General features: G+C 38.3%; 4 protein-coding genes across 4 annotated transcripts in view; 2 read left to right on the forward strand and 2 right to left on the reverse strand.

Moving 5' to 3' along the window:
- Positions 1-6,813: 6,813 nt before the first annotated feature.
- Positions 6,814-59,073, reverse strand: LOC139730442 (uncharacterized). Its single transcript, XM_071641285.1, has 9 exons — positions 58,679-59,073; positions 35,620-35,762; positions 25,752-25,864; positions 22,628-22,742; positions 18,031-18,184; positions 17,222-17,377; positions 11,558-11,751; positions 9,400-9,440; positions 6,814-8,035 (listed from the first exon to the last, which is right to left on the reverse strand). The coding sequence occupies exons 1-9, from the start codon at positions 58,713-58,715 to the stop codon at positions 7,849-7,851; spliced, it is 1,140 nt and encodes a 379-aa protein (XP_071497386.1). The 5' UTR covers positions 58,716-59,073; the 3' UTR covers positions 6,814-7,848.
- Positions 59,074-61,030: 1,957 nt separating this feature from the next.
- On the forward strand, positions 61,031-69,970 carry LOC139731068 (uncharacterized). The gene is made up of 3 exons (XM_071641951.1): positions 61,031-61,347; positions 67,326-67,434; positions 69,187-69,970. The coding sequence occupies exons 1-3, from the start codon at positions 61,068-61,070 to the stop codon at positions 69,968-69,970; spliced, it is 1,173 nt and encodes a 390-aa protein (XP_071498052.1). The 5' UTR covers positions 61,031-61,067.
- Positions 69,971-75,233: 5,263 nt separating this feature from the next.
- LOC139730450 (putative nuclease HARBI1) lies at positions 75,234-80,528 on the reverse strand. The gene is made up of 4 exons (XM_071641296.1): positions 79,783-80,528; positions 78,259-78,390; positions 77,295-77,387; positions 75,234-75,431 (listed from the first exon to the last, which is right to left on the reverse strand). The coding sequence occupies exons 1-4, from the start codon at positions 80,373-80,375 to the stop codon at positions 75,239-75,241; spliced, it is 1,011 nt and encodes a 336-aa protein (XP_071497397.1). The 5' UTR covers positions 80,376-80,528; the 3' UTR covers positions 75,234-75,238.
- A 15,923-nt stretch (positions 80,529-96,451) lies between these two features.
- LOC139731079 (probable ATP-dependent RNA helicase DDX10) overlaps positions 96,452-101,946 on the forward strand; it is an 18,996-nt gene continuing 13,501 nt past the window's right edge. The window contains exons 1-3 of the mRNA XM_071641963.1: positions 96,452-96,625; positions 99,951-100,142; positions 101,346-101,504. Of these exons, the coding sequence (XP_071498064.1) occupies positions 96,452-96,625; positions 99,951-100,142; positions 101,346-101,504 (525 nt within the window). The remainder of the gene's footprint in view (positions 96,626-99,950; positions 100,143-101,345; positions 101,505-101,946) is intronic.

The raw sequence follows: 101,946 nt of genomic DNA on the forward strand, positions 1-101,946 counted from the left end.
TTGTTTTTTGTCGAGCAGTTATGGAAGGGACGCTATAGTTTAAAGGACAAGTCCACCTTCATATACATGTGGATTGTGTGAATGCAATAATATTAGTACAACACATCAGTAAAAGTTTGGGGAAAATCGGATAATCCATTCAAAAGTTATGCATTGTTAAAGTATTTGCGCAGTCACTGCTGGATGAGAAGACTACTAAGGTGTATGATGTCGTATGCGTACAACGATATAAAGAAAATAAAAAGAGAATTTCACAAAATTTCACTTTTTGAATAAAGTGCACATTTCTTCGACTTGTTACTGACATAGGTAATATTATTCTCCCTGCCTTCTGAAAGAGAAAAGTCAAGTGTTCTTTTGTTACACGAGAAAAGTGAAAATAGTATGTTGAATTTTCTTTATTCTTTCTTTATATTGTTGTACACATCTGACATCACAGGCTAAAGTAGTCTTCTCATCCAGCCTCGGCTGAGCAGAAACTTCAAAAATTCATAACTTTTGAACAGATTGTCTGATTTTCCTCAAACTCTCACTGATGTGTTCTACTAATATTGCTGCATTCACTCAACCCACATGTCCATGAAGGTGAACTTGTCCTTTAACTTGGTTGAGATGGGGCTTCAGATTTTTATCATTATTATTTTTGTGTGTGTGTGAGATAATGAGAACCACTCATGGAAAAAAAAAACCCAACAACATATGATTCTAATAGATAGCAAAGAGCAAACAATTCTAATAAAGAGCGACTGAAAGTTTATTTGATGAAAAACGGTTCGGAAATGGCCGAGATATCCCAAAACAAAGTGGTCCTAATACTGTAAAAGTTGGGCCCAAACTTTTACCAGGTATTTGGATGTCAAAACCATTTCAAAACCGATTTTTATCAAGTGAACTTTGATTTCCTCTTAGAATTGTATGATCTTTCATACTTCATGAGTGGTTTCTCATTATCTCCTCAAAAGTTTAAAGTTTTAAAAATATTTGAAGCCCTGTCTCAACCAGCACTATCAATGCCATCATTGCAATTCATTAGAATTGCAAGCAATTCAGTGGTAAAGGCCTCAGATCAAAGAAAATGTGATGACAATCTGAGGTTTCTTACAGATTCATCTTCATGTAGGTTTTTGATGTGATATCATTAATACAATTTGTTTGTGTATCAGGTACATTGTTTTTCATGAGTATGTATAGCATATCAACAAAATGCCTGATGATGATGGGGGAAATTCTCACACAAAAAACAACAATCAAGATCATATTTACAACTGCATCTAACACACACATCTATCTATCTATCTATCTATCTATCTATCTATCTATCTATTCATAATATATGTATACATATCTTGTGTGTGTGTATGTGTATAAAGCATATATTTCTACAGTGTATTTCTATTTCTATAGAAAAGAGGTAGATAGATGCATAGAAATACTGTAAGTATTTTTAAAAATCTAACTTTGTCAGTGAAATCTTCTCTTCAATCTGCTGGCTGTGCTACACACAGTGTATATTGTTCACTCTCTCCCGCCCTCTCAGCTTTAGACTGTGCTGCTTGTGTTTACTATGTTTTATCTGTCTCCACCAACAACTGCAATGGAAATGGAGTCACAGATGAAACACATTCCAATAGACAACACGGGACACGGGCAGATTTTATCAAATAAAATATCAAATCTGTATTACTGAACATCACACCGTTGGTGATCACATCGTAATGACAGGGAATGCACACATAGAGAATTGATTTGTTTCAAATCAACCACAGCAGAAACAAAACAATCTGGTTCCCTTGCATCCAATTCTGAATTGAGTAAATATTTTTTTTTTCCCTGGCATGCATTAGGTATGCCCACATCACATAGCAGTTCATAATAAAGTGGGTAGAACAAGGTCGTAAGTCACAAATTGACCTCTTAAAGATGCTTCCCCATCTTGAACAACTATATACAATTACACTTTTTAATAACATAAACATACATTATGAGACTTTTCTTTGTCTACTGCATGCTGCTCAGCTCCGGCTAGGACAGAGGTAAAACAAACAAAAAATGCTTCAGAAATACTGTAAGTAACCACTAACATGATAAAGTGACAATACAGTGTATACATATATTTGTATAGCTCAAGACTGCAAAATACTAATACACCTGTAAAATACTAATACAGCTGTATTGTGCAATAGTATAATAGTGAGAAAAGAAGTCCTTTTCTAATCTATGTCATTAACAACAGGCAATTGCTTCAATGAGAAAAAAAAATATGATCAAGGACCTATCATTTTACCTACCAAAGACTTCCATGAAATACAGATGATGTCCCTAAAGAATCATTTTGAAGGGGCAGCACTACATTCGCATTCAAAGTCCAAAACAAAACTTCAAGTTTTATACATATACTGTATCTTAAATGCATCGTCCATTTGCAAACATGTTATAATTGGTAAAAATTTCATTACAGTGTTACTGGAGGGGCAATGGTCATCATCAGTGGTCAGTTTTCAAAACATGTTTAATAAAGAATTGACATTTCACCATTAAAAAAACAAAACAAAAACAGAATTACCAGGAAATTTTGTGGTGACAGCTGACACAACCGTTACAGTCAATGTCAATAAATCACACACTGTAAAAGTGGATATTTTCGCACGACTTATTTTTCGCGCTTGGCTGGGTAAGAAGAAATTCGCGTGTTTTTAATTCCGCGGAATAAAGACATCACGCACAGGTACATATAGCAGGCAAAAATATTCGCATGCTTTTATTTTCACGCTAGTATCTGGTTGCGCGAAATGCGCGAAAATCTCAACACTGCGAAAATTTCCACTTTTACAGAATTTGACAAACTAACAACCCAACTGGAAGCCTAGTACAGTGTACTCCTGAAGATTTTTGCCATGGACAAGCAGATAAACATAAAAAAGAATGCTTAATCACATCTACAGATCTTGCTCTCATGAACAGTTGGACCCCATTTTTAATTTCTTTCACAATCTCTCATTCTGGGACAGGAGTAAGTACATATTACATACAGATCAACCTTATTAAAAGACGGTGCTTGAAAACACCTACAATTTGCAAATAGAGTACATTTCTCATAACCAAAAAACAAAAACCCTCATGAAATACCAAAGCAGTAAATCTGAACTCCAATTGCTCATCAGTGACAACCAATTCACCTATAATAGTTATGATATTCTTCAAGCATAGACCAGCACTTAGTACTTACACACCTTCCAGAAATGTTTTCATTTCCCTCTTATCTAATAGTCTGTCTCTGTGACATATGGAGCCACATAGAAGCTGAATGACATTCATTGAAATATCTTTTCATTCCAAATGAGCCTCACGTTAAGTTAACGATTAATTTGAGCACAAATTAGCAAAAAAGATAATTCTTGGCCTTTGACCTTTTAGGAAAGACACCAAACACTTATAAACTTTGAAAGATACCTCTGGGATGTGTACAGAAATCCCTGCTCTTAACAAATTCATTCAAACAACCACTAAATAACCTTCACTTCTTTGAAATACATGATCCAATAAGATATAGGAATTCCATAAAACAAAACTACTAATGCAACTCTTCAACTGTATGTCTCTTGTCCACCTGTCGCAACCATCGATCACAAACAAAATCATGCCTATTTCATAATTCAACCATCTTGATTATCTATTTCTGCATTTAATCTCGAGCTGAAAGAATGCCCGAGGCAATTTTCACTTCAAACTGCTATGGCACTGACACAGTGCGATATAAAGATGGATCCAACAGTATTGAATGCACAGGGAAAAGGTCTCCCTAGCAACCTAACAATTAATAGCTGTGCAATTGATCCATTTTTGTTGTTGCTGCTGTTGTCAACAGAATTTGGATGTTTTCAAACAAGACAAAAAGTTACATATTTATGAATTATTGCACCTCAATTTTTTGCGATGTTTAGCCCAAGTTTCAGTAACATCTTGTAAGTGTCATGCAGGAAGGGGGACAATGTTTCACAAATTTGCATTAGAAAAATTGCTATTGCTTCTTGCTGTGCTTTGAATAATCAGGCCATGAATTCATAATTTGAATCTTAATATCAGAATTTTTCAGCTTCATTGTCAACTCGTGCAGTATCATGGTATAAGAATGCAGAAAATATCAATATTTCATTACTATGAATATTTCACCAATATGAATATTTCATTAATATGAATATTTCATCGAATTATATTTAGAATGCATTGAAGAGAAACAATGAACGCATACATTCAAAAGTTGACATTTGTCAATGCAAATGGGATGAATGTTCCATTTCAATATCAACCACAAAATACTTCATAATTTCAACATTGGTTCTTTGGGGTTAAATCTGATGGAAAGTTGCATCAGAAAAACACTAAAAGAGAGAAAAAATGGAAATGGATAGAAATAATAACCTGGAACTTCACTGGCAGCCAACCCACTCACACTTTCAAATAAATTTGAGTTTGATATTTCATTAGTGACTTTGTGTATCACTTTTGAGTGCTTCATTATAGATTACATATCAGTCAATGGCATTGTTACACCCTTGTGAATAAGCCAAAATGTCGTTGAGGTGGAGAGTTCCTAATAAAAAAAGTATTTTCAAACTATCAGTGAACTCAACAGTGAAACTCTATGAAAAATCCACACAAATAAGACATTAAAACACTAATAAATATCATCCAAGTCACACTTCACAGAAGTACATGCATGATTACAAACAGTATATTCATATACACACTGATTGGACATTTAATGTTCACTAGAGCTCATAAATGTCCTTTCGTCTGGTCACAGAACATAATTTCTAATGAACTTCTAACTGCCCTTCACAGAATGTCAGTTGTCTTTTAATCTATTCCTTTTTTCCATTCAGTTCATCTTGGATGTTCCTAAAACAGCAGTAAATGTTCCACACGGAAAGATCACAAGTGTACTCTCTAAACTTGAGCTCTTTTAGAAGTGGCCAAAGAAAATCACAAAACACAACAGCAACCTGAAATGGCAGTAAAGACGCAAAATCACGATCAAATCATGAAAATATGTTAATCTAGAAATTAATGATTCTGTCACTGGAAAAGAAGATCTTTGAAATAAAACTGATGAACAAATAAAATCAAAGATCCAAGATCTTGCAACAGTGACAATTTACTTCAAACAGTTATTAAAAAAAAAAAAAAAAAAGAGAGAGAGAGAGAAATGAACTTTGGTGAAAATTTGATTATTAATGAGAAAATCAAATTGCAGTGTTGGTGTTTTACAGCAACAATTAAAAGGGGGTGTGAAGAGGGTGGAGCTTGCAAATGGGGGGGGGGGGGGAACTTGTATGAGGACAGAAAGGCAGAGGTTACATGCGTTTTGGAAATACTATACAGCGTTCCATACACAATTCTTTTAAATCAACTTTGCCGTGACAGTGACAACAGACTGGATGAGGTATAGCTGCAATGAAGTCTCAGCTTTAGTGTGTTTGGAATCACAATTAAATTTAAATCTTCGCATATCATCATCTGGACAGAAGAAAAAAAAAAATAAGTGAGGGGCAAGGACTTGTGAATATGCACTGCACTAAACAAACACACTAGATAGGTATCACAAATTGAATACGAGACAACAAAGTCATGTTTAGGTCATGAAAATCAATGTGATGACTTAGCATCAGCAGTTTATTTTCATACACATTACTTGGGTTCTTCGATATCAAACTTGTTGATCATATCATATTGTAAGAATATTCCACTGTGTGTGTGTGTGTTGGGGGGGGGGGGTGAATAAGGGTCTAAACACAAAAGTTTGATGAAAGATGTTGAAATTTCTTTCCCACCCTTGTAAATTTTACACTCCAAAAACACACAAAGATATAAGGTGAAAAAACTGTCAGTCCGCTACAGCAATTAGACTTTTTCTGGGCAAAGTAATTTCAAAGCACAAAACCACACATAGGAAATGTGATGATGATTAATGATTTGGAAGAATACAAGCGTTAACATTAAGATCTTACATTGGGCAGGTTTGGTGGGCATGTGAGTTTTCTTGAATACACATATTTAACTCTCCCCTTTGCAGTTTGATGTTTGAAGTGACATTAAAACAGTACATCATATCAATGTGATCAAAAGTATGAATTCAAAATGAATGGCACCGCAAAGTAATATTGATGGAATCGGCGCATTCTCATTTCCCACTGCTTAACCCCCTCAAAACCAATATCCTTAAACTATCATTGACATTGTACATACACCAGATACCCAAGGTGACAAGTGGGTTTAATAATTATGAATGGTTTCCCAATAAAACAGATTACATAATTAAGTCAGGAAAACAGAAACAAATTTCTCTAGCCTTCCTGTGTGCCTACACATGCATCTTTTCTCCTTTTTAACTTACATTATCACGACGCAAGTCTTTCTGGAGATTCAAACATGTATCACATGGCGCACCTCAATAATGCCATATTCCTTTTTTGTGAAGACTGTCCCTACAAAAGTACATGTACTTCTTCTTCATAGAATGGCAGAGTTGAGTTCTCCGTCTTATCAACTATTATCATCTTAAATTGCAACCACAAATTTACTAATAAGTGCCACATGAACGCTCACATGTTTTAAGAGAACCAAACTTTATAACTAATTATATAGCATAATCACCACATATATATATATAAATTTTTCATATTCTGTATACTTTTTATCTATAAATGATAATCATACATTAAAATACATAAAAAGAAAAAATGGGACAGATGACGCGTCAATTACACAATTTCATGCAAGTATGTCATACTTTAAACAGAGAGGCAAGTCCCCATAAAATAAATACTGCAAATACAGAGAAACCCTGATATAACGAGGGCGCTGGGACCATTGCTAAATTCACCTCGTTACAAACGATACCTCATTGTAAGCGAACTCGTTATAACAGGTTTTCCCTGTACTGCTACACTACAGAGTTGGAATTTTTACTTCATCCAGAACAAGAAGGTAAACTATCTCGCACATCTCAAATCAAAAAAAAAGAAAAAAAAAGTAAAAGAATAAATACATAAGTAAAGACAATGGAGATGACATTTAATGCCATCCAACTTTACTACACATTTCCTTCTTTCCTCATGCTAATTTCAGTCACTTCTGCTCCTTTTTTTTTTCTTTTTTTTTGTTTGTTTCATAGCAGAGGTTTCTATTGACATTCTGTGGCATAAACAGAAGTCCACGCCAAGCCACCTTTCTTCTGGGCAACCTTCGTGCAGCAACTCATGGGTTGCGACGGCACAGTCTCTGGTATATGTCCAGAGGAGGAGTGGCCCTGGGTATAGAAACAGAGCGGCCACTACGTAGGGAATCCGGTGCAACAGAAAGCGACCAGCATACTACCACATCTACAGCTCGTAGTGGTGTCCCCTTTAAGTGACTGAACGATCACAACCACCATATAACTCAAGAGACGGCAGAATATCAATGCAAAGCAAAGATACAGTTTCACGAGCGTGGAAGTCCGATCCAGTATGGTACCAGCTCTCAAAAAGAGAGCGGCGGCTGGACATGCAAAAAAACTTGCAGGCACGACAATACTTACTGTCCCCAAACGGGGAGCACAAGTAATGCTTTGGATATCATGATCAAGTTATTAATGAAGAGCATCCTCTTTATGTTTACATAGTCATGGAAAAGGGAAAAAAATATTGCTTTTGCCTGAATTATTTCCAGACAATAACAGCTAACAACCAAAACGGGTTAGAGTCCATTATACAATTTAATCCACTTTTTTTCATTCTTCAGTGGCAACTTGCGGTTCATTCATTCTTAGCATATCATTTTCTTCTGCTGTCAACAGGAGGCTTGGGGTCAAAGTCCACCCATGATGATGTTGTCCTGCGACTCTCGTAAGAACAGGCTGTCCTTCGACTGCGACTCCAGCAGCACCTGGCGGTCCTTGTCCGTGCCCGAGAAGTGGACGATCACGTCGGCGTCAAACTGCGATCTCCTCACGTTGATGTCTAGGAGTCCCGGGTTGGACCGGCTCTCAGCCAATCTGTAAGAGGAGAGGACAGTAGAGAGAGTGCTGGTGTGAGTGATGAGGGTGGTCTTGCTTCAATCTTTTGCATGCTTTTGAGTGCCAATTGCAACAGAAAAACCCATAGCCCTATACACACTGTTCAAGATCTAGCCACAAAAAGGGTTAACAGTCAAGTGGCATCACTAACAATATTTCTCCTTCTTACCCAAGTTAAGTATGTCTTTAGGCAAGGGACCCTACATTTGCACCAGACGAGGGCCTTTTTAAACTTACTTGCCCAGCAAATGAGTTTTATTTGCCCTGGGCAAGCAGACAAGTAGATATACAGGGTGTATAGTCACTTGGTCTAGTACAAGTTGGTCTAATTCCCAGATCGTCTAACACCATTACAACTGAATGTGAACCCATTCATCTACACAGGATGAGAACATGTTGGACGAGACCAAACAGGCATTACATAAAGAGAGATTAGAACAAGCCAGTATTTCCTAGTTTGCAGTACCCCAAGTCTGATACTAGCTTTGCTGTGCCAAGTGAAATGACAACTGATTTTTGTCATTTATTTCGTTTTGTTTTTTGTTTTTTTGCTGTTATTCAGACGAGGAATTTAGTCAGTATCTCATGCACGGTTATTTCCTCCTATCATATGCAATACAAGATCAGCGTAACCCAAGGAATTAGGCTTATGTACATATTTGACACTAATAACGGTTTCAATCTTGCCTCGCTCTCTTTTGTTTCCATGTGGAATTCCCAAAAATTTTTGCACATCCCCACACATAAGATCTTTTAACATTTTTTTAATAAATATAATAAGTCAGACACTCGAATGTGTCTCTATTGCTTTTTGCTTTCTTGTTTGTTTGTTTGTTTGTTTGTTTTAGTCTTATGGCCATTTTTTTCAACGCTTTGCTGCTCAGCAGAGTCAGCTTTTTGTTTTTTACAAAGCCTCTGCACATGCAGCTGGAAGTAAAATGATAAAGTGAAGTGACATCGACCAGTAAGGATGAATATGTCAACATTCACCAAGTTGTTCATGACAATTAGTAGAGCACGCACAAGCTCTTGGTCTCTCCTCTACCATAAAGCAAGATTTCACGACATGAAATTTTCAGGGATTGGAGCAATGACCTTTTTCGACACATGAAATTTTTGCAAATCTTGGCTCTCGCGAAATTAAAATGCACGCAAACATTCCTTGTTTTACTTTAATTAGAGAAATGAAACACTTCTAACCTGAGGAATGTGGTAGTGTAACAAACAAATCTATCGTTCATGGCTCTGGCTCACTTGTATTGAAAGAATGTTATTTCTTCACAAAATTTTCCCTTTAAAAAACTATAAATGACAAAAAGAAATAATTTTAACTGTAAACTTACTTTGAAAAGCAGTCATCTAGGTCCACTTCTCCTCCAAGATTCTGAAATTAAATAAATAAGACAAAAATGGATGCAATACACAGATTATCTGATTCTGAATGATTCATGTAAATGTTTTCCACACAGAGTATACAGTAATTCAGTGCTTTCTTGTTTTGTTTTGTTTTATAGTTTAGGGTTGTTTGCTTGTCTTTAGTTTGTTTGTTTTTTCTGGCAAAACAGCAATCTAACTGCATAAATTCTAAACATAGATGTCCTTTTGGCCAGGTATTATTTTTCACATTTCTTATGAGACTAAATCTTGATTTGTCCCCTTCCCCCCCCCCCCCCCAATAAAAAAGAAATCATGAAAATCTTCCCTGCAGAAGATTTCATTTTCTGAACTTTGTTTAGTGTAACCACCATTGTGATAAGTAAAAATCACTGCAGTTTACTAGAGACACAATTAAAGGGATCGCATAGTTTTGGGTGATACCTAATTTCAGGTTTCTAACATTTTTTGGTGAGATAATGAGAAACCTCTTATGAAATATGAAAGAGCATACATAATTCTATGAGGAATTCAACGTTTATTTGATAAAAATTGGTTTTGAAATGGCTGAGATATCCAAAAAAGAGCGATTCTAATAAAGTGTGAGACCCACACTTTATTACGATCGCTTTGGTTTACTTTGTTTTTGGATGTTTCAGTCATTCCAAACCCGATTTTCATCAAATAAACTTTGGATTCCTCTTAAAATGGTATGCTCTGTACTATATCATAAGTGTTTTCTTGGTATCTCGCAAAAAGTTAAAAAGCCCAATTCTCATCTCTACCAATACTGTACCATCCCTTTAAACTACCAACAGTTGATAAGCTGTTGTCTGGCTGTCTCCAAAGTTGCTACAAGTATTGGAAGTTGCTTGCAACTGGTGCAAGTAGGTTTTTTTTTTATTTTTTTTTATTTTTTTGTCTTTGTTAGTTTGGTTTTTTTTTTCTTAATGGAAAAGGGATTCAATGCTTCTCCCGGCTTGCTTCTTGTAATATTACGTCTAGATTGAGACATGCAATAGATGACTTCTCCCCTGACCAAATCACCTGATTGATGCAAATCCAAAAAAAGTGGAAGTGCACGAACTAGACAGAACTCTGTGACTAAGATGATGAATTTGATGTTTTCTCTGATTCAGCTATTTCACTGCAGTTCCCAACTTTTAAAGATTAACTCTTTAAAAACAATTCTAGGAGTAATGAGAGGGTCGAACACATCTGAATGATTCTTTCCTTCAGCAAGTCCTCTTTACCATAAATGGAGATTACATCAACTTTGAGGGGAGATCCACTGAGAATGGGTCTCTCCAGAATTCATTAATTCATTTTCCCCCTCTTGGAACCCAACATGGCCAACGAGCGGAAGTATTTAGTTCCACATCCTGCGTCGACTCTATTGATTGCGTCAGACGCACACTCTCAAAACACACAGGCACCACTCGGCATTGGCTTGGCGCCAGTCGGCCTGCGCCGCCCCGACAATGAATCAATGAATCACCCGCCATCTTAATCCCCCTTCTTGAATGTGTGCCAACTCCAACCCCCTAACCCTAAGCTCCCCCTCCTCTCCCCCCCCTCCCCCCCCCTCCCCCACATACACACGTACTCTCAGAAGATGTCTACAATTCAAGGACCCTACATTTTTGGCAGACTTCTCTTGTGTTCTTCTTCGACATTCACAAATTCCCTGTCAACATCCTAATCAGTAAGGTGTTGGCACAAACCCTTACCTTAACATACCTTCCCCCCAAATCCCCCCCCCCCCATCTACCTTTAATTACACCATTCAAATCTTCAGTAATTCAGAGCACCATAGATAAAATAATGAGAAACTAATGACGAGAATATTTGTGCATGGATATTTTAAAAATTTTGCAGAAGTACCTCTGTCTACGACATCATGAACAAAGAAAGCATACCTGACACTGGCCCAGTGCAATACTTTAGTTTACAGGAAAGCATCCACATTTGCAACCTATTACCCATGGCAATAGGGGAACAAAATACTGGAAGTCAGATTTTAAATGTTAATCCTCAGTCCCAAGTGTGATAGAATGCAAGACTCCCACACATCGTAGTGTGTTCCTGCTTTACAGCTTTGTGATTCACTCTGGCCTGATTCCTTACCATTTCTGTCAGCGAGGTGGCAACCTGGTCTACTTGCTTGTTGCTGTCCACCGGATTGTGGTGGTGGTGGTGGTGGCCGTTGCCATTGAACACCAGCGGTGGGGGCCGATGCTTCTCTAGCCTGTGATTGGTCATCGTCGACGAGGGCGGGGCGGACGAGGATATCAGCGGTGTGTCGAATGAGACTGTTAATACTGACAGGGAAGAATCAGAAATGAAAATCAGCCTCGTATACGTTAAAGTGCATGTCGGTCTCATGTTGAAGCGATGCATAATAATGTATGATAAAACAAACAAAAAGCCAATCAAAATGTGCTTTATGTCCATGATACATATCGTAATTCTTCGTACAATAGCAAAACTAACCTTCCCCTGGTAAGAGCGCTACACAAGTAACTATGTGGTATCGTATCGTATTGTATCGTATCATATCGTATCGTATCGTACCGTACCATATTGTATTGTATTGTATTGTATCATATCTTATTGTATTGTTTTGTATTGTATTGTATTGTATCATATCTTATTGTATTGTTTTGTATTGTATTGTATTGTATTGTATTGTATTCCCCTCAAATCAATGATCGAGCTACTTTTCACTGGAACAGACTGACACACTGCCCATCATTGACGCAGATAAACACCAAATATTCAGTATTTCTTTGTCGTTTGTGTGCCCATGATTTTGATCATAGTACTGCTCAAAAACACTGAACAAATCATTATGGGTCAATCCACGTCAAATCAACCAATGCTGTTAACCCGACCCCCTTCAATTTTCTTTAAACTCTCACCAAATGTGCCCCCAAGTGTCTGACGGAAGATTCTGAAATATTTTGCCCCAAGGTCAAACGGTTGCTAAGATACAGCCTCCCTTAGCAACCAATGCGTGGCCGAATAACTGAGTTTAAATAAAATTTGCTATTTTTGATTGCCTGCTGCAGCCAGGTTAGATGAGATACATTGCTTATTTTCTGTAAATTGGAAGAACTTTATGACCTTAACATGCACAATATATTATGGCGTGGATCTGACAATCCGTTATTGCGCAAGAGGTCACCGAAAATGGTGTTAAGCTTCAAAGTTCTTGTTTTCAGGTGCATGTTTGGAAGCTGATAACTTCAAAATTCAATTAGCTGAGACCCCAATATTATGCGTACTTGGAGACTCTCACTTGCTCTACACACCTACCAAATATCGGCCAAAAAGTATGCGTCGTTTTCTTGAAGGGCGCCCTCAAAGTTGGATTTTTTCAAAAAGTCGCCAAGTTCAAGGTCACAAATCACCCCTCGTCCCATCAAGGAGTGACACCAATTTTTGTGTATTGATAGACATTTACCTATATTTTCATTGGTTACCAAAAAACTTTTGTAACCAGAATGTCTAATAGCTGGTTTACGCATTCGAAAATGGTCATAAACACCCCCAAAATCAACGTAAAATGACACCTGGGGTTTTCAGCACATTTCAAATTGTGATAAATCAGAGATGAAGTGCCAGGACACAATGGTATCTTCTGTGATGATAGTCTGTAACTAGTACCAAAAGGACATACATCACAAATTGTTTTGTCTTATTGGCAATGACCTTGAAAATGTAGCTGAAAACTGCAAAAAACAATAAATCGGTCAATTTTCCGTAGCCATAATGGTGTTAAAGCGTGTTTACACTGACTTTCAGTTGTGTGCCATTTCAGTACTCTCTGTGACTTTACGCTGAAAACTGCTAATCATGTTCCATTTTTATTCTATTTTAAGCTACAAATAATATTTCAGGTCATCTTTAGATCTTTTGACCTTGACATTGTTCTGAAAATAGCTGTAAATTCCTTAATATTAGCATATTCCCAACACACAAGATTTAACCATATTTCGAAATTAATATTTCTCTCAGACATAATGCCTGATCATATTTAAATTTACAGTACTTGTAGTCTGTAATGAGTATTTAGAGGATCTGGGATTAATTTATTTGTCTAATATGACAATGACCTTGAAAATACAGCTGAAAAACATAAAATCAATAATTGTTCAAATCTCCAATAATTATAGGGTGTTTGCACCGACTTTGAATAGTATGTCATTTTAATATTAACGATGAGTAACTGATAATTGCAAATCATGTTCCTTTTTTTTTCCATTTTGAGCTACAAATAGTATCAAAAGTCATATTCATATCATTTGACCTTGACAGAATTCTAAAAGTAGCCATAAATGCCTTGAAATGAGCATATTCACGACACTTGATCTTTACAGCACATTTCAAAATTGATTTTTTTTTTTTTTCACAGACAGAATGCTGAGTGTGTGAAATTCAGAACCAGAAAATCTATGTCAATGACATTCATAGGATGGAAGTACCCAATAGTCTTGAAATTTGTTTGTTTTGATCATTGTAGGTTTCTGGCTAAAATGTTAATGGAGATAATAATGTGCATGCATTATCTATAGGCCTACATCGGTTGTACAACCTGGATAAATTGGAAACTACTGCACGTGTGTGCATTGACCATTACAGAATCTGATCCTCAAAGTATCCATTACAGACTACCAATACTGCAAATATCAACAAGATCAGGCATTCTGTCTGTGAAAAAAATCAATATTGAAATTATGTGCTGTAATGCTCATGTGTGTTGTGAATATGCTCATTTTAAGGCATTATGGCTATTTTTAGAATAATGTCAAGGTCAAAAGATATGGATGTGACTTTTGATACGATTTGTAGCTCAAAATGGAAAAAAAAGGGAACATGATTTGTAATTATCAGCTATAATTCATCAGTAATGTTAAAATGACGTACAATTTATTCAAAGTCGGTGCAGACACCCTATAATAATAATTGGAAATTTGAACAATTATTGATTTTATGTTTTTCAGCTGTATTTTCAAGGTCACTGTCATATCATACAAATCAAATTAATCCCAGATCCTCTAAATACTCATTACAGACTACAAGTACTGTAAATTTAAATATGATCAGGCATTATGTCTGAGAGAAATATTAATTTCGAAATATGGTTAAATCTTGTGTGTTGGGAATATGCTAATATTAAGGAATTTACAGCTATTTTCAGAACAATGTCAAGGTCAAAAGATCTAAAGATGACCTGAAATATCATTTGTAGCTTAAAATAGAATAAAAATGGAACATGATTAGCAGTTTTCAGCGTAAAGTCACCAAGAGTACTGAAATGGCACACAACTGAAAGTCAGTGTAAACACGCTTTAACACCATTATGGCTACGGAAAATTGACCGATTTATTGTTTTTTGCAGTTTTCAGCTACGTTTTCAAGGTCATTGCCAATAAGACAAAACAATTTGTGATGTATGTCCTTTTGGTACTAATTACAGACTATCATCCCAGAAGATACCATTGTGTCTTGGCACTTCATCTCTGATTTATCACAATTTGAAATGTGCTGAAAACCCCAGGTGTCATTTTACGATGATTTTGGGGTGTTTGCGACCATTTTCGAATGTGTAAACCAGCTATTAAACATTCCGGTTACAAAAGTTTTTTGGTAACCAATGAAAATATAGGTAAATGTCTATCAATACACAAAAATTGGTGTCACTCCTCGATGGGACGAGCGGTGATTTGTGACCTTGAACTTGACGACTTTTTGAAAAAATCCAACTTTGAGGGCGCCCTTCAAGAAAACGACACATAACTTTTTGGCCGATTTTTAGTAGGTGTGTAGAACAAGTGAGAGTCTCCAAATATGCATAATATTGGGATCTCAGCTAATTGAATTTTGAAGTTATCAGCTTCCAAACATGCACCCGAAAACATTAACTTTGGCGCTTAACACCATTTTCGGTGACCTCTTGCGCAATAACGGATTGTCAGATCCGCGCCATAATATATTGTGCATGTTAAGGTCATAAAGTTCTTCCAATTTACAGAAAATAAGCAATGTATCTCATCTAACCTGGCTGCAGCAGGCAATCAAAAATAGCAAATTTTATTTAAACTCAGTTATTCGGCCACGCATTGGTTGCTAAGGGAGGCTGTATCTTAGCAACCGTTTGACCTTGGGGCAAAATATTTCAGAATCTTCCGTCAGACACTTGGGGGCACATTTGGTGCGAGTTTTAAAAAAATTGAAGGGGGTCGGGTTACAAATTGTCTGAAAATTGGTTGATTTGACGTGGATTGACCCTTATGTATTTGCAGCGATAAAGGGCAAATTATTAATCAGCTGCAATAACCATCACCTCTCTCACTCTTTAACCCTTCCTGTGTCAATGGGTCAAATGTGCAAAAATTTCACATACAGAACTATGGGTAAGAAATCAAGGTGGCACGTAGAGGGTTAATGAAAGAATGCATATGGTTTCTGCATACTTCTGATGCCGGAAGTGTCGGCAGAGCCACTTTAAGCAGAGGACACCATTCTGCTGGAGGACACTGCTAAGAATAGACTTCAGAAACAGGCCAGATAGGGGGCGGGGGGTTGGCGACCAAAAATACACGAAGGTCACTCTCGTCGCAGACGCCCCGTGGGGTTTTTGTTGACACGCGGGGGCACAGGAAGGGCATGGAGTCGTTCGCGTCATCGTCAATTTGATGAGTCAAGGCGGGGAGGCAGACACCAAGAGTCGGATCATTCATAATAATAACCCCCCTGTACCTCTTGCGGCGGAGGCACACAAAAGCAGATAAAGGAAAACAAATTACTGAGAATCTATCCCCCCCCTCTTTCTCCACGTCACATTTTTGTGCTGTCACTCAAAGATCTCCTTGTATGTGATGTAGTCAAGCTTCATGTTAGGTAGTGAGGCTTACTTGGAAGACTTTTCAAGAAAATATATCACTATCTTTCTAAGAATTTGACTGCTTCGTGATCCTACAAGGAAGTTAACCCAAGCAGCCACTTGTCGCAAGACCTTTGTATGGATTATGAGCATTCCGACTTTTGTAATAAGCACATAGGCCCAAATTCATGAAGGTGGTACAATCTTGTCCATGGTTTAAATTTTTGTCAATGAAATGATTACTTTTGTCAACGAAACGATTATTCTGTAATTAAATGACTGATTTCGTCACGAAATACTCCACGCAACACTTGGCACTCAATGGTCTTTGTCCATGGTTTAAACCATGGTCAAGATTGTACCACCTTTGTGAATTCGGGCCATAATGTCTTATCTGAACAAACTGATTAGTCCATTCCCGTGTTCCATTGTGTGATCTCCTTTTGGATAAAGAGATATAACTTTGTTCATTATAACGGGAGTGCGCTGTAAAACCACGACAAAACTGAACCATATCTGAATTGTTTTAGCCCATGATTTTATTCTTTCTACTAAAATCTTCACCAGGCATATGGGTATTGCCCTGTTTTCGTGGCAACCCGGCCATCTTATGTTGTCTTGTATTCACTGTCTGTGAAGGTCTGTGGTTACTGATTAATAAGACATTTAATCCAGTGAATCCATTGGTGCTGTAGCTGCATTTGTATGTGTATCGGTGCCTAAATATCCCCTTCCTGGCACTTCTTGAGGGAGCCTAAATGGACACCTAAGAAAACTGAGCACAAATCTGACATCACATGGTCAAAGGTTGGCAAGTCCCATCTACTGTGGTACCCAGTGCTTCTTGCTACAACACCACAGGGAATGCGCCCCAGAAGAAGATGGCGGGAGTAAGAACTCACCCTTTGTGGGTTTTGGAGGGGGCTGTAACGTGGGTGGCGTGAGTGGAGAAGCACCAGATGACCAGTAGCCCTGGCTGGAACCATTTAGTGACGAAGGGGTGGAATCTGGGGTGCATCCTGGAATGGCTTGAGGGGCTGATTTTCTGTGTGGTGATCCTGCAGCACAATATGAGGTATGGGGCAATAATGAAGTGAGTTTAATAGTGACAGTGCTTTTGAGAGGTGTAATAAAAGACGAGAATCAATACAACATGACAGAATTGCTAAATACTTTTCTCTGACACCGAGAGCTACAGTATCTCCATTGTGATCTCTTTGAATCAATACATCTGGGTTATGAAATAATTGATGATTGAGAGTTTTCTGGAGAATATCTGAGGCACTCAGAATTCACCAAGATAGCCTTGATACTTCCAGTCTGTATATGGATCATACAAATTTTGACAATATAATGGGTTGTGATACATGTCATATGCCAAGAGGTGTCCTTCATGTATACAGCCGACTCCCGTTTTAAAGAAGTCCTTGGGACCAGCAATTTTCTTTTGTTATGTCGAAATTTCGTTATATGCAAACAAATAAACAATAAAAATACATAGAGTGGATAATGTTGTGACCTGAACTTTTACTTTGTTGTAATCTGAATTTTGTTATAACTGCGTTCGTTAAAACGGGAGTGCACTGTAATGAACAAATGCTAAAATGCTCATGTTCATTGTAGAAAACATGTAAAACACAGGAAACATATAAACACAGTGATTCTTGAAACAGGCCGACCCCGCCCCCCCAAAAGCAATGGCGACACCCACCTGTCTCCGACAACGAAAATTCGCTCAAGTCATCCGACGTGCTGTCCTCTCTCTCCTCGTTCGAACCGGTGCTCGTCTTGTCCGTCCGGCACTTCTTCCAGTTGTCGTAGGCGATGTTGAAGGCCTGCGCTACTGTCAAGGTCAGTGCCTCCGCCTGTGGTACGGGAGAAAGTGAGAATAAGTGAGAGTTACTGAGTAAAAATGCTTCTAGAAGGGAAGGGGCGATCATAATGATACAAATCTGCTACATTTTGCAAGGACAAGAATACATCAATGAACAAAACTAGTGATAGTCTTTTATGGTAATGTCAAACCCTTTGTGTTTGACAACATTTTTGTCAAAGTATTTCATTCAACTTGAAATACATTTGAGGTTAATGAATGAATGAGGACTATGTAGATTCCCAAAGAGAGAAAAAAAAAGGTATGTATCGTGACGTGAGATCATGAGATCAAGAGAATTTTACTCATCTTGATGCTCATGATTTCAAAGTTATCATTTTTTTTTTTTTTCAACAGCAACACAGGGCCATTTTTGTGCATGTATGTGTACAGGTACAATCGTATGTGTATGAGTGCGCGTGTATTGCATAACCCCATCAAAGTGAGAAGCTTCCGATCCTTGTATTAAGATTGATAAGCATTTGCATTTGACTCAAGTCGGAAATAGTTTTACCACTTGTTTAATAGAGAGTGCATATTGTTTAAATGCAATCATGATAAACTAACCTTGTATCCCCACACCTTCCATAAACTTAATCATAATCAACACTATCTAAATTATTATCATCAAAGTATTGAACAGATAGTTTTAATTCAAGTGCGTTGAAGAGGATTGACTCTTTATCCATATGTTTGCTTTATGTGTTGTTGTGTTTTGTAAATGTACAAAGCAGCCAAAGCACTACACAAGTATCTTTGAAATCCAATACTGGGGCCATACCCTGTCACATATAAGAAAAGCAGTGATAAAGAGTACACAGGAATTTCCTGCCCTTTCTTTGAGATTTTAGAGCACCATACCTCGTCTCCTTCCCCTTGTACTTACTTACTTCATGCGAAATAGATTACTTCATTCTCTGCACACATGGAATATCTCATTACAAGACACCCAACAGGAAGTGGACAGCACAGTTAAAATCTTAATGAAAAGCTATCAATGCACACATAACTATTTATACACTTCTACTATGAGGAGGGAAGATCTGTGCGAAAGCCAAATTTGTTCCTGTGAGTACAACGATGCACCTGTTATCTTTGAGTTGTCTCTGAGTCACTTGAGGAGGGCCTGTCAAAGCGTTCAGTAGTGTCACATGTCGGCAAGCACACATTGCCTTTTCAATCTCCGATTCTGTCCTTTATCTGCTCTGTGAATGTCATTTAGAGAATAGCCTCAACCCCCCCCCCCCCACACACACACACACATTTATTTTACTACTTGGTCTTGCCCGCTGCGACTTGAATTACTCTTTCCTTTAAAAAAATACAAATTTCTTGTGCATTTATGAAACAGAGCAGAAACTTTTCTGTGTTTTCTGTGTGTAATTTCTTAATAATCCTGAACAAAAATCCCATCAGAAAACACAGACATGTTCCAGGAATGAGCGACTTGCTAACTTGTCACGGAATCAACCATTGAGCAGTCTAGTTGTGACAGGGTTAAAGTACTGTTGTAAATTTTGGAATGCGCATAAGTGCTTCAAGCCTTTTACAGTAACAGACACTGCGTGCACACGTACTGTATGTAAAGCCCTACTCAAAATGTGATTACCGGTAAAGTTCTTGTCTCTCAATTTGGTAAATTTCTTTAAAGTTTCTTTCTGAGTCAGTACAGATATTAATCATCTTTATGAAGCTTGTACAAATCTACTCCATGACACAAAGAACATAGCGAATATAAAGGAGAAAAGAGAACGCTGGAAGGACATCATCCATGGATATGGGGAATACTACCCAACCTACGAAGTGTATTCTAGTCAAGTAAAGTCGGTAAAAAACAATATTTCTCTAATGAAAGATATATGCAGCGAATTTCAGGTGCCAATTAAATGATAGAAAGATTATAAGTTCTGCAGTAAAATTCCCCCTTTTTTTTAAAACTCTTCATGTGCTACAGTGTAAACCCCCCATGTGCCACATTATTCTGAGACTGAACTGCAAGCACGCTTTTGGAAAACATTCTGCTTTTCAAATCCATGCAACTTTTAATCAATTTTGTCATGCTGGACATGCAATGAGCAAAAATGTAGAAAAAACTCCAAGCTTTGCTACGATATAAATCATCCAAAATATAATGACTATTATTTTACAAATAACCAGTAACTATTATTGTACAGGCATGAATTTTGCACACAAAACAACAAAAGAAACTGGGAATTTACACAAAAATTTAATAGGGAACACTGCTTGATATTCAATCACCACACAATGCAAGTTGTGAAAGGATCAGAATCGCGTGCAAAGCTTTCATTGTACTGTGGCATTTAGTGATTTACATCGGATCGGTTTGGGCGTGTTTGTGCGTTTGAGCAAACTATGCGAACTTGGCACGCCGTCGACTTGAGTCGAGCATGGGAATGTGGCATATAAAGAGTTAACGACTTGAAGGGTTGAAAGCAAAACCATCACACAGCAAAGATCAGCCATCGCATTAGCCACTACTAATGGCTTTCAAATTATGAGCAATCACACATAAAAACTTAACATTGCCATTTAAAGCTATATCACTAAAGACGCTACTGTCTGCATTCATATGGCTGCTATCAAGTTTACTACTTATAATGTTTCAAGAAGTACTGGTAAGCACATCAATTAATAGAGACTACATTAATGATGATTTTACTCTTTAGCTTTATTAACTGGTGTGACGTCGGCAACTGGTGTGACGTAGAACCCGAGAAGTAAAGCTCACCTTGAACTCTGTGGATGTTGATTCCACAGTGTGCACATGGATGTAAACAAGGGTAGCGATATGACCCTAGTAAATATTATGGTTTTTGTACCAGACGTTACCTTCTGTAGGGCATTAAACTGCAAGTGTATCGTCGCCGGGGCAATGATTGAGATAAGCAACATACGTGTACATAGCTTAGAAAGATAATGCACGGAAGGACCTTCTTAATGGAAGGAGGACATTTAAGGACATTCATTGATTTTTTTTTACCTTAGCGACCAACAAACTAAAACCCTGTTTCCTGACAAATTGCAGAACAAGTAATTTATCAGCAGACAAGGTTTTCTTCTGACTTTGAATTTTGTTACACGGTCGTCTTCTCGCCCAGACATGTTGTCTTTATTAGCAGGTCACATGAGTAATCCAAACAATCTGGTTTCGGATCACGTCTTTTAAACTTGTGTAGCCCACCAAATATACTGTTGCTGCACGTACATCCTTATACATTGTAAAGCAGGCAGGATGAATGATAGCTACGTTGTATTTTAAAGGAAGTGTCTTTGTTTTGGGGGTTTGCTTCTAGATGCATATAATATTAGGCTTGATTAGATTGGTCGGATTTGACTCCCAGACATCTTCAGCATTTTAGGAGAAAAAGACGATGTAAGTTAATTTAATGTAGTGCTTTGTCTTTAACTTCCCAAAGCTACCAACAAAGGGAGGTAGTGTAATGAAAATACGAAAAAAATATTTATACACACTATGCCAATCTTATACTAAAATATTGACTACCAAGAAAGTACAAAATGCCCCAAAAGTTATTGAGAGGCTAAGGGAAGAACTATCAAAATGTGTCACTGCTATGATTGAGGACTAAAATATTGGGTACATGATGACAGGCTACATTGCAACCCATTTTTGAAGCGTCATCAAAAGGTCATGAAATGCGAGCCGCAGACCCCGTCGTAGCCAATGATTACGAGCCAGACGGGATCCTTGCGAAACGCGTTCGTGTGATGGGTCGAGACGGCCAATGATTAAAGCTGCGCATGGCTGCGTCCTCGGAGATGACGCGAGCAATTTGGAAACGCATCTAATGTGTCGGTCTGCTCTTTCAATATCCATTACAATGATACTTGGACACACACACACACGGAAAAATGATCACTAAACGTGCATATTGCACTTATTCCATACTTCTGCTTGTCGGTCTGTTTGTCAGTCCATCTAGTAATCTATACCAGCCACTTTATCAATCATACAATGTTGTCAGCTTCCTACAATTGTACCTACTTAATATACCCAGTGCATTATCTCGCTATGTTTCTAACTTCCTATATTCTATCTATCTATCTATCTACATGTATCTATCTATCTATCTATCTATCTATCTATCTATCTATCTATCTATCTATCTATTGGATCTATCTATCTTTCTACCTATCTTCTGTCACATAATCTGTCAATCCATATATGCCCATCCACCTACGATTCTATCAATTTACCTTGTTTTCGGAATCTGTGTGCGCACTACAATACAATACAATACAATTTGGGTACTTACAATGAACATTGTGCTCTTGCAACAAGTGAACATGTATCACAGCGCTTCACAGATTTTAATGTGAAGCACTAAATGTGAAGAAATACTATGGAACTGTAAAAACATACAGAATGAAATTATACCGGATCGTGGCCGCTTACCACTTTTCGCTTGCCACAGAGATAGGCGTGGCACTCAAGGACTTCTGTTCTGAAATGACAGGAGATGAAGCCGAAGACCTTTTCGTTGTTTTTGTCCGCTGTACAGTACGATATTCTGCGGAAGAAAGGGTGAAGAGAAAATGTGCTATCATCCAACAATGCACCGCAAGAACACGATTCGCCAGATTTCCCAGATGTCAGATCAATTTAGAGGCATAATAAGATGAATAAAAACAGAGTTGACTCCAGAAAGAAAGTTTTCATCAGACAGGCAAACGAGTGGAACATGGATGCTTTTACAAGACTAGTCATTACCTACAAAAACATGGCATTAGTGAACCGTCCAATTATGATGTGCCAAGATCTAATGGTATAGACCAATGGCTGACTGTAAGCAAATTGCAGGAACATGCCAAAGTGCCTGCGCTCGTAAACATGAGCGTGCCACCCCATCCTGGTTTAGCAGCAATTTGCGATGCATTTTGTATAAACTTGGTACGCTAAATTCCATACATACATAGAGTTGCGATCATTTCGTTCACAGAACATGTCCATCAATTAAACTTTCTATTCGATCTTGAGAAGGGAAATTATTCCCCAACACTTAGGTTAATATATGTCATTATGATGGTGACAATCCCAGTACTGCTTCACTGCCTGTACAGAGCAGAAAATGTTAAACTGTGTCTGCTACCAAACCTAAATTTTACTGAGAAGGTTGCGTAGCTATGTTGACAAGGGCCTGAAGGGCACTGTATCATTGCAAACTTCATAAACATAACATTAACCAATCCATTAAGGGAATGTTTGTCCTCATCGAGTGGCACTTTCCCTGAAACAGCACTAAATTTAGGATTCTTGCAACGGCATAGCAAGGCGCGCCATGTCATGGGAAAATACGGAGAGATGGTCTCATGAATATTTTGCGATTAACTTATTACACAAGCTTGCGACAACTCAGTTAATATGAAATTCCAGAAATATAACCACAATTCCGAGAAAGAGGTCGCAACATCTGACAGGGCATGCAAAAACTCATTAATGTTTTATTGACAGATGTGATTGCATGGGTGTTCAAAACATTGCACTATTCTTTCATTTAGGAAAATTGTTTTTCACAAATAGATGGGGATGACTGTAAACTTTAATGTAGGACTACATAATCATGATTTGCACCTTTTTTCTTTTTTTTTTTACTTGACAAAGACACAAGGACATGTGGCAAGTACTGTACGAGCTGAAATTTTCGCGTACAGATATTTTCACGAATTGCTACTTGGAGAACATTTGCGCGTGTTGTTAATTTTGCGGTTGCGAAGGTCTAACTGAACGTAACTATTTGCGCGTTGTTATTTTCGCGGTTCAAAGGCGATTCGTGAAATTCGCGAAAATAAAACCACCGCGAAAATTTCAGCTCGTACAGTATTACATGTAACATTCAACCAAATGCTTTCCCCATGGGTTGTGATGCACCCTGACCCCAAGGGAGCAGTCTGTAAACAAGCTGTAGATCCCTCCCCAAACCCTGAAACTACCCAACCACCTGGAAAAACAACAAGAGACCCGTGGGTCTAGCGCTCACCTGAGTATCGCAAGTTCACCTTTCACGCAGTCACTAATCTAAATTATTCACAGCTCTACCAAAATTTGATGAGGCATTCTCAAGTGGAAGATGAAAATGTACAATAAGGGCCCAATTTTTTCAAGATTCCTTAATTTGGGGGAATTGGGGCCCCCTGGGGCCCTCTGGGTGGGGCATGGTGCCCAGTTTGATAAATTGAGATCCTGACCACCTAGGGATGCTACCTGCCAAGTTTGACAAAAATCCATCATGAGGTTTTCAGGAAGAAGATGAAAATGTACAATTCAGGCCCCCATTTGGACCCTTCCAACCACCCCCCCCCCCCTACCCCCAAGAGGGGCACCCCTGGATCTCCTATGAACAAACTTGAAACTACAGTCATTAATGTACTCACTCATACAGTAGTATTATCTCAGCTCTATAACTTCTGATTCTAGAGAAGATTTTTAAAGATTCCTTCATTTGGGGGGTTTGGGCCCCCTGGGGGCCCCCTGGGCGGGGCATGGTGCCCATTTTAACAAATTGAGATCCTAACCCCCTAGGGATGCTACCTGCCAAGTTTGGTGAAAATGGGTCATGGGGTTCTCAAGAAGAAGATAAAAATGTACAATTTAGGCCCCATTAGGACCCCTCCTCACCCCCCCCCCCCCCCCCCCCCCCCCGGGTCCCAAGGGGGCACCCCTGATTCTGCCATGAACAAACTTGAAACTACAGTCATCAATGTGCTAACTCATAGTATTAACCTAGCTCTATCACTTCTGGTTCTAGAGAAGAAGATTTTTGCGGATTCCTTAATTTTGGGGGGTTTGGGCCCCCTGGGGGCCCCCTGGGTGGGTCATGGTGCCCATTTTAACAAATGGAGTTCCTAACCCCCTAGGGATGCTACCTGCCAAGTTTGGTGAAAATGGGTCATGGAGTTCTCAAGAAGAAGATGAAAATGTACAATTTAGGCCCCATTAGAACCCTTCCCCACCCCCCTCCCCTGGGTCCCAAGGGGGGCACCCCTGATTCTGCCATGAACAAACTTGCAACTACAGTCATCAATGTACTAACTCATAGTATTAACTTAGCTCTATCACTTCTGGTTCTAGAGAAGAAGATTTTTACAGATTCCTTAATTTTGGGGGGTTTGGGCCCCCCTGGGGGCCCCCTGGGTGGGGCATGGTGCCCATTTTAACAAATTGAGTTCCTAACCCCCTAGGGATGCTACCTGCCAAGTTTGATGAAAATCGGTCATGGGGTTTTCAAGAAGAAGATGAAAATGTAAAGAGTTTACGCACGACGCACGACGGACGACGCACGACGGACGACGCACGACGCACGACGCACGACGCACGACGCACGACGGACGCCGGACGAAGGGCGATCGCAATAGCTCACTTGAGCCTTTGGCTCAGGTGAGCTAAAAAGGAGGGAAGAAAACATGAAAAGATTTGATCCTGAAAAAAAAAACATACAAAATACATACAAATTGTAACATGTGTCACACAGATGCCAGCGGCAGTCACACAGAACCCCAAGCCCTTGAGTCGAACTCCTCACCTGTGTATCGTGATCTCTTCCAGATCCTCGTTGGTCTCGAGGTCGAAGGGTTTCAGGGAGGTTGGTGTGACCGTCAGGGCAACCTTGCGGACCTTTCCCGATCCATACTTTGCCTGCAAAGACACACAAAGAATACCAACATCACTGGTTGCGCTGCAGGGGAGATGCCACTTGGAGCTACATGTATCACAAACTCCAAACATATGTTGAAAAAAAAGTATCACTTTCTTCCTTTCTTTTTTCTCCTCCCTACCACTCTCGAGAGAAGAAGAGACAGAGTGAGTATTTAAAGGACAAGTCCACCTTCATATACATAAGGATTGAGAGAATGCAGCAATATTAGTAGAACACATCACTGAAAGTTTGAGGAAAATTGGACAATGCGTTCAAAAGTTACGAATATTTCAAGTATCTGCGCAGTCACTGCTGGAAGAGAAGACTACTACAGTGTATGATGTCACATGCGTACAACTATATAAGGAAAATAAAAAGAGAATTTCACAGAACTTTACTTTTTGAATAAAGTGCACAGTTCTTTGACTTGCTACTGACGTATGTTAAGGGTAATATTATTCCCCCTGCCTTCTGAAAGAGAGAAGTTGAGTGTTCTCTTGTTATGGGAGAACAAGGAAAAGTAGAAATTACGCGGTGCGTAATATATGTCCCCGCCGGAAGTAGCATTTAGTAGCAAAATGTACAATATAGGTAAAAAGATGAAGGTCAAAGGTCAAAGAAGTCAAAGGTCAAAATTCTATGTAGAAGTTTTGAAGCCCTCACCTAGTGCCATCACATAAAGCAAACGGAATCGAAATCGGGTTAGAAATGGCGAAGGAGTAGCATTTTGTAGCCAATGTACAATATAGGTAAAAAAATCAAGGTCAAAGAAGTCAAAGGTCAAAATTCTAAGTTTTGAAGCCCTCACCTAGTGCCATCACTTAAAGCAAACAGAATTGAAATCGGGTTACAAATGGCAAAGGAGTAGCATTTTGTAGCAAAATGTACAATATAGGTCAAAAATCAAGGTCAAAGGTCAAAGAAGTCAAAGGTCAAAATTCTGTGTAGAAGTTTTGAAGCCCTCACCTAGTGCCATCACATAAAGCAAACGGAATCAAAATCAGGTTAGAAATTGCGAAGGAGTAGCATTTTGTAGGCAATGTACAATATAGGTCAAAAATCAAGGTCAAGGTCAAAGAAGTCAAAGGTCAAAATTCTGTGTACAAGTTTTGAAGCCCTCACCTAGTGCCATCACTTAAAGCAAACGGAATTGAAATCGGGTTACAAATGGCAAAGGAGTAGCATTTTGTAGCAAAATGTACAATATAGGTCAAAAATCAAGGTCAAAGGTCAAAGAAGTCAAAGGTCAAAATTCTGTGTAGAAGTTTTGAAGCCCTCACCTAGTGCCATCACTTAAAGCAAACGGAATTGAAATCGGGTTACAAATGGCGAAGGAGTAGCATTTTGTAGCAAAATGTACAATATAGGTCAAAAATCAAGGTCAAAGGTCAAAGAAGTCAAGGTTAAAATTCTGTGTAGAAGTTTTGAAGCCCTCACCTAGTGCCATCACTTAAAGCAAACGGAATTGAAATCGGGTTACAAATGGCGAAGGAGTAGCATTTTGTAGCAAAATGTACAATATAGGTCAAAAATCAAGGTCAAAGGTCAAAGAAGTCAAAGGTCAAAATTCTGTGTAGAAGTTTTGAAGCCCTCACCTAGTGCCATCATATAAAGCAAACGGAATCAAAATCGGGTTAGAAATGGCGAAGGAGTAGCATTTTGAAGCAAAATGTACAATATAGGTCAAAGGTCAAGGTCAAAGGTCACAATTGAAATTCTGTATAAAAGTTTCAAAGCTCCCATGTAGTGCTATCATATAAAGCAAACAGAATCAAAATCGGGTTAGAAATGGCGAAGGAGTAGCATTTTGAACATTTTGATCACACACGGACGCACACACGGACGGACACACGGACGCACGGACGCACGGACGCACGGACGCACGGACGGACACACACACGTACGGAGCCCGTTTCATAGTCCCCTGCTCGAACTCGTTCGGCGGGGACAAAAATGGAAATATGTTGAATTTTCTTTATTCTTTCTTTATATCATTGTACTCATGTAACATCACGAGCTACAGTGTATAGTAGTCTTTTCATCCAGCCGTGACTGAGCAGAAACTCCAAAAATTCATAACTTTTTAACTGATTGTCCGATTTTGCTCAAACTCTCACTGATGTGTTCTACTAATATTGCTGCATTCACTCAACCCACATGTCTATGAAGGTGAACTTGTCCTTTAAGACAGCGGGGAAAAAAGATTCAACCATTCTTTAGAAAGTAAACGTTTACATCTCCAGCCTATAGATCAACTGCACCAACTATTCAGTAAAAAGGCAAAGCTGTCACACAAAAATCATAAATCATTAGGTTATTGTTACAAGGTTTATGGATTTTCTTTTGATATGGATCCATTTTTAGGACAGAATGTGCTCTTCAATATTCTAAAGGAAATAAAAGTATCAATTTCACTATCTAAAGCGGCACAGCTATCTGTGACTCTTGCTGTAACATCTCAACACACTCGGTAATTTTTTTTTTCTTAATTTATAAATCGCTACCGGTACTCTGAATGAGTTTAAAATTCATATCTGTACTTTCAAGAGTAAGGCTAGGAGGGGTAAAAAAAAACAAAACCAAAAAACAGATCAAACAAATCATCCTACATTAGGTAATATACTATACGAGCTAAAATTTTCGCATACAGATATTTTCCTGAATCGCTACTTGGAGGACATTTTCGCGTGTTGTTAATTTCACGGTTGCGAGGGTCTATAACTGAACGTAGTTATTCACGCGTTGTTATTTTCGTGTGTTGTTATTTTCGCGGTTCAAAGGCGATTCGCGAATTAGAAAATGAAACCACTGCGAAATTCGCGAAAATGAAACCACTGCAAAAATTTCAGCTTGTACAGTAATGACAACAGTTGCAAAAATAGCCTCAGATAGAAAATGCACACGAGGCATTGTACATTGTGCATTTTTGAAATTCCAGTCAGTAAATATCATTGAAATAAAATTCCACTTTAAATATGCTGATTGCAGAATGCAGCACATTATAAACTATACACAGAGAAAATGTTATGAGCAACAAAGGAAAGCCTAAAGATAAACATGGATGAACACTGACTGGGCAATGGGTGGGGAATAACAAAATATATTTCCTGCGTGACTGTGTCAACTGTAAAGAAATTCTTTCCTCTGCTACCGATCACAATACATTGTCATACCATAGTGCATTATCTGCCACAAATAAGAAGAATTTACAGTGTCAGCCTTACAATACACGGACATCACTCTGCCTCAGGCATCACTTTAAAAGCTGAGCTCAACATCAAATACAAATATTCTATGTAAGCCACTATTCTGTTTGTCATGTCTCCCCCCCCCCCCCCCCAAAAAAAAAAAAAAAAAAAAAAAATCTTTAATTTCTTTTTTTTCCTGTTTTTACATTGCCAAGTACATTATTCTGTGCTTAACATGTTCCTCATTCTTTACCATACTGTACCTTAATTCCAGCACCACTCATATACATATGTACATTGTAAAAGGGAAAAGAATTCCCCGTGATGTACATTGGAAACCCATGCTACGATGTCATATGGCTCTAATCATCAACTTACAGTGACTAACTTCTGAGTGCATCTACACAGGAATAAACTTCAAACTATTAAGCATCGAAGATTGAAACTTCGCGCTAATATCTAAGTTTAGATATGAACATCATGTGTATTTATAGATGTAAACTACAGAAGAGACCACCTGAAGATCGAGATGTAAAATCAAAATGGAGAACCAGTACTACTACAACATGAAGAGTTGATATTACATGTATAAGAAGGCACCAGAGATTTATTACAGACAGCTTATCAGTTCTGACACATCATTAGCTCACAGTCTTTGTGCACAGTTGAGATGGCTCCTGCCCATTCTTTTCCTCGATCCCTCCCATCCCCTATTTAAAGTAAAGCACCACTACACCAGGTTGAGTCAGTCTGACCGACAGTAAGCTACTTAAAGGACAAGTTCACCTTCATAGACATGTGGGTTGAGTGAATGCAGCAATATTAGTAGAACACATCAGTGAGAGTTTGAGCAAAATCGGACAATCCATTAAAAAGTTATGAATTTTTGAAGTTTCTGCTCAGTCACGGCTGGATGAAAAGACTACTATAGCTTGTGATGTCACATGAGTACAACGATATAAAGAGAGAATGAAGAAAATTTAACATATTTCCATTTTTCTCGCATAACAAAAGAACACTCGACTTCTCTCTTTCAGAAGGCAGGGGGAATAACATTACCCTTAACATGTATACGTCAGTAGCAAGTCGAAGAAATGTGCACTTTATTCAAAAAGTAAAGTTTTGTGAAATTCTCTTTTTATTTTCCTTATATAGTTGTACGCATGTGACATCATACACTGTAGTAGTCTTCTCTTCCGGCAGTGACTGCGCAGATACTTGAAATATTCGTAACTTTTTAACGGATTGTCCAATTTTCCTCAAACTTTCACTGATGTGTTCTACTAATATTGCTGCATTCTCTCAATCCTTATGTATATGAAGGTGGACTTGTCCTTTAAGGGTGGCAAAGAAGCACCGCTGGCAGTTTCAGACTGGCAAATGAACCTGTTCAGTAAATCAGAAGTTTTGAAAATACATTTCTTGCTAGTCACGAACCACAAAGTCCGGAAGAAATTTGAATCAGCTTCCTCCGGAACAAATTTCTTCAACCATGTTTTATAATGTGACAGCCAACTAATATTCAGAACTGTTTTCTATTTAAGTTCAATTGAATCAGCAGTTGTATAAATTTGCAGTCTGAATGTATATGTTTGAGCATTTCAAAGACAAAATATTCCTTTAATGTGCATACAAATGTACAATGTAAAACATTTTCAATACATTAATACACTGTACATAGAATAGAAATGGCTGTGGCAATAGTTACATTCAGACGGTGATCCTGAACTTCAAGGATAAGCTCATAGGTACAAAATGTAAGTAAGGGGCACCAAGCGTCGCATGGTCTCTTTCGTCGTGAAAATGGCAATTTCGTCAACAAAACGATAATTCCGTCAACAAGATGGCAGTGTCGTCAACAGAATGACAACTTTGTCATTTCGTGATGAAAGGGACCATGATTCAACACTTGGCGTCCCATACTCAACTACAATGTACCAGCTTATCCTTGAAGTTAAGGATCATTGTCTGAACATGTACATTGTAACTAACGAACAGCCCCAAATATCTGCTCTATGCTTTACACCTTATAACTACGTGTTGGCACTGTGTGTACATTATTATGTGTGCGATTTGATCATGGAGGAAAACAAAGCAATAATGAATAAGGTGAATTTGTGTTTTGAAGTTCATATCAAAAAGAGTAATCCAATACACATTCCACAGTGTAGCTTTGAATACTTGTTAAAGGGACAGACTGCATACCAGCCTATAGCTTCCTTGCAAGGCTCAAGTTATTAAATGTTGGTGTACAACTATAGATTCAATTTCAGGATCCTCATCTGAACTACAGCATACTAATAAACAGCCCCAAACATTTACTCTTAGATGCTTTAAGTAGACACTTACAACCACGTGTTGGCACGGTTTTCATTTATATATGTGTACAATGGAGGAAAACATAGTAATCGTAGATCGGGTGGGTTTGAGTTTTTAAAGTTCCAATCAAAATTAATCATCCGATGCAGATTCAAGAGTGTAGAGCTCTTTGAACATTTGTCAATGAGACAGTGTGCATACCAGCCTAAATACAATAGTTTCCTTGCAAGGCTCAAGTTATCAAATGTTGGTCTAATTATAGATTCAATTTCAGTTCATGGCTGGTGGTTGCTGACAGCATTAATGCACTTCTATTTTACATATTGAAGAAGTTTAGAAAAAAAAAGTATGAAACCTTCTGAAAGGACATGTGACCCCAAGCAGAAAGTTAATTCAAAATTACAGCATTAGGTTTCAAAGCAATTCTACACCTCTCTCATTACATGTTCAATTTCTATGAAACTTTCAGCACTGCTTGCCTTATTCTGCGCTGTTCATAAATTATACTCAGCAGGCAACTTGCACATGGCATGAAAATGCACTTCACAGGCTAACCAAATTGTTCACTGGCTGGCAACTTCGGGAGTATCATACACACTACATGTATGTCTTTTGATGGCCTGAGCGGAGCAGGGTTACTGGTACATCAAGCACTGGAAAGCAGAAGTACGAAGACCCAGATATTGTGATATGTGTGATCCTGAAGCAGATTCCTTAAAGTGTAGACTACATCCAACTGGAAGCATGCACTCACAATTAATTGCATCCCCCAAGCCTCTTGCAAAATTTGGGAAAAAACAACAACCAAAAAGAAGACAGAACAACATCTACGTCTATAAAGGAGGTTAAGAGGTTCACCTAGAGGTGACTCGCGCATACATGATGATGAATAATGCAGGCCCCAAGAGTGATATCCTAATCTTCCAACCCGGAAGTTGGGGGGTGAGTGATCACACATCTCTGTGAGATGGATGTGTGCTAGGTACAAAATAATTTGCACTCTAATAGCTGCTGCCACAACAAAACCTGACTCTCTGGAACCTCTCACTTGATCTTGTACAAGCTGCTGCTGCTAACATAGCGCAAACCCACGATTATAATTACACTCCCTTGTTAAAGGTAGGGGATACCTTTTACAGACCTCCCAAAATGCAGCAAAACATTAAATATGAACCTCAGGGGACTTGTTTAGGCCACTGCTGAGAAATTTGGAAGTCAACAGTTATCTACAAATTGAATAATGCACAAAACTCAACTACTCAGTAGTTCTGTGTGTCAGCCACACTTAAGCCTTTTTGTTGCAGTCTTCTGTATTTTTTATCTATAAACACAAATCTAAAAGTATAAGAGCTGATGTAATAACATATAGAGTGTGTGGCAAGAATGTATATAGAAATGTTTGTAAGTTTTGATGAACTTTCTTCACAAAATATACATGATGGACACACATGCAGTGCATGGGTCTGCAAAAGTAGCCTAGTAATGTACTGGAATTTACGGTGAGCCCCGAAAAAAATTCAATTCAAAATCTAACGGTCAAAAAAGTGTACTAAATGTTACCTTCCACTTTCAATACTTTATGGGAGTTTCTAAAATGATACTCTCTTCAACATACCACTGTATTTATACAACTCTTCATTTAAGGCATGCAAATGGGATTCCCTACCTTTAATGTTGCTATACAGTCAACCTCCCCTATGTACATGTACTTTGAATTCAAAGAGACAAGAGAATATCCTTCAACTTCCTTGAATTTTGACTTTGTACACATCAGAATTAACTCATGAATGTTTATTTTCCACTCAAAGTGGCAATTTTCTTTGACTAATTCAATTCTTAAAACCTGTGCGAGGTTGACTTAAAGGACAAGTTCACCTTCATAAACATAAGGATTGAGAGAATGTAGCAATATTAGTAGAACACATCATTGAAAGTTTGAGGAAAATCAGACAATCCGTTCAAAAGTTATGAATTTTTGAAGTTTTTGTGCAGTACCCGCTGGATGAGAAGACTACTGCAGTGTATGAATAACTTAGATGTCACATGCGTACAACAATATAAGGAAAATATAAAGAGAATATCACAAAATTCCATCTGTTGAAAAAAGTATACATTCCCCTGACTCGTTACCGACAAATGTTATGGGTAATATTATTCCCCCTGCCTTTAGAAAGAGGCAAGTCAAGTGCTCTTTTATTACGCGAAAAAAGTGAAAATATGTTGAATTTTCTTTTACATTTTCTTTATACTGTTGTACGCATATGACTCACAAGCTGTAGTAGTCTCCTCATCCAGCGGTTCCAAGACAAAAATTTAAAAAATTCATAACTTTTGCATCGATTGTCCAATTTTCCTCAAACTTTCACTGATGTGTTCTACTAACATTGTTGCATTTTCTCAATCCTTATGTTTATGAAGGTGAACTTGTCCTTTAATCATAGAAGAAGAAGAAATGATGTCCATAGAATTAAAGGTCAGTTCTTGGTTCCAAGTGTGCAAGTACTGTATTGTTTGCACAATACATATACAGTCAAACCTGTCTATAGCGGCCACCCAAGGGATACGGGAGAAGTGGCCGTTATAGACAGGTGGCCGCTATAGACAGGTAACATGTATCATCGTTGTATACATCTATATATACTTACATGTACATGTATGTGTGTACGTATGCACATGTGTGTATCATACATAGAACAATGCCGGTGTTTATGAAATTGTTGCACAGTACATGTAGCATGTGCACAGTCATGAAGAAAGCTTAACACTAGTGCATTATTGTGACTGAATAAGTGATGAATGCAACGATGGCGAAAACTGAACGTTGCCCAGGAATGACTGGCACGGCTAACAAGCAGAAAAACACGCTGAATTATCGGCTCGGCTACGGCTCCATCGAGTTTTTGGCCGCTATAGACAGGTTAAAATCTACCACGGGAAACAAAATTTGTGGCCGCTGGCCGCGTTAGACAGGTGGCCGCTATACACAGGGTCTTTAACATTGCTTTTCTCTCGGGGGGATTTTTCAGTGGCCGCTATAGACAGGTGGCCGCTATAGAGAGGTGGCCGCTAAGGCAGGTTTGACTGTAGTTACACTGAAATCCACATCTTGGTACTTTAGACATTCTCACCAAGATCTATTAAATGCAACAAACAAAATCTTTCTCTACCTGTAATTCATTTAATAATGGACATATACATCTTCTATCCTATGACATTGTCAGTGTGATTTGGTTATCAAATAACTTAAAGGGCTTCATATATATTTCTGATGATCACTGCACTAATCCCAAGCAATTACCACAGCACATACAATTTGTATTTGGCAAATTGTTTCTGTGACTATCTGAATAACTGATCAATTTGTGATGCATTATATGGAGAATTGAAAAGGAGCCCTTGATTGTCGTCCATCAAAACATCCTACAAATTTTATGCACAGATATTGATAACGCAAAAGAGTCAAAACATTCTTGTTATCAATAAGCATAGATACGAAAGCAGGTCTGAAAACAAACGTGATAGCATTGGAAACTCTTGTGTAAAATAAATAGCTCAGTTACAGAGTGTCTGTTTTCAGCAACACAACATTTATCACTGGTGAGCAAAAGAGCATCGTGCCAAGATGATCCTTTTCATTCCCTCTTCTTTTTGTTTAGTTTGTGGGTATTATATGTAAATGTACATGAGCATGACCTTTGGTTGGAATGTTCAAATATTTGCTCTGGGATAGTAAAGATGCCACAATTCTGAGCCTTTGCACACTGGTGTAGTTTAGTGGGTGAAGCACAACACAAACACCATAAAGGGATAACTGGAGGGGAGGGGGGGGGGGGGGGGCAGAGACAGATGAAAAAAAGGACAGTATCTACTGTTGTGTGAAAATTATTTGCTTCAGAACGGTCTCATATTCAAGTAATGTGCAGATTAATGCCCCGTCACTGACCAGGGACGCTTACCTGGAAACATTACACTGCACATTACTTGAATATGAGACCATTCTGAAGCAAATAGTTTTCACACAAGAATAGATATATAATGTACTCTTAAATGAATCCCACAAGGATTGGAACAATCATCCCTCAGCAATCCCACTGATTCCCACTGATCAGTTACTCGCCATCCCCTTTAAACCGTGTAATGATACAAACATGCCCCATATGGCAACTGCTCAAATATTGCACTGGTTCAATAATAGTTAGTATGACGGAGGGGAATAAAAATTGGGTTCCGATGCAAATCCAACATACCCGATGGATTATCTTCTTGATTGCGTCTGACGTGTGCGCCTCGTCGTTGGGCATGTTGACGATCTCCACCCCGAGGTACTTTACGTAGAACGTGACGCCCTCGACCACCGGTTCGTGTGACTTCTCCCAGTCATCTTGGAACTCTGCGTAGGGGGGGCGGAGACAGAAATGAAGTATGCCATTAATTCAATGGTACTACAGTCATAATCACCAGTTTGAGTGGTAAATACTTTTAATGTCCTATCTGACTCTTGAGTAGCTGAGCAAATTGAACAGACAATAAGATTGTTTGCTCCCTATCTATTAGTCTATATAGACGATAATTAATGTTTGAGATCTGTGTCAAATGCGGGTTTACACACGCTGATAGGCCATCCAAGTTGAATTTACTCACTTAACTTGAAGCATACAAGCTTGTAGTTGGATACATTCCAAACTGTACCAGTCTCATTTTCAATCGAGCAGTTTTAAGAGTCAGTGAGTATAAAGATCAGAAAATCTTTAGTTGATACAAATGTGAGTAAAAAAACCTAGATCTTGCTCCAAAGTCTTTTGAAACTAAATTTGCAATTACACAAACTGCACCTGTTTCATCTACACTTTGCTTTATTAAACTGTAAGTAAACACCCATGTACAAGATTATTTAATATTTTTGTGGATACCGGTATGCACAATTTGGAAAATACAGTGGAACATAATGATGTATGTTCATACTGTAATTCAACAACTATGCATTATATGGCTTGTACATAAAAATGTACTTTACCCTTTACTTGTCCAGGCACTTGACTTTTTACAATGTAACTTGCTATTAAAGCTGTTGTATCATTCACATTCAGAAATCAACACACACTTCACCTGGTTGTACAGTAATAGTAATACTCATAGCAAGCCATTCAGGTGCAGCAATGTGCCTCAGTCTAAAGGGATAGACCACAATGACATAATAGGGATTAGGGGGATTAGGTAATCTATTTTAATAGATTATATATCAAACCGATTTCCAGACATCTTGATCTGAGCCAATTAGTAAAGAATGCACTGTAGGGGTTAAATCGTGCTGCCGAATGCCAACGTGTGTGGAATTCCCTGCCCCACCCACTTCCTTTTCATATCTCGAAACCAGGTAATGATATCACACTACGTTCTTGGAACTTATCACAGAGGCAGCCAGGGATACCATCAAAACTACTTGATTACGTACCAGTAGTATTTTCTACAAGGTGATTAAGTTTTTATCATGTTCTTCTTCCTTTTTTTTTAGGGGGGGGGGGGGGTCATATGTTTATAAATATATGCAGGATGTGGTACAGGTTGACTCCGATAAGTCCTCACGGGAATCATGATTACGTAATCCTTTCCAAGATGCGTTGTACAAATGAATATTTATCCATTGGGCAAGGAACAATGCTCAGGATAACAAAATTTTTAACAACTGATGAGTGATGTCAAAAAGGTAGTCTAGGTATAAATGAAGAATGTAAGGACCGTGCAACAGTTGTACATACACTTTTGTAAGTGACACGACAACCACAGTGCTTGAAATTTCAGATAAATTATAGGGAATTCAAAAGAAACAATCACAAGGGAAGGCAACCATTAGATTGATAACTGGATGCTAAAGTAAAGGCATGAGAATGCATTCAGCCAGGGTCTTTTCACAGAAATTGCTTCTGAACCATGCTGAACAGAAGAAAAAAAAAAAGTACTCAAGCTCATCAAAAAAACCAATAGATCCAATATTGTTGATTCAGTTCACTCCACTGATTAAAACTTTCAGAAACTTTTTGTTGATTCAGAAAATGAAAAAAAAAGAGTAAGTTTCATACATAAGTTTTCCCCGAGTTCTTTTCCCAGAATGATAGTGAAAGCAGTGACAAGCTTCAAAAAGGCATACAAAGTCATGCAGAAAACACTTTGGAGGCAGTTCACATGACAGACACATGCTCGAAAACACTGGTGCAATTCTGTTCACAGGGCATGGATGTATTTGAGTTTGTCACAGTGGAAATGGTTGCATTTCGTTGAACCCTACTGGTGTACATGTAGATCAGTGACAAGCTCTCACAGTTCAAAAAAACAAAACAATAATAATAATAATCGGGTACGCATGCTTTGAATGCTTGTCACAAAAACACTTTACTACACACCACCTATGCTGCAAGGGCGTTGCCCCTACAATGTACAGGTATATGTTGTAGCAACACTGGCACAGGCACTTCAATGAGGGAGCAGCAAATATAAAACAAATCTCTGGCAACTGCCGGTGTTGCTCGACAGTCGTTCAGGACTGGGGGGGGGGGGGGGGACAGGTGAAGATGATGCAATGTTCTGTTTACATGAGATGTCATTTCTCTCTCTTCCCACACTTTTCCCCCACACTTTCCCTCATCTGACTCTCTTTTCCTTTCGAAATCCAGGAAGTTTTCAATTTGATTCGCAAACGTCATAACCTCCCCCCCCCCCTTTTTTTGGCTGGGTGGCTCACTGATTCAGTATACCTACACTGTACTCCCAAATTAGGTCAAACAACCAAAAAAAAAAAAAATCTCAGCTCTCTGACAAGGAAGGGCCTTGTCACTGCGTAACCATCCTGCATCGGCTGCGGAATATCTCATCTTTGATACTATATTTGGAACACGTGGGGGACATCTACAGCTTGCCATTTTGTACATAGGCCCTATACAAGTGAACATAGGGCACCTACAGTAATCGTACAATTTACTGAACACTTCTTCATAAAGAGCTTGACAGAAATGGACCAACCAACTCCCCCATCTAGAAATTCAACTGAACAATGTGTAGCTCTTGTTGGGCTTTCCTGCTTGACATTGTCAGATAAATGCCTACCCTTTATAAAGGAATTAGAATGTATTGCATGGTTGTAGTACGATGAACTGTTTTTACTTGTATAAGAACTGCCATCTAAAGAATAAAAACACACACTCAAAGTTAAAAACATTTTCATAGGTTACTATTTAGAATGCATGGGAGAGACAGATATCAAAGATTGCTGGCTACAATAAGTTTGCAACTTCACAACCTTGTACGAAGCTTGTAATAATCATGGCACGGGTACACTATGCCCTTTTTTCAGTGGCGCTGAAAGTTCCAGAAATGCAAACTCATCAAGAGAAAAAGGGAGGGCAGGATTCTGGCATTGTGGCTTACCAGTATAATCCTATCCCTCCCCTCCCCTCCCTCCAACATTAACCCCCTCCCCTCCCCCTCCCCTCCCCCTCCCCTCCCCCTCCCCTCCCCCTCCCCCCCCCCTCCCCCTCCCCCCCCCCCCCCACAAAGTGCACATCCAAGACACAGATGCCAGGGAGAATAAATGCTCAATGATATAATGTGTACACATGTATGACAGAGTAGTGGGTGTACATGCTACTAAACTTGCTACAGCAAGCAGAACAATTTTATCCCAACTATGCATGTACACTCATAAAAAACATGACCTTTATCGATTTCCACTAATTATTTCTAGAGATGTTTTACTTAGGGTAAGGAGAGGGCACTGGAGGAAATGGAGCCTCAATCAGGAATTGGATTGTAATGATATGACCTCATCCATCAACACACTTTTAAACCATCACCATTGCTAATAATATACATGTAGTAATACCATCATGCATTACACCTCTGGGGAGTCTAATAGGACTGACCTTCATTCAACACTAACTATCATTCATTTACACAGACTTTTAATGGATTACGCATTGTTTGGCAATGACTTGTGCTTTTAATCAACTGTAGCTTCATTGAGGCGATTCTTGGTTCTACTTCCTGCTTTTTACATTTCAATTATACATGATTCTCAGTTCCTGCCGCAATACAGCAATATAGTCCGTATATGATCTTCTCGTGACATGACTGATTACAATCCCACACATCATCAATGACCTTATGGCACAGATTTGATCATCAGTCACAAGTCAAATAAAGTTGGACAACTCTTTGAATTTCAGTTACTCCTCACCTCTGCACTGTATCAACCAATTCTTACTCCACTGACTCCAGATTTCCCCTACTACAAGTTTATGCACATCATTTCACAAAACAGTACATCTGCTCACTCAATCGGTACCAATTTTGATTGATACCACATATAATCATTGCATTCCCAGAGCATCCTGGCTTATTGCTTTAAGACTACAATGTACATTGTATGCAGATACTGTACAATTACAATGTGCTAACATCCCCATGTTCCTACTTGTATCTCCCCCCCCCCCCAAAAAAAAAAGTAAATCTACACCGTACTTTGTAAATGCATCCTATTACTGTACATGTACACTGAAGAATTGGTTTTTGTCTTCTGCAGAAATTCTTCAACACGTTTAAAGGGAACAATTGAAGGCATACTACATCTATACAGTACAATCACAGAGTTACTTTTGGAAGTACCGGTATGTAATTTGAGAATAGAATCGGAAACTGTAGACTTTTTTTTTTAATAGCTAAAAACCTCAAACCCCCATTCTCCATAAACAGTAAAAGCATACACAATCTAACATTCATGGACATACTTTTGGAAGAATGTAATTTGAGAATAAATGGGAAACTGAAGATTTCCTCAGCTAACAACCTCAGATCAACCCTCCCCCTTCTCGAAAATAAGGCCCCAAAATTACATTGTACATCCAGCATACAGTGTACAAATGTATGATAATATACTGTATGGAACTGTACTTTAGAATCCTAAAAAATGCAAAATCAGTTTGCAAACACAATTACCTGTGTGACAGGTGCAAGTTATGTGTATGAGAGACTCAAGCTTATCTCAGAAATGATCTAAAATTGCCTCTGCCAATGCATGCATGCTGGCATTCACATGGCACAGTGTACAGCAAGTCTAAACTCTATGTACTGTTTCTTGGCTCTCTACCAAACCTCTCCTTTTGCCTGCACATTCATACAGTGTACATTTACTCATTGTTGCGACTTTTATATTCTTACATTTGCCCATTGTTTTAGTTGTATTTTTTTCTTTTCAAAACATGCTATAGTACAAACATTCTGATACAGACCAACACAAGTTGATATTATGAACACGGTAGTCTCCTTTTCAAGTGTAGACATTTCAATTTTGTATGCAAAAATAGTAGAGTCAATACAAAAGCTTGAAATTTATACGATATCGAATTGTGCACATGATTCCTACACATCTACACTAGAGCTGCTAAAAATGTACCTTGCAGTTGATACTTTAATTCTATATATACCGGTATTTATAAAGAAAACAAGGGTCTTTCCTTTTCCGATCTGTGACCAATTCACAGGAATATTCTACAGTGTATGTGTCATGAATATCAATTTATAAAAGAACTGTTATAAGGAGAGAAACATAACACCACACTTCAGTTCATAGAAAGATGGATCATTGGCGGATTGTGAAAGTGAACACAAACCCAGGATGACAAGAGTTTCTTTGCCAGAAAACAGTCGAAAAGTGAAATATGACTAGTGGTGAAACTGATCATCCGATGCCGATCCGATACCAATCAAGGAGCGGCGATCTTTTAACGATCGCCGATACCGATCAAGGAGGAGCGGCGATCTTTTAACGATCGCCAATCTTCGGGGGAAAAAAAGATCATTCCACTGTCATTTGGCTTACGTGTGCTTCATCAGTTTCTACTTAGCCCGCACCGTAGAGGGTTTGGTCAAAGGAACATTTCACTTTGCAATTTGGTGTCTGACCTTTGGGAGAGCAAGACACAAATCTACCTGTAGATTAATTCTGTCACAGCTTGTCCTTTCACACAATGTCATCATGTCTCTCCCCCCCCCCTCTATTTTTTTTTTTGGGGGGGGGGGAGGGGGTGAGGAGTGGAGCTTCAGTACCAAGATTGCCTTCGAAGTTGACCTTGACCCTAAAAATGGCAAGCTTAGCTAGCTCTGTATTAACAAATTGCTCTGACAAAATCAATCATCTCCCATTTTGATAGAGAAAAAATTGGTCTTGATACAGTTTGACAAACAAGCAGCATATTGGATGACCTATTTTAATAGTTGAAAAACTGGGCAGTAATTTTGCACTTACAAATTCGTACAAGCATAGCCACTGGAACATCATTAAAGGTAGCTGAAAGTAGACCATTAAGTATGTAGGCCATTATTTTCAATGTACTGAAGTTACAAAACATTTGACATGACTTGTATGAAGCCTCCTCTGTGACATTTGGTTGGTATTAAAGTTGGTTTGACCATCAAATGCAAAGTCATCTCAACCCCTTTCCTACAACTGTAAGTACTGTTTTACAGTGCTATTACAATAGAACAGGGCCCCAGTTTATCAGAAGACGTAATCGATTGTAAATTAGATGAAGTTAATACACAAGCTGCCATAGACTAATGACAGAAATCAACTAGGCCCTATATAATCAATTATAACTCTTCATAAAACAGGGCCCTGGAGAACTTTATGACCACCTATCATACAATTTTTTTCTGCCATGATGGCTATTAAAGTAAACACAGTGATGATTTGTAATGTGGGAACAAAGCAACTGTCATAGAAATTACATGGGGGGGGGGGGGGGGGGTGATTTATGTGATGATAAAATAACAACTGTAGGGTTGAGTGGGGAAGCCAGTCAGGTTTCAGTAACTGTGACTGGTTCTTTAGTCAGAGTTTGTGGCCTCAACCATCAGAAAGAATACCCCTGTTCATTGCAGCATTTCAGCTGCTAGGGATCAATGATCTCATAGACCTACTACAAAGATGCCGGAAAAGACACAGAATAACAACAATTTCGCTGATTTTATTAAATCTTGCTATTAAAGCTAGTGTGCAATGAACTCAACAATGGTTAAGAGGAAGTTTTGAAGAGATAATGCTCTTAACCCTTTGAACCCGAAAGGCCGGAAAACCGGCCGCGCGCAGAACGTGCAAATACCCTAAAGGCCGGTATACCGGCCAGAAATCATGTGACTTTGATAACTTGAGAGTTAACTGTCAGGTGACCCCCTAAATATGACGCCATCTCACGACAACGATGTGGAGAGGTTCTTCGGTCTATACTTTCGTTGATTACGGTTTGGATTTGCAAGTTTTGAGCTATAAAAATGACAAAAAGATGCTATTCTGCAGAGGAGGCTCATGCGATAATCTTAGGTGAATCATCTGGTGATTATGAGGAAGCTATTGACAAGTCATATTATAGTCAAAATCAGTGATTTTGAAGATGAAACGGACACAGATGATGAGCTAGATGCTGCACAAGGTGATGTACAATCTTAGCCGGGTACCAGCGGGGGAAATAGCAGCTGGGATGCCGTTAGAGCTGGAGCTGGAGGTGATCATGTTGGTGATCGTCGAAGTCAAGGGGGCGTGGCACAGTCAGGGAGTGAGGTTATTGTTTTTATAGCTAACATTACTATTGTTGATTATCATTATGATTATAATCATTATATTGTCATGCTGAGCTATTATTGCAGCTCAAATAAAATTGGAGTAATCATAACCACACTTCACAGACCTTTGGTTATTTGTTTTTTTTTTTGTATTTTTTGTATGTATTACCAATGTATTCAGTCATTTAGCAAAATATGCTCAATATGTGCAAATAATGCAGGGTGAGGGTCACGACCATCTCAAATAATGCAGGGTTCAAAGGGTTAAACATGTAACACTTGACCTGTAAATGACACCTTTGGTGATTTCCCTTGCAGTGGAATGGCATCATACAGTACCGGTAGACCTACAGTATCCGTAAGCCTGCATATTATGGTCTTGTTCCAATGAAGCAAAGGCAGGGAATAATTTTCCAACTCATATTTGATTAGCAGTTTCAGCTTATGAACATTTCATTTATATTTCTATCCTGTCCACTTCTATGGAAGAAAACTGCTACACAAGAGTTAGTTTGTACAAGGAGGTACTAATACCTCCTTGGTTTGTATAGCAGTGGTGTAAAAATGCATAGCAAATTGCGATGCGATACCAGGAAAATTATTCCCTGAAAGGAGAAATGACTTGATACCTAAACAGTGAAACTAGATTATTTCGAATCTCTGGTACAAATTTCAGAACACTCATCGCTATCTTAAAAAAAAAACAACTTGTGGTTGCCAATTGTGTGAGCCAGCGGTCACTGTACTTTTTCTGAAGAACCTTTGTTTGCCCCAGTGGTCAGCTACTGTACTTTTTGTGCAAGTTCAGTGGTGGTGGTGATTTGGGTCATTGGTCAGAAATGCACGGTAAGAACTTCACAGGACAAAAAGAGAGAAAAAAATTGATACACTTACAAAACTTTAAGCAAAGGCCTACTTGTAGTAGCTTGTAATATTCTTCCACCTACTGTACTGTAGGTATTAAATGACTACCATTAGCTACAGCATCAACATCAGCTTTCAGTTTTGACATTCCTTTGGTTATAAAATGTGAATTACAGCCAGTCAGATATAGTCATTTCAAATGGATAATGTTCCATGTCATTATAGTTTGACAGACTGTGATACTGGTTGCATCATTGACACTTGACATGAGACTGTTCCTTTAATGAATGAAGCTTGCACCATCATGCACCTTCTATTTTTTATTCATTTTTTTTTTTTGAGGGGGTGGGGGGATGGAGACTTTCAAATAGGGGTAGGCAGTGAAGTATAGGCCTGCAGATTATCCAATATTCCATTTTTTTTTTGGGGGGGGGGGAGGGGGGAGATCAAGGCCTATAGCCCAATTATTCAACCAGATATCATTTTCTCTGCCACATTTGCCAGGAAGACTTCTTGTTGTAACTATCTTAAAAATGTAGGCCTAATACCCACACAGCAGCAAAGGAAGACATTTAAAGGGACTGTACAGTACTGGTTGAGGTAAGGGATTCATGTTTTTAACATTTCTAAGTGAGATAATGAGAAACCTCTTATGAAATATGAAAGAGCATGTAATTTTAAAAAGGATTCAACGTTTATTTGATGAAAATTGGTTTTGAAATGGCTGAGATATCCAAAAAGTGATAATAATAAAAGGCGACATGCCACAACTTTATTAGGATCTATTTGTTTCACCTTGTTTTTGGATATCTCAGCCATTTCAAAACCGATTTTCATCAAATAAACTTTTGATACCTTTTAGAATTGCATGATCTTTGACATCTGATAGAATGGTTTCTGAATACAACTTTGTATCTCGCAAAATGTTAAAAGCTTAATCCTCACCTCGACCAGAACTGTACACACCCTTTAAATGACAAAAGGGGTATAGAATATTGCACCTTTGCATTCAAAGCCACTACTTTTAAAGCACTGGGAGCAGTGATAAAAAAAAAAAATCACATTTGCTGCATTGATGTAGGTTCCTACAGTGTAGGCCTATAATGAATACAACTTTGTAGAGACCAGTTGTATCACAAAACACCCTACCATGCAAAAATTTTGTAATGAAGCTGCAAACATAAGGAGCTTTAATAGATATTATCACTAATTTTCTCAATAAACCATCACCTTGACAGTTTCATATTAGAGAAACAGTTTTTGATACCACTATCGTTCACATTTTGTATACTAAACAATAGCATACTTCACATTGATTATACTGATTAACATTTTCATATTAGCACTAAGGCAGTTTTTGTTTTTGTTTTTGTTTTTTTCATCTGCAGCCGGAGAGAAAAAAGTCTTTTGCCGCTTTCAGAGAACCGTTACAAATGAGTAGGCAATCTTGTCTGTGTAGAAAGCCTACGCTGGTTGACATCATGGCAACAAAAAGGATGCATCTTCCGATTCCCTGAACATGCCCCCCATTCATATCCCTACCATTGACTCATTGAGATGGCTCCAGGAATACACACTCACTGAGCCACCACTGTCTGTGGCCATAGCTACTTCTAGTGGTCAATGGCCCTCGGCAGATTTACTGAGAAAGTGAAACAACTTTTGTGTTGGAATTTCTGGAATGTGGATGCTTGTAATTCTCAGACTTGGGTCAATTACTGCCCACTCCGTCCATGAGGTGTGATAGGGGCAAGAAAGTCTGAAAGGCTAGCCTCAATGGGGAAATGCCCCCTTTCTGATGGACAAGTAGGTCTACTGCAGTGGCGGATCCAGAGGGGGGTGCAACCGGTGCACGCCCCCCCCCCCCCCCCCAAGTGGCACCAGAAATTTTAGTTGTGCCCCCCCTCCCCTTTACAGAATTCCTGGATCTGCATCAACGTTTGTCAGCGCTGACAACTTGAATCACCATAGTAACAGTCAGTGACCAGAGCATCTCAGCCAATCAAAACAAAGGATTTTGCTGAAAACTGACAAACGTTGATGAAACACCCCCCAGATCTGCCCCTGTACTGTGTATGATGATTATGGATGTACATGTATAAATACTGTATGTAGAATGCCAATTCACACTACATGTATAGGCCTACAGTTGTACATAGGCCCATCATGTGTAGGAATTTTATATGCTTTGCTATCAAGCTTGAATACTCCCTGTGACACATTTCTCTAATCATGCTTGGCCCATCATAGTCTGGATGTGTTAATCCACTCAATTTTTGCTCAATGTCTAGGTTCACACTTGAAATCTGTAAACCTTCAGCTCCCAAACCCCTAAACACCACAAAGAGACAGGGTTTGACACACTTCAAGATGCATTTACTTGAACATTTGTAAGCATATAGTATATGATTGATTTACAAACTATTTAGGCCTACACTGTTGTGTACCTGTCAAGTGAAATGGTATTCACCATGAACATTCGGCAAAGGGGACACATACAGTCTACACTGTCTGAACATGTCACAACTCTACAACGATTTAGAAACGTCAAGACTTTGTAAAAGCTGAAATTGCTCACAGAATTACCTGTTTGCAAGTCTCCTCCCCCCCCCCCCCCCCAAAAAAAAGTAATGATTATAAAAAATCCTACTCTTTTTATATCTGGAGAGGGTATCTGATTAGTACTTTGACTTGGAAGCTGACACCAGATTTATCAGCTTTAGGGAAAGGGCAGTATCTCCTTCCCTCTTTTCATTCTGTTTGAAGTCTATTTAATGTGTGGGAGGTAGATTAAAAGATTCCAATGCCTTTGTTGAATGCTACATAAGCAGTTTATCAAGATGAGCACATGGCCTTTTGGAATTGTGCGGCAAAATTTATAATCCACGGCTGTCGGCGAGGTAACATTCATAGTCTCTGGGGCTGCTGAGCAGACGACGTCTGCCTGACAATACCAAACAGGAGCTGATCGTTCTTAAAACGCTTTCTCGAGAAGGCCTTAGGGTAATTTTGGTATTAAGACATTGAGCCAAATGCCAACCATCTCAGACAAGTGTGCATCCCTCCAACAATCAAGCACACTGCTCCGATTAAAAGTCCATTGATGTTGACTCGCGTGAAGACCTGGTGGTACAAATTTGCATGTTTGGTGATCAACTGAAGTTTAAATCACGAGACAATGCTATCACACAACACATTATCTTCCTACTGGCTTATCTGTACACCTGTAGACAGATAGACAGACAGATTAGATACAAAGCAGATAAGATAAGATAGATAAATAGATAGATAGATAGATAGATAGATAGATAGATAGATAGATAGATAGATAGATAGATAGATAGATACATTGTAGATAGATATACACGTACATACCGTAGATACATGTAGATAGATAAACAGATTGATAGATTTATAAATAGGCAGATAGTCTATACAAGGATTGTACAACACAATTGTAGATGGAGAGACAGACAGACTGACAGACAGATCAATACCAGAAAAATACCTCAAATTAGGCCTACATTTTGACAGACAGGCACTTAAAAACTACACATGCTGAAAACTTGAGTACAGTGTACCTTTCAACCTTACATTGCTTTTCACAAACTTTTTAGGGGAAGTTCATCCATACATTGTACTACCTTATAATTAATCTTTTTTTTTTTAAGTAAACAATTACATGAAATTCTGTATCAGTTCTTTGATCTGAAAACAGAAGATAACAAGACATGTTTAGCTGCATATTTTGATTTACACACACAAAAAAAATTACTGATAATCAGCAATTCTTGAATAGCTTGACTAATCAAGTACAATTCAATGTTGATTTGACACCTATTTTTCACAAGAATACTAAATGACAATTATTACCGGTACTTTTGTTTTAAGTCAGTTTGTTTGTTTTTATAACATATCCCCTTCCCATTATGTACCTATGCAGTGCTCAAAGCACTTTACAATGTATACAATGTGGCATAGACCCAAACCACATTATTTTTTTGTTGTCTAACCTTGAACAGGTCAATTACTGAATCATGCAGCAGGCCAAGGGGTTAAACAAACAAAAACATGACACACACACACAAAAAAAAACAAGACGGCACGACTAAAGGGCAAGACATATCAAAAACAAAACATCAGAACATTTGGTGGCTGATGAGCATGCAGGATGTGGCTCAAGTAATTCAAATGATGACCAGGCAGGTCCTGCTACTGACTCATAACCTACATGAACCACCACGGCAAAATATGTAAAAGAATAATCTACAGCGTTCCTTTATGACTAACACAAAAATGCATTTAATGCAATATAACATATGTTAGAAACATATGCTTACATACGTATGACTAGTCATTATTAGATCCACCTAGTGTTCATTCCAGACCTTCCCATTCTGCATGGCGGTGGAAGTACAGTATTTTAATATTCTGAGGTTAATCACCATGTTTGGTATAAATGCTGCTGTGTAAGATTTAGATTTTTTTTTTTTCACAAATTCTTCACACATCTTTGCAAAGTTTGACTGGAAGTTCTTCAGTTCTATCATGTCTTTACTCTCATGACAGCTTGTCAAAGTTAGTCGGCTAAACTGTAGGTAGGCCCTAAGCCCTTTTTTCATCTTTTTAAATCCAAATGGAATGTACCCTTGATGCAGCTGTAACCATGGGGGGGGGGGGGGGGGGGGGGGACACAATTAAACAAAACAAATTAGAACCATGATGAATTCGAGGATTTTTGCTTTTGGGTACTTTTGTTATGTTTTATGCTGCTGTTTGATGCAACAGCATTGGTTGCTTTAAATGACATATTGATGATAACGTGGCATCTGGATTCGAGCCAGTCATGCGGAATAAATTTGTGACATCACATGATCGTTTAGCTAGCACCTTGGCTGGCTTTCAAGAGAGCTGATGGGTAAGAAGGCTTCTGCCCTGCCGCCATGGGGTTACACAGCCGAGGGGTCGACCCGGTGGGACGATTGGTTTTCAAACAATGTCAGGCATGTCACATTCATGTGTCACTCTCCTTTGTGGACGGGCTCACGGAGAGACCCAGGGCACACAAGTATACGCACGTAGACTGGCAGGGCCATCGCCCAGGAGCATGATTTATGGGAAAGATCAAATTATGGCATGACAGGGGCCCTGTCCAATCAGGAGCAACTGAGCCTCGCTGAGCCAAAGGTCAACAGACTCGGGCAGTTTGAACAGCACATTAAAGCAGACCCCAAAACCCCAAGCCAGTAAACTTCAGTCTAAAGGTTTACTACAAGTCACAGATCACAATTACACACACGCACAATCCATCCCTCATGTTCAACAAATGAAGACTTTACTGGTTTAACATTGACAACAATGTCACATGTTATTGTAGCGATGGTTATCACCTATAGCACTATAGCTTCACGGTAAGCATTGTCAGCACTTGGCAATCACTGAAAGTATTTCGTCAAATAGAATTTACCAATCACATAAACATTCTCAAATAAAGCATACAACTAAGCAGACCGGTATTTGCACCTCATAAAAATGTACGTTATTCGTGCATGCTACATCCTCTTGGGAAATATTTTGCATTTGTCATTTGTCAAAGTACAGAGTACAGAATTGTACCAAAGTCAAATAAAAACGAAGAATACTGTAGGTAATCAACTCGGATGTATTTTTCCCCCACAAACAGTCATCTCTTTCTCCAACAAGTGGATGGTATTGGATTCTTTGGGTTTTGATTTGATTTGTTATGTTCATGTTTCAATTTTCAAACAAAAGGAGGATGGTTCATTCACTATTATTATAAAATCTAAAATCATATACCGTTATTTGTCAGTCCTTTGAGTGGTCAAGCTACCAAACACTTCATTCATTCAACCATATGGGTTTAGTTTATAGGCAACGCATGCCATCACATTGCACCCATTGCAAAAGAAATGTCTGTGTACCCTCCCCCCCCCCCCGTCTTTTTAAAGAATTTCCTGTGATGCGATCTGAAACCCCACTCCCCATCCCAACCCCTCCTTACATACTAAAACTACCACATATTACTACCACATTGTGGTGCTAGTGGTACCAAGGAGGTACTAGGCAAGCCTAGTACCTCCTTGGTGGTACAATGTATTGCTTCCTCTCTGCACATGTACCACTTGCTTTCAAATCAAATTTATCTTTTTTTTTCCCCCTCACAAAGTTAATAAGGACACATACTATCTATATCAAACCTACATTGTATGTATCAACAATGTTGATTGTTAGGTCTTACAGAATACATGAACGTTTACCTTTTCCCTTCTTCCCATGACCGTACAAAATGTACATTTACAAAGTGCTGGTCATGATCATGCCATTGTTGTGGCATACTAAACAAAGATGATGGTGGAACTGAACAGAATTCACAGGGTTAGCTGTATACCAAAGCTCAGGGAGAATCATGTGCTCCGTGGTCTTGCGCAACAGCTTCAATGTCAAGATCCTTCAAATACTTGCAGTTGCAGGTATACAATGTGCACAGTCACCTTTCACTGGTGAATACTGTGTATTCTGCATTGTCACCAATTGACGCAGGAGTAGTCCAGAGTGAACACACCACTATATTCAGTTGCGCTGGTAGCTCCATGAAACTTGACACTCACCATGATAGTGGGTCAGCTCTCGCCCTACTTTTGGAGACTTTGGAAGTTGTCTAGAGAATATTATCTAAAAATCTCATGTACACGAGACTCAAGAGAGAACCTTTCTCAAGCCCTAGGAAGCTCTATTTCACTGTAAAATATTGATATGCAACCAAGAGATACTAGTATTGAGTAATAAATGGACAGATAAAGTCAAGACTGATATAAACGAAAGCTTGATGATAACAAGGACGTATTAGGCTTGTTCATGTACCTCCTTGATAATAACCACAGTAGTAAGCTGCAGTTGAAAGAGTATTATAATTCTTCATCATTGGATATATGTAGGTCTATAATTGTAGCATGAGCAGTATACAAATGTACTGTACAATTGTATGTACACCAAATATTTTGTGAGGTTTTTATTTTCATATTCACGCGTCAAGTGCTATTCGCAAAATTAACTAGAAATGTCGCTATGGCGACTGGTATGCCTCCGCCATAATGCATGATTCTCCTAATAGGTCTATAGTACATGTGGACAATGTGTGATTACATTTTCACAAAATTGGCAAAATATCAAAATGACATGTTTGTCACAAATGTACTGAATGTTTACCTTCCTTGACCTATGTTTAATTGGATGAATAGGAGAGCATGTATTTAGGGATTTAAGAACTTTAACTTGACTTTGACCATTTCATAAGTTTATGCACTGAGTAATTTTCAAGGTATGGAGAAAAAGCGCAATTTCTGTATTGAACAGTAAATTGTTATCATTTTCATCTGGCCTTTGATTTATAAGAGAATCACTGTCAGGCAGAACATACATAAATTCAGCATGTTCTAAGTTTCAAGATAACTTGAGCCACTTCCGAGATATGGAGAAAGAATTAAGTTCAGCACTTCACTTGATCTTTGACCTTTTGGCCTTTGACCTTCTTGGCAAAAAAAAAAATCCCAGAGAATCTCTATTGGGTTATACATGCATACATCAAGTTAAAAAAAAAAAAAAAAAGTCCTGCTGGCATTGCATAAATATAAGGAAAATAGTAAAATTTTGAAGTATTGCCCTTGACCTTTGACCCCTGACCTTTGACCCCATGAACCCTAAATTCCCTAGATAACCACTGCCAGTCAGTAGATGCATATATATACTATGTTCCATGAAGATACCTTGAACAATTTCCAAGATACAGAGAAAAAGGTGAAAATTTAAAATTTTACTTGACCTTTTGACCTTTGACCTTTTGACCTCATGACCCCAAACTTTCACCAGAGAATTTTAATTGGGTAGTACATGTATACACTAAGTTTCAAGAAAATATCTTCAGGCATTGCATAGATATGGGGGAAATGGTACAATTTTAAGCATTTGACCTTGACCTTTTGACCTTTGACCTTGAGCATGTGCACCCAAAAGTTGATAGGCACAACTTCACCCCCTAATACACATACATGCCAAGTTTCATTAGGATACCTCAAAAGGTTTTGGTAGTTACCCTGTCCACAAAATTCATTTCGGACGGACGGAAGGACGGACGGACGGACGGACGGAAAGACGGACGGACGGACGGACGGACGGACGGACGGACGGACGGACAACCCGAAAACATAATGCCTCCGGCACCACTTCATGGCGGAGGCATAAAAAACACATGAAAATATCAACTCTCATCCCGACATGAATGTGATGTGCACCCAAACATTTCTTTGTCCAGTACTGTACACCACAAGCACGAATGTAACCACTCGCGAAACATGTCGCAAATAAATTAGACTTGCTAAATATGTGGCATATACACACATGGAGAACAAATAGCAATCATTAGAGGAATGTCGGAACAATCATCATCTCCAGAGGTCATAATAGCTGGTTCTGTTGTTGATGTTGTTGTTGATGATGTTGTTGTTGTTGTTGTTGTTGTTGTTGTTGTTGTTGTTGTTGTTGTTGTTGTTGTTGTTGTTGTTGCTGCTGCTGCTGCTGCTGCTGCTGCTGCTGTTGTTGCTGCTGCTGTTGTTGTTGTTTGTTAATTCATATAGATAGTGAAATTTCAAGCAACCATCATGGCCATGGACAAGTTGGAATAGTTCGAAACATGCAGAATTCATCTGATGAGTTGTATTTCAAATTTAAGTAAAGTCCCTTCTGGTTGCAACGTGTTATGTACATTTAGCTTGCCTCTTTATTGTTTTGTATGAAGGACTCTCAGGTGTGAAAGACTCTATGAGCAACTCCACAGTCTTTTTAGTTAATATCACCATTGGTCTTTAGAATCAAACTACAAAATGTAATTTCAGCAGGTGGCCATGCAGAATGTATATTGTACATGCTATCAAATGCTTTCAGAGTACGTTCCAAACACACTTTCTGCAAACTTGTGTCTCTGCCATGCTCCTTACAATGCCATGCTAAACCATGCTTGAGAGAAATTGAGAAAACCAGAGGCATATTTACAGACTTTGGTGATTTCACAGAGCAATGCAAAATGCTCAAACTTGGACTTCCTCTCCAGAGTGTTGGACAACAGCTTTTGATAACGAGGTCATACTCGCTTTATACCTTTTATACTTTTTTTCCCACTTTTTACCCTTTACACACACACACACACATTACCAATGTATTTGTGATTATCATTCATTCATTCACTGACAATTGTACGTTGTACGCCGCTTATGAAAAGGCTGCCTAAAGATTCATATGGTCTAGAGGTCATGGCCGAAATCTCTGCCTTTATACCTTGGCAAAGCGTTGGTTAGGGGTCTTTTTCTTTGCTTGTTGTTTTTATCATTTCTACAATTGTATACTAAAAGTACAGCAGAACACCCGGGCTAATTCAGAAAATAATATGATCTGATACGGCACAGTAAGCAGACTAACTGCTGTGCTCTCCTTTTTTCTTTTCTTTCAGTTTTTTTTTTTTTCTTCAATTCGTCACACCTTATACTTTAGATTCAGACATATCACACAGGTAAAGACAGAGTTTGTTTGAGATGTTTTCAGACAAATGGCTGGGAGAAGTTTTGGTAAATGCTGCAATTGGATCAGGGTGTTTTTAAAGGCACTGTTATCAAATTGTGGTGCTGAAATGAACAAAAAAAAATGTGTCCAACTTTGCTTGTACTGAGCTGAACAATAAAATGTACTAGTGAAGAAATCAAATTGTCCACAAGCCTGAAAATTAAGATTTCACTGTTGAGGTAACTACATGTAAAACATTCAATACCAACTCTGAAATGACTTATTTTTAATCACTACCAGGTACTGTCTTTAGGGAGAAATGAGTTTGGTAAATCAGGCAACCAACCAATTTCTTCTTCCTTTTTGTTAAGAACTGAATGATTGCTTTCAACAGCTTGATTTTTCACCTAAAGCTTCCTTCATATCATTTGAGTAATATTACACAGGAAAATGAAAGCCCATACCTTACAGTGGTACGGGCAAGGACATCATTGTTTCTCTTTTGATCTGCTATTAACCTCCACTCCAGCCCGACTCACTCATTCCTGCTCATGTTAGGTAGCACATGATGCAACTAAAAGTTTAAAATCATGCTTCATACAAGTTACTGTGTGCCATTTGTCGTCATCCTGGAATAAGGACAACGAGAAGTTGTTCGCATCGCACACAAGGCTGTGGAAAAAATTTGCTTTTCCACATCTGGTTGTGAATCAGGCACAACCACCACACATTATTTCATCGTCATTATCATCGGGAATATGCCACACATCTCGAGCGGCCAACCCTCCGTGATGTCATTCTTGTTTTCCTCGCATACATTACGATTATTCGTGGCCTGTGGCAAGACTGACGGGTTATGAATTTGCATGCACTCAGACATCCACGATTTCACTCACATGCAGTCAATTCTTTCCTACGGAAGCGTAAATGTCCAGCGAGAAGGTCACTCGTCCAAACTCGTCAGCAACCATGTTTTGCGCAAGAAGGTATAAGAAGGCAACTTTTCACAACTTGCCCAGGCACTTTATTCGCGATGAGAAGGTACAAGGTACAATTCTAGGAAGGCCAAAGGTGTACAGAGAAGTCAACTCTGCCTAGACATCTTTTACAAGACAAAATGAGGCCTCAGCAACACTCAGTGCAGAGACTTGCCTTCCCATACCAAGGAAAGTGCCCAGGCGAGTTTTTAAGCAGTTGCCTCCGTGTTTTCTTGTCCTAAAGAGAGCTGTAGCTGAGCAAACTGAAAAGTCATCTTCTCCCTGAACATTTAAAGCTTCCGTACACAGTACACTCCTTTCCCCCGCAAGCAGGCATTCCTTTGGGTGTCAAGCAGGGCTCCCTTCTGCCCGGTACTCACCCAAGTAAGACTGGTCAGCGCCACCGTACGATTTCACTCGTTCTCTCAAACTCACCCCTACAATGATGAGGTGTACATGTAGATGAAGGCACAAACAATCAAACATTTCGATTCAAAGAAGCATAGATCCCTTTTCTTTTCTAAAGACACAATGCGGAGAATCACCACAATTCAAATACAGTGCATTCCTTCGATGAGCAACTGAATCCTGCATTCTAAATGTCAACTACAGTCATAAACTGCAAAACAGTACAGCATAATATATTCATGCATGATCCAACCAGGATAGACTGCTAACTGTGACATCTACCTTTTGTTTGAGCTCAATGGCAAGGTTGCTCAAAGGTATTATTCTACTTTTATTTGATATCATTCCAGTAGTTTAGTTTCTAGTAGCAACTTTCAGTAGATATACTGAAATAGCACTATCACAATGACCACTGATTGTATGGTCATCTGCACTGACCACTGGGCTGACAATGAGATTATCCTAACTGTTAACAGTTACATTATTGATTGGCTAAAATGCACAAGTACTGCATTCTTCTCCTGACACCATCGTTAGTACCTACATTGTAGTTGACTTACACCTACTAGTCTCCATGACACTTAAAAAGATTAAGTCATTCACCACACAAAGGCTGTCCCTATGCTTCTTAACCTGTTGAGGACGAGTCCCAAGTATACTCGGGCAAGTGTCAAAGGGAAATGCGTGTTGTAGCAAAATCAAACCGTCCTCAATGGGTAAAGTACACAGCACTGCAGGAGATTCTTGGTCCAGTAGTCTGTGAAGACTACTGACAGGACATGGTTACCATGGTTATTTACTGCCTGGATTGTGCTTTTTAGATACCAGTATACTTTCACGTTTCACAAGGGATACTTAAAGGTCCTGTGTACCTTTGGGAACAGTGATTCAAACAATTTTCAAGATATGACATTTAATGCATATGTTTAGGTCTGTTGTATCAAAAAACATTTTACCCTATAAAAATGTTACAATAAAGCCTAAAATATATTACGGAGATATCACTATTTTACTCAATAAACCATAACTGTAGACGGTTAAGTTTAGAAACAATTTTATCATAACCGTTAACATTTTGTATATTAAACAATATTTAACATTGATTATACTGATTAAAATTTTTACATCAATTAGTTGTTTCTATTCCAAACACATTTCAGAACTGTTTTGAAGCACTAAAGCTGGGTTTTTGTTTTATCTGCAATTGGTAAATAATGCCTTTAAATACCAGTACTTTCATGATTCAAAAGAGATGCTAGACTGACCATGACAGCCCTCATGAAATGATCACATTCCTACTCCCCTGCTCCCACAAAAATTTCTCTTTGAGACAATTTACAATTGACTTTAGCACAGGCTCTGGCAAGTACAATTTGTATTTATCTCTTTTATCTTTTCAGTCCCATCTGCAAAACATAGTACCAGTACCCTGTACCCAAGTATAAAATGTCAATATTTCAAGATGATGTTTCTGAGAGTATTAACTGAAAGGCGCATCCTTCTGATTGTAATGGGACCCCATCCACTGGCCAAGTTACCTTTTTGGTGCTCATGACCTTATCTCTAGTCTGTATCATGTTTTTGGCAGGCCTACATTTGTACGTTGTACATGAAGGAATTACTGGAAAATGAAAAATAACCATTCAATCATTTTTAAGAAGCTACTAACATCATAGAATTCCAGGCTTCACTTATGTTCACTAATTCACTTAATGGAGTATATGAGCTTGAATCATGTATTGCTTCCATGTTCATACTTTGTGTTATACGTCAACTGTGTACCTTTATGTGTTATACATCAACAATCTACTGTGCCATTTCCATGTGAATGTATCTTAAATGTTAGTTGTGTTGTCATTTTCATTTGGCTGGATGATGATTATGATGATGATAATAATAATATGCATAATAATGATAATAATCTAAACAAAAAGAAGAAAGACAAAAATAGATCCTATGGGATGACAGGATAGACAACTCTGTCCAGAATAATTGCAACCTGTAGACCTATCTTACAAAAAGGAACAATGGTGGCACACATTACAAGGATAGTAAAGAGGCTACAATCGTGTAGGTGACAGTTTTAATGTCTGTCATTTCCTCTTAAAGATTACATGTGTACTAGTACATGTATGTGTTGTAGTTGATAACAGTACAAGTACTAGTATGTCCTTGTTCAAACAACATACCGGTACATAATGTATGTACATGATGTAAACCCACTACCAACCCCCATTGTTTTCATGTCGTACCCAGCCTATCTGCTGCACTTTTATGATTTCTGAATCACGGTGATGTGATGGATTATGGGCCCAGAGACAAAACTAATCACTTTTGATAATTCAAATATCGTACATACCATTTCTTTTCACCTGGCCTCATACAATGTATGAATTTATGCAGAAAATAAAAAATAAAAAATGAATAAATATCAAAGTAAGTAAACAAATGATTTATGAATTCCCAGTATAAGAGTTGAGATTTATAAAAACACATTTAGGGGGCCTACTTCTTTACAACTTACAAGCACAGTGTTATTAGAGCGTACCTGGTACTTGATATACAAATGAGGACCTGTGAGTGCGACAATGATGTGAAATAAAATGAGTGCTCTATTCTATATCTTATAAAAAGTTATAAATAGCACATCACAATCCAAAGATTTACCAGCAGCAGGAAGCAAACTATCAGTATATCATACTGACCTCGTCATAAGACAGCGTCCAGACCATACAGCACTCTCATTTTAGAATAGTCTCAATGTCAAAATTGTCCGATGTCTTTCTTTGAATATCTCTGGACAAATAGTTGTATTTGATATCTACCAGTACAGTAACGTTGTACAGGTCTACACTGTCCAAAAAGAGGAATCATTTATCAGCTGTTTAGTCCAACGTCTTGTAAAGTTGTAGCCTACGTCAATTAAATGTGATTCATCATGAACTGCACAGACCACAGTGCACTGTGTCTAGGAAGTGCAAATTTCATTTATTTAGTCTAGACCTAACATGTTAGATTCTAACTGGTTAGAAGGAAATGTTTCTTTCAGATTTTCATTTTTCCTGGGAGAAACAAACAACTAGAAAAGGATCTACTAGTATCACTCAAATTCAATTTTATATCAGTGCTAACACAGTTAGAGCAACTAGGTCTATAAAACGTTAGAAGTAGAATTCTATTCTAGACTAGAGTCTAGACTCTGTCTCTTACGTCTAACATTAAACAAGGTATGTGTCTACTATCCTGGGATCTGCTCATACGGACATAACATCTTGAAAGTGGCATTCGATACTCTAAATTTTTGGTATGAGAGTTCCCATTACATGTACAAACAATAAAATAAGAAACGTATAAACTGCATTTAAAAAGGCAAAGCCACGTTCGCGTTGCTGATACAGCATGGCACGAACCCTACAGCCTAAACACAGTAATCCATACACGTAGAGTACACACCTACCCGCACTGTCCAATCGCTGCTACGCGATATCATACCACTGCATCGTAAATGCAAGCCATGCCCGATGTAGTCTAGCAACCCATGCCGCATCTCCGGCGAGTAGGGCGGCTTAAAATTGATATTTTGTTGACAATGCAATCTTGAGAATTCAGAAGACATTAGGGTATCATTTTGTCTGCATTTTGTTCTATGAAACACTGACATAAATGTCCAAAAGTGAGGCAGAAAAACCCTGCCACGGCTATTGTGAAATTGATTTGGCAAGACGCCAACACGACAAATTTTCGTAGTCAAACGTGGACAAGAGGAATGACATCAACAAAAGCCGGGACATGTGGACTTGGAGATGTAGGTTGCATCATAACTCAGAATTATCACGACAAATACAAACAATTTAAAAGTAGATTATAGTGGAATACTCACTTTTGTGCTTCCCTCTTTTGAATCGATTCTTCATCATGTTTGCAGAAGATATCTAACGCTAGATTAGTCTGACTATATCGTACAAGTGAAGGGAGTGAGAAGTAGCAGATCCACGAAATTGGCGAAGCCGGTGTCGTTGATAAATCGCGCCTGTTGGTGATGGTGATGATTTGTGGTGGATCAATGAATGATAGCCAGCTTGGTATGCTATCGATCAGCAGTACACACAGTCCTTATGTGCTCAGCCAGGTTTATTCTCCATCCATGAACTGCGATAATGAGTTTCTACAAAAAAAAATCTCAGGACAAGACAGCTTTCAAATTGTACTGTAAGCTGCACTAATTGCAATGACTTTGATCACATACGTAAAGCCATTGGCATTGCTAAGTCAGTGGCGCCGTGGCCGTGCGAGTAGATCGAGCAAAGAGGGAGGAGCGAAACCCTAGACGTAGTAAATCGAGTGAGTGTTTGTGTATGATCTTCTGCTCAGAATGACTGCGCAAGTCTGTGTGTGTTTTGTGTGTGTGTGTGTGTAAATGCTTGCGTTGCGTGGGGATGGCGAAGGCCGGGATTCGGTATGTGTGTAATGTCGTCCCCCTTCTCTCATGTAAATTAGGTCATTGATGGCATTGCCCAAATATGGCACAGAGTGGTGACGTGTGCAAAAGACGAGTCGCGCCACTGCTGCATAGTCTCATTCAGAGAGACTCTGCTCGTTGCTCTCAAAGTGCACGATTTAGCAGGCCCATCATACGTCGTACACAGAAGACTTGTCGATAGCATTCGTAAATACTGTACTCACTCCTGAGTGATACATGCCATCAAAGCCATTAAAACCAAAACAACAACAACATGAGAACAACGATGATGATGATGCTGATGATATTGATGATGACAGTGACAACAACGAAGATGGCAAAAATATGATGATGATGATGATGATTATAGTGTACTAATAACAAGGATGGTTTATACTAATGATAGGTGCCTATTATAGCAATACAATGCAATGCAAAATAATGATAATGATTATGATGAGGAAAACGGTAATTTGATAAAAGTAACAATATAACGATGATATCAACAGTAGGTCCTGTTGAGTATTAGTAAATAGTGTTCATATTCTAGCGAAATAAAAAATGAGGCATGTTGCTAATTATCATTTCGGATCGAATTTTGCTTGTAGGCCCTAAAACTGTTCTGCTGCTGAGTCGTTTTATTCTCTCAGTATAGTTGATCTCCTAATTAAGAAGAAAAGAGAAAAGAAAGAAGGAAAGAAAATTGACTTTGACATTTATAAACATTAGTTCTCGATTTAATAATTTTTGTAGAATTCCCATGGCTACATGTTATGATATAACGACCATCACTGCATAAACTATAGCATATTAGAGAGATATAATTATATGCACCTATAATTTGTGACATTCTTTTTATAGTTATTTATTATATCTTACATTATCATTCTCAGATTTAACAAAGGTTTATTTCTCATAAGAACAAAAATGTAATTCACTACGAAAAATTGTGTTACTACTATGATGCATAAAATGTACGTTTTCGCTATGGGCCTATATGAGCAAAATAACAACTGCAATTGCCTCGCAAAACTGTACCTCGTATAGGCAATGACATAAGATAACATTATGTTGAAGGTAACGGGTGATGTTTTCAATGAATACGAAGGATATATCTCCGGGATGACATACTGTCAATAAAATAATGAAAACAATGAGTGACAAAATGATAACAAATATAGTTTTGAAAATTTTATTGCGATTAACATTGATGAAATCTACATTACAATTTCTAAAGTGACATCTTCCATACGCAGAGCGCGTTTTGAAAAAGCACTCATCTGAGTGCATAGACAGGTATAGGGCTAATACACGCAAAGTCTAGTTCATGAGCCCAAAGCTGCGCAGTAATATCTCGGGAAGTAAAAGTAACTCATCAAAATGGAAATGTAGGTCGTACACAAGGAGTAGATGCAGAAATTTTACATTTCTGTACACATTTTACATAGGTACCTTTTGAGTTGAAAATTAGCTGTTTTTCACCTTAGGATTCTGGGCCGGTATTCAAATCCATACTTAAGTTAAGTCTGTTATTGAGCTTAGGATTTTACTTGGCTAAGTAGTTTACTTAAGTCGTATTCAAATGCTGAGCAAAGATTTGGCTTAAACTTAGCGAAGATCGATGACATCGCCCGAAGATAAGTTTTTTACTTATGACGTCACAATTTTTGCGCGATGTCTTGGCCAAAATGGGCAGACGATCACCGCTGCGCTGTGCGACGATTTCCTATGGGAAATTACGTGTTAATTGTTTTTCGCACAAACCTTGTCTAACGTATGTATTCCTACTCGGAGATCATAGCTATCGAAGATGATGGAAGGCGACGAGAGAAGAAAAAAGAATTTCAGTGAAGTGGAGAAATATGAGCTGGTGGAGGGGTATAGGGAGTTCGAGGCCGTCCTAAAACCTAAACTTGGCCAGACCGTGACACATAAAGATAAAGAACGGGCCTGGGCGGCAATCACCAGCAGGGTGAATGCTGTATCAAGGGTGAGGAGGTCGGTGCCCGAGATTAAAAAAAAATGGAACAACCTTTCCAGCACTATGAAAGAGCACCGTTACCAGGAAAGACAGGAGATGTCAAAGACAGGTATGTTGATTTATTTGATTTATTGGAATAATGAGGTGATATATAAGTAATATGTTACGTGAATGTAGAGAGGAACATATGGAACAAATCGTAGATGGCGCAGTAAGAATAACAAGAAAAGGTCAAAATTGGGTCAAATCTTGCGCTTGCGCACAGCAATTTTAGCCCTTTTCACGATCGACCTGAAGCTCTGCGCTGTCTGTGAAACTGCTCACAAATCACGGTTTTTGTCGGCTGCATACAGTATCAATTTTACTTTTAAAGACAAGTTAGGTCTAGACTACTCCGTCAAAACTTCCAGCAAGCGAGGACGATTTGTATCAGCTTATCTTTCGATTGTTGGATTTGTCAGTACAGCTCGGGCTCAAGGCGCAATTCAACCATCACTCTGTCAGTCATCCTGCACGCCGGGCCACTGGCAGCGCTGCCCCAGTTGGGTTCATAGGGTGTTCGGTGAAAGCCTCTGCATCATGCATCATCAGTTGCTCCTGTGCAGCTGCATGCTGTGATTAAACTACAGTACATGTAACCCACATACTAGTAGACTCTAGTCTCCTGTTCTGAGTGATACTAGTTTGAGGGTTCTTCGGATCTCGTTCAGCAAAGAAATAAAGCTAAGTTTTCATTCTACATTTGATTTTTTTTTTCAACATTGAATATGTAACGGGCTATAGATCTAGTAGTAGTATTGTTAGCCTATGCATGCACAAAATGGCCAAATAAATACAAGTCAAGGGTAATCGGTAATGAAGTAATGTGTGGTGCTTCCATTCATTTTTGAATATCTGTTTCAGGAATACTTTCTAAATGATCAATGCAGCTTGTTCGATTCCATTTTCAAACAAATGTGATTTTTGTATTTTCTACAGTGTAATTGAGGAATCACAGTTTAACAAGTTAGAATTAGGTCTAGAACTAGTGTTCTAACCGTTAGATCTCAATCTTAAGATTCACAGAGTATTTTGGATGTGTGATTGATGAACTTCTAAATATTTTTGTATGTGCACATTGACCGCATACTGCACATATTATGCAAATTAAATTATGCACGTTTTCTTCGGTATGTATCACTTTACAACTACAAACTGCTGAACGGAAACTGGGACATGTAGATGTACGGTATTTGTAAGAGTTTAATAATATACTGTCTAAGTTAGATTTAGGGTTAGCCGGTATAGCCTGAAGTTAGTGGCGTGGCAGTGTTGACCGATAAATATGTCGAATTGGTCGAGGAATTTCACTTTTTTTTTCCGGTATTGACAATAGTTCTTCATTTCCTACCACAGCAGGGCCCTGAAGCATTTCTTTAGGTCCCAATTCCACGTTGTGAGGCAATGTACAATTGTAGTTTGTACTGATACAGATTGTAAATATCCACAGCCCTCGTTCACAATTCCCCTCCTGACCAACAAATGTCAATGAAAAAAGTGAAGTTCCCTGACTAATCGAATCTGACATATTTATTGGTCAAGACCATAGACATATCAATTAAAATTACTAGACGGAAAGCTTTGTGATACGTCAGCATGTTAAGCATTGTTCTCGGACCGGCCCACTGGAATCAATTGAACGCACATATAGAGGGTCACTGAATAGCTGAATAATTCATCGTTAGTGGACGGTGGTGACGTCACGGGCATACATGTAGCTGCGTTGTGTGTGGCGCACAACAATAAGACCAGCACGTATCAAGAACGAGGCTCAGGCATTCAGTAATGACATTGGTTAGTTTTGTGTGTGTGTAATTTGTAATCATGAATGATAATTTGTTTACAAATTCGATATAAACCTGTGACCTATTTTCTTTACCTGTGATCACGTGAGCATTCGCAGTTCGCTGACCCAACAGTTTTTCAAATTGCGTCGCAGTAATTAAAACAGTTATTGCGCGTATCATCTAACAAAATGAATTATTCAGTGACCCTCTATTTGTGCGTTCAATTTATTTTTACAAAATGGCAGGGCTTGACCCCCCTGGTCAAGACTCAAGTGGCAGTGATGACAGGATCACATATACATTGTGTTGTGATGTGCATGATATAGACATGGAATGGTGTATGTATTTATCACCATTAATTCATTGACAATCACACGAACCAACAAATTGGTCCCTGTTGGGCGCAAACACAATTTCGAGGAAAAGGAGGATAAAGTTTGGGCGGGTTTCGTATTTGTTTTGTACATATAAAATGAACTGTATGCTATAAAGAATATCCCTTGTAAGAAAGCCTGAATTCTGCTGCTTACTATGATGGTAGTATAAACCTTATACAGTCAAAAATTTGATTACTTCAGCAATGTAAAGTGAACCTCGTTACATGCACTGTGGTAAATGTAATGATTCAATGGTTTACAGACCGGGAAGTTAATGTGCATGATCTTCGAACCGTCGAATCACTAAGATTGCATTGGATAGCAAATGATGAGCGAGACTAGAGACTACATGTAAAAGTGGCAAATGCTAGCCCTAACCCTATCCCTAACCCCACCTCTGCAGGCATAGGTATAATTGCATTACACCTATGGCTGCTTGGCATTAAGTTCTGTAGTGAACTAATACTGAATGAAAAAAGAAAATGAAATTCTGCTTTTTCCTTAAAAAAGCAGTCATTGACATATTCAATGTTTCAATTTCAATAAAACTTAAGATAAATGTGAAGCAGTATAAGTCAAGAATGATTTGGTTTGTAAAAGGTTTTGGACTGTATTGTCAGATATTTTTTGTAACTGGTATGTTTTTAGTCAAATAAAAGTAGAAAAGCAGGAACAGAAATAACAGTGTTTGGGTGTACCTCGGACATCAACTTCATTTGGTAAAATCAAATATCAATGGCATTTTCACTTGGAGAGAATTCACAGATTTGTTTTTTTCCATTTTTCTCAGTCCCACCTGTGCTGTGTACCACACAGTTGTACCATGGACCTACTACAAATGGACATTCATCACTCGTTAAGTAATTCATGCACCTGTTTCTGTCAAAAGCGTCACAAAAACATTTTAAGCGTGCTTTCCTGCTTTGATCTTACCATCACCGCCGACAACCAGCCTGGATAAAAACAAGACGACGCTTTGATAAATCTAAAAACTGATGCGCAGAAGATAGTAATTCTCTTAAATCAAGAAAAATGCATGTGCAGTTGTAGTGTACATTGGGGAATTATCGCTCAAGTAATTTCATTTGTGAAATGCGCGTACTTTACAAGAGAAAGCAATTATTTTGACAGGTTGATTGTGATTTGTAATCTAATTTCCCTCATTTTTCGCACATTGTTCCAGAGTAAACATGGACAGTAACCGTAGATGACATGTATGTCTTGTCATTAAGCCATGTTTCATGCTTGTCCACAAGTGTCCACTTCAGTAATTTTCAATTTTGTGGCAGGAAAACTGTCATGTTTTCGGGTTTGCTGCTCCCTTTCATCGGTATTTATTCAAAGGCAGTTGAGTCAGAAAAGGTACCTCAGCAAAATAAGACTGCAATGAGGGAAATGGTTCTTTTGTCAATGACCATGCACGATTGCACAAGCGTCATTATCCCAGCACCTGAATGTACGCATTAAGATGCACATAATCAGGTGGCAGCGGTGATGATGGGATCAAAAAAAGACCTTCGTTTCTAGTCCATGTATAGTAGGTCCATGGTTGTACATAATAGCCAACAGTGTACACGTGCCCTAACCCTACCCTATACCCTAACCGTAACCGTAACATTAACCCTAACCTACTTTCCAGTCTTTAGTCTTGCTCATCGTCAGACGCCCGATCGCAGTTTAGTGCGTGCCGTCACAAAGGTGAAATCGCTCGTCTAACATACTTATGAGCGTTTCTGTGTTTGTGTGAATGTTTACGTGTGAGTGTATACATTTGTGTGTTTATATGCATATGTGTGTATGTGTATGTGTTTCAGTGTATGTGTGTGTGTGTTTGTGTGTGTGTGTGTCAGTATGTGTATGTGTGTATGTGTCTGTTAGTGTGCTTACAAGTGTATATGATACGTGTGTGTTTGTGTCCATGTGTGTATGTGTGTGCATTTGTGTCTGATGCGTGTGCATTTATGCATGTGTACGTGTGCGTATACAGTGTGTATGTGTACATGTGTGTCTGTGTGTATGGTGAGTTCTACATGTGTGTGTGTTAGTGTTTAGTTTGTGTGTGTGTTCGAGTGTTTGTATGTGTGTGTGCATATACAAGTACATTTGCATGCATGTGTGTGTGTGTGTGTGCGTGTGTGTGTTTGCATTCAAATTTGTCTGTTCTTGAAGATAATGTTATTATTTTGTTCTAAATTGAATATGGAATTTGTATCAATACTAGTAGTTAAACGTAGTTCTGAGAATGTCTGCGCTAATGCGGCAATGTGCATGTGCTATGTCTATGGTGCAACATAGGTAGCCATCTCTGTCAACCTACCCTGAGACAAACACTCTCCCAGGCCCATCCCACCTCCATTGAACAAAACTATACAGCCAGCCGGGCACGCACAAACAAGCTCCGTCCACTTGGCCTGTTACTAAAATAGCAGGATTGGTTGACCAAGGATTTCTGGCTTGACATGGATAAAGTATGGATGTGCTGTGTGTATGGATAAAGTATGGATCGATGTGCTGTGTGCATACATGCATACATGTGCATGTATTCGACATGCGTGCGGAGCGGTACGGTGCTGTGCATGCTTACCTGCAGCAAGTCTGTATGTGTATATATGTGTATGAGTGTGTCTGAGTGTGTGTATATGTGTGGTTGTGTGAATGTGTGTATGTGTATGTGTATGTTTTTGTGCGTGTATTAGTGTGTGTTTGTGTTTGTATATAGTAATATACGTACAATGTATATGCATGTGTGTGCGTGTGTGTGTGTGTGGGCGAGCATGTGTGTGTATATTATGTTTATGATGCAGGTTTGGAGGCACGCGCACATAGTACATACACATGTTTCGATTCGCGGTCAGGGCCAAATTGTACTTGCAATTTTATCTTAATTGACATTATATTATGACTTTAAAAATTGAAACAGAATAGTCTTTTGTTTGAACTATGTAAAAATGGGAAAAAGTGAAAATCCAATATGTTGACCATTTTTGATGGATTCGTCGGTTCATGTGATCGTCAATGAATTGTTTCGCAAGCTAGAATGTCAGTTTAAAGTATTTGGATGTAGGCTTGGGCCAAAAATTTGAATATTTGCAAATAACAAGTGTATGGTGTTAAGGAAAAAGATCTTCATGCATAATATATAATGGCCCAGACTCCAGCCAGTCAAATTTATAGCTGATCAACATATATTTGAGGACATTAAATTAATAAGCCAGTTCGGAGAAAGCTCATGTGCACATGGGTACAAATGACCTTTCATTTTTCGCAGTTGGTTAGGCACTTAACTAAATTCAAAGTGACATAATGCAGCAGCTTGCCCAACGTAGCAATTTATGGAACTCGTATTCTAACAAAGAATGAACCTGTGTAGATGAAGTGACCAGGATGGTTTGTCAATCAACACTTTGGGAAGCATCTATTTCATTGTGCTGTTTTGAATACATTAACAATCTTTTTCTGTTAACATTGCCAAATACCAGGCTTGCTGTCAGGTGGATGTACTGTCAGGCACTATTTATAAGGATTCCACGAATAATCATAACATTACATTTGCTTATCTCAGTGAAATAAAAAACCAGCTTGTCTCTCGGTACAAATGACCTTTTTCTGCTCATGCTCAAACTGGAGCTCTGAACTGGCTTATTTTACTAGACATTTTAAAATTTCCTTATAACCTGGGGGCCAATGCAATAATGAGAGGAGGTATCTGCCATGTCTAAAAAGTAATGTCACACGCACAAACACACACACACACACACGCACATGCAAACTTAGCTCAAGAGCTTGTTATAAAGTGATTCTCATCTGAAATCGGCAGGACGTAGACTATATGTTTACAAAGTTATCGTCACCTGTGTCTTCTGTTTTTCTCATGTTGATTTGAGGTGGTGGAGGACCGGTCTGTGTAATGACTGACATTGACGAGAGAGTTGAGAATGCCATTGGAGCCAACTCAGCAGCCTTGATTGGCATCCTCAATGGAGCAAATTCCTTGTAAGTTATTTTTCAACCAAATCTCTTGGAGTGAACCTGAGTTTCTTGTTTTGTTATGTAAAAAATAAAATCCAATCATCAATGAGTATGATATTGTGTAAAGTCTTTATAACAAGGACCTCTTAACAAGGAAATTTGGGTTATTGTATTAATATTCTGTTACAGTGTACTGTAAAACGAGGAATTTTCGCGTGCTCTTTAATTTCACGAGCGCCAAGATTCGCGAAATTAAAATGCACGCGAAAGTCCTTGTTTACACTATATGCATTGAATGCCTGTGGCACTTGGAGAATATTTAATGCCATGAAAAAGGCTGTCGGCTCCAATTTGCGAAAAATTCATGCCGCGAATATATCATGTTTTACATTATATCAGTATTCAAGAAATAATTAAAAAAAAATAATAATTTCATTTTTATCTCAGAAATATAGGTATATATATTTCTTTATCCGATATTTTGTTATGTCAAATCTCTTTCTATTGAATTTGCACTGTATCAGTACAAAGTGATTCAAAATTTAATGTACAAGATGTATAAGATCTACAGAATTTTTTTTTTAGGGGAATACATGTATGAAAATTTAATAAACATTTATAAATGAAATTTTAATATGTCACATTCTGGGGGGAGCATTTCCTGCTAACACATTGTAATGATGGTATTACAAATTGTGTTGCTATGATATAACCAACTCATTCGAATATTCATAAGGAAGGGTTAAAGCACAGAAATGGTTTTGGTAAGTTAACTTCAAAAAAATAAAACTTGTTCAGTATTTGATAAAGCTCTTTCAAATAAATATTTGTAACAACTTTCACGCTTGGAACTCAAATAAGAATTACAATGTAACAAATTGATAATAATTAGAACTTGCAAAGTGCAGATAACGCTCATTTTTGGGGGGAAGGCCCACTGAACAATAAAAAAATAAAAATTAAATCATTTTAGATACAAAATAGCAGTATCAAAGCAAATCATGACTCCTTGATGAATTGCCTTTATAATCATCAAATATCTAATTTTCTTTTTAAAAATTATATCCAATTTAATAAAACTATCATTGTATTTTAATAAAATTTAATGAAATGTGAAATTAAAAAATATCCGTACTAGTTTATTGATTTGATTTTTGTCATAGTTGGCCTATTGTATAAAGGGAAATTTCTTTTTAAAAAATGACTTGTTAATGGTACCTTTTTAATGATAATATTGACTGGCCTGTAAGAGATAGGAGACTATATTGCCCAATTTGAAATCAAATATTGCCCAAGCAATATTTGTGGGCAAAATTTGATTTCAGAGAGGGTAAAGATATAGTCTGTCTGTTTGAAGGCCAGTCAATACTACTATTATTAAGTGGAAATCCTGAAAATTGTGTCAAATGATTAATAAAATGAATGTAGAACCGAAACAATAACCACCGCTCCCTTGATCATACAACTTGAATGGGACGTATGACATAAACAATGGGATATGTGTAGTTATGAATCAGGTACACGCTATTAAAGCATGGCTGTATGCAGCAGGGGAAGGGGGGGGGGGGGGCATTCCCCCCCCCCCCCCACGTAAATTTTCAAAATTATGTATTTTTATTAATAATCATTTTAAATTTCTCTCAATTCGCCCAAAATAGGCATTATATTATTCAAATCTTGTAAAAGCTCTCAGAGCTACAACTTGTACAGTTTACTGTTTGTGGAAATATGGCAATATTATTAAAACAATTTTGTGATTTCTCACTTTTCTTGCAGGCGTGGACTGATACCAGTCCGACAAGCTGCATCATCAGCTGAAGTCCCACCACCACATAGGAGAGCCCCATCACCAGCAGCTGGAGCCCCACCACCATCACCACCACCACTACCACAAGCTGGAGCCCCCCTGCCACCGGTAGCAGCTGGGGCCCCCCCGCAACCGGCAGCTGCAGCTAGAGCCCCCTTGCCACCACCAGCAGCTGGAGTCCCTACGCAACCTCCCACAACTAGAGCCCCCCTGCCACCGACAGTACCTGGAGCCTCCTTACAACGAGCAGCAGCAAGAGCCCCCCTGCCACCAGCAGCAGCTGGAGCCTCACCACAACCGGCAGCAGCAAGAGCCCCCCTGCCACTGGCGGCAGCAGCTGGAGCCCCACCACAACCATCAGCAGCTAGAGCCCCCCTGCCACCTACAGTACCTGGTGCCTCCTTGCAACGGGCAGCAGGTAGAGCCCCCCTTCCACCAGCAGCAGCTGGAGCCCCACCACAACTGGCAGCAGCTAGAGCCCCACCACAACCATCAGCAGCTAGAGACCCCTTGCAACCGGCAGCAGCTGTTGCCTCACTGCCTGGGAAGTCAAACAAGAGGCGTAAGTCAGAGGGCCAACTCTACAACACATACCTGGAATGGGAGATAAAGTGCTCTCAGGAGAAATTCAAGAAACTTCAAGCGGAGCAGGCGAAGTTGGAGCTAGAGAAGGAGCTGCTCACCTTGAAAATAAAAAAGGTGAAGATGGACATTGATGGAGAACACTTTCTCCGGTCTCTTACTGAACAGTAAGGATGCCAAGGGTGTGGCAGTCTATGGTTAGGCCCCCCCCCCCCCCCCCAAAAAAAAAAAAAAAAAAAAAAAAAAAAATTGTATGCCCTATGCGACCAACAGAAAATCCTGGAAATTTTGGCTCGGGTTTTTTATTTATTTATTTTATACTATTTCAATTTTTTTTCCCACAGTTTTCATCTTCTACAAATTTGTGATCTATTTTTAACGCAAAATGAAAAATGTGTTTAAAAACATAAATACCTAAAGAAAAACAGATGAAAGAAAACAACAAAATACCGACCCTCTTGGATTTTGGTAATTTGTACTTTTTAATAAGGTCAAGCAAACATATTTTTTTGGGGGGTGGCCTTTTGCGTAGACGCTTGAAATGTGTATCACCTACTGCCAATTGATATATCTTGTTCATTTGGTCATCATTAAATAAATGACCTCTGTACCTTGGCCTGGCAGGGGTGTCACTATTGAAATCTAGAATGTATGAGCCCAGTCTCATTTATGGTTTTGCATATGTACTCTCATGTTGAAAGATGTGTATGTAAGTATGCTCCCTCTTCCACCACACCTGGGCATGTTTCAAAATTGTTGATTTATATCCTTTGGGATCATGGGTGGGCTCAATTACATTCAAGTTACATTTCTGATTACATTCCAGAGATGATTCAAGGACTTAAAAGACTAATAGTCATTACAATATCCTGCCAAAGCAAAGCTACATTGTAACCTATTGTCCTGTTAATGGTAGAGGATCCCATTTGCAGGTTTAAAGTAATTTGCAAACTTAGTGCCATTTTAAAGTAAATATCGATAGAGAACCATCATACATTTAATGTATTAAGTTATTGTAATAATAATGTAATTTATGATAATTGATTGATATTTAATTTCATGTGGGGTTAACTCCGAATTCAAAACAAGGAAAAGTAGAAATTACGCGATGCGTAACATATGTCCCCGCCGGAAGTAGCATTTAGTGGCAAAATGTACAATATAGGTAAAAAATCAAGGTCAAAGAAGTCAAAGGTCAAAATTCTGTGTAGAAGTTTTGAAGCCCTCACCTAGTGCCATCACCAAGCAAACGGAATCGAAATCGGGTTAGAAATGGCGAAGGAGTAGCATTTTGTATTCAATGTACAATATAGGTAAAAAACCAAGGTCAAACGTCAAAGAAGTCAAAGGTCAAAATTCTATGTAGAAGTTTTGAAGCCCTCACCTAGTGCCATCACATAAAGCAAACGGAATCAAAATCGGGTTAGAAATGGCGAAGGAGTAGCATTTTGAAGCAAAATGTACAATATAGGTCAATGGTCAAGGTCAAAGGTCACAACTGAAATTTTGTGTAGAAGTTTCAAAGCTCCCATGTAGTGCTATCACATAAAGCAAACAGAATCAAAATTGGCTCATAAATGACAGAGAAGTAGCAAATTGAACAGTTTGATCACACACGGACGCACAGACGGACGGACGGACGGACAGACGGACGGACGGACACACACACGTACGGAGCCCTGCTCGAACTCGTTCGGCGGGGACAATTAAGGAAAATCTAGGATATATTTTTGCTTCCTATTCCTGTTCTATGAAATATTGTTAGTTTAAACTTCACAGATGTTGTTCTGGGGTCAGAAGCCATCTGTAGAAGAAATTTGGGAAAGATTTTCAGTGGCTTGCAAGTTGCAAATGGGATCCCCTGCATGTACCTTTAAGAATTGCTCTGGCTAATCCTGGAATGTCATTGAAAATGTAATTGAATGTAACTAGAATGTATTTAAGAATGTGATTGAAACCAACTCCTTTTTGGATTGAATTTTATGGCAAATGTGCCTCTCATTTTTGATCCTGGAGTAGGTAGCTACAGGGGAAACTCGGTATAACGAACACTGCTATAACGAGATATCGGTTATAATGAAGAAATTTTCCCGATCCCAAATTTCCTCCACACAAGTCTATGTAAAATGCTACTCTTATAGCGAGATCGGCTATAACGAAATAACTGCTATAATGAGATAAATTTCTGACTTCCAAACAAAGAAAAACAAAGCCAATCAAACCTGCTATAGCGAGTTAAAGCAAAATGTCTTCAGTAAAGCTTTACTTCGCCTGTGCTATCATCTTCCGAGATTGTAAAGCTTGATGTGCCGAAAACTGTCTTGTACACACATCATTATTTTCCTTCAGTGCACTCCAGCTAGCACTGCATGTTGTACGTGTAAGTGTGTGTGTGCGCGCACACTGATGCATGCAAAAAATGTGGTGGGACAGCCATATGTATACATCACATCATCATGACGTTTAGCAGGTGTGAGGAAATCTGATGCTGTGATTGGCTTTCTACGTGGGGAATTCCCCATCTTCACACACACGCAGTCATAATGTACGTATACAGAATGTGTCACACAAACACACAGCATTGTTTAGACCATATTCAAGCTTTCCATACAACACACACCCATACTATAACCACATACCAATCCACAGACGATCTTGCATGATACAATCGCAAGCTATACAAATTTACAAATTCAAACATCTATAATTAAGAAACACATTATTGATATTGGATTTCCTTGGCAAAAAACATCTTCTTACCCATAAAGGTGAGTAATTCCCTCACAAACAATATCAAGTTATTAGTATTGATTGAAATATGATGGGTAGTCCCACATGTGCAAATTAATGTCTTTATGTTATGCTTTCTTTTATGCCTACTGATATAACGAGATATCGGCTGTAACGAGGAAAATGACTCGGTCCCGACCATCTCGTTATATTGAGTTTCCACTGTATTAGCTTACATTCTTCTGTATGCATAGTGAGAGCATGCATGTGTTTTGTAAAATGTAAGAGCATCTCCCCAAATGTAATTTTTTCTAAATTTGTCGCAGGCTACAAGAAATGATCATGTCAGATGGAGTCAACAAAAATAACCTTATTTCACCTTTTATGTTCATATTCTATTCAATCAATTACGTATAATACAGATCATGAAATAACATCGATTCAGCATACCATTTTCCAAATGCACATTCCCTAATATTTGAGTATATTCAGGAATATTCTGAAAGGTTCCATTATTCTAATGAAATTATTTGTTGCCAGGACTGCATGTTAAATCAAGTAGCAGCTGTGATACTTCCCTAAAGTGAGAACTTACATCGTTTGCAAGAAAATTTTTGAAATATGTTGGTTATGACTTGTTAGGGAAGATAATTTATTGAAACACGCCCTGTATAACAACAACAACAACTCTATTTCCAGTGTTAAGGGGAAAGTTTCTGTCTTCTATCATTGTCCATGGGAGCACAACTTTCAGCATATTGTAGGGCATTTTCCCCTTAAACAGATTTCTAGGTTGATGGATTAAAGTCCATTGTTCGGTTTAATTAAGTTTCCCCTTAAAGTGAAATCTAACCTTCAGTGATGGGGATGATAATAATGATAATAATGAAGGTAATAATAATGATGACAATAATAATGATAATGATTACAGTGACAATAGTATATGTAATAATGATAATAACAATAGTAATGAAAATACATTGGAAACTCGATATAAGGAGATCTAATATGAATGAATACCCATATACAGGGGACTCGCGTTATAACAAACACAGGTACGTGTATAACCAGATTTCAGTTCAAACGTAGCCATTCCCATCCCAACAGATAAGAGAAAAGCAAATATTCCCAGTTATAACAAAAATTATTTTTAACAATAAAAGTGCCGGTCCCGAAGGACTTCGTGATAATATGAGTCTTCTGTAACAACGTAATTGTTCAGGTCCCACTGACAATATTTGCTTTGCATTGTCTTGTTTATTAATAATTGTTATTTTTTACGAGATACAATGGAAAATAGCGCGTAAAAATTTTAGGTTCCAATGACCTCCCTATAACGAGTTTCCAATGAAATGGAATTTAGCAATAATTACATGTACAGGAAAACCCCGTAATAATGAGGTGCGATATAACGAGATACCGTCTTTAACGAGGATATTTTACCAGTCCAATTTTCAATTGGACATATTGAAATGTTAAAAAGATGCATATAATGTTTATAACGAGGTACAGGTTGTAACAAGGAAAAATTGGCAGTCCCAATGACCTTGATGTAATGGGGTTTACCTGTGGTAAATGACGCATAATGGCAACCCATGTCAATTTATCACAGACACACAAAGTAATTTTTTCAGATTCTTTGATAAATTTCAGGGATTGTTCATGAGCAGAAGAAATAGTCGCATTTTTATCCTTCTCTTTGGAAAGAATTTAAAACTGGTATACGATTTCATAAGTATTAATATTGTTGAATATATCTATTGACTACATGATATAAAGAGGGTAGCCAAAGGGGGGCCAAAAGGAAAATTAACCCTTACCTCCCCCCCCCCCCCATAATGTTTTTTCTGTGTTTTATTGTTACATGCGAACCGACATATAGAGCCAATGTAAGGACGAAATAGTATTAAAAGTAACCAAGAAAATTATCGAAAAATTTTCCTCTTTGGTAGTTTAAAACTTTAAAATTTTATAAATTTGCTTGTGCCGCTCGCAATCTTTCACAATTCTGTATATTTGCGTCTCGTCAGCAGGTATTTATGCATGCTTGTAATGATAAACTGTATTACAATTTGGTATACAATATTATATACAATGCCTGCTGATAATTACAACAGCATATTCTATAATTGTACTTGCAAATTATCTTAGTAAGAACACAGAATACTCCTTGTTTTTGAGATGCAAGTACCAATATAGAAAATGGGTGAAATAATCATGGCTTTGGGTTTTGATGGGGAGCTTTCCTTCATGATGTCAAATGATGAATATTTCCTTAGCTCGTTCTGATAACAGTGTAACAACTGTACCAGTAAAATCATTCAAATATATAACATGCTATCAACTTGCAATGTGACTAAACAAAAGAAAATTCAAAACTCTGCCCCTCAAAATTTTATACATAACAGTACAGCATACCATTGGCGATACAGTGATCTTTTCGGTACAAATGAGCTAACTGTTGTGTCTATTTCACTTGTATTCTTATACTTTTCAGCTGCAAGTAATAGTTTAACAGTTGCCTAGGTAACAAGGATTGTACAATACATTCATCATGGTATTAGATTGTGAGTGATAATTACATACTTCACGAGGAGGCGTGATCAACATTAATTTAGAGCCTGCAAAAGGATATATCTTTTTACGAAATTATCCAGCCACATAGATGTATCCATCCACATAATTATTCCATAATTGTGTGCATTCTAACTAAAAGTGGGATTCTACTATGTGACGTCTGTAGGCCCGTGGAACGTTGTGATTCATTCCTTGATGTAGTTCCTGATCGGGTTGATCATATCCCTGGATGTCCTCGGCAATGAGTGGAATCCTCATGTCTTTGGCAAGGTTGTGTAGAATGGCACATGCTGCTACTATGCAGCTGGCTTTCTCAGGTTTGTACCTATAATGTAGATGGATGTGCAAAGCTCTCATAAAGCTCTATAACAAAAAAAAAAAAAAAGGAATTATGGAAAAATTTAGTATTGAAATTTTCGCCATCTACTTGGTAAAGAAGAGCATCTACACACAATTTACAAGTCGATATGATTGAGAGGGTATGAATCCACAAATCTGACAGTGAAAGATTGACTTAAATCAGTGGCGTATCTAGCGGGGGGCAAGGGGGGGGGGGCATATGCCTCGGGCGCCACTTCAGGAGGGCGCAGAAAAAGGAAAAAGAAAAAAGGGGAAACCTTTGTATTTAAATGCTTATTTTTGAAGGGGTATATATCATGATTCCCCTCCCCCCCCCCCCCAAGAAAAAAAGAGGTGGGGGACGGTGTTCATGCGTTATCACCCCCCCCCCCCCCTCCTCCATCATCCCCCTCATAACTGAAAAAAAGTCTAATCATTTCCTACCTGCGCAAATATGAAGAAAAATATGGGGAAATGCCTCGCTGAACTTGCTTACACAAACTCGTATGCTTTGTCAATTTTTCAGTTATTCAATATAAGTGATTCATAAAGCCAGTCATCATCACAATATTAATAATTACTTAAATTATCAACCAAATATTGAAGAGAATCATGTGTTTCCTATATACGTCATATATTTCCCCTATATCCTGATTAGAATTATACAATATGATAATCAAATATTCCGTGCCCTTAAGCTGAAATACCTAAATTTTAGGCTCGCTCGCAAAAATTTGAAACTTTATTTATCAGCTCCCCCCCCCCCAAAAAAAAAAAAACCCATTAATATCTATTTCTCTCATATTTTCCACTGGCGAATAACCCTTTTTAAGAGCTTGAAAATGTATATTGTGCACTGTTTTTCAGTCGCCAATAATACGAAAGTTGTGGAAGTTTGAAGTTGGTGTAAATTCATATAGCAATGATATGGCTCACAATGTTATTGAACTTGCACAATATCAATATTAGTGTTGTGATCCCCTCAGCAACGATTTGTCAAGTAGACGATCTAATTAAAAATATATACATGTTTATCCAGCCTTTCTAATAATATTTTAACTTCACTCATCCTGGAATGTATGATACATCATGTATAGAATAACAATCAGACTTAACCTTTAAAAAAAAGAAAATTAGGGATTTCTTAATTGATTAGGGAGTTGTCGGAGAGGGAGAAGGTGAAAGTGCCACTGGGCGTGTTTCTAATTGGTCACCCCTCAAAACCAAACTAATTTTCACAGTTTTCTCGGACACGATATTCACTTTTTAGGGAGGTATCACATGTCCTCATTGATAAAATATCAATTCCCTTCACATGTTTCATCATCTGTAAAAGCCAAACTTTTTATAGAATATCATTTTGAAAGGTACGACATGGTCGGTTTTTGCAGCACTGCACAAATTGAAAAAGGATAATTTTGAAGATATTCTTATATATTGAAGTACAATGATATTGATTTAATAAATGTATCTCCGATTAAAAAATGACAGCCAAATCAAAACGAAATTCTGTCCCGCGCGTACGTCCAACATGCTTTACGACAATTTTAAAACAGGCCCCACTGTGAAAATTACACCCCTTGAAATATGTATGTATTTTCAATTTTCTTGAAACTGTACTGCACTTACAACTTTCTTAACTTTCTTATTTGATGGATTTTACCCCAAAAATTATCACTGTGCAGTTGCCATTTCATGACTAAAGCAAAATTTCTTTTTATATAATGTCAATACAATATGCCAGTTATTTATTAATATGATATTTTTAAAGCTTAGATATATTGATAGTGTGCTGTCATCCACTATTTGTGCAGAATATTTGAATAGATCTTTTAGTTCTATTTTTTACCTTAATTCACCATGAAGGCAATGAAACCTTCTCTTCAGTTGACCAATTCCTCTCTCCACGAGACAGCGTGTTCGCTTATGTGCCAAGTTGTATCTGTGGTAACAATGGAGGAAAGCATTCACATAATACCTCATATGTGGTTATGCCTCATATTCTTGGTTCAACAAGCAGGACCAAGACTTGTGTTCATTTTGTTGAAATATATATCCAAGGTAAATTTTACTGCTTCACAATGGTATTTTTTTTTTCTAATTGAAGATTTCGAAGATGAGAAAATTTCTTCGTGCATCTTTACAACTTACTACACCAGTAACAAAGCTATCAGCATCACCAACACACCCACACACGCACACACGCACACACACACTCACACACACACACACACACACACACTCGTGCAATCACGTGTATTTCGAATCAAGTACAGTAATGTGTAAGGCAATAATGACACAAACACACAATCCATTCTCATATTATGTATTTGCACACTTGTAAGAATGCCCGACTTATGCTCTGGCATATGCAATAATAGCTCCCACGGGAATCACAATGCTAACCCTGAACCTAACCCTAGCCCAGTCCCTATCTTCAACCAAAAACCCTTTCATAATCATAACCCTAATTCTCTCGGATGAGAGATTTCGCCGGAGCAACTGTCGCCGGAGCATATTATGTCGGATTACCACTTGGACAGGCATAAAAATGCATTTAAACATAATGGGGATAGTCATTCTTAAATTGCACTTGTGGGTAGTTGCTCACGTCCCTGTCCACTCTAATTTTGCGTGCCATTTGTTAAACGTCCGTCCGTCCGTAACGCTTTGAAAACTGGCATAACTTTGCTCCAATGAGTCCAATTTTGACTAAACTTCGATTTTACAAGCTTCTCAAGATACCTAACTTTTTATGAAACCTCAAATTAATGCAATTATTCTTCATGAGTGTGGTTTTATGGAATTTATACCTTTCTTCTGCATCATCCGATGGACGAGCGATTGGAGTAAGAAGCCAGCACTTGAGAGGATAGCCACTGTCTCCTAGGAGGTGTCCTTCACTGTCCTGCAGTACCTCCTGTAGTCCACTCTCGCGAAGCACCCTAAAATGAATAATTTTCGACTTATCAATTAATTTTACACTCCTCTCAAGAAGAAAAAAAAGTTGATTACGTCTGCTAAATCAATAAATCAGAAAATGTGTGTGTGTGTGTGTTTTTTTTTGTTGTTGTATGGATATAAACTATGGCCATAATCAGCTTAAGCTTTTAAAAACTGAAAATATGTTTCCCCAACCAGTGGCTGATTTGGGGAATGGGGGTATGCACCCCCCCCCCTACTTATGATGGAGGGGGAGGGGGATGGCCAGAACAAATATACCCCCACTTTTTAGGGGAAATTAGTTTCAAAACATGAAAATTAAGCGAATAACGGCATTGTTACTTCTATTGTCTGGAAAAACAAAGAAAAACAAAGCCAATCAAACCTGCTATAGCGAGTTAAAGCAAAATGTCTTCAGTAAAGCTTTACTTCGCCTGTGCTATCATATTCCGAGATACTAATTTTGTTCTTAATTGCTTGAATATTGTGGAATAAATGCAAGTGGTTACCATGGCAACGCATTTACAGACGAACACAAAAATCCTATCTTACACATATATTCCTCAATATCATAACTTCCTCTAAACTTTCATTTACATTGATTCAAAACTGTAGGACTTCGCGACGCAAGATTTTGCAACGGACCAACCACCGCCTGCCATCACACCGCTTCATATATTATGTATATATATATATATATACATATACATATATATATAATATATACATATATATATAATATATACATAATACATACATTATATATATATATATATATATATATATGTATACCCGCTTCAAACTTCGTTTGGCGTGGATATAATAAAATGTTTGGAAATTATAACTACTATAGGCTTTCTATAGCTCAGTCGGTAGAGCACCGGTCTAGCAATCCGGAGGTCTCGGGTTCGACTCCCGATGGAATCCCATTTTCTTTGCTTACTTTTCCACTAAGAAATTATAACTATTTAGACTTAACTCATCAGTCAATACAGCGAAAAGTGCAAGTATGGAATGCCTTACTCTTGTGTAACATCTGGTTCAAACTACAAATATTATGGAGTTAATCAGTTATAAATTTCGGTTACGTATCTGTTTTATGGTTTCATAGAGCACTGTGTTCACAATTGTTCATGCCCTTAATGCGTTGAGAATCTACTGTCCTTTTTTTTTTTTTTTTTTTTGTTGAATACCCGGCATCTATTATTGTTTGTGCACGTATATGAAGACAAGTTTTGACTCATTATTTTGTTGCTGATTTCGGGGTTTCACTCTGACTGAAATTGAACTAACACTTTATGTGAGAATGTCCCATATACCACAGTGACACATGTTTTAAACAAAATCGAATCACAATGATTAATTAAATTTGAAAGATAGATGATTTTTATTACCTCGAATCATGAACACTTCCTGGCCATTGTGCATTCAGATTGATGATCTTTGCATCTGCGTCTAGCACTACCTGAACGTTGATGCTGTGAAAACGTTTGCGATTAACAAATTGGTGCTCATCCTCAGTTGGTGCTTGTATCTTGACATGAGTTCCGTCGATCAACCCGATCACGCCAGGAAACCTTGCTATCTGATAAAACTTCATCATGTTCTCCACTTGCTCATGTCCTTGAGGAAGGCGAACAAAGTGTGGTAACCTGTCGGTAAGTGCCGTGCAGACTGTCTGGACAATCCGTGATACAGACGCCTGAGAGATTCCAAGCGTGTCTCCGTCTGTTCTCTGGAAACATCCAGTGGCTAAAACATGAAGGGCTATGCAAACTTTGTCTATTGGGTCAATAGGATGGTTGTTATTTCCTTTCGGTGTGATGTCGTGTCGGATAAGATTAGTAATGTAGTGGATACCCTCCCCGTTGAATCTGTAGCGCTTGATTAATTCAACGTCATTGTAGATTTGCAACGGATGAAGTCGTCTGTGTATTCTCTCCCTTCCCAATTGGTAGTTCTCATGGAGATGGAGAAGAGCTGCCATGGCCACGTCTTCCCCAGCTCAAATCCAATTGCCAAGTGGCAAACAACCTACCAGCATTTCTTATCTTAAGTAACCTACGAGCATTTCTTATCTTAAGTATAATACTTAACATGAATGACGTCACTCTGCAATTTTATTACTTTAAGTAAAATACTTAAGTAATAAAATTGCGACAAAATCTGTCTTAGCCAAGTATAATACTTAGCGGGAACTGAATCGCATTTTTAAACAAATTACTTTTCTTAAGTAAAATACTTGATTTAAGTATAAGTATTTGACTTAAGTATGGATTTGAATACCGGCCCTACCAGTACTCCGCATAAGGACACACATTTTCGCGCGTTATATGAACGGCGCGGTGCGCGCGAACAGGCAGGGAGAGGTCCCATCAGAATGACCTACTTCGAGACGTAAAAGAACCACTATTCCTGTCGCACAACCAAAAAGTAACTCCTTAAAATGAATAATCATATTCTAATGAATATTCATGTGAAATATCTAGCCAATTGGAAAAACTTTCCCATAGGTACCTCTGCAATATTCATATTCCTTAGCTGCTGACGGAATCTGCCTCTGATACACTGTATTTAACGCGTGCCGCACTTTAGGATACCGCATTCTGATTGGCTAATAGGTTTTCGGGCAATCGGTCACCGCGTGATCATTTCATTAATATTCATCACTACTCACGCCACTGGATCGCTGTGATTGGCTTCATGTAAATGAACCTCAGATTCAAAAATAATGATCTCGCTGCATCGCGATCGGATACAGTGTACTTTGTGACCTCCACACTCTGTACTGTTCATGGCCGCCTTACTACATCGACACTCTTTCCTGTCCACTCATTTACACCACACACTGCACTGGCGTGCTCTGCATCTCCTGCCTTCTATAATCCCTTCCATACACTTTTTTTTGGACGTACTACTACTACTACTACTACTACGACTCCTCCTCCTCCTCCTCCTCCTCCTCCTCCTCCTACTACTACTACTACTACTCGTACTACTACTCGTACTAGTAGAGTATGACAAAATCAAAATACGGTATATATGCCCATTGAATATTAAAGACAGCTCGCACAGCTAGAAAAGTATTACATCAGTAATATAAAAAAAATATCAATTTGATCATTACAGAATTGACACTTAATCATTCGGATTAGATTTTTGTGTACGGCTATGAATAAACTTCGAACTATTAATCACTTTTCAATGTCGTTGTGTGGCTGAATTGCATAATGTACTTGTATGTCACTGCGCTCTGCACTGTCGTAATTACTTTTTGATTCCGTTGAGTTCGATCCCCCGCCACCCCCCCCCCCCCCCACTCTCTCTCTCTCTCTCTCTCTCTCTCTCTCTCTCTTACACACACACACACACACACACACGCACACACACACACACACGCACACACACACACAGGCACACCTCTACCCAGCAAAATCGACACAAGCACATGCTGTATACACATGTCATACACTGACAAAACCTTGTATATATGAAGGTAGACCAACAGCCATTTGCTTTTATTCAGTCTTTTTTTTTTTAGTCATCTGCAAAATTACAATACGTGCAAATTCTCTAACAAGATACAGAACTGGTACAAATGCTCTAACAAGAGACAGAATTGGTACAAATCATCTATTGTCTTTATCAATTAAATATTTAGTCCTACAAGGTAGTAGATATCTGCAAAACTATGTGACGGTTTAGAAAAGAATCCAGCGCGTGTGAAATTGAATAACAAGTCATTGTGTCAACAATGTACGGATTAATTTCATGGCAGGATTGTACCTTTGCGCGTAAAACTTGTAACAAAAAAACAGGGGTATATTTTTGCTTATACGAATATAGTGTAATGTATGTACATAATACACTGAAGTTTGGAAAAGCGCTGAACTAGGGGAGCTGTGTGTATAATTGCATTGGCTTGAATGGTTTAGCTAATGAGACGTACAGGATGTTTCACCATAAGGCTCATCAGTGACTGACCATTTGTTTGTTTTGTTTTGCTTCTTTCATTTATGAGGGAAGAAGACGGCACGAAGGGTTGTATCGTCTTCTCTTTTGAATGCAAAAATACTGGTCAGTGCTGATGAGCTTTCGGGTGAAGCAGGCTGCATGACTCATAAGCTAAACTATTCCAGCCAATACAATTATATTTTTGATGACTTTATCTTTAGGATATTTCGATTATGAGAGAGTCAATTTATACATTTCACGGAGGTTTGGAAAGATTTAAAATGAATTACATTATAATTCACCACATTCCCTAAAAAAAAAATAACCTTATATAAATTTCATAATCTGCAACGATAACAAGGAACATCATGAAAATTTCAGTTGCTAATATAGTACAATGTATTACCTGTTTGTATCATCATTGTATCAGAGTGCATGTATTCAGAACTACCATTTAGGAATCCATATCCAAAACTCATTTCTATTTCAGAACAACTGGGCCATGTGTTTATTGCTTCTAAGTCGTTTAACTGATATACATGGATATGATTATGAACACTTTTTTAAGTGTGCACGACACAGCACTTTAGCATGTACTGTGAAGGAATACAATAGGTCCTAACAATGATACTGCACTATCATTTGCAAAAATTCAGAACACCTTATAAAAAGTAGAATTTGACCCACAGCTGTACTCTATAAACGTGAGATATGTTTGAAAAAAATCAAATATAAACATTTTAAAAATTATTTCAAAATAAAGTTGAAGAAATACTAGTAGTTTGCATAGTTGCAAGCCGTTGTCATTATCATGATTATTGCGTAAAGACTTACGGCTCAATGAAGTGCACATAATGTTCAAGACATACCAGTAATTGAGACCTGCGATCATAGAAGCTAATGCATATTACATCAACGATTCTTTTACGGGCTTTTTAGATGGCATTGTATTCTTTAAATCATATACAATTGGTAGCATTTTGATTGATCCACGGACGGACGGACAACCCGAAAACTTCTCGGACCTCTTCTGGCGGAAGCATAAAAAGTTTGCCATGTACATCCATCATAGTAACATTATTAAACATGAAACGGTGACATTTGAAAATAGAACTTTATACCCTTATATTCTCAGGAAAGATACACAGTTATGCAATGTTCTTCAAAGGGTAATTTTTAAGTTTCAAAAAGTTGACTTCCATCAGAACAGTACTGCTCTACTTTGGCAATTGGAAGCAAATGACATACCATCCGATCTGAGTTAGTGATATTTTCATACTCTATCTAGTGCGCTCTTAGTAGTCAATTCTTGTGCATGGACACTCATCCTACCAAGTGATGTGCTGGGCAAGACATCATGACATTACATTGGCGTCAATAAAGAATGACAGAAACATTTATCTTTTTTTTTACAATAACTGTCAGTTTTGTCAATTGCTTCCTTTACCCAAAGTAGGGCAGAGTACCCCAAAGTTTAAACACCTGCGTTTTTCTCCTTTTTTTTTGGACATGCATACTATCTTGAACATCAACAACATCTCTGTACTATTATACAAAACGATGAACATAAAGATCCATATTAATTTTTCATTGCTTCTGTATGGTCTGGGTGACTGGATGTGCATGAACCATTTATGATTCATTGTGACATAATTCTATATTTGACAAGTAGCACTATTATGGCCAGCATATTTGCCACACTTTCCACACTTGTAGGATTTTCGTGGAAGTTTTATGCCTTTGTGTGCACGGTAGAGGCGTCTATTGCTCCTTCGCATGATCTGGACTAGTGACTCAACTCCTCTTCGATGATTAGTACCTCTAAAGTACTCCGTTGTTGTCATGTCATTTAATTTTTCTAGTCCCTGAGCATTGAATATGTGGATAGAACCTAGCCTTTCTATGATATCAGCGGCATGTACTACAAAGAGATGCATGTAGGGGGTTGCTATCTTCGAAGTGCAAGCATCTACCAGGTTGTCATACCACTCAACCAAGTCATTTCTCAACTTTGTCAATTTGGCAGGCCTGTCAGGAGACATGGCCTCAGCCTTCTTGAATGATCGAACATCGTCATACAGAACCCTAAACCTGCGCCATGCATTTACCACTACATGTCCGTGTGCATGAGAGTCAACAAGCTTTTCTATGTCATCCAAGACTTTCTCAACTTTTTGTTTTTCTGGTCCTCTCAGATCCCGGCATTTGACCATTTTGGCATCTTTGTCATAAGCCAGAGGAGCACCACGCACACCTGCTTTCTTCAAGATGTCTTCCATCTTAGCGCATCTTTTCATTTTTTCAGGAGCATAACACCTACTCACTGATCCAATTTCTTGCAAGTCAAGCTCGTTGATCATCTGAATAATCTTCTTCAGTAACCTGTCTGTGATTCTAAGATACATGTGCAACGTATCAAAAACTACGTTCTCCGTTCCGATCGACTTGAATATAGGATCTCGTACACAGGAATATCCCTTTTCACCGATTCTCCTGGGCTGTTTTGGAGCTGTAACATGCAAATGTTGACTATCAATCAGGCAGTAGATACACGGATATTTGGAATTGGCCGCTCCCATTCCACAGATGGTTAGAAGAAACTTGTAATCTCCTGATAAATGATATCGAATAGTGTACTCCAACTCGTCAATGACAACACTTGTGAAGGAAGCTACATCCTGCACTATATCCACCAAGTGTTCTTTCAACTGACTGTATTTCTCTTCATCGCAAAGTATCGCTATGGGATGATGTACACTTGCGGAAGTTGCATTGGCTTCATCGTTTAGAATTGTACATGTGACATTCACGTAATGCCAATGGCCTACCACTGTGCCATCTCCAGTTATCTTCACATCTACGTTCTGCTTACCTTTTCCAAGTATGCCCTTGTCTACAAGACATTCAATTTCTTTTTTCAAAAGTACCTTTATATCTCTTTGAACTCCTGGGTTAGACGACTTGGTTTTGGACAAAGGGATATCCATTTCGCATTCAGTGATTGTCATGTGGCTTTTTACTTTTTTGAGATTCGGGATATTGCTGATACACGCAAGTGCATTCCAAGACTCATCTGAGATGCCATGAGCATCCTTTACTAGCACGGCGAGATTTACCCTTTGTAAAATGTCCTCTTCATTACATCCTGTCATGCTACACAATTCTTCTGTATCTTCAATCAGAGAAATATCCTTCAGTTCTCCACTGTTTGTGTCTCTTACAGTGATATGTATGACACGAACTCCCCACGAATCAAGAAATTGCAACCTGGCCCGACACTCTTCTTTGAGATGCATTGAGAGTCTCCTGGCATGTCTCCTTGAGTAATGTTCTTTTCTCATCCATGCTGATCGCTTGCCTGATTGTCTATTTCTCAGTAACATAGAGAGATGCAGAGCACGTTTCTTGTACTTTTTCCTGATCAATTCAAGGCGTTCATTCTTTTTCAAAGCTTTTTCAAGCTTCTGTTTTATGTCTGTCAACTTCTCATTTTTTCTTTTCAGTTTCTTTATGGTATCAAGCAGACTTTTTTGCGGACATTCTGACTGCAAAATTTTAAGCTGCCATGTCTTTGTCTTTTTAAGCCACTTACTGAACAGAGCTCGCTGCTTCCCTCCACGTCGTGACTGCTTTATTCGAGAAAAAAGTCCTTTAGGTCTGATTAGATACGATTTTATTGCATTCAGTAGACGAGGAGTTGAAGAAATATTCATAGAATAATGTTGACATATAGAAGAAAACACAATGTTTGAAACCTGTTGTGGACCCTTATGCATATGTAACTTTGTAACTTCAGTAACAAAAGCCAAATCTACATTTAAAAAAAAGTATGCCATAGTTCATGAATGAATCAAACTGCATAAAAAATATGGAAATGACGTGTGAGTGTAAAATGTCTAAATAACTTTGAAACTAAGAAACTGTAAAACTCTTAAACAACCCTGAAACAAAACGTTGTTGTGTCTTGACTTCATTTCTGTTGTTTCCACTCTTCTCGAGTTCCATACGACCTTATGAACCTCAACATCAGATAGTGCCCTCTCTCCAGGTGATGTTCTTGCAGGGTACCACTACGTTCCACAAATTCGGTAATTGGTCTCATTTTCCTGAGCTTTAGGTAAAGGCCCTTTTCTTTCACGTATGCGAAATCCCCTGCCATATTGGTTATTCTTACGTTCCAGTCGGGTCCGAGGATGGCATTCAGCTCATTCATTAGGTTACGGTCTTGAGTATTTTTACAAAGTGCAAATACTTCCTCGAACACCAGTGGATCTACAGGGACACGTGCCACGCACTCCGGATTCTGGTTTATGCTGATTGTAAGTTTTTCCTTTATGGCAAGCCTGAGCGCAGTCTTGACATCACTTGCTGTTCCGCAGCTGCCTGAAAAATCTTCTTTGGTGATGAGATCCGCCTGAAATTAAAAGTCAAGTTCATACAATCTCTCTGTAAATCAAAGATGATAATACTAAGCACCCATCATTTATTAGAGAAGTGGTAAGTATACACACGAAGGATAAGTAGGTAGAAAGGAATCATGTACAATGTATAACTGAATTATAACAATGGCTTTATCCCTTCGGCAGTTTAATGTTAAACATGGGTTACATGATTAGGAATATACGTTTTCCTGTTCAATTTCGTATTAGTGCATGGAAGAGTATAGAGAGTCATTCAATTTCGATATAGGGCAACAAAAAAAATTCATAATGGGCATTCAGTTTCACATTAGAGCAATCTACAGAGTAAAAACATTATTTAGATTCCATATACCATAGGGCATTCAAGTAAGCACGAAAAGACACGTGACTGAAGATTCCTGATAGATTATTTGAATTATGTTACACAATTAAGAACAAGCATCTCTACCAATTATACATGTTGATTCCTGGTGACGTGCAATACCGCATACATCTCATTTTATTGCGTTACTTGTTCATCTTCACATTGTATACAATGTATGACAAATTTTCTAACATTTTTGTCAATCATATCATTTCCTCAAATCTAAGCTTCACCCTAAAAACAAAAATATAAATATAAACAACCCTCCAGATCACACTCTATAAGGTGACATCATTTGTCAAACGCAAGTCAGCTAAACTAAATTCTACAATTGACAGTGGAATTTAACTTCCCAAGAGCTTTTGGAGCATAGGACTTTTTTAGGGACTTTGTACAACACATTCACAGTGCCTTCATTTTCCAAGAGATGGACAGCATTTCTGACATAGGAATTCTCTTCTATGCTGGTATTGTATATAATTATGAAGAAGTGATCAGCTCTGGGAAGACAACATTGCAGTATCTATTGTACGTTCCTGTTAGTTGAACTGATTTGTGTTTGGCAAATGATGTCCTCTCCAGACTGTGCTCTGGAGTATTTTTTATCTTTATTTGAGCTTAGGTTTGAGAAAATGACAAAAATGTTTGAAAATCTATTCAAGTACATGTGAAGATGAATAAGTAGCACAATAAAATGAGATGTATGCAGCATCCATGCACATCAGCAGGAGTCAACAGGCATTTGGCTTTCCATTGACCATAGTTTAAATTTTGGAAAATACATCTTACCTTTTCCAGCCACTGATCCCACTGATCCCCCCATCCGGTATAGTGAACTAAAACCCTGTGAGTGTGATCATCTTCCTCCAGAATCTTTCATGTAAAAATAAACAGAGCATCAATAATTAATTGTAAGAACTAGAGTTTCTATGATAAGTTATCAAATGAAATGATGAAAACGATTTTCTAGAATGAGATGAACAATCTAGACAATATACTTAATAAGCTATCACCTTGTGCTATAAGTATAGTATAATACTCACGGAAATAAGAAAAAAGCTACCCACGCACTACTGTCTCTAAACTGTTCGATATTATTTTTTTACTGGGACTTTTATTAAATACTGCTGTGCTTCAGTGCTTTAATATGGTTGACAGTTATTAAACACTAACGTCAGATTTACAGTCGATGAAACTGAAAATGAAATGATGAATAAAAAAATTCATCCAATTTTTTCCATTTTTTCCCCCGAGTCGGGGGGAGGGGGGGGGGGGGGAGACAGGAAGTAATCATGGTGTTACGATTACGTGGTCGAGGACGTGATGCGTTCATGAAACGGTAAACTTTTTCTCAGTGATATACACTGACAACTGTTGAAAGCTACTGAAATCCTTGCGTCTGATTGGCTGATAGCAAATTTGTCGGTGAAAACCTCCGACGAACTTGTTGATGAAACGCCCCCCAGATGGGCGCTCATATCACCCGCCTTCCTGACAACATGGTCCATGTTGGGGGACCTAATTTACACCCTAAGCCTGAGGCCTGCTCCCGAGACTGTAACTTGGCTAGAACAATTGAGGGACGTTATTTAACTGCCGCTGAATACGCAAGAAAAAGGCTCATTCGTGTTAATTACCGCTCACTGACCCTGGTGGACCGGGTTACGGTTGGTGCTGTTACTACGTACTACTAGTTACTATAGCTAGTACACTACAGACTAGAGTGTATACCTTACAGTAGATCTACACTGTTAGTGTTACTGACTGTTTTTACTAGTGACTGTTTGATGAATGCATAAATAGTTTTGACTTTTACTAGTTTAATCCCCTCTATAAATTACACTAGTTTGATTCGTTATATTCTACATCGGCGCTAACAGTTACATGAGACAATACTTAAACATGCTTCAAAATATTAGAATGATGTTTAGTAGAGTTTAACGTTAGGCCTACCTCGACATCAAATGCTGACTTTTTGTTCCACTGGCACTGCAGTTGTTTTCTCCTGGGTCTCCGCGGTAGGCCTAATTCTGGAAGTTCTTGAAGTTTTTTGAAATGTCCGATGCAATATGAAGCACATCTTCTCCTTGGTCTTTGGGTTGGGTGTTCATTCATTGGTTCCAGAATGAAGTAGTCTCGTACTTGTAGAATAGAGGTCTAGGGCCCTACTCGATGAAGTCCAAATATGAAATAAGTTCTAACACTTTCTTGTGTTGCATGCATACGTATACTACATCTAGTCACATTAGCTATATTACTAGTATAGCTAGCTAGCTATCCCCTCAGTGCATGCATAATACAGCTAGCTGCGCGCATCGCATGCTGGTATTTCGCGGAGCGCGACCACGCTAGCCAGCCGTCCAGCGCTAGCTCGTGATTGGCTAATATCTTTGACCTGTGTTTGTATGCAAATGAGGTCAACGCGTGATCAATTAATGAATATTTATTATACACTACCAGCAACGGGTTTCAATTGGTTGTATGTTAATGAAAATATGACATCATACCTCATTAAGAGTTTGTCCGCCGACGTGTGTAGACTTTTTGTAATGATTAAACTAAATAATTGAAGTTAAAAAAAAAAATGAATGGGAATAGAGCGATCAAAACATAGAAGACAAAACAAAACGAAAATCAGCCAATCAGCCTTCAGAAGCCCAGCCTCCATGTTCACGTGGTCCTCGCTCTTGACCCTCCTATATCTGGTTTAGCACTGTTTTGTTTCTGTGCGTCTCTCAATCAGCGTGCGTTGTCCATGGACTTCTGACCGTTATTGACCGATCAATGTTTTTGCGATAAAGATGTATTTTGTGCAAGCAAAAACAAAAACAAGAAAAAAATAAAACTTGTGTGCAGATTCCACACCAGTGAATACGTGGAGCAGCGCAACGCAGCCAAGCAGCCCATATACAGGAGCATCACTAACCCTATAGAAGATTAACGGATTGCCGGGGGGAGGGGGTCCATCTTTAAGTTTGTTTAAAACTATAGATTGGTGAGCTGAATCCCTCTAAAATATTTCCTTTCTTATGTAGTTCTTTTGAATCTAAGGGGACTGCATTTTTTTTTTTTGGCTTATACATTCAGAAAACACTTGAACTATGAGTCTTGAAACTGTATAAGTCTTAATTTGAGGAGCATAAGTGGAGTTTGAGCTGACTGAGAAACTCCCTCGCGGTAAAAGATGTGCACATTGGATTTGAAACACGAATGTCCAGATTTTTCATGTATTTTTATATTATACACATTTCCTTTTATCCTTTAACACCAATTATTTCTGGCAATTACCCCCAGAGGGCAATTACCCCCCCCCCCCCCGCTATAAATACTGGTTAGTGGTTAAAGGTTATAGAGTAAAGATAAGGGTTAGGGTTAGGTTTAGGGTTAGGAGTTCGGACTATAGGGTTTGGATTAGGTTTAGGGTCAGGGGAAGGGTCCGGGGTAATTGCCCAGGGGGCAATTGCCCTATAAGGCCCCACCACAGGTGTACTGGACCTTTATTATCGTGCTGTCATGCATGGGCGCGAAATGGAGTATACTAGTAGTATACCGCGCCCTCTTTTGTTTTCCGTCAGTATAATTATCAAGAAAGGAAGTGTGCTCAAAATTATTAATGAAATGGATTTCAAGAAATCCCTCTCTTTTCTTCTTTTCCTCGAAATGTTGGTTTTCTACAAGTGTACGGTCTGCATCTTTGCGCAATAAAGAAACCTTAACAACTGGATTCCAGAAAATCCTTAATTCAGAATGCAAAATTATTCATCCACACCACAATACTTTAAAAAAAATGTAAAAAGGTTTGAGATGAACAAAATAATACATGATAATTAATGATGTGACACTATTCAAGTCGCATGGTTATAAGCCTTTTTCTTTGAAAAAAAAAACGCTACAAAATATTGTCGCAGCTGGTCTCCTTCTAATACCAATTTTCGGTTGTTTCAGAGCTGTTCGATATAGGCATGCAGAATTTGGATGTGAAATTCCATTTATTCTTTGCATTATATAATCCGATCAGCTTATCTACCCATGTCAATGCAATGATTTTCATGTATAACTTTCATTGGGGGAAATTAATAATTGGTTGAGCTGCACTGGTAAATGTCATCAACAAAATATGAAATTCAGAGGAGAACTTCATTTCATCCTAATTGCGAATAAGTTAGAATAGAACGAACATGGCCATTTCGACAGCAAAACATTATATAGCTTATGTGTGTATTGCAGTGCTCCGGCATTTATGTTAACATAAACACTTTTCAGTTTTATGATGGTGACAAATATGTTAGTCAAATAAGATATTATTTTATATTCATTTATCTTTACTTTAACTGACTATACATTCACTAAAACCATAATCAAATGTGTATTGTTCAAACATTTTATTTCGAAATCAAACCAAATCTACTTAACTGCACTGGCCTTTTTTTTTTTTTCTTGTTGCTTTTGCAAATCATATTTGAGGTTTTGCGTGCGTCATCTTTAATGTGTCGCCTTTCTAGAATATAAGTCAAGGTGGGTTTTGTGCTTTTTTTTCTTTTTCTTTTCTTTCTAAACAATTCTAATGTCTTCCTATACCGGAAGTTGTCATGACAGACTCATTGTTCTTTTCCCCCGTTTCTCGCAGCGTGAATGTTGTGGTCTTGATCTAAATGTTGGCAATGTAAATAAAACATTAACCTCGCTCATGTGAAGTTGTGCCGGACAGCCAGACGGGTAAAAACCATGCGTCATATTGTTTGCCAAGCCAATGAATCAAGGACAATACATAGTTCGCACGAAATTTCCTGACAATATATTAGGCGGGAATTTCCATGAAAGCAGTAGGCCTATAGTCTTTAAAAAATGACAAACAAGCAAACAAAAAACAAAAACAGAAGAGGGAGAGAGAAAGCAGTGTTACACGTTGGCTGATTGAAAAATATATATGATCAAATAATGTAAATCTCGTGTATCTATGTATGTTCGTGTAACAGGTGCAGCTGCATTATACTTTTGTAATATATTGTTTGCATTTATATTTGCTTGATGACATTTCACCTCGTGTATACAAATCTATATAATAATAATGCTTCTTTGTAATTATTGTGTATTATTTGGATATGGAAACAAATAAATGAAATGAAATGAAGATAGATGCGATTTAAAATACTTGTTCCAAGCGTGTATGCAACATGATGATTGCTATAGTGTGTGTTACGTCTCTTACCACTGTTAGTTTGATTGAATTGTTATGCTGTGCATGGATTCTGATTTATTAGTTATTCAGTTTTATTCAAAAGTGAACAGGGTAGTCTCGTTCAGATCCCAAAGGCCTGCTTTTCAAGTGAGCCCTGCTACAAATATCAAACATGGCAAGTAAAAATCACATAGTGCAATTATAGTAAATGAACATGTATCACATTATGCAAGATGCGATATCTGCACAAATAAAAAGTGATACAAGGATAAAAAATATGAGCGGTAAGAAATTTTCAAACGCAGGGTCGAATAATTCAAGTTACCAAAATGTACAAAATCAATAAGCAGCAAGAACCAACGTGATACTGTAACGAACAGAAACAATAATGTAATGTGTATAAAATATCAGTTGCTTGTTGTCATGACTTATAAAATTCTTAGTTTAGATGAGGTGATCAAGTTTGTCTTCTATAAACCTTAGGCAGTTAGAGGTTTGGATGAAACTTGGAGGGCTGTTTAAAAAGGAACAAGCAAAATTTGATAATACGTTTTTTTTTTTTTTAATTCTGTTTAATTACGGGAACAAACAATGCAGGATGTAACCATAGGGCATATTCTTGCACCGTGTGTGACTTGACGCTTACGTTGTAGCCATATAGAGGGCATTTAGTATCAAAATAATTATGAAGATATGGAACTATAATCCATACAAGACTTATCATTAATGCGGCAATGCAGTACTGATATTTGGTGCGTTCTTGTACACTTTGTTACAAATATTATAATATTGCAAATAGGTTCACACAGTCCAACAAAAACAGACAGACAGACATACAAACAAACAAAATGCAAATGACAATGTGTAAACAAGATGCGGTGTCATACACAGATAAAAGATGAAAAGATATATACAAAAGGTAACAGCGCGTTAAGAAATTATCAAAGGCAAGGTCGAATAAATCATGATATTAAAATATACTAACAACAATTAATGAGCAAAAAGAACAGAAATGATACAGAAACAATATAGATGTAACTCATGTAATTCTAAACTAGTTGCTCATCGTATGACAGAAGGGGGTTTGTACGATATCAAATTTTGCTGATCGAATTTGTCTTTTAGATTTTACGAGACAGACGTTTGGAGACTCAACCGGAAGGTTGTTGAAGAGGGAGCAATTTAGAAAAAAAAAATGTACGTTTTTTTTTTTTTTAATTCTGTTTTAGGTATACAGCTATGAACCATGGGCAGGAGAGAACCTGCCTGATATAGGACAGAAGTAAAGCTCGTAGGTTCGCCGATTACTTGACGCCTATATAGCCATATACATCCAGATGGAGGTAAAGCCGTTCAAGACTTTGCATAAGGCTATTATGCAGTGCTGATACACGACGCGTTCTTGTGTCAGCGTATGCTGTTCAGCAAGTTATAAGGGGGAGAATAATGGTCTGCCTGCAGTACGAGTCGGGGTGCTTTGTTCTAGTTGGACCCTTTGTAATTGAAGAGAACTAGTGCCAAAGTTTTTTTTTCAATCTATAGACATAATACCCATACAAACTGTGGAATATTGTCAGGTTTCACATTGTTCTTGCGATATATAGCCGCAACCACAAAAGTTTACAAAGTTATGTTATCACCTGCTTGGTTTGATTTTGCGAATTTACAATTTACAATTAACTTCTTCTCCCTCATAATGCAGTTATCTGTGCTATATTATATAGGCCTATAGGTCATTCTGACAAAACATTATAAAAACAATAATTTGATGCGAATGACACATTTTTTAATATTTATTTCATGGTAAAAATGATGTAGTAAAACAAATGTGTGAAGGTCAATTTGACAATTTGTACATTGTCACTCTGTTGAAAATGAAATAAACAAAACGAAACGAGGTGTTAAGCATTTCTAACTATGATTTACATACACAGAATTAATGATGAATCCTCAATTTTGATTGATCAAAGGTTTTATCTGTATATCTATCTATATTCATTTACATCAGTTTTGATTAATCAATCAATTGATTAATGAATGAATTAATCATTATCTGTATGTACATTTATCATTTATTTGTTCATATCAGTATTCATTTTTTTTTTTGTAATTCTTTAGAAGATTTAGGCACAGGTATTGCTTTTGATGACACTTTGTTAGAACGAGTTTCTCATATAAAATTCCTTGGTATCACAGTGGACGATGAACTTTCGTGGAGGCCGCATATTACAAACATTAGTACAATAATTTCACGCAATATTGGTATTATCAATAGACTCAAGTTTCATATTCCATTGTCCTCTTTGTTGACGTTGTATTTTTCTCTAATTTTACCTTATCTTGATTACGGACTCCTAGCGTGGGGGTAGTGCCCATCAAAACTTACTAGATAAATTAATTTTATTACAAAAAAAGGTAATTCGTATTATCTGTGGCGTCCAGCCACGTTCCCATACAGAGCCATTATTCACTAAGTATAAGATTTTGAAAATTAAAGATTTGTATTTTTTTCAACTTGGTCGGTTCATGTTTAATTACAATGTAAATGCACTTCTCAGTATTTTCGATTCAATGTTCCCACGGAACCAGTCTTTTCATGATCATTCCACTAGACAATCTAATGAGTTTCATTTACCCCTCCTGAGAACTTTATTGGCCCAGAATACATTTATATACACCGCTCCTAGATTTTGGAACTCACTGAGCTGTGAAATAAAAAATTCCCCATCTTTGTATTCTTTTAAGCGCAAGTTGAAATCTTTTCTATTAAATCCTCTCTGATATGTTCTTTTTTTTCATCTTAGCTATAGGTTTCGTCAACCTCAGGGTTCATCATCCACCCACCAATCATTCAATCACGTAATCATTATTACGTAAAGAAGTAGCCATCACAATCCTTGCCCAGCTGCATGCAGCACCAACACTTATGAAGCACATTCTCTACCATCCCCTCTTCCATTTCCCTTGTTCAGCGTGTATAGGCATTCTCTCATTCTCTCTTTCTTTCCTTCCTTCCATACTTTTCATCTATTCTGGCAAGTTGTGTCATGTTGTTGTGTTTCTTCTGTGTTGTCCCGTCCTGTCGTATATCATATTTTGTCACAAGTGTTTGTAGTAATTCATAAGTTTTGTGAGTGGTTCACATTCTACAAGCTTTGCTTTTTAGTAGACCTCTCTATTCTTTCTTCCTTTTTTTTTTCAACTGAAGCATGACTTTGTATTGTTATTATTTTTTTTTTGCCAGTATGCCCTCTTATGTTTATCGATATCATTTATTTATTGTAAAGGTAAATGTTTTTGTTTTATGATGTAATACCTGATTTATCTTGTGTTATGTTTTTGTTGAAAGAAAAAAAGAAGAAGAATGAAAATAAATGAATTGAATTGAAATTGAAAATTGAATTTATTTATTTATTCAATCATTCATTTATTTATGATGTGGTTTTACTTCAGCAGGGCCGCTCTGTAAGTGGCTAAAAGTTGGTTTTCTCAGTGTATTAACTCCATTTTCCTGAGCAATATGAACACCTCCGGGGAAGATTATATATATATAATATATATATATATATATATATATATATATATATATTTATTTATTTATTTATTTATTTATTTATTTTTCACCTCGTTTGGTACCTGTCTGTGAAATAACTTCTGGTTCACAGGAAGTAAAATGAATGTTCACGTACAGGATGAGTGACTGAACAAATGAATTATGAATATGACAGGAATTATGATAACTTTTTTTATCATTTTCGTGAGAGAACAGTGTTTTGATTCTAGTAGTGCTTCATTTCAGTGTTACTAGTACTCAAAGATCATTAGAATGATTCGATTCTTGATCGTATCATATGACTTCAGTCAACTTGCAGCTTGCTATAAACGCAAAAGAAAGAAAGAGACTACCCTAAATCATTATGCGCTGTTCATAGGTTGTTGTGGTTTTCTTCTTTTTCTTCTTTTTTAACCAAACCTCTTTGATGAAAACCTCGTCGCTAAAATTGGCAACGCGAGGTTTGCGACACATGTGAGAATAATGTGTACATGAAGTTAACGTACTATGTTCAGTACGTTCACGTACCCTTTTCCACAGGAAAAGCACGGCAATTGAGGCCGAAATTACTCACGATGAACGCGAGGCAATCATGACAGAAATCGAAGGCATGGACACTCACAAGCAGAAAAAACATACTTCGACGAAGGGTTCTACGTCAAAATTCAAACACAAAAAGCGAAAGCTCCGTGAAAAGAAAGTGGTTTTGAAGAAACTTCAAGTCGAAAAGAAAGAGATCAACCAACTGATTGATCAATATGACCAGGTATGCTCACTCCTTCGGTTCAGTTGGAAAAGTTCAGTCCCACAAACCAGTAAATATGTTGGAGCGTGCCATGCTAATTGCATCACATGTCACAAATTGATCAGATTTAGATAGGGGGAGGTCTGTATCTATTGCCATAAATTCACATGTATTATGAATTTGATAAGCACTTCCGCCAAGGAGGTTACCAATGAATTCTTACCGGTGTTTGTTTGTTTGTTTGTTTGTCTGTATGTCTGTGTGTTTGCAAAATAGCTCAAAAAGTTGTGAATGTGTTTGGATGAAACTTAAAGTTAAACTAATGTATTATATACTATTAACTGTTAAAAGGAAAAATATGAATTTAAATAATGTAAAATTTAACTTAAATTACGACACTAGCTTCTTCAAGCGAAGAAGGAACACTAACACTATGTACTACTGTGTAAATTCAGTCCGGGAAACCCGCTCATGAGGACCGCCCCCGCGTACGAGGATGGTCCCTCCTCATGAGGACCTCCCCCCGCCTCATGAGGCCCCCCGGGGAACGCCTCATGAGGCCCCCCATTCACTTCTTATTCATCTCACATCTGACGTATAAATTGTCGCAACTTTGCACGGTGATTTTTTGTTACACACACATGTCCACTATCCATGATGAAAAGAAGAAAAAATCCTGTCTGTTTTTTTTTTTCAAAAACCGAGTTTTAATCAACCGATGCAGAGCGCCCATCAAAACACGGGCGCCAGCGCGTTCGCACAATGCAAGACTGCCGCACCTAGCGGCCTGATCCGACTAAATATTTCCGATGCTTTTTTCTGCGGCTCTCACCTCTCCGCGCACGAATCAGCCTCGTGAAGCTGAAGTCTGACATCTTTTTACACAAATTCGTAACGAGAAAAATTAAATCAGTACTAACCTGATCTTGTCCATATATTCCAAATTACTATTCCACACTGATAGAGTAGGTGGGTAGATGACATACTCCAGTTTGTTAGCAAAATAATCTTTTTGTAGGTATGACGAGTTCACTTTCTTCGTCAATTCCGCCCACGATTCCGCCGCCCGCTTACCGTTTGGGCGCTTTCTCTGGAATCATCCCGCGACGCGACGTACGTCACATCACATCACGCATCCAACACATACCAGACTGGTATGTGCTGGATGCGTGATGTGATGCGACGTACGTCGCGTCGCGGGATGATTCCAGAAAAAGCGCCCAAATGGCAGAATCGTGGGCGGAATTGACGAAGAAAGTGAACTCGTCATACCTACAAAGTGATTATTTTGCTAACAAACTGGAGTATGTCATCTACCCACCTACTCTATCAGTGTGGAATAGTAATTTGGAATATATGGACAAGATCAGGTTAGTACTGATTTAATTTTTCTCGTTACGAATTTGTGTAAAAAGATGTCAGACTTCAGCTTCACGAGGCTGATTCGTGCACGGAGAGGTGAGAGCCGCAGAAAAAAGCATCGAAAATATTTAGTCGGATCAGGCCGCTAGGTGCGGCAGTCTTGCATTGCGCGAACGCGCTGGCGCCCGTGTTTTGATGGGCACTCTGCATCGGTTGATTAAAACTCGATTTTTGAAAAAAAAAACAGACAGGATTTTTTCTTCTTTTCATCATGGATAGTGGACATGTGTGTGTAACAAAAAATCACCGTGCAAAGTTGCGACAATTTATACGTCAGATGTGAGATGAATAAGAAGTGAATGGGGGGCCTCATGAGGCGTTCCCCGGGGGGCCTCATGAGGCGGGGGGAGGTCCTCATGAGGAGGGACCATCCTCGTACGCGGGGGCGGTCCTCATGAGCGGGTTTCCCGGACTGAATTTACTGAACAGTAGAAAAGACCCTATTAAAACTAACTGATCTAGATCTAGAGCTAGTCTTCACAGATCAGATCACAGATGGTTATTTGTGACCCGCTTCAACAAAATGGTCCTAAAGTCGCGCACGGTCGAAGCCGTGAAAATCGCGTTTTAAGTTAGAGCATCAAAATTGGTCAAAACTTACGATTTTCTGAATTTGACATATTACTAGAGGCTGACATGTCTTCTATCATCTGTCGAAATTTTGAAGCAAAATGATGAAAGGAAAGACCAAAAAATAGCATTTTTCTGGGCCATGTTTTTTTTGGCGTTTCAACGAAGCAGAAACTGGTTCGAACATTTGGATACAGCGCCACACATAGTCTCCGCCCCTAACAACGACCAGAGTGATCTCATTGGTCAGTTTGCTGCTTGCCGCTAACCGAAGCGTGAAGCTCACACACTGCCCAGTCGACTGGTACGTGCGGGCGGGTTGCGCTATGCCTAGCCGCTTCTCCTGACATCCTGGTCACTGATTGGTTGGTGAGGAGACCGCCGACGCTGTGTTTGAATGAGCATTTCGGGGGTTGCTAGGGCTTACCTTCTATTGTCCGGAGGTGAATACTGACTTGCGTGTCTCTCGATTGTGATTGCGTCGCAAGGAGAACTTTTAGGGCGCTTTTCTCGAAACAGTGATTTCCCAGACGTCTTGACATGCTCTCTTTTAAACATCGATATCTCCGCAGCCGATTATTTTTATAAGACGTGTTATATATCAATTTAAAGGAGAAAGATTAGGGAATTGCGTAATGCAATTTTCAAATAATCGACCTCGCCCGACTTTAGGATCATTTTGTTGTAGCGGGTCACATTTGAATTTTGGTAGGGGATTGGGTTTCCAAAATTATTAAATTTAATGATCCGGATCACTGTCTAAATCTTTTCGAAGAATTATCCTTTGCAAATTGGGCTAACAAACGAACAAGTTCAAGCCGCGCATGTACATGCGCATTGAGCGTGCCCACTCAAGGCGCGTGTGCAGCCAGAGGGAGAATTAGGCAGCAGCTCACAAGGCAAGGTAAACTTGTGAGACACGACCGAAAGGCTTCTTTGCTGGTTGTCACTTGGAAATAGGGCGATTTCCAGCATGCGTGTATGGGTGAAAATTAGCTGCTTGGCGGATGTCTACTGTGCTCTCCGAGTGTTTTTCTAAATTCTAGTAAGATCATGAATTATCATCATTTTTTTCTTTTTTTGTCTTTGGCAATCTACTGCAGTGCAGTGCTAGTCTGCCAGCCCAGGGCATCAACAATTCCTAGTGACTGCCATTTGGATTGGGAGGAGGACACATTTCCACCCGAACCAAATCGCGTCACTGCCCTTTACATGAAGTCGTCTGTCCCAATAACAGCCATTTTATTTGTTAATTCATTGTTTAATTGTCTGCTTTGATTTCCAATTTAGGTCTGGCACAATGTATCTCTCACATTTTCCTTTTGTTGTCTTCTATTGCCTACAACAAACGCAGATCACACCAGCTGATATTGAGAAGTTCTCTGACTTCCCTCTGAGTGGCCGCACCAAGTCTGGGTTGACCGATGCCGGCTACGAGGTTCCCACAGAAATTCAGCGGATGACCATTGGGCTCGCTCTCCAAGGCCATGATGTTTTGGGAGCTGCCAAGACAGGCTCTGGCAAAACCCTGGCATTCCTCATTCCTGTGAGCTTAATCTTGCAATGTGAAGTACACTGACCATAGTTGCCACTCTTCAAATTTCTTTCAAGCTAGGCATGGGTGGTGCAGTAGTCGGGTGCTAGATTTATTAAATCATGTTTCCAGCTCCGGATGGCCTTCTGCAAGATTGTAAACAAACAAACAAAAAGAATTGTAAGCTTGTAACAGGTGAAAGTTCATGATGGATCGAACTTTGAAAAAAACAAGCAAAAAGTGGGTAAAAAATCTACAGAAAAAAATTAATGTGTAATTATATCTCCTCTGAAGCAAACTGATAAAGAATACTTCATCCAAGGTTCTATGAGTTGCATACATAGTGCACAAAATGATGTGTAGAAAAAAAAAAAATGCTATAAGTGTTGTTGTACCCCTACAGAAAGACCAACTAAGTCATCAAATGTCAGCCTTACATCATTTTTTTAAAATGCCTTTAAAAGCAAAGGAACAAACAAACAAACAAACAAATAAGAATGTGCAATAGCATTACATTGGGCGTATCACACCTTTTTAGTGGCCTTGCTATGCAAAGAAAAAAGGTTATGATTGAGTTTCTGCAATTTTTTTTTTGTCTCATATCCACTTTGTTTTACACCATATCATCATAAAATGGTGTAAATGTAAATCTGAAAAATTTACCACATAATTTTTGCTGTCTTTATGTTCTTGTGATGTTGTTTTCTTCTTTGATCAGATACTAGCATCACTGATGCACACAGCTGTACAATACCTTCGCAATGCAAGATTTCATGATTTCCACACAGTCGAGTCCAGGCATTTTTCTGAATGACATCTTGGTTTGCAGAAAACTTTCATTAGTTGGGGAGATCATACAATAGGAGATTCAGGCTTCTTAGGTTAAACGACCCCTCTAATTCAGCCTTAGGGGAACACGCCCTCAACACAAGACACAATATTGGATGGGAGGCTGCAACAATACCAGCCTTTGAAAGGAATTTTTGGCCAAGAAAACCAAAAGAGTCCATTGGGACAAAAAGAATCAAACCCACACTTACAAGTAATAGGGATTCTGGATACACGACACTCAATAGGGATTCCGGATACAGCCTATCACTAATCTTTGGTCCTATGCTAGCCACCAAATTACTAAATGTTGGTAGAAGCCTGAATCTCCTATTGTGTGACATCATGGTGTATTTATTTATGTTGTCGTTTTTTTTTCAACCATAGATTCTGGAATGTCTTTACCGTAACTCCTGGTCAATGCTGGATGGCCTCGGTGCCCTGGTCATCTCTCCAACCAGGGAGCTGGCCTACCAGACGTTTGAGGTTCTCTGCAAGATTGGTGCCAAACATGATTTCTCGGCTGGCCTCGTCATCGGCGGAAAGGTATAGACGGGGAATGGGGGCTGACGGGGGACTTCAATTTCTTCCATTTTTTGAGGACTGAAATATTATTACAACATGCTTCTGAGTTCTTTCCAGCTGTCAGTATTTAGTATGGTTTGATCAGAAATGACATGTCTATTTCTTTCAGGCTTATTGGTATATTATCCCGTTGAGGACGAGTCCCGAGTATACTCGGGCAAGTGTCTATGGGAAATGCGTGTTGTAGCAAAATCAGCCCATCCTCGATGGATTAGTGTTTCATATGTAGCATTGTATGTGGGAGTTAATATAGTTGTGCCTGTCATGAGCACTTTCATACCCTGCCAAATTTTGTCCTCAATTGTGGTTTCTCAAACAAAGTGACCATAATATGATTGTGCCAGGTCTTTTATTTGTGTGTCATATCTGAAAGATGAAATGAGGCATGCCAAAGAACATTTAG

Source organism: Diadema antillarum, unplaced genomic scaffold, assembly GCF_040938485.1.
Source record: "Diadema antillarum isolate AM-2024a unplaced genomic scaffold, OU_Dant_1.0 scf00000022, whole genome shotgun sequence".
Taxonomy (NCBI): domain Eukaryota; kingdom Metazoa; phylum Echinodermata; class Echinoidea; order Diadematoida; family Diadematidae; genus Diadema; species Diadema antillarum.

What these genes read in the sequence shown, in the direction of transcription:
- LOC139730442 (XM_071641285.1), bottom strand. Translation starts at nt 58,715, where the DNA reads ATGATGAAGAATCGATTCAAAAGAGGGAAGCACAAAA. An exon ending in GAAGAGATCACGATACACAG is followed by an intron (nt 22,743 to 25,751) that starts GTGAGGAGTTCG and finishes TTTCTTCCGCAG; the next exon opens with AATATCGTACTGTACAGCGG. An exon ending in CTAGATGACTGCTTTTCAAA is followed by an intron (nt 8,036 to 9,399) that starts GTAAGTTTACAG and finishes CTCCTCTTACAG; the next exon opens with ATTGGCTGAGAGCCGGTCCA.
- LOC139731068 (XM_071641951.1), top strand. Translation starts at nt 61,068, where the DNA reads ATGATGGAAGGCGACGAGAGAAGAAAAAAGAATTTCAGTGAAGTGGAG. An exon ending in ACAGGAGATGTCAAAGACAG is followed by an intron (nt 61,348 to 67,325) that starts GTATGTTGATTT and finishes TGTTGATTTGAG; the next exon opens with GTGGTGGAGGACCGGTCTGT. An exon ending in CTCAATGGAGCAAATTCCTT is followed by an intron (nt 67,435 to 69,186) that starts GTAAGTTATTTT and finishes CTTTTCTTGCAG; the next exon opens with GCGTGGACTGATACCAGTCC.
- LOC139730450 (XM_071641296.1), bottom strand. Translation starts at nt 80,375, where the DNA reads ATGGCAGCTCTTCTCCATCTCCATGAGAACTACCAATTGGGAAGGGAG. An exon ending in GGAAGTGTTCATGATTCGAG is followed by an intron (nt 78,391 to 79,782) that starts GTAATAAAAATC and finishes TATTCATTTTAG; the next exon opens with GGTGCTTCGCGAGAGTGGAC. An exon ending in TGCCTTCATGGTGAATTAAG is followed by an intron (nt 75,432 to 77,294) that starts GTAAAAAATAGA and finishes TCTACATTATAG; the next exon opens with GTACAAACCTGAGAAAGCCA.